This window comes from Poecile atricapillus, chromosome 2, assembly GCF_030490865.1.
Source record: "Poecile atricapillus isolate bPoeAtr1 chromosome 2, bPoeAtr1.hap1, whole genome shotgun sequence".
NCBI classification, from domain to species: domain Eukaryota; kingdom Metazoa; phylum Chordata; class Aves; order Passeriformes; family Paridae; genus Poecile; species Poecile atricapillus.
In genome coordinates this window covers 71,078,226-71,211,245 of record NC_081250.1, presented here as the reverse complement: position 1 = coordinate 71,211,245, position 133,020 = coordinate 71,078,226, and the positions used below count along the sequence as shown (strand labels likewise).

Sequence of the window (133,020 nt, the reverse complement as noted above, 5' to 3'; positions counted from 1 at the left end):
GATGCACCTACTCCCTACCCACACCCTTCAGCAGGAACACACACACACACACGCACACACACGCACACACACACACACACTCTCGCAGGTGCCAGCACAGAGAGGCTGCAGTGACCCCATCTCTCACCTCTGTTACTTTGTGCATCAGAGCAGCCCTACAAAACATCAGATTGAGCTTTTCATCTTCTAAATAATGGCAGTAGCAGCAGAAGACATCCTGGGTGTCCAGACTCTGCAACCCTCCACATGTGCTGAGAGAAGAACCACTTTTATTTACATGATAGAGGAATCTGTCATATCTCTTGTCTTATTTGACTTTCTATATCAAAGAATGCTTCAGTCATAAAGAAAATTCAACTAAAGGATAGCTTTTCAGCCAGAAAATGTATTTGGTTTTCCAGCATTAATTTACCAGGTTTATCTATGTCAAATTACACCTCTCAACAACGAGCAACAAGCATCCACAACCCCTGCAGATATTCATCTGTCATTAATACTACCAAAGTCATCACAGAGATAAGTCAGCTAGACAAGCCAGACAAGCCATTAAAGTCAACAGCATTTTACATTTTTTAAGCTCTTGTTGAATTTGTCTCCTCCTCCTCTACCTCTCTGCTCCAGTCTTGTGAAACCCCACCTGGAGTGCTGCATCCTGCTCTGGGATCCCCAGCACAGCAAGGGCGTTGGCCTGTTGGAGTGAGTTCAGAGAAGGGGACACCAAGATGACCAGAGGGATGGACTTCCTCTCCTGGGATGAAAGGCTTGGGAGAACTGGGATTGTTCAGCCTGGAGCAGAGAAGACGTGACCTAATTGCTACCTTCCAGTACCTGAAGGGAGCTGGAGGGACAAGAAAGATGGGAAAAGATTTTTTACAAGAGGATGTGGGGACAGGACAAGGGGAGATGTCTTCAAACTGAAAGAAAGTAGGTTTTTTTAGGTTAGATGATAGGAAAAAAATCTTTATTGTGAGGGTGGTGAGGCACTGGAGCAGGTGTCCCAGAGAAGCTGAGATGCTCCATCCCTGGAAATGTTCAAGGCCAGGCTGGATGGAGCTCTGAGAACCTGGTCAAGTGGAAGGTGTCCCCCCTGCCTCTGGTAAGGGGTTTGGAACTAGATGTTCTTTAAAGTCCCTTTGTATCCAAGCTATTCTGTGATTCTATGAATTTCAAGGACAGCTCAAACAAGAGAGCCGAAGAAAAGAGCAAACATTTAAGATGCTTTAATACTTGCATAAAAATTGCAGGAATGATCACTTAAATGAGCAGCCAAGTGAATTCAGTGTTGGTTCTTCCAACCTTATTTTGTATAACGTTCCTTTCCATGCTGTAAATGAAATTTGAGTTTGTTGGATAAGGAACAAATTTTAAAAAAAATCCCAACATACTCTTATCCAAAATCTTTGAAGCTTTCCCTCTTTCTTGCCAATACTAGTACATTTTTCTGATTGTACTACAGACTGTTACTAGCAAATACCCACTCCGCATTTTTCTCAAAACCAACTGCTACAAACTAGTAGTTTTTTAGCAGCTGTCTATCTCCACATCAGATCCTCAAGCACCTCTGTCCCTCCAATCAGAAGGGCCAATTCCACTTCCTTTATTCCCCACACAGAAGCAACACGAGCATCATCAGAAGTCCTCAGTCACTCACTATTTCTAATTGCTCCAACACTCATTATACTTTTTTTACCTTGGCAAACCAGAAAGTGCACAAAACCATTTTTATTTTTACTAGTTGTGGAGATACTCGGCCTGATAGGACCTTATCATCATACCCTACTTTATTTAAGCAAAAGAGAGACAAACTTACCATGACCAAGAGAACAGAGTGGAAGACTGTATGCAAGAGGACATGCTAATCTAAAAATTCTAAAAACCTTTGGGGCTGTTCCTCCTTTACATAAGGAAAACAAACAAACAAACAAAAACCCAAAACCAAAAACATCAAGCCAACAACTCTCCCTTTTCCCCCCCTCCCCAGTCAAACAAAAAAACTAAAATCCCAGAAATCCCCTAAATACAGTTTTCCTTGTACCCTTGTTGGAATTTTGCCTTTCTCAACTCAGAACTTCGGCTGACTGGCTGCTCATGCATGCATCTTAATTAATAACCAAATGTATAAATCCCCTCCTGATTGCTTTTACATGTTTTTCTAAACATCTGCTTCTACCTTCATTGTTAGACAAAGCTGCTCTCTTCTACAGCTCAGCTGGGGAACTTATTTCCCTCTCTCTCAGAGTGCAATTGGGTATTTCATGTCAATTATCTTAATTGGAAGCAAGCTTAACCCATTTCCCAATTACAACTCCAGCTTATTAGAACAAACAAACTCTCAAACCTCCTCTAATAAAATAAACCTAAAAACGCCCCCAAAGAACAAACCTAAACTTTGGTAATGAGACATTGAAAAGAGGACTGAATAAAAGAGCTCTGGTAAGTGAAACGTGAGTAAACTGGTGTAGGGGTGTGGGTCTGACTGGCTTGATCTCCAGCGCAGCATTCCCTTAAGTCTGTTTTGTGGGAGCTCACAGAGAGAGCACTCCTCAGCCTGGCACTGCTTCATATAGTTTTATCCCCCACACACCAAGGTGTAGCTGTCAGGACAAAACATAGAGGCAGGTGCATCTTTGTTTTGCCACTGCTGGGCATTGTGATGGTCTAGCTTTCTTTAACTGTTTGAGTACAGAGACAGATTCTCTCTACCCCTCCTTCTCACACTGCTCCCAGACTTTATCACTCGTGTTCAAACAGACATCGACTTAATGACTGCTGCCAAAGACTAAAAGCCTAAAGAGAAAAGTCATCCAAGACAAGAGGGCCAAGCCACCTGCTACTGCTGTGAGTTATGGCTTGGTTAGCCACGGCTCTTCACATGGCCTTCACTCTCTCACTTGCCCATTTTCTGTTCCAGTGTCAAATGCACACCAGACTTATCCTTTATTACACATCTGTGAAGATAACAGATTAAAACCATTCCGTTTGGCTTCCCAGGGATGCTATCACTTTTTGGAGTAGCATCCACCTTTTAAGCACACACTGGATACTAGTCTAAGGAGCTATGTGTAGAAATTATTCCACATTTTATACTATCTATTTGCACAGGACAAATGGTCCAAACATTTAGGCCATGAAGTTGCAATATTCTTTCCCACCTGCAGCATCTGCCAGGTACTGATCCAATGATGAGTGTTTCCCCCTTGCCAAGATTGCATGTTCAGAGATATTGATTATGATGATATTTTGATTTTGTTGTTTTCTGGTATTGTCAACATTTCTCTAAATAATTTCTAAAGTTGTTTTTTAGAAACAAATAAAAGTCAAAATATACTTTTGAGATTCACCACTCTAATATCTTGGTATTTAATCAACCTGTAATATCATATTGATTACAAATACCATGGAGACAAGATATTGGTGCTTGTCTTTAGAGCAACTACTTCATGTAGCTCTTTATTGCAAAAAGGGCCTTTCAAATGTTTTCCTACCAAATATCCATCTGGCCCATGGGCTCTCTCACTTTCACAGTCAAAATTTTATCATTGATCCTGGCAGAAGGGAGATGGGACTCCTGAAAGGCAATGCAGCTTAACTCTTTGAAGACCAGCACAAAGTGCAGCAGAGGACAAAAAGGGGCTTGGATCGTACATGTTTCTCCTCAGAACTATGAAATTAAATAAACATGTGTGAACAAAGATCTCTGGCAGGAAGGTCATGACATATAAAACATAGTGCCAAGCATTCAGCATTCCGTGTTACTGCCCATTAACCGTTACCTTGCAAAAACAAAACAAAACTCTCATTGTATGTAAGCTGAGACATCATTGAACCCTGTCAGCTGTCTGCTTTTTTGCTCTCAATTCCTCCCCACTGGAAGGTCATGCCTTTCCTGCAGGCAATACTTGCTTTGTGCCAGCTCTGGTCACCCCTCCTGCACTCCCAGCCTTCAGACCAACTGGACCGAAGTTGAACTGCAAACTTTTATTTCATTGAGCTCTTGTTCTTACATCTCCTTTCTTTTATCCTCTACCTACATACTTTCATAAACATTTACACCACACATTAACTATTTTTATATACATATATATATATATATAAATCTTTTGTGCTAATGGTTGCACAGTCTTGCTTATCTTACTTTCCCTTATCTTTTTAAATCCTGACAGGTACTTTACCCATGCTCTGATTTACCCCTGCAAGTGTGAATAGACTATTCACATTTCATTGATGCAGATAGTTCTGGGCACCCACTAGGTACCTTTTAGCAACTGGTAGACTCCAAAAGCCTTTTTCTATACATCCAGTACTGTCAGCAGGAGTTACTTCTGTCATTTCTGGAGCTAATGTGATGAAGTGAGAAAATGCAAACTCCGACGATATTTTGATTACTCGAGGGAACACTTCCCCATCTAGGCTGCCTTCCTGCTGCCCAATCTCTTTGGGACAGCAGTGAGTTAGAGGCCACCAGAACACTTTCTGTGCTCCTTGGCAAATAAGGCACGTATTTTTGTTTGGTGTAAAGGGTTTTTAGTTCAGGAAAGAAAGACACAAATATTATTCCTCCGACACTGAAAGAACCAAAAAGTAGCTTTAGGAAATCCATTTTCCTATGCACGCAGATACCAGCTAGTGTTCTCTTCCTACCCCTCCATTCCCTTACTGTCAGCCACGGAAGAGGGAGACAAGAGTCTGTGCTCGTCTCACCTAAGTACAAAGAGGGCTCCCGTTGAAAGAAATGTAAAGAAGTGCTGAGGGGCAGCTAGAGAAACTTTGTTCCTGACAGAACTATAACTTGGACTGCCATAAAGTGTTAGTGTCCATATTTACACCTCTCCCATAAACCTGAACCATTAGTATCAGGGGCAGGGGGGATAAAGGGGAGCTCAGAGATTTAAAGACTGCTCAAAAAACCATGGTGTTAGCTTCTATAACCTGGAGGCTCAGAAACTTACTTCAAATTTCTTTGCATATGATGATTATTTAGTCTGTCTGTTCAGAGAAGCTAAAAGCACTAGTCCTGGTGCATAAAGTGAGAAATGTATATCAACATGGGCAAGATTCATGCACTGTTTTCTTCAAGTCTGGAACACGGATTCAATCTCTAATCAGTCTGAACTGTCACTTTAAAAAACATTTCCACACTGCTGAAGATATGCTGATATGCTTCAGGTATGAAAGTTGTGACTAAATGTAGACTTATAACAAATGTACTGTTAGGCACTGCTGGTTTCAGCCCTCAGAAACCCTGCTGCTTTACTGCATCAGACTTCTCATCTGTTTGTGGCGGCAGCTTCAAGTCATTTACTATAAAGTCAGAATAAGAATACCTAGAGCAAGAAGGTTTGGAGAGAACTCACAAACGTGAATATGTTCTAGCACATAATAGGAAATTAAGCAGAACATAATTTTGTCGTTTATTGCGGAGGGGTACACCAGTACTTTTGTATGAAGCTAATTTTGATGAAATGAGCGCTGTAGCTGTCCCCTCCAATGGAGCAAGTTTGTAATTACAGAATTAATTGCTACTATTGTCCTGGATTAATGCAGTACCCTCCTTTACTGCCAATGGTTCTGCACTTGTAGGAGGATGCTTGTCTAATCAGATGTTGCTTGCCGTGTCATGGCTTTATGAAGTTAGTCTTGTTCTGATGTACAGTAATTATATTTAAGTTGCACTAGGCTGTACAGTTTAAATGGATAAATGACATGTTGGCACATCCTGGTTGTAAAAGGTCTTGGAGTTAGTTTATTTAGAAGAAAAGAGAAGAAGGAATTTAAGTCCTCGGTCTCCTATTAGAGTAAGTGCACAGATCACTGCATCTGTGCAGAACAACAGAGCAAGCCAAGGAATAATTTACTATGTTATCAAACAGGAAAAAACATTGAATTTACCAAATATTTAGTGTTACTGAAACATAGCCCTTTCATGCAATCTATTCTGTACCTGAACAGCCTAAAACTCACATACACGTAAGTGTTCAGATTCTTTCTGTGTTACAGATAATTCAAACTCAAGAGTGATTTCTTTTAAAAAACGTGGTTTTGTCAAGTTAAAAAAAGGTCAAACTTCTTGTGTTTTCTCATATTCACTTCTACATATGCTAGAATAAATGAGTCTGCCAGGCATAAAGGCACATTTTATGTCTCAGACATGTTGATAATTCTGTTGAGACCTAATGTGAATTTGTATTTTGAGTTTCCTTAGGTCTGGCTGAGTTGAAAGACTTGATCCTTAATTTAAAGTGGTTATTTATTTTTAAAATTATTTTAGTCACTCTAAAGAAAAGTTCCATAAGGGAAGCATTATCAGTGTTTTTAACTGAAGTGGCACAAATAGTATCTTTTTAATATGGTGCCTACTGTACTTAGGCACCATACAATAAGCACAATGCTCCTTCCAATTCCCCATTGAAAAGAAAGGTGATTTTCTTTATTCAAACCTCTTGATCCAAGAAAGAAAGGGAGAGGAGATAAATACAGTTTTTTTGTAGTATTGCTTAGAAGTAAAGGTTAATCGTAAAGTGCAGAGCTGTTTTTAGATGTTTCAAAATGTAAAACAGATGAATTCACACCTTTCTCATAAATGGACTGTTCTAGTTAAAATTTTGAGCAATGAATTCCTGGCTCTGCTTCTTTTTTACAGAGAAAAATAACATAGTGGCCTTCTGGGGCAAGATCTTTAAAGATTTTCGATGAGATTTATGTGGCAGAAAGAGCTCTCAGAGACAAATCAATATAACTAAGTACAGCACTCTCATACAATCACGCTGATCAGGAAAACTGGCTGCATCATCACAGGGCTGTCATTTTCTCACTTGCACTGTGTGAGATTGCCTAAGGTTTCTCACAACACTGAAATCAAACCCTCCAGTTGACAGCAGCCAGTGACAGCAGGGGGTTCAGGGCAAAGGAACTGTATCTTCTTGAGCTTGTGCCTTGTTAAACACATTTCTTTTTCTGACAGACTCGAGATTCCCATTTTTTGGCACCATATTACCTGCACAGACACATTCTCAGGTTGCATCTCTCCGTCTATTAGATAATTTTTATAAACAAATGCAAGGTCAAAGATTTCAAGGAAAAAATACATTCTTAACACTTTCTGTACATCCAACACCTTTCTTTATTTGTGGCATTTTTAATCAGTCTGTTTGCAGTGAACAGAAAGACAGTGCCTCATCTTGAAGTGCTAAGATATTTCTGATCCTCATTTCTTCACCCCCTCAACATCAGAGGAACCAGTGTGTTCTGTGGTGTGTTTTTACTTGGCTCCTTCTTCTTCATGCTAATTCCTGCTGCACCCCGTACCCTGAGCACTGCTCTGCTTCTGTTCTGCTGCTGCTAGGGCACTGTCATGTTGGTGCTGCTGGGGAACTGGTCACAGCAGGGCTCAGTACTGCATGGAGAAAATGGCACTCCCCACCCCAGCAAGCTATAGGTAGCAAATATCTGAAGGAATTCAGGTGTAAACCGGTAAAATCAGGAAATTAGGAGCTCAGCCTGCCTAGCCACTTCTGAAAATCCGGTTAGATGTCTGCATGCAGGTCTTATATACACTTATATACTGTAAGTATGTAAACCTGTAAACCTGGACTGGCATCCCAGAGGCTGGAACCATCTGAAGGAGGACTTGCCCACTGAATGCCATTCCAGTCTGTCCTAGCTGAGCATAGACTCTGCTTGTTCAAATGCATGCACTGGTCTCATGTATCTACATAAGTTATGTAGAACCTGTGCAGGCCTGGGCAGTTTTAATATAAGATATGCACCGGTGAGCTATTAAAGAAATGGGAATATAAAGTCCTATTTGCAAAAAATGAAGGCTAAAGATATTTAAATGTGTATGGGTGTGTAGCGATGTGGCTTAGCAATACAAGCTTGCTGCTGATGGACATTAAAAGCACAAAGCAGTGTGAAAAAGAGGTGCTATCCAGTATATTTTATGGAAATGTCCCTCACAGAATTTTAAGGTCAGTTCTGCTACTTAGCTATTAATCTTAAATACATGAGAAAAAAATCACATGAAAAATTAGTCAAAATGTTAGCTGTACTGGTAAGAAGAGGTGGAGAGCATACAAATTAGGGAGAGAGAAGGAAAAAGAAAGGAAATGAAAGGATCGACACAGGGGAAAAGAGAAACCTCAGGAAGAAAATGAACATTCCCTGTAAATATCTTCAAGGTAACAATGTAAATGAAGGAAGGAAATTACACCAAGTCTCAGAAGAAAACAGAAAAAGAGGTAATGGCCATAAGCAAAGAAAGAAAAAGTTCAGCCTAAACATGAGCAAAACTCTAAGAGTAATTAGGCTAGTGAAAAATTCAGAGGTAGCTGAGGTGCAATTAATGCACATATTCAAGAAGACTGGACTAAAAATAAAAAGATGAAGAGAACACATCCATTAAAGTTGAGAGGAAATAAATTTAAACTATCTAAGTTTTGAGAGGAAACAAAGAAGAAAGTGTTCCCTGGCACCCTATTGGTGATTTTTCTCCACTATTTATTTGGTTAACTTAAGATTGGCACAGTGATTAAATTGTGCTGCTTGCAACATACCTGTTTTCTCATGGCACCTGCTTGCTCGTAATTTCTTCTTTGTTTTGTTTTCGTGACAGCTGACACCAGTGCTATTCTTTATTTTTTTTTCTTATGTGACTTCTCATCAGTTTTAATTCAGCCGTGGCATCTCCTCCTCTCGTCATTTTGTTTCCTTTCCATCCAGCTCCTTCAATCATTCTATAGACACAGATCCTGCTTTTCCAGTGAGCACTGATTTGACTGCATGCTCCTTCAGTTGCACTTGCTCCAAACATTTTGAGTTCTGCCTTGTTCTGAGAGAGCCTGTCGCTGTTCAGGTGTAGGTGACTGTTAATAAAACTGTGCAAATGGATGACCCCAGTTCGACATGGGTCTGGTTTTCAATAGGCATTTTCCTTCTAGAGACATCTGTGTTTCACTAAGTACATTATGATTTAGTACGTAACATAGGTGCTGTTTCATCAGCAGTATCTCCTTGGTGTTTTGACAAACTGTAAATTCATGCTTTTAAAATCTCAGTTACCTGGATGCCAAGGTTTCATTTCAAGGTTCGACTTTCAGCTCAACATAGATGCTCATTAAAGTCAAGGGAAGGACCCTACTGACTTAGATGAGTTAAGAAAGAGACCTTATACTTCTATTCAAGCTTAAGTAACCCTGAACATAAATTTACCATTTGGATCCTTTACTGTGCAGTCAGTACAACAGCTTCCACTTCTGCTGTCACAGATGGTATTCCAATTCCACGGTCTGTTTCAAGTCCTCACACAGCTCTCCATACCTTTGTACGCAAGTGCTCAAAAACACATAACACACATACCCTCCCAATTCCAAAAGTCACGAAGTGCTTCTTCCTGCCTTTTCAGATGGATCACAGAATCTCATTTAAAAAAAGAGTTGGGCAGCTACATAGCTTTGATGACCTGTGCCGAAAGTGCTTTGTGGTGTTCTAGTAGCTTTTAAGTTTTTCCTGGAAAAAACACTTGAACCAGAGTTTCCTAGAGTGTGGCTGTAACAAAGAGAAAGAAGGATAGAGCCATAGCCCTGCTATGGATGTAAGGGCAGGTTGGCTCAGCACTAAGGAGTTTGTGCCTGCCCAGGGACACTGATAGGAGAGAAAGGGGAGGGAAAGGAAAGACAAAGTTCATAGTCTCTTAACATTTTTCTCCTTATTTTGCCATTCTAAAGTTGCCCTTGCTGGGGTTAATTAACAACTATGAATGCCAGTGCTACAGGAACAAAGTAGATTGCAGTTTTTACCCCTCTCCCACATTTTCCATAGCTGTGACTGGACCTCAGGATGTGACCTCTGTAAATGCTCTCTCATTACTTTCCTACTAATTAGTCTCATTTCATTTATGAGTTATATTAGCTGGGGATTTTATATGGTTTAACACATTAGAAAATAAAGCTTCTTGACATTTGAAAATACTCTCACTTTGGAGAAACTGTCAGTCCTCTTCACATCGGCACGTAAGGGGATGGTTGAAAGAGTCATCTGGGGATAAAGAAACGTTCTCCTCACAGCAATGGCTATGCAAAGTGTTAAGGAGGCCATGCCATGCTGGCTTAATGTGAGCACTTGTGTCTTATAGCTATATGCCACAAATGTTTAAAGCCTAAATTCAACTCATATAACTATGGGCGTTAGACTGTTCAGAAAGATAAAAGAGGTGTCACCCTTTGCTTCTCAGACAAGAGGGGGTGACTCATCCTGCCTAAGCCATGAACTAGTCTCTGGAGACGTGGCTTTCTCTCTGCACTTATCACAGCAGGGGCCTGGGGAGGGGGGGCATAGCTATGACTTCAGTGTCTGCTGCTTGGTAGGATGCGATTCAGCCTTAGAGTTTAGTACGATAAAAGAATTTACAAGAAGTTCTTGATTTTGGGGTATTCTGTTTTTTCTACAGGTGCAACTGACTTCAAGTTCTAACTTCAAACAGGGCCTGCAAAAGCTGGTTGTGCTCTCTGCCACTCTGTGTGCATACACGCATGTAAACTGAAGGAAAATGTCACTGAAAATTCATCCTGGAGTGGCAGAAGCCACATCAGCACATTTCCACCCCTTTGTTGGCTAAAGCACTTAAAAAAACAGAGGCCATCCTGCAGAGCCAGGTACACTCACAGCCTGCTGGTATTCACCTTTAGCAGAATATCAGCCTTACATCTGTTCACCACTATCACCTCCTTGAAAATGTGACTGGGATTAAGAAGGATTAAACTTCTGATAGTGCCATGCTAGAAGTCAAAAGAGGAGCTTCTTTACCTCTGTTCACTGGAACTTCTTTTGAAGAGGTGTCTCCTCCAGACTTGCCTTCTCTACACAAGCCCCCTTGTACGGAAAATTTGCTGAACAAAAGAAACTGAGTTAAGGTGAACAACTTCAGTTGTATTACAAGTTTTAAGACATAAGGATGTGATCTATTCTGAAAGTCCCTGATGATTTATTTAGTGGGCATATTTTTACATTGTTTCCTCTAACATCAGAGAAAATGTGCCTTTGGAGAGGCACAGCTTTTATCTCATCCCTTTTAAAATCACACCACAGATCTCAAAAGAAAGGCTATGCCATGTCAGAATTTAAAACATTCACCTTATGACTGTCACCCAAAGTAGATGAAATATATGCCATTGAGTTTTAAATGACTGCTTATGCTGCCAGTCACAGTCAGATCCTGAACTGAATGATGTAAGTTCCCTCTGTTTTCCTGAAAGCAATGAAGCTGAATCTTTTTATACCAGAAAAGGATATGGCCCTTAAGCTTCAGTGTCTCCCAAATCCAAAGTAATTTTATCCACTTTAATAATTTATCATCATAACCTATTTTCCATTAATTTGACTATGCTTTCGTTCCTCTCGGGCTTGGTACTTACAGCGTAGCTCTACTGCAAAAAACAACGTTGTGAAATTAGCACTTTCTTACTCAGCAGATCCCTTTCCTGTGAGAAGTCAGAAAGAGTGCTGCTTAACTTACCATGAAAAGTACTAAAACCTCTCTTTTGCCCCTTCCCTGCTTTCCACCCAAAAGGACCAGTGGAGCCAGGGGGTAGCAAACAGGTCAGGATTTTTGGCTCTTGCATTTATGTGACAGTCAACCGAGCTCAAGGGCCACCTGGGCAGCCTGTGGGTCTCTGGGTTGTGACCAGAATGACCCTCCTGCTGCCAACAGTGAAGCTGTAGCTGCCAGCAGAGCTTGCAGAGCCACTACCGCTGATGGCAAGTGAAAACAACATGATTTCCCACTTCCAGCTGATGTGCTCAGCTCAAGAGACAGAGAGTCATGTGTTTAAAATTAATCTTAGGCATAAGGATTGCAGGACAATGGCCACTAAAATTCTAAGGACAGGAAAAGAGATTAAGCTGTTGATGTGCTGTAAAACATCTCAGGTGTGAACACTTCTATGCTAATCCTGAGGAATTTTGTTCAGCTAAAATAGATTCTGGAATCAGATTGGGGGGCCCAAAATCAAGTATGATTTCTGAAGAAACTTGTTCATACAGGGACCAATAAAGTAACATTGGAATAAGATCTCTTGAGGAAGACAATACATTTTGAGGCAATACTTCCCCAGTGTATCCAAACATCTTTTCTACTTTTTCAGATAAGTCCTTTATAAAACTCACACTGCAAATTCAAGATTAGTTTTTCCCAAGAACGCATATGCAATACATTGTAAAAATAGGAACTTTCAAAAGAACTTTGAATTTTTCTTTGCCATAAGACATCATTTATTACAAGAATGTTCTTCAAATTTAGACAGTCTCTAACATATGACTAAGTCTGAAGTCACTTTGTCTGTCAAAAGGTAAAGGGCAAATGAGTTATCAGGGCAGCTGGGTCATCAGAATTCATTTTCTTTGGACCCGATGTAGTAAAAAATATCCTCAGTCTTCCAAACAACTGAAGTCCCAAAAGGCCACAAATCCTAGCCTTGCAACAGGCCAACTTATCCAACACAAAGGTCAGCATCATTAAACAGAATAAACAAACCAATCCTAGAGCCAGAAATGACAGATCTGCCTGGGGGGGAAAGAGTCATGCAGCTGTCTCTCTGGGCCTCCTTCATTTCCATACTTGCACAGTCCCAAACTTCTTTGTACACACCCACACCCACACACTTGCTCTCCTGTGTTTCACTCCATACACACATGTGCACACTTATGCCCATCTACAGTGGGTGCATGAATGGGACCAGGCAAAAGTCCCTTCAGAATCCTGGAATCCATGAGATAGGCCACTACCAAACAGTATGGAAGCAGCAGCTGATGGAACTAAGCCCTTCTGCTCGTATATTGTCCTCTGGACCTCTAGCCTTACTCCTCCTCACTGACTTTCAGGAAACTGTGCTTTGGTCAGGGGCTAACAACAGCTTGTAGAGTGGACAGCTTGTTTCTACTGCCAGCTCTCACTTCCACCTCACCAGTTTCTGCCAGTCAAGGCCAGGCTAAACCCCATTCTCATTCCTCTGCTTGCCTTCTCAGCAGTGGAAAAGGCACAGAATGTGTTCCCACCACCCTGGTACTGGCACTCAACTCCCAGCCTGCTCCTCCAGCTTCCATTGCTGCCCTGGAGCCAGCCAATCCTCCTGCAGCAACCAGCACACATGGCAGCACAAGACTAAGAAGTGGGGATGCTTCTCTCTTTTTGTGATGTTTACCAGGCCCCCCCTCTACCTATCTACAAAAATCTCTCAATTAATTTTCAAGGAGCCAAGGAGGTAACTTAGGCACTTTGAAGCCAAGTACTTTTTACAGACGAGAGCACAGCTGTTTGTGTGCTTACCTCCTTCTGTCACTACGCTGGAAATATATCCTGTGCTTAGAGTCATACTAACCTCGAATGGATTTGGTGAGGGTACAGGCCTTAAAAAAACACAGGCATTAACACCAGGCTGTGAATCCAGAAGGGAGACCTGCTTTCTCCTGGTGCGTATAACAGGGCCAAACCTCAGCTCCAGCACAATGTGACAACACTGCTTCTTCCTACCCGAGTGATGCCAGTCACACGCTGTCCTGAGGTGCTGAGCAGTGGCCTTGGAGCTACGAGCTCCAGCTGCCACAGGAGGAGCTCAGCAGCAATTGTGAATATGCTGGCTTTGGAGAGAAGGAAGCTCCCAACATACAGGGACTTGAGTTTTCTTTCAGGGACTTTTTTTAAAATTACTTTTCTAAGCTTTCAGTATGAATGAGATTAGGTAAAGCCCCATTCTAGGCTGCTGTGCATGAAATTTAAAATACCCATGTTAATGCAGAAATAAACCAACTAAAACATCTAAAGCTAAATGCTATAAATAAGTAGCCATGCAGTACGAAGACAGGACAAATCTCAGCTGGGACTTGACAGATTCAGGTTTTGTTCTCATTTCTACCCTTGACCTGTTCGGTGACTTTGAGTAAGTCATTGCTTCCTTTCTGTTTCTTTCTGGGTCAGGGGCTGCCTGTCATTTTGTGTTCACAGCAGCTGGCATGAAAAGCACCAGTTGTAGTGAAGATCTCTGGACACTAGTTCAATAAAACCAATATCTAAATACCTGTTAAAAAAAGAACACAGAGAAGCATTTTTCTTTCCTTGGTAAAAAGGTATCTTGCAGCAATAAGTGAAAACTTCAGATGTTTCATTAAGTAAATAAATATATACATACATAACTGCATTTGCACCATACACACATATTCAATATTCCCAATTAAAATCTAGAAACTATCATAGCTTTACTAGATTACTCCCCACTTCTGTATCTCCAAGATATTAAAGTTTTATTGTCTCACTTCTATTTGCTAAATCTTACCAATAAGATTTATTTTCTAGCTTTGCATAAAACTCAACTCTGAATGCATTTTTAAGCCATCATTATCCCAAGCACACGGCACAGAATTGTATTTACATTAAAATGAAAACGTATATTTTTCAGTCTGTATTTGAAAGTAGTTAACATTTTTCTATCCAAATCAATCTGCTTCTCAGCAGTCAATGCTGAAATAAGCCTTTTTTCTAGTGTTTTAGGCATCTGTTCTGCCTTTTCTTACCCCTCTCTCCTCACTTACACGTATAAATGTCCATTTATAAGCTTCCAGCTGAAATAGATGCCAAATTTAATCCAATTGCATAAATTCACAACATAAGCTGCAAAAAGTACATCACTGCATGCCTCAAGAATTCACAGCCTCTCTTAAAACGTCTGACAGAATCCCTGAAATTTTACTGGAAAGATTCAGTGCTTTATTTCCACGGATGTGCAGCAGGGCTTTTTGTTCTTGCTATGGGCACTTGATTTCTGATTTAAGTGTTGAGGTATGACTTGCAAGAGCAAAGAGTTCATTTATTTTCCAGTCTCAGTGAGCAAGCAACGGATGCCCTATCTGCTAAGCAGAAGTAAGGGTCAGGAAACCTTGAAATAGAAGGTAGGAGTTGCTACAGATCATAATCAGAACTAATAAACAATGAAAACATTAAAAAGTAATAATAATAATAAAAAAAACAATGGGAGCAATGGGAATGGGAAGCCTTGAAAACCTGTTTTGGGCTAAAGCCATTAAATTCTCTCAAAGTTTTGAGGTCTCATGAAAGGTTGGAAGTGTCACACTATTCTGGATGACTGGTTCAAAAACCAGAAAGCAGTAACATATAGATTGATTTTGATAGTTAATGTATAGACATTAACCAAGATGGGATATTGGTTGTAAAATCTGACACATTCTGACAGGTGGAACCCATATTTAAAATGTTTGGGTTTCGGAAGAAGGAAGCAGACAGTAGCATTTAATGACAGAAATTTTTAAACATCAAGGATGAGGGAAAAAAGACTCTTTTCTCCTTCAGATGGTATGATATTTATTTTTTCTAAATGATAAAGACACACGTATTTGACAGTGTTTCCCATCACAAGAACAAAAGGTAAGAGCCACAATTTTGGATGATTTATTCAAAGAGATCATTAAAAATTCTTATCTTGCAGAATTTTATTTTTTATATATAAAAAAGAAATTCATAATTCGATACAGAATAGTATTAGCATTTTCAAATGCTGCTGGATTGAGAAATGGCTGCTTTTTGTTTGTCAGTTCAAGTATCCCTCTGGAAACAGCTGCAATATTTGAATTGTAATTCTAGTTGGCAGCAAAAACTGGTCACCATGTCAGAACAGTTCTGACAGAGTAAATGACTGAAGGAGGAAACCTGCAGGGAAGTAACTTTATTTTTTTTTTTAGAAAGAAGTAACTTTATTTTTTTTTAGAAATGTTGGCTGAGTTTGCATCAGTGGGGTCCCACGGGTTCCCCTGACCACCATCCCCATCTTTAAATAAGTAACAAGCTACCTCCAGTGACAAACACTTACCCATCACTGCTTCATCACTTCTGGACCACTGATGTATGAGCTGCTTCTGCCACCAGTGAAAGTTCACAATTTGTCAGCTCAAGAGCCTGTCCTTTGCTAATGGATTACTTTTGAAATGTCTGCTCTAAGTGGAAGGTTGTATTTATTTATTTATTTATTTATTTTTTCTAAAGAGGTGTACAAGCAACACACTGGGTTCTGCTTTCTTATAGTAGAGTCCCCAGTCTTCTTAATAATTTGTCTTCCAGGTCTCCACAGGAAAAGGCGATGAGGGTGTCAGTGCTCAGCCTGACCAGCCAAGTTCTTTTTTTCTCCCTGGAAGACCCTCTGAGGCATGGCAAGAGAACCATAGCAGGCTTGTGAGGATGATTCTAAAGCCACAAACTAATGTATCCACTGGATGAGACATCATTGCCCTTCCAAAGACATTCTGAGCCCTGGCCCCCAGTGACAATTTCATCCTTTGCATCTCTTAGTAACAGAATAAATAGTCCCTCCACAAAAGTGCTGTGAAGAGCAACAAAAACACGACTGACACAATTCAGGTAAAATTGTATTTTAAGTCACAGGCAAATCACTTATACCCTTATTCATGAAAGGCTTTGAAATCCTTTTGAGGAATGCAGTGAGGATTTAGGCAAAGGGAAATAGACTTAGTTAGCAAGACTCTGGGTGCAAGTTGGTGCTCCCTTTGTCACCTGTGGCAGGCAGGTGAAGAAAAGGGCCGCTAAAGTAAGCCTGCTCCCTCATGGATAGAGAAATGTGCACAGCTGGAGCATGCAGCCGGTTTAATCTTAGGGCCCCAGAAAGAATGTGAATATGAAATGTGGGAGTGGGTAGGAAGGAGGAGAAGCAGGGTGGACGTCCAGGTCATAGAAATTTCTGTTGCAATACCATCCTCATCAAAGGCAATGCAGTGGTAAATAATGCAGATGAGCAACTCCCTGAGCTCTTACAGGGCTTTACAAACTTCCACCAAAAAGAAACTTTTTAGAAGTGAAACACTTGTTTCATTTAAATATGTAGCCCTTATAATCAGAGCCTTTGAAGTAGGGAGACAGATGATCAGGATTTGCCTTTTGATCTTTCCAAATTGTTTTAGCAAGTAACAACTATGCCTGAAGTCTTTTCTGGGAAACTTTATTAGCAACGATGTTTACAACAATCTTAGAGACCAAGGTCTCTTAGTACTGCTGTTAAATAATCCTCCAGAAACTGAAATCTTACAAAGCAAACTTAGGGTCTACAAATAACATCATGAATTTCATGTAAATTCAGTTAAAATCCCCAATCAAAACAGCTACAGTTCTATTCAATGTTCTGTACATATTCACATAAAAAATATTCACAGGATGTGTTGGAGTCACACAGATCTGTCTTGTTCTCTGTTCATCTACTTGTACCCAACTCAAGTCAATGGATCTTGCAAGAGAACCTCCAGCTCAGAGAACAGATCAGGCTCTGAACTAAGCCCAGGACTGACTTCATCAGTAAACCAGAGACACCTACAAAAGAGCAGCACAAGCTGCCTAGCTATAAGCTACAGCTGTTCCACTGATTAGCATGAGTGCAACGATAATTTTTACCAAGGCAACTTGAAGAGGCTTCCCCTCTCTCCTTGGTGTCTGTTATAAAGGACTGTGCTCACATTTCACATTCTACACAACTCCTGAAATTAACAGGAACATTCACAACCACTGCTTTTAGACAGCCCATGTACAGAAAGACACTGTGGTTTGAATAAATGAAACAGGATTTTTTTTACCTTTTGTATTTTGTTCTGAAGACAAGGAAAACAAAATTACTTCAGGCAATCTTCCTAGCTGACGCTTATGCAGCAAAAAAAGGGAAAATAGCCCACTTGTAAAAATACAGTTATCATCTACATTTTATTAAGGAAAGCCTAAAACTAATTAACTGCAGTAACTGGAATGTAGGAATTATTTTAAAAGTTTGGTTTTTTCCAAGCAATTTCTGGGTCAAGTAAGAAAAAAAGAACAGTTCTGGGTTCCTCCCCGCCGCCCCCAAATAGCCTATCAGATAAATTCAATCTATTTTAATGAAAATGTTTATAAGACTACAATCCTCTTACAGCTCAAATGTGAAATTGCATATAGGAACAATGAAAGCGATGTTAAACTATGAACTAACAATTCCACTGGAGTACTTTGATGATGTCAAATACGTTGAAATTTGCTAAGCAATCATATACCTGAAAATGAAGTAATTTTCTATTTGTTAAACATACAAAACTGGTCACAGTTGAGGAAAAATAAAATAATGGTTTATACAATTACACTTGACCCTCTAGCACAGCACCATTTCATCTTACTGCTAGAAGCAGATGAGCAATTATACAAAGAATTTGAAATACAAAATACTTGTGTACAGTGGACTTGCTGGTACTCTTCAAGCTTCCTACTCTTGAGAAGCATTTCAGCTTTTTATTTGCTGACTGAAGCTATAAGAAGTTACAACCACTTCTCAAAAGTCAAATGGCAGCAGCACTCAGCAGAGAGCAGCTCCCTGCCTTTACTTTGTTTTTATTCCCTCTGTTATGTTTTAATGATTTATTATCACTCTCTAAATTACAGAATGTGTTTTTTTCTTTTCTATCATCCTCTGAAATGGATTTTAAGCATCAATCCATTAGGAAAAGGCAAATCATAGAGGCTGGAAGAAATGAGGTAGCATTGTGGGCTCAAGTGTAACCCCCATCTCCCCCCCCTTATTAAGTGCATCTCACATTGCAAGTGTAGAAAAGTATGCTTCTGAAAATACACATATTGATTAGCTCAGAAGTGAAACTTTGGGAAGACATTTGTGTAGTCTGAATTTTTCACCTTCATTTGGTGTCTGCTTTAGCACCTGCAATAAAGTGGATTCTGAATGAATTTTCCTAATGTCCATCCCACACCTACAGAGAGGTGCTTCAGACAATCACTGAAGAAGCTGCTCAGGGCAGTGTGGCTGTTGAGCAGAAGTTTCCTTCCATGAGTTGCTATGAATTCCTTGGGCAGGACTTGTGCATCCATGTTGCCCCATACTTTAACACATACAACTGTGGGACATCAGAAAATGCATAAAGGACTGGCCAAAAAGCATCTTTTCTCTTTCAGGAAGAAAACACGCAGCTAAGGAAAATAAGGGAAAATAATTTGTTTCTCTCATCAGAAAAGACAGATAAAAAATACTACCTACCAAGGGGTGTATTAACCGAGAGCCAGCTTAATGGAAATGAATGGCTCGAAGCAGCAAAATTAAAGGAACGAACAATGCTGGTAACCAGTAGGAAAAAATGCCAACAGACACAGTGGATTTTCCATTTCTGGTGCTGTTCAGAGCTTTTATAGAAGAAACATCCGTCTAACAGATGCCATAGACACCAAAAAAGCCAAGGAAACTGGTGACTTAAAACTGCATGCCACCTTTGAACTACACTTTGGGAACAAATTCTGCCCTTCTTTTGACAAAAACTCTTTTCAATGAACCTCTCTGTAACAGCACCCATACAGAGTTTCTAAAACACCATTTCACAGTAATGGCAACACTGGCATCTTCTTGTCAAAGAAATACATTAAAGCAGACACCAGCATGATAGAACAAGAAGCTGAAGAAGAAACTAAACTTGTTAATGTAAACTACATGTACATTCTCTACAAAAACTGCCATTCTCTTGTTTCATAATTATCTTCTCCTTCAAGTCTTAAAACAGTGATTTAGAAACAAAATTCCTCAAATTTCCACACACATCTGTGTCACATTTCAGATGTGTTATCCAGTGTTCAAAGCAAAACTGAGTATCTCCTTTTAATTTCTGTACCATTTTCTGTAAAAAGGGCCTAAACTTTAAAGCTCTGGTTTAGCAGACTCAAGAAATAAGTACATTTAGCTGCTGCAAAACTTAAGTTAGGTACATGCTTAAGTGCTCAGCTGAATCAGTTTCTCATAATACTTTCCTCCTCCACAGCACAGTTCATGCAATAACTTTGCTGGTCACTGATAACACAGCACTCAGACATAAGAGACAATTGTTAAAACAGCTTTTCCTCCTATTAGCATTTGGAATTAAGACTTTATTACTTCATACAAGACAGTAAAAATAATAAAAATAATCAACAACTTTTCATAAAAATTAAAAGGGTTTAAACCCAAATCTTATTAAAAAGCCAAACTTAAAGCCAAACTAAAGAAATAATATATTTGCACACACTTTTAAAGGAAGAGATTACAATTTTCTTTTTGATATCAACAGGCACTCTTCATTCATCATCTGCAAGAAACTAGGTTAGGTCTCCATAGGCAACAGTCAGAGTTATTAAGTAAGTAAATATGCCACTGCTTCTGTGCCCTCCTTTTATTTCCTTGCTTCTTCAGTCTCCTCTGACTCTCTCTCTTGATGCTCTCTTTCCCACCTCAATTCTTTCAACTCTTGTCTGTACTTCCGTTCAATGAACCGTTTCTGATGGGCCATCTGGGGAAAGTTATCTGACACAAGGAGAAATATTTTACATTAATAAACAAACTGGTAACAGAGAAAGCCTCAGCTTGTTTTGTTTTAAACTTTGATGTTATTAGAGATTGGGGGAACAACGTTGTTCCCATTTTTACTCATTTATTTCTTATTTATTTATATTTTACTTATATTTCTTATAATACATAGTAAACCAGGACTGTGTCTTGAAAAGACTTTCACTTCTTTATGATTTCTTTACATCTGTTTCTCCTGCTACAAAGCATTGTCAAATCTAATACACTCACAGAAATAAAATATAAAATCCTGGTATAGCAACATGGCCAGGTATTGTCTGGATTTTACATTCTGTTCCCTTAGCAACAGGTAGTCAATACTGAAAAATGAATGTGAAACAACTGTCAATGCTGTCAGGGTTTTTTGTCTTGTTCTCACTCCAGAAAGTATGAGCCACTGGTTTCAAGCATTGTACAGATGTTTCCATTATTTTTATTATTGTTTTAGACCATGCAGAATCAACTATATGGCACACACTATGGCAGGGATCCTAATGGGAAAGTAATAGTGTAGCAAGATGGAATGCATTTAAGTCTGTTCCTGAAAAAGTTAATGCTTGGCTATGTACCAGAAGACAGCCTTAGCGCAGTCTAAGAGCATGGATGAGTGAAGACTGCCTAAAACAGACTGGACAAGGCTGAGGTGATGGAGAAATAGCTGGGGAGATGGATGCTTCTGCTTTCAGGCATTTGTCCATTGGCTGATGGGTAGGTACACATTCGAACTGAGACCGTAAAAACAGCTTATATAATTGAACGGAATTGCTCTCACTTTAGAGCATTGCTCACAGAACGTGATGTTTTCTGCATGACCAGGGTGCTGACATTCATGTGTATCTGTGCTGGGGAGACCTGCACCCTCCAGCCAGTCAGAAAGCAAAGGGGAGTATGTGACAGGCTGCAGGTGGTGGTAAATCCTACTGGCATCACACAGACGTCTGGGATCAGCACTGGCTACCTAACCAGTCTGAGATGAATGCAAAAGGTCACTACACTGACCTTTAAAGCCATGAACAAATTTGGTAGATGTCTCAGCAACAGACTGATCTCTCTCTCTCTCTGAGGCTACTGAGAGAGAATTCAGCTGAAGCTTCTCAGGGAGGAGTACCTTGGCATCAAGCTTTTTCCTCCTTTTTCTGGGTCCCAGGCAGCACAGATTCTCAGCTAGAGAATATGGTGCAGAAGCCACATAAACTGCAGGAGTTTGTGGTACGAGAGAATAACTTTCTACTGCTTTGTTTTATTGGCCAGTGAAATTTGTGCCCTTTATTATATATACTATAGGAATAAAAGGTTTATTCATCAGTTATTTACAACTTGGGCATAGGAGAGTATATTTATTTAAACCAGAAAGCAATCTAAACAAAATTGGTTTTAAATCGCTGTTTTCTTTAAAAACACTAGTGCTTTGTTTAATGGAGTTCTGGGAGATTTTGTTGCTCATGTGCCCCATAAAATGAAAATCAGATTTTCAGCACTGTGCCTGTAACATGATTCTTTAAGAACTCAGCTCGGTAGCAACCTGTTCTAATATGTTTAGGATGGCAAGAAGGAAACTCACATAATCAATTCATCATGACTATCATATAAATAGGTATATGAAAACTACTTTCACTAGAAGTTAACTACTTATGCATTAAAAAATCCAACAAATAAACCAAACCAAACGACTCCACTGCACAACCATATACAAAATAGAATAGGGACCCTTAAGGGTTGTGTAACCTCCATCCCGAAAGACAATTACGACTTGACTGGCAAGGCACAGAGAAGCTAACTTGAAAGTTGGCTCTGTTTTGAACTGAAGGGCAGCAGGAGCACAGACCTCTAGAGTTCTATGGTATTTAAACAAATATATATGTCAGAAGAGAGCTATGAAGTCCTTGGATTGATAGGCCATGAAACTCACAGCTCTCTTGAGTGGTGATACTGTCACAAGAAAATTCACTCAAAGAAAACTTCAGTAACATCTTCCAGACACTCAGCAGAGAAAGGAAGTTACATTTTCCTACTTGTCAAATTTACTGGTGGTGAGAAGTATATGCTTAGCAGCTGCATAGAAAAACATATCTGAACTACAGATTCATTGCCTTCTGAAATTTTTAAGCTCTTGAATTTCCAGATGCAGAGGTAACAGAATAAAAACCTTTGATATCTGAGGAACTGTACGTTTCCTTTGAATGAAATGCTAAAAATGGACTTCCCATGTTCTTCTCAATAGAGAATTTCTGCTGCACAAAATGCTTGTAGTCTATTTGCTTACAGGTCACCCACTGGCACTTTAAGCCAACTGACCAAAGTTATTTCATGTAAGAAGCTTGCCCACACTCATTCATATCTGAGACTACATTTCAATGAAGGCTGCTCCCATGCTGGCTATGCAGCATGAAATTCAGAGAGATGTATACACAGAGCCCTGGATCTGCATCTCATATTAGCCCTTCTTGACAAATAAATACTGATTTAAATTGAGGGGGATATGCCTCTTAGATTTTAACCTGCTGACTGATAATCTGAGATCAAACTTTATTTTCTAAGGTCGCTCTTTCCTCCTCCCCTGAATTAAAGGGTGAGACAACCTGATCATCAGAGACTACGCAGTCTTATCCCACTGCATGATAAGCACAGAAACCTCAATGAAACTGTACTGCACAGGGTTCCCTTGAAGTGGCATCCTCTGCAGCTGAGCAGCTCCCATTAACAAATACCTGTTGGAATCATATTAACTTCAACTGCTACAAAACTGTCTTGAAAGTACTAAGAGGAAAACCTGCTGCTTAGAAGATGACGGCACTTAGCATATGTGCTCTGTTCAAAACTTATCCCTCACAAAATCCACACATTGTCTCACTAAAGAACGAGGAAATAAACTATGAATTCTCTGTTGCCCAAATATCTTACATTTTTCAAGTGCGTCCATTGCAGCTCCCATTTCTGCTTGCTGAATACTGTGAAAGCCAAACAAAAACATGTTACGTGAGATCTAAGCTGTACAGAATAAATTAAAGTTCCTGACAAAGTGAAGCACTAGTTACTCTTTTGTAATGAAACTTTTTGGATAACTAGCAGCTAGTAATTAGCTAGAGTGTAATATATATCCCATCTTCCCATAAACATGTGAGCAATAGTATTACAGATCTAGTAGAATACTTAACTTCGATCAATAATAACAAAATACTTCCAGTCCATTCTTCACTAAAGCATTTGCTTTCACTTGAGAGAAAGAAGAAACTAAATCACAGATGCATGAATGTTAAAAAAAGCAATGATATTTTTATGACCACCACCAGATTTAGTAGCATAAAATGAGGTATTTGGGGCTCATGGTTGAAGTCTTTGAGCCCTTAGAACCATTCCAAAATGACTAGAAGCAGTAACCCCAGAAAAAAAAAAAAATGTAATAGTGTAGCACTCTTAACTTTCCAGTGTAAGATGCATAGAAATCCACTAGCAAATACCAAAGTAGAGACACTGTTTTCTGGAAGCTGTTCTGCAGTTTCTAGTCTGAGAGTTACAAATATAGTTAACATTATAGATAGCCACCCTGAAGGCAACTTCACCAAAAAAAGCTTAAGATCCAAAGTTATACCAGCATAGAACCCTTCAGGAATTCCTGAAGCAGAGTAGTTTGAAGACAGCTCTACAGCTTTCTTTTCCAAGGCAGACCAGACAATGGTTGTCTCCATGACTTGTCATTTTGGACACCACCACACTCTAACACCATGTGATTAATTTTTTACTGTACCTTGGACCTTTACCACATCCTATTCTTTCCCCTTTGAAGTAAACAGCTACTGTGTACGTCCTGGCATGAGAAGGTCCCACTGTCTGCAAGGTCCTGAAAGAAGAAATATTTTATTCAAGCAGGGAGTATTAAAACACAGAATCTGTTTGTGCACATAGCTCTCCAAGCTTTCAGTCTGGTCAATACATATAGTGCAATTAATGCAAAATGTAGAGCAAGAGCTGAAGGATGTCTATATAGATCATATTAACCCAGAGATTACAAGAACATTATTTATATGAATCACATTTATTACTCCAGGCTTACTCAGGAGCATCACATGAAAATTAAAACTTTATTTAACCTATAAGCAAAATGCAGACTATACCATGAAGTGTTCAAACACTGCAAAAACATTTGTAATAAAGTAATAAATTATGCACAGCTGTGCAACTGCAAATAAACACACCCATACAATTATGTGTGGACTAGAAGTTTAGTCCCTGAGAGCTCTGCAGGTAGCAAGGTTTTGTAAGGACATTGTATTAGACATGGTAGCTCTCTACACTGAATTATCAAAGTACAAAGAAATTTTCCATCAGCTTTGAAAAGTTAGTTTGTCACAAAGCAAACTTTCCATTTGACCTAAAGTCTAGGACATACATCAACAACCATCTAAAAGGGAAAAGGTAATTCCCTGGATGTGCAATGAATTGCTTCTTTTTCAGTTTCTTACTCCTGTCCCAAATCTCTCCTCACTTTCAGATCAAGTTCTGTCCGCTACCTTGTTTCTTTTTAGAGGGAGCACGAATTTCACATCAATTTTTAAAGTATCTAACTAAAGTACTCTATCTCTCTGTGCACTGTGACAAGAGCAAATAAAACCTACCCTAAATTTCAAAGCAAAAGTACTGACTGCAGTGAAAGAGATAACCCCAAGAAAAGGAATTTAACAAGATAATAGGAAGATAACAACATATTACTAGGTCTGAGCTGTACTATAAAAATCAATTTATCATCACAGCAAAACAAACCTAACATTTGGTACTTGATACTAAGTGGTTTTTACAAAAATGGGAAATTGTTTTTTATTGAATTCATCCCGCTCACTTCAAGACAAAGCCCTGAACCCTCACACAGAGAAACAGAAGAGTCAGACCTGCAGAGCAGTGGCTGCAGTGTTAGGGGGATGGCATTTCTGAAGTGCAGCGTGTGTCACTGTCACTGAACTGCTACATTGCATTGGAAACCTTATTTCAGTACCTGTGACAAATGCACTTACACTGTAATTCTTGTATATTTTTGATATAATAATCCAAACAATACAATTTTGAATTTTCATAGTCTTTACCTCTTCTTTTGGGCTAACACTGCTCCCTTTCCTACATTACTTTAATGGATATGGATGCAATATACAGGCTAAGGATTGTTATTTATTATCTTTTCGAAGCAGCTATTACACTATTTAGCAACTGGAAGTGAAAAGGGAGATCTGTCCTATCCAGCTTCAGGTATCTAACTGAAGTGTACAAGTTAAGAGGTTCACTGCCTCGAGCCCTTTATCACTGAACATGGGAACATTTGTGAGCTGAACAGCACAGCAAAAATGTCCAAAACTTGTGCTGCCCTTCAATGCCTGCCTGTGGATGAGAAACAGTGCCTATAATCATGAGATATAACATAAGGCATTATTATGTTTGCATAATAATATAAGAAACTTCATCTGTTACTGAGAACAGAATGGAGATAGCTTGACTTCATAACAAAACAGCCATTTGTTTAACTCTTTTCATTTAATACTGCCATTACTTACATTAAAAGAAAGACAAATACAGAATTATGACCAAAAAATACTCCACTCCAAAATAAAAACAGTATTTTTCCCCTACAACTGTAAAGGTAAAATGCTTAATAACTCTTCCTCGTAATGGCTTAAAACACCTAAACCTTAGAAAATAGTATTTTCCATCTTCAGACAAAGAGAGACTAGACGGCCTGGATAACAACAATAAAAACAAACTGTGTGAAAGATGTAGAATGACTGATCACATCTTGCTCCATAAACAAGGAAGATTTATAATTAGCTGGTATCCATAAGATGCCTGCTCTTACTTGTAAAGAGGAATGTCCGGCTCTTTTCCTTCTGTCCTGAGAGTCAAGCAGCACTGCTGAAGCTGAGATTTAGGATCATTCCAATCTTGATTTAAAATAAACTCCTGTAGGAAGTCCACAAAGATGCTTTTATGATTGAGAGATTGCATTAAGAGTTTCAAATGCCACAATGTGTTGAACACAGTGGCAGGAAAGTAGGAAACTGACTGATCTTACCTTTAGCCGTGGAAAAAAGCAAACATTCATGAAAGTGTGAACATATTCCAAATCTTTATCAATGTACAGGGCAGCAATAAAGGCTGTGGAGGGAGGAAAAAGATACTGTCACACATCCAAGAAGAGCATTATTGGCTTGCACTTTTAGAAACAAGTATCTCTGAGTACTTTAAAGCCATATTCAATTACGCTTCAGAGCAGTGATCTGATGAGGATATTATCTTGCATACTTGGGAAAAAAAAAAAATCAAAGATTAAGTGATTTACCCAAATCCACCCAGTCATTTAAATTGCTAGAAACAACACTGCTCCTATTCAGGAGACCATGAATACCTACATAAATACCTAATAAATCACTAAATAAATAAATAAATAAATACATAATAATCACTAAATACCTAAATAAATCACTACTGGGTACCATAAAATGATTTAGATATAAATCACTCCTGTTTGTGTGCTATTTCCATTTGTTTACAGGATTTTGCAAAAGCCAAGTGGTCTGTATGGCTTGCACAATACATCAAAATATACAAGATAGGGATTAACTTTCTTTGCAGAATATTTATCACTGTTTCTATTTTATGGGAAAGAAGGCAGCACAAACTTCCAAAAATCGACTAAAAATAATTTCTTTTCATGCAGCCTTCCCTCTTGTGGAGTGACCATTTTAAAAACCTCCTCAAATGCAGACAAATGAACCACAGAAATATTCACCTGCTGAAGGAACTATTTTTTTCTTCCAACAGTGGCAAGAACATACTAATTAAACACTGAAACTGCTGTTAAATAGCCCAACTCAGAGTATAAGCTTTAACTTTGAAGACATGCTTTTGACCTGGTCATCATGACCCCTCAATTTCTAAGCCTTCTACTTTCTATCTGCAATTATGCCTCCTTCATGCTTTTATACTGACTTCAAAAATCTAGGCTAGTCTTCAAAAATCTGGCTTCCAGAGGTATAGGCACAATTCATTTGGAAACCTGAACATACATTTTTAATAGTGATTTAGAGGATTTCTAATGGCTTTCTTAAACAAGCCCCAAGGAAAAGGAAGTCATTAAGTGCTAAGTTACTATAACCAAATTAACTCACATTCCAAGAGATCAGCCAAAGTCTTAGTTCGAAGAGTTACAGGTCTTTTTGTCTTGTCGTTAGTGATGGCAAACTCTTGCATGCCCAGCTCTTCTGCAACCTTGGCCTGTGTTCTGTTATTCACCAAAGAACTTCTCAACAGCTGCAAAAGAAAGAAGTTCCATTGCATAGTAACAATTACCAAGAAAAAACTACAAAACCTAGGAGAGCTGGGGAGAAAAAGTTACTTTTATCCTTGAGGTTTCTCACTTCTCTCAGTATACTGATATTTTGACTCAGAACATCTCAAGTGATTTATATAGAGACACACTCTGTCACTCTTTCTACTGGTGATTTTTCTTTCTGTCTCAATTCTTCTCACCAATCTTTACTTATTCTATGGACACATTACTTCTGTATATAGTATATGTCATGCATTTAAAATGCTTGTTTCTGAGCTTCCTTGCAATTGTGTACCATCTTTTCTTAAGTCCTATATTTTCTCAGCTAATCTGCTGTTTTCTACTTTAAGTAATACATAGTTGTATACATTTTCCAACATAAAGTGTAAGTAAACAATATTCTGGAATCCATGGAACAGTCCCCAGTGTCCACCAAATAATAAATAAATAAGTGGTGACTGAAAGAAATACACATTACAGCAAGACAGTTCAGTGTCTCAGAATGAGCAGAGGAGGAAGCTCAGAAACTCTATTTCTCTATTGCTCTATTCCTTTGGCCAGAATAAAAAAATACACAGATGGACAGCCTGTATGTACTATTTGCTCTGCTAGAAGGCAGCACAGTTGAGCCAATGCACCCCAGACACAGATGTGGCCTAACATGTTCCATATATGACAATGTCAAGGATGTGTCATGAAAATACTTAACCTTGACTCCAGACAGATTACTTAAACATAGAGCTCTAACAAAGACATAAAGCTCTCATACAGCTTAAAGGAGTATTTTGGAAATTTAGGGAGAATTTCTGAACCTTTGTCAGGGTCAGCGTTTTTCCTGCTTGTTTGTTTTTTTGCTTTAAATGGAACAGCATTAAAGAAGTTAGAGCTACTATAAGAGGTGAGGTGAGAAAAATGTTTCTCTTTTCCATGGTTTATGTGCAATCTAGAGTTGAGATGCTGCAGACTCATTTTTTCCTCTCTTTGTCTTCCATATCACATTTCCTCAGCTTATTAGATACAAGTCATATGCTACCTAGCTCTAGCACACCAACTGAGCTTATGAAAAATCAAGATTTATTTTCTGCACTTGATACTTCATCTCTCAAGACCAGATAAATAAAGAACAGTATGTTCATAATTTGTTTGTCAATGATGTATGAAGCAGATACTCACAACCTGATCTTCGTAAACTAGGAAAACTGCAGATAGCATTATTACCTGCCTCCCTAACCTTTGTTTAAACTCATTTACTACTTGCTCCTTTTCAAAATTATTTCCTTTTATGTCCTTAAGATAAATAAACTATACTTTCCCCAACAATATCCTAAGTAGCCTAAGTACAATATCCTAATATGTAACCTATGAGACAGAAGTGCAATGTCCCATGACAAAAATCTTGTGCCTTGTAATGGGAGATGAAGGACTTCTTTTGTTGTGTTTGTATTTATTTTGATGGGATCCATAATCATGATTAGTAGTATCATAAAACAAAGAGCAACACATACACTACCCAGTGAACTACAGATAGAAAAAAAAAACCCAGTTATCCTCTTAGCACTCAGTTACCCTCTTAGCACTGTGGTTATCAACTTGCTCCGTATTAGAATTTGCCTCCTCTACAAGTGTGATCAGGCAAGAAACTCAATTCCTCTTAACGATACAGAGAAGACACAGTCCCTGTGACTTTCCAGCAGCTTTTTTAGAGTTGGTCTCTGCACTAGTAACACACAGCCTACATCACTGCAGATGCTGTGACACATGATACGAGTTTGACTCTAATTACAAAGAAGTTTTTTTCCTACTTCTTCCATCTTCACCACATAATACCACTCATGACTATACCAGAATAACGTATCCATAATCCAGTACTGGAGAAGCTGTATCTTCCAACATCCAACAAAATGTCAACTTCTTTTCTGGTCCATTATTTGGCTATCTCCAAGTATGTAGGTATGACTGTGTTTTCCTTTCTTTTTCTTAAATGTAGTTAATTTACAGACATCTCTCCACAAGTAATCACTCCATACTGGGAAGCCACTGCATTGCCAGTCAAGTGGAATCCTTGATCAAAATTGCCCTCAACACACCAGACACCACTTAGTTGATGTTCTACTATTACTTCAGATTTAAGTATGTTCCCAGATGACAGGAGAAAGAGCTTAGTGTTTGCTGTTTCTCATAAGATTCCACTTTATCAGTCTACTTTCTCATGTCTCATTTCAGTTGTCATCAAATTTAAAAACATTTTAAGATAATTTTCTTTTTCCCTACATGCACCTCTCCGGAGTTCAAATTTTATTTTAGGCAACTGCCTGCTTCTTCATATCTTTACGTTTTCAGCATCCACTCCACTTCATCTTTACGGTTTTAACTAAAAACTGAAGTGTGCAACTTGTACTTTCCAACTCACTAATCATTACATTAAGCAATAAAAAGACATTTTTCTGAGTATTTACACCCGTTAACAGCAACATTTCATATCCTCCTGGCCAAATAGTTCTTGCAAGAGTTATAAAACTATGGATGCCTACATTCTTAAAAGTCACGTAGAAAGCAAAAAACCCCACCAGGCTTTATATCCTGTCTCCTGAATGGTGCAGAAGAATCCATACAAATGTAACTGAAACTTAAGAAATGGTGAAGAAAATCTCAAATTACTTTTAGTTACAGCTTGTAATTTTCTCTTCTCTTGTAAACAGCTTTAGCCCAAAAGATTCAAGAATCATATTATTTTTATCTAGAATCATAACACATTGCCTGCTACAGACTTAGCACTGTCATCCTTTTATTGATCTGAGGAAGCCACTCTAAAACTAGGCTACTTCCTAACTTTAAGTAGAAAACTTGACTCACATTCCTGATACATGTAGTGCTTTGCTGTTTAAGTAAACTAAAAAAATGTAGTAAACCCAAGAAAATTTGTTATTTGCAAACAAAGCCACAACTCTCCAGCTGCAGGGCTAAATGAATCAATCAGGAAAAAACTACTCATACTATCACACTGTATTTAAAGAACTGTAAATGGTTGAAAGATCCCCAAACTTAGTTGTTCAAAGCCCACATAAGAGAGGCTAAAAGGCTGTAGCAATCAACAGACAACTATAACTATAGTAAAATTAAATTCAAAAGCTACCCCAGGAATTCCAGACCAAAGACAAAAGGAAAACCAGACTAAAATAAATTGTAAAAACTTTCTATCAGGATGTAAAACCCTGCCTGTATGCATGTTCAACACACTAGAAGTCATGAATAAAAAAAAAGTCACATGATACATCTATTTAAATAAATGGTTTAAACAAGAACTAGTTTTAGCCTTCAATTTCACTGCTGACATCTTTAAAATTTTTGATCCATTTCACAGACTGAACAGAAGTTATTGCAGTGGGTTCATAAATCACCATTTTCTATTCATTGCAGTGCTCATGACTTAAAATTAACAAAGCCTTATTAAGAGAAGTGGTTGCTGAGGCTTCTTTTATTAATCAAACTCAGAACAATTCACTAGCTGTTCTGATAATTTCAGTCTCCATCCCACTCTCGCTCTTATGGAGAATATGATTGATGGCAGCCTCACCGTTAAGTGCCCTTCATGATGATCGGGGAAATGTATGAATAAATACTCTGTGGCTACCAACTGCATTATGGAGTCACCCAGGAATTCCATCCTCTGGTTGTGGCCTCTGAAAAATGAGACATCAATGCAGCAAAATCAATAAGCACTCAGTGAGGAAAAAACCAAAACCAGCATGCACACACAAATTAAAATGAAGAGTTATCTGAAAGTGAGACTTGCTCATTTCCAAACACATTTAAGACAATTTTTCAGTGTTAATCAGGTGAGATGAAAACACAGCTCATTACTGTAGTAACACCAACTTACAGGCAAAAAGCAAATCAGGATAGCTACAAATAAATGCAACCATTAGATTACAGATCACAGACTAAATGAAGGAGAAGAGCAGTTGACATCACATCTGTAATGGGATAAGATCTCTACCTCAAACTTGTTTTAAGAAAATGAACTGATGAATGCAGTGACCTCAACAGAGAAAAATGTCTGTCCATTCACAAGAAAGAAAAGGATCAGGGTTTAAATTAATACAAGATCCTGGAGAGGGTAACCACTGATACGAAGTTTAACAAGGGCAAGTGTTGATTCTCTGTCTGGGACAACCCTAGTTGTGTGTACAAAGTGGGGAATGACAGGCTGGAGCAGCACTGTGGAACCCTGGGGGGTCTTGGTTGATGGCAAGTTGAACATGAGTCAGCAGTGAGGAGGGCCAAGTGTGTCCTAGGGGGCATCAGGCACAGCATCACCAGCTGGGCAAGGAAGGGGATTGTCCTGCTCTGCTCTGGGGCAGCCTCACCTTGGATATTGTGTGCAGTTTTGGGCTCCACAATATAAAGACAACATTAAGCTGTTTGAGAGTGTCCAAAGGTGAGCAACTGTGGTGGTGAAAGGTCTTGAGGGGAAGCCGTGTGAGGAGCAGCTGAAGTCACTTTGTCTGTTCAGCATGGAGGGGACTGAGGGGAGACCTCACTGCAGAGGGGAATGGAGGGGCAGGTACTGATCTCTTCACTTTCATGACCAGTGACAGGGCTCAAGGAAACAACATGAAGCTGAGTCAGGAGAGGTTTAGGCTGGATATCACAAAGAGGTTTTTCACTCAGAGGATGGTTTAACATTGAAAAGGCTCCCCAGGGAAGTGGTCTCAGCACAAAGCCTGTTTGAGTTCAGGAAGTGTGTGGACAACACTCTCAGGCACATGGTGTGATTCCTGGGTTGTCATATGCAGAGCCAGGAGTTGGACTTGATGATTCTGATGGGTGCCTTCTAACTCAGCATATTCTATAATACTGTTAGCTTGAAAACAGGGCCTGGCAGCTTTGCAAGCAACAGAACACAAGGGCTGTGCTTAGACACTTGGAGTGTAATTTACTTCTTTTCTCTGCCCAAATGTACCTCCAGGTATGTTCTGCTATGGTCTCAGAAGTGATGTACAAGTATCAGTCAAATAATCAGTCATGCAAAAAGCTCAAAATAACACCAGGATAGGTCTCTAACACCTTCTACAGTCTTTCCCAAGGTATTTGCTACTGACAACTGCCAGAGGTGGCATACTGACCCAGGCGGGCTTGTGAACATAGCTGCTCTATTCCAGGAAATTAATGTAACATAGTTTGTTTGCAAACTAGGCAATCTGGAGTACTCTTACAGAAGGGCCAACAGAGCTACATGAGGACTCTTGCTATGTACTCACAGAGTCAGATGGTTAAAGCCTACTGTCCTCAGAGTGAATGCACGTGCCAGAAGCCGAACATGAGTAAAGATGACTCCAATTGCCTCCTCAAACTCTGTAAGCTTTTGAAGAACTGGAGAGGTCTCAATGAGTTGCCTGTCAGTATTAGATTCCTGCAGCTGCAAGAAAAATGAAGTTTAAGTAATGACCAACTCTGTCAAGTAAGACTACTGCAGAAATTTTCAGAGAAAAGCAGGCCTTCTCTAAATCAAGGGCAAGGAATGCAATGAACAAGCTCCATAGACAGCTGAACTGAGAAAACCAAGTTTCCTCTGCCTTTTGGTCTTGGATAATTACCACTCAAAGAAGAGATGAGCTCTGATGCATGCATTTTCAACAGCTGAAGCACATCACTTACATACATGTCTCTGCATGTGTATGCATTGTAGCATAATACAAATTTTCACAAAACATGTACAATTGTACATTTCTGTGTTTTCTAACATTATCACATTGTATGCAACTGAGCAACAGATTCAAAAATTATTAGAATAGGACTAGCAGACTGACAGTATGTCAGGACGAGACAAAACCCAAATCAATCTCTCCCACTTTCCTTAAGTATCAAAAAATCAAGAATAAATACATTGATTATGAAATTCAAGAGAGCACACTAACACAAGAAAATTAAAATTATTGCTTTGGGTCAGTATCTTTTCATATCAGTTTCTTGTTTGACGTCCTTGATGTGATGACACTGTTAAATGCCTTTGTGGAGCTGGGAAATGGCTTAAGCATTTCCTCCACCCACTCTGAGCATCTCTTTGGTATAGCAATGCCTTAAAGGAGGAATTATCCAGAAGAGGATGCCTAAAAAAAAAAGTAGGAATAACCACAGCTTTTTAAACCGGCATTGAGATAATTTTCAGTTTGTTGTCTGCCCTTTTTCTATGAATTGATTACATTCAATTTGACTTTTTTCTGTATTGAACATTCAGTTCACCCTTTCACAGAGCTACACACCCTTGCACCAAAATCCCACACTAGAGAGATAATTGTCATTTTGGGGTTCAGCTGCATGTGGAGCTGAGACTGCTTTCTGCTTCCTCTACACAGCCCTTTCTATTTACCTACACAGAATTTCTTCTGCTTTTTTAAACCCCACAGTGAGTCACCCTTGCATTCTCACTACCAGAGTGCAATTCTTCAGTCTGCTGTTGTCCCTGCTACCTGAAATAATTTGGTACTGTCAACAAACTGCCATCTCACTGCTCATCCTCTTCCCTAGGCTGTCAATGAGAACAGCCTCTACTTTAGCAAAGATCTCAAGGGAAATCTGCCAGTGATCACCATTCCTTGTAAGATGTGGTCATTTCACTCCTATTCTTCATTTCTTATGTTTCAGCCATTTCTTTAAATCTGGTAGGGACTGATATTTTTCACTAGAGTTGCTTTTTTTATTGATTCTTAAAAAAAAAAAAAAAAAGATAAAAATTTTAAAAGCCTTTCCTGACTGTCTTTCCAACAACCTCTCAGGAAACCCAGCAGACAGTATCATCTGCATTACCACATGCAGATTTGTGTCGTAAAACTTCCCATACATCTGTGAGGCAGGACTAATCTTTACATGTTGACTCTTTCTAAAGAGTCCATATGTATCCAGATGACAACTAACTATTTTTTTAGAACCATTTCTACAGATTTGGCTACTGCCAAATACACAGAACTGAAGATCTGTAACTCTGTTATCTTAGCCAGAGATTTTTTTTTTTTTATTGGGATCTCATTTGGCATACTGTTACAGTGATTTTTAGTAATTTTTAAAAATTACATTTTTCAGGCTAGCTGTGCCCAAAGACCAGTCTGAACTGCCTGTGTTTCACCTACTGGCAAAACCCCCTAGGATGGTTTTGGGATCCAGAAGAAAACAATTTTCATCACACAAGTCAAGGTAGTAGTAAGAAATTACTTCCCACACTGATTGTTGCCAATTTCTAAGCAGAGTGCAAGTCTTCTTTGGGAAAGCAGGGATGAAAAGGTTAAAATAAAGTAAGATAAAAGAAAGAAATTTAGATGAAGAGCAATCTTTGGAGTTGCATGTGCCACCATGCAGGACAGCTAGTGCTGAATCTCAAAAATGTTATCTTCCTATTAAGAGTACTCTTTGTATTTACACTCAGAGGGATGTAGTTATAGAAATTCTTCACATGTACTGATTTATTACTGATGATTTTGGCTGTGCACTCAGTGCTGTTCTTGCAGCACCCTTGCATACCCCTGCTTGCACTGAAGACAAGGAGCTACAGTGCAGAGAGGCTCTATGTCTGCCCAAGAATTCATTAAGGGAGAATGGACCGGGACATCAATCTCGCGACTTCCAACCTCATAAATTGACAGCTTGTGAACTTATATCCCTTGATACATGGAGAATAAGTTAGCCTTCAGACACCTTCATAATTTTAGTGTTTAAGTGGTAATTAAAGTTACTGGAATCACTGAAACAACCACACTATCATTGCATGGGCACACACACTCAAAATCAGAACAGAATCAAATCAAAACAGAATCAAATCAAAACTTCTATGGCATTCAATTAATGTGCCTTCTTACTATTAATGTTTCAGCCCTATTTTCAGGTTAAGAAAATATGTTCATAGATTGTTTTTGCACCCTTTTTCCCCAACTAAAAGAAGACAAACAAGAAGCTGTCAAAATGCTACCTTTCATCGGATTTATTGTATACGCAGTTATATAACAAACATGAGCCGAGGAAAGGTGAATGACTAATTCTCAGAGGTGCAGAAACTCACTACTTATTTAAAAAAGGACAACAAAAGAAATCATAAACCAAACACGAAGGAAAACATATATATTATTTTGGCTACTCTTTAGCACAATTTCTGAGATGTCATCACAATGGAAACCTATGGAAAAGCATCCCTGAAAATAAAACAGAACTGTGAAATTTATTACAGAAAGGGATACACTTACTTGGAGTGGGTGTAGTGGATAATTAAGCCATACATCCCGCAGGTCCTGCAAACATTGAGAGATGCCTTTAATGCTCAAGGGAGTCATTTAACAAATTCCACAGTACTAAATAAAATGTCATTACTTGAAATACTGAACTATTTCAGATGCTGACTCTGCTTATTGCAAATTCAATAGTGCTGGCAAACTAATTTTTAAATTCGTGTATTTGCTGTTCAAAATGCCTGTAGTTCTCCCAATTAGCTTGTGTCAAAGAGGTGGAAAAATCCTTGAACCACATAAAAAGTGGTTAAAGGAAGAAAAAGATTTGTTTAAGCCTCAGGACTAACTTTATTTGCAAGTACTCCTCAGTAGCAAGTTTGACTTCTCCAAAGGCAAGGACTGAAAAAGAAAAAAAAAGAACCACTTATTTTCTTCTATCTCATAAAGGCTTCCTTCACTACAGCCATTGAGCAGCAAATAAACACTGAGTTACAATAGGCTTCCAAATAATTCTATTTCTAATATGTTTTGTTATTTCACAGACTTAGAGGAAGGAAAATGATATACAGCTCATCCTCTCACCACTGCCACATGCTGTCCCAGCGGTGGCTACTTTCTTTCACCTTTATACAGCACATGTTCTAACTAACAGCCATCTAAGATACAGCCTCATCTATTATTGCACACTGCAATTGTGCAATTGGGTAAATGCTGAATGAAATACCCTCCTTTTTTTTTTTTTTTTTTTTTCCAAAATATATGTTTAAAGCTTTTAGGGTAGGATGATTTAAGTGATAAACAGAATAGCTGCTCAACATGTGCATCATTCCCTCCGAACCTGACACCTGGATCTGCAGCACCCATTTCTGTTTTCAGAGCAGCACTTTGAATGGAAGCTATCAGGTTTCCCACACCACCTACCTTTCCCTACCTAAGCCAGGAAACCTAAAGCACACCTGAGAAAACACCCTATTTTTTTTTTGCCTGGATCAGTACAACTTGCTGTCCTATTCAATTCAATTTCTAGGAACTACATAAAACAGTACTTCTGTTCATTTGTGATCCTTAAGTAAAATAATGGATGGGAAGGCACATCTAGTTATTTTTGAACTGGAAATCAAATCATGTAAGTACATAAATACCTTTTCATTGAAGAGCAAACGTCCAAATAATTGTTTTGCTTCTTCTAGGCTTCCCTCTAGATAAACAGCTCCTACATGACAGGACCAATATATCAAAGGTCAATAATGCAATTAATACTTAGAAAATTACTAAGCACAAGCAAGTCAAAGATCTTTGACTTCTTCATCTTCAACACATTCATTTTTAAAAGCATGCTTTCTGTAGTAAATCCTATTTCTTGGAGAAATTTAAAGCATGTTAAACACCAGCATAAATCAGCAGACATAAAATGCAAAGAAAAACCTGAAATAATATATATCAGTGATAGAAAATGATACATCCAAAAAGCAAAGTTCAAACAAATTAACCTAGATGCAATACATTTCCAAAAGTACTTTCCAGTAAACTGCTAACTATACAATTGTACTGATTTCAGCAGGAATAATTTTCTTCACAGTGACTAGTACAGGGATATTCCATTTTTGCTGAACACAGGGTTGGTAAACAGAGATGTTTTTGTTATTGCTGAGTAGGGCTCACACAAAGTCAAGGCCTTTTCTTCTTTTGGTACTGCCACAGTGGAGAAGAGACTAAGGGGTGTTTGGGAGGTTGGGAGGAGACACAGCCAGGAAAGGTGACCCCAACTGACCAAAGGCATATTTCAGACTGCATGACATCATGCTCTGTATATAAACTGCAGGGAAGAAGGAGGAAAGGGGTATGCTTGGAGCAATGGTGTTTCTCTTCCCAAGTCACTGTTATGTTTGACAGGGCCCTACTCTCCTGGAGATAGCTGAACAGCTGCCTGCCCATGGGAAGCAGTGAAATGATTTCTTGTTTTGCTTTGCTTGTATGCACAACTTTTGCTTTTCTTATGAAATTGTCTTTATCTCAACCCAAGACTTTTCCATCTTTTACGCTTCCGATTCTCTCCTCAATCCCACTGGTGGAGGAATGAGCCAGTGGCTGCATGGGGCTTGGCTGCTGGCTGGGGATAAACTGCAACAGCAACATTTGCAGATAGGGAAACCCACAAAATACATTTGTACAACTAACAAATAATTGCCATTTTTCTAAATTTCCAACAAGATTACACTTGCATATAAATGATGCATCAGGACTACTGCAAAGCTCAAAGTCTTCCTTAGGCTTCCTTCCTTATTGGTATCACAGTAATTTATTGTCTGAACTGGAAACGGCACCTCTGCGTGCCTCCATTTCTGAAGATTGTCTGGGTTTTGTTTTTTTTCAACTTCACACATAGCCCTCACTAGCCCTCTACACATGTCCATCAGCAACAAGCTCAGCAAAATTTGTGTTAACATATTATATTTTTGGGTGTACGCTACATATACTCTATATCTGCACAGGTCCTTCTTAAATTTAGTATCAACATTTTGTCCTTCAATACTCTTTACAGGAGAGCTTCTGAAAATCTCAAACTTGCTTTGTAAGCATAAAAGCAAATGGAATACACAGCTACATCAAGAACACAGAAAGGGAGTGCATGTACCCACATACAAGAAGAACATGATTTTCCTTGCCTTTCCCCTCCCCTTTGATTTTTCACTAGGTCAACTACATTCTTTGGACTCCTTGAAGAACAGTCTGGGGGTTTATAAGGCTAATTTTGCAGAAGAATATTATGAGAGCAAAAAATTCTAAACAATTCCCAGGCAACCTGCTCACACTTCTGTTTTTTATTTTCATCACAGAGACAAGCACCAGACTTTGCAGAAGAGCCTCAAGTAGGAGTTTCAGACCCTACATATACTTTTATAGTTCCTTAACAAGCTCTCAGATTTTAGCTACAGCACTGACAAAATCTTATTGCTCAATTAACTTTCTGAACAGCTTTGTATTGGAGGTTAAACAGCAAGCCTGCTCTCTCAGCAAATCTCAATGCTTGCCAAATAGTTCTCATCACTACATCCTAGACAAGCTGAAGCCTAAGAACAAAGACAGAGATACATATCTAGTGTTCCTCTTCTGTTTGCTTTTTATTTTTAAATAAAAGATCAAAGCATTCATGGAAAGCAAAATAGAGTTAAAAGAAAAACTCTTATTTCTTGATAAGAGGAAATGCAATCTGGCCCAAGGCAGAATGCACAGAACTGTTGACATCTAAGCCAACCATGATCTATTTTTCAAAGCAGGACAAAATGCTTTAGGACCTTGTGTAGTACATAAAGACCTGCATCAGGGCTAAACCATTCCCATAGCTAGTAACTTGTACAGTACATCTCGATGAATATGAAGTCAAACCAGTGAGATTAACTTGCTTTGTGTACTCAAAACAAGTAAAGATTCATAAAAATATGCTATCTAAAATAGAAGTTGTGCAGATGTAACCAATGAGATTTCCACCCCCTTTCCTGGTAACTGGTCAGGCTCTGATCTACTCTTCAATATAAACCTATGCAGCCAGCCACTAACCAGCATCTTAGCACCCAACAGCAAATTTGACACAATTTTCCTCCACCCTCAGCTAGAGGGTAGCTTTATTACACCAGCCATGGCATATTGCCATGCTTTTTACCTGTAAGAAAGGTGCAAAGAGGAAAAGGTATTTACTTTGCAAATTCACAGGAGGCAAGCAGGGCACAGAGAAAGCAGTCTGGTGACTCAGTTGGGAGTGCCTGATGAATTCAGAAAGCAAGCTGCAGTTTAAAATTCAGGGATGAGGTTGCAGGTCTGTTCTGCACTACTGGAAGCAGTGAACCTGCTTATTTTCTGCCAGGCCCCGGTGACTGAACTGCTCCCGTCAGACAGGGGGCAGGTGTCAGGCCATGCTGGCACAGGAGAGACAGAGCTCTGCAGTGATGTGAAATGGCTTCACCTTCAGTGTGCAGGAGCCAGGATATGGAAGATGAGATTGGTTGTACTACACACTTGTGTTTATACACGAGGCATATGTGCAGGAGAAGGGAAGGGACAAAGATGATGTAAGAAGCTTTACTGTTGCCTACTAGCACTACTCAACGGGCCCACATCTCCTCCATCACAGTCAACACGGCACACAGACATGTATAAAACGTAACTGTCTGCACACACAAATGCAGACTCCTTACCTATTAGGGCTTCAAAGCAGTTGGCCATGGCATGGCGGAGATCTGACTCCCTACAAAGGTCTGGACCATGAGCATAGAGCATGAATCGTTCTAGTTCCAGCTTCTGCAAAATGCGTAGAAAGAGTTAAAACCATGGTTTTAGAAGTACAAGAGTACCAGTTTAGTCACTAAGTTCAATTACACTGTTGTCATACGGCTTCCAGGTTAGAAGGAACTATGATGCTTTTCTCCATAGTTTCACTTCAGACACAGGCTAAAATGAAAACCTTTCCTTTGTTTATCAGAGGTAAAAAACTTGAGTGTGACACCATAGAAAAAACTAGAATTATCAAATCAAAAGAAGCTAATGCAGAACAGTGAGGAATAGGAACTCTGGTAGACACAATCCATTGAACACCTGGCTTTTTCCTCCAAGACCAACAGGTGTTAGCCTCTGGGCACTGCAAGAGAGGGCTCATATTTTAATCTGCAGTGCCACCTAGCTTCCTTCTTCATTTCAAAAATGCATCATTAACATTCATCTATTGCCTGAACTATAGTTCTGCTTGCCAGTCAAAATCACATGGAGTAAGTCAGATATTTTCTGTAATATATGATAATTCTACTATAGAAATGCAGGCAAGAGCTCCTACATCCTCTTTACATATTCGTCTTTTTGACACAAAACCATTACTGGGATTTTTAAAGAAGAGATTTGTGCATCTCTCAAAGTGTGTATGAGAATAGGCTCTTCCCAGCTGGGTGTAAGTTTCTACTGATTAATTTCTTGTTAACTTTCAACTTCATCTCCCAGAGTATAAAGCTGGAGACTAAACTGCTTGAGATGCATCGTTGAGACATATTTCAATTGCCAAAAAGAGTTTTCCATTTTCAATGAATGGCAGCCTGTTCACTGCTTCAGAACACTGTGAATTACAACTTACAATGTTCCATCACACTCTATAATGCACAGTGAGCACTTTCCACAGTCAACAAAAGAGTAGAATATTAATTGTCTCATATAAAATTTAAACTTCTTAGACTTATCATTTGATCCTTAATTATGAACAGCATTCCACAAGTTCAAGAGACATTGAGAGACTGAGAATTATATTAAGTGAACTGAATGCAACATTTCAGGGGATGAAACCAGGAACATCATGTAAGACATATGAGAGGAACAAAGGGTAAGTTGGAAAATTTGGAATACACAGATATCTAGTATTTACAGCTGTATCTACAGTTTTTAAAAATACTGCAATAAAAGATTTCAAAAATTGTCCTTGTACAATGATAAAGGTGGTGAACAGACTTGAAGAATAGATGAGCTTTCCTGATGCAGGTTCAAAAATAGTATCATGAATTCAAATACTTTGGTATTTGGTATTCAGGCAATACCATATTTGTAAACAAAGCCGTGTTGTGAAACATTTCAATCAATTCATGCTTATCTAAATTAATAAAGAAAGACGTGGAAAAAAATTATTATGTTTACTTCCTACCCTATGCCTCTCCTGAGAGCTGAGCAAAAAGATGGTATGTTAGAAATCCTGCAGTTTTTGCCAAAATCCCAAGACTGGATATGTTTGTTTAGGGCACTGTGTGATTACAGAGAGGAAAGATTAAAAGAGCAACTTGAAAACTCTCAGCAGAACACAGTGGACAGTGTGTGTACATGTCTGGCATAATCTACATCAGTAAGTCTCAGAGTCAAGAACAAATAAGGGAATACCTATCTATTTATACACAGAGATTGAATGAACTTTCTGTATCATAATACCATGCACCAGTATTGTGTACAGAGATATAAAAAGCTCTGCCATTCACAGAACTAAATTAAATAAAATTCTATGGCATCTTAATTTTTCCTAGGAGATAACAACTTTGTTAAAACCCTGTTTAATGTACTTTCTGAACATCTACAGTGGAATGGAAAAGTACTGCATAGGTTATGGAGCAGATGAAACGTTTCCCCCCATTTTTCCTACCTCCTGTTGCCATGTTCTCCCTATATATTCTATCCTAAAGTCCTCTTATAAACATGTTTATAAGTTTGATTCTTACAAGTTCTACTGTCAGCTTAATTACTTGTGCAAATTAAAGGCAAGTATAGGCACAACTTCAACGAAGCCTAAAAACTTATTTTTATGCCTGCAAAAATCACTTTTTCCAAACGCATGCTTTGGAGAAAACACAAAGTTCTCCTTTATCTTCAAAATCTACTTTCAAACCAGAAAGGGCTTCTGGGTGCCAAATCTTGTACACAAAACACAGCAAAAAAACTGGTGTTCAAAGCAGGCAGCTCCCTCAAGAAGCAGTGCAGATCCTCACAGTGCTCCACCCACAGATGTCAAGCACAGAGACAGAGAGCTGTACCTTAGCCAGCATGGCCAGGTGTTGGTTCTGCACAATGGCAGTGCGGTACGTAGCTAATCCTCCTTCCTCCAGAGTGGGAAACAGGTAGTATAAGTGGACACTGGCAAAAAAAAAGCAAACCAGATGCTGTTAGTATTTGATTAAAGGTGAACCACATACACCTGTAGAGAACTGTGCCCTTCCCCACTCAGACCCTAGTGGGTAATATAGGTCTGCTCCCAAAGTGGGACTCAGCTTGAAGTAAGGTAAAGATACAAACATTCAAACAATGCCCAATCCTGTCTGACAGGATAGCACTGGCAGTGAAGGAGGAAGAGTGCTATTTCTCTGCTGGGCAACACATAATGTCTAAATCTCTGCCCCAGCCTGCAGTTCCCTCATCTCAAGTTTCAAGCAGCAGCAGCAGCAGCAGCAGCAGAGGGTTCAGCACAGCTGACACCTAGAGGATGCTGAGGAATAAAGCACAAGGGAAGCTTGAGCCTTGAGAAACGCCGTGCTGTGGGTACACAGTGCTTTCAGGTGACACTGCTGCCAACAGGATATCTGTTTATACACATCTCTTGAAGTACTTTAACGGATGCTAATAAAAACGAAGAACAGAACTCAACAGCCTGGATTTATCAAATGGGTGAAGTCATTGTACCACAAACCACAAAAAAAAAATAAAATAAAATATATATATATATAGAGAGAGAGAGGTAAATATCACAGGCTTTTAACAACCTTTAATGGTATTTTGTCATCATGCTAGCAAGGTATTTTGTAAAACAGAAACAAAACAAAGCAACTAATTCACTGATCCCATCAAGATCTGAGTAATAAATAAATGATTTCAGACACTTTCATCAATGACTATCTAACCCATGTTGAAAAAAGTTAACACATAGAGGGTTTTCAATGTTCCACAATTAAGGCACTCCATGGCACTAATTATTAAGCCAGTACACAGGAGAAAAATGCAGATGGATGTAAGATTATTTAAGGACAAAAACTGATATAAAACTTAGCAGCAATCTAATCAAGCATCATAATTCATAACAGCAGACACCTGAAGCTGAGAGGTAGAACAAAAAATCAGACTTAAATAGGTGCCTACATGCTCTATTGAACTGAAATGGAGCTCTTTTTTTTCTGAATCGAGACAAAAGTTAGCTCAGAAAGTGAACTGATGGTTGATGAACAATGACAATGAAAAATGCAAGACATTTTAATCAGCAAGTCTTCCATCTTATCATCCTGTACTGTTGTATGAGAGAAAAGGCCATGAGTTTTAAGGGCAGTGGAGACCTTTATAGGCTAATAGTTTTTAATATCACGTAGCTAATGGCTAGTAGAGAACAAGAGATATAAAGGCAGTTTTGTTGTTCACGTAACAAACTGGTTTAAAGAGCAAATTAGCAATAAACAAGACCAATCTTCTATTAAAAACAGTAGAAGAAAGCAGGTGAAAATAGATTATAATCCTTATATTGTGCAACCTGTTTGCCTCTACTAAGGTAAGGTAGAAAAATGGATAACTAATAATATGCCTGTATTGTTCACTGATTTCAGAATACTCAGGGCAGAGCAATTTTTGATGAACCATAGGTTTTTTTCATTACTTTTGATTAAACTGCATTTGTGTTTAATTGTTTAAGCTTTTATGGAAGCTACAGCCCTAATTACTGGAAATACAAGAGCTGTAACACATTCAACATTACCCGTAAATGCTTCTCTCTTGCAACTAGACAAATAGAACCCATGGAAACAAAACAGCATGCTAGGAAAAATATCTTTCCTTTAATAAAGGGGTACAAAGTTCAATTTGTCTATAGCTGAATAATCTCTAACCCAAATCAATTTAAAATCACATTCCACGAAACAGAAACTCTAGCATTTTATTCTGTCATCTTTCCTGTTTTATCATGACCACTGAAAGAATTATCAAGAGAGTTGTCTGCAGGTGTGCAGGTCTAAATATCAGGCAGGACTGCAAACATACACAGTGAAAGTAGACACTGAAAAGTTCAATAAACACAACACGATAATAATAACATACAAAGGTGAGAACTGCTGAAGAATTCCCCATTTACCTTGTTAAGAACTCCACCACAGCATCTCCCAGAAATTCTAAACGCTCATTGTGGTTAATCCTGAAAAAGGCATTTTAAAGTTCACCATAACCTAAGTAACACATACTGGTTATTTACACAACACAATTAAAACAGGAAAAAAATCAGAGTTGATTGCTAATCAGTCATGATAGTCAGTTCTGCAGCTTCCCCCACCTTCTCTGGATTACAATCCTTTCCAAAAAATAGTAATAACTATGTGAATCATGAAACTCAGGACTGACACCACCACCTTCAAAATTTCGGTACACTCTGTTCTAAGCTATTGTCAGAGCTTCACAAAATGGGGAAAAGAAACAGGACTGCTGCCTGGCACTGAAGTCAGGTTTCTCTGTCCATCAGAGGGCACCAGGTGATTGAAACAAATAGCCTGTTCTGAGCCTTGTGCATGATACTAGGGAGCTCTACCTAATTAATATCAACACCTGCAGGGCAGGATGACCCTGCAGCACATCGTTGGTATGGCAGAGGGAGTAAGAACTTGAATTTTTCATAGCACCTTTTTAAATGCCTTGCTTTCTGTAATTTCCTCTGAGCTCAAAAGATAAAATGGCTTTACCAGGAGATGCATCCAATGATGCCATTAAGTTATTAGAATCCTTTATTTCCTCTGTTTTCTTTCATCACTGCTCCTGATTTACCTTTGTTTTGCATAAAGTTTCATTTCCTTCAAGCTGTCTGCCTGCTTATATTCAAAGGACTAAAAGGGCAAGCGGCTGAAAAATAATGTGAGCTTTTCTTTGAATACATACAAATTTCTGCTCTAGACATCAAAGCAAGTAAGCAGCACCAGTTTTGATTTCACTTTCTTGTAATAGAAACAAGGCGATTGCCACAGGATTTTTTTTTTTTAATCCAGAGGATCCCTGTCAAGTGTTTGGCAGCTTCTATTGTAATTTTCACTCCCCCAACAATTATATAATTAGTGCAATTTCTGAAATAGCAGGCCTTTGTTATGGGTGGAAAGAATTCAAGTACCTCTGCTGCATAAAACAGTGTGAGCAGATCTACAACAACTCTATGCAATAATATAACTGAAAACACACTCTCAGAAATGGGACTTTATATTTTTGTGTTATTTCACAGGAATTAATGCTATTTAGCCTTATGCTATCTTTAGAGGACTCAAATAAGCTTGAAGAGAAAAGGGCATGGTCTAGCTGAAACAGCATTTAGGGAACAGTCCAACAACCATTTAGCAGAATTAAATTTCTCCTATTCCCAAGCTTCTTCCAAAATGATGGCTCTTGAAAGGTCCAGCTACAGCACTAGCGGACTAAAATACACACTGCCATCTAGTTCATGCATTTAAGAGATTTCACATGCAACTGTTTCTTGCATTAGCCTTGTGAGCTTTGTTTATTCAGCTTCAGTTAAATATGGTGCCTGTGACTGTAAACCATGCATTAAACTATATTTATATGCACAGAATTCTTGGTGGTCATTTACGGATTATTGCATTACTACATTAATGGGTTTTGCATCTGTCTTTAAATTGGAACAGTAAATCAGCAAAGCCCATGTACAGCACCACACTCCTGTTAACAAGGTGCCATGCCAGGAAGGCACTACTGTGAGAAAAAGTGATGAAGAATCCAATTTATAGCCCTGATAACAACAACAACAAATCTTATTTTTAGTTCTGCAGAAAGCAAAAATGTAGCCTTTTAGTCCTCCTCATTTCAGGGATCAACAAAAATGATAGAATTATCTGTTAAAATCTTCCTCAGAAGTTTTCTGCAGGCATGACCAAACATTTACTATGTGACTGCTAATGGAGGTTCAGCACAATTTCATAATATAAAAGTCAATTCAAAATGACTTTTCACTTCAACTATTTGCCAAAACTGTTGCTGACAGTAAGTTGGTTATTTCTATTAAATATCTCCCTCTGCAGCAGCTTCCCTACTTGCAAACAACTATTTTCATTACCTGGAAGGAGCTGGATCATCCTGTCCCAAACGGGACATAATATTTATCAGGGTGTTTATCCCTAGAAACATAAACAATGCACTATTAAGTAAACAGCCACTAATTCACTTTGAATAAATGTAGAAAACAATTACTCAAAATGTTACTCTGTAATTGCTGTACACAAGATTATCCTGTTATTTACAGGGTTTATTACATCAAGTATAATCCTTACCAATGCTCTCTGCCTAACTGACCGCAGTCCCATTACAACAGTATTGAATTTTTGCATTCCGGGAGCCAGATAAATACCACCTTTGCACGAAAAGGACATTCCAAACATTACATAAGCAACAAAAAATTTACTTCATTATCTCTGAGTATACTTTAAAGGGGTGAAGAATATTTTGCAGCAGACAGACCACGTGTTCACATTAGTAAGACACATTTACAAAATATATTCCAGTTTGTACACCATTTTGAGCAGCAAATTAAGGAAATAGTACTTGCCAAAAATCTAAGCAAATGCATCCTCCCGTTTATTACCCTTGCCTGTTCTCAGCTCTTTACTTACTGACTAATTTTCAAAATCCAGTCTTTTAGAAAGACTTCTCCGGTGTCTGCATATAATCATTGAAATCCTCTACTGAAGGCATCTCTCAAAAGAACAACAGCCAAGGAAATGATAATGGAACAAAGGGTGTTCTTACTGACTAAGTGTTAAGTAAGAGAAAAATGTTAGTGGTGTAAGTAGCATACCTTTTTTTCTCATGTGTATATGGTGAACTTTTCTATCGCCATACTTGGGCTGTCGAATCCCACAGTTGGATAAGGAATTCCTGGCATGATCTGGATTCATCCCAAAATTTAAATGGTGACTTGGGTGAGTCATGGCAAGCTACAGTGCAACACAGTCAGGAAAAAGAAGTGTTAAATGTATTTCTGCAAATGAAAAAAAACATTATCTTAGACTGATAGCTAGTAATAGTTATTTTTCAGTTTGAAGAAAGGTTACAAAGTGATGTAGTCAATCAGAAACTTGGTTCCAGCAATTTAAATGTAGGGTGAACTATTTCAGATGTCAGAAAGAAGCAACATTTATGCTCAGTCATCAATTTAACTAATTAACTTTCATCTCTTTTTTTCTTTAGAGAAAAATTAGTTTAGAAGAGAAAAAGCATGAATTGTCAATTTGCCTTAAGACTTTTGCTTACCAGCTTTGCTGACCTGATTTCAATACATTTGCTTATTTAAAAATATATTCACTCTAACACTGAACTATAAATATTCATATTAAAAATATAAGCAATTAGAAGAGCTTCTCAACCATCCATATTTGCATTATTTAAACATCTATAAAGCTCTCCAAGCTCAAAAAATGAAATAACAAGTACATTATTCCTGGCAGAGTTAATCACAAAACAACTCTTTCCCTCATGACTATAGAGGACTGACTCTTCAAACGGAAGGGGAATGACAGGACTCCTCCTGTTTTACCTTTGTACCACCAAGGATTACCATAAGCTTACTCTGCTGCTGACACCATCACTGCAGGAATGGCAGCAGCAAGTAGAACTACGGCTTGTTTTTCAGAACTCCATCTTGCAAACTCACACATTTTCTCCTTTTTTACACACACATAGATCAAAATATTGTGCTTGTATAAAAGTATGTGTGCATGAAACTTGTGCATAAAAAAGAAACACTGGAAAATACAAGCTGCAGAAAGTTACTTCTGACACACATGCAGGACTGGTGCTGCAGACTGTGAGCAAAGACATTCAGTAATTAATTCAAACATTGTCTGTTGCTTTCTAAGCATAAAACTTAAAGTCAAATTATATTTAATCAACAATAAGAATTTTCTCCAAGTCCTTTCTAATTATTCCTTGATAGTATTACAAAGTTTGTTTTAATTGAACATTCTCAAATTCTGCTCCATCTGGACTAGATGACACATTACAGCTTTTCTGAATAGATAACTCAGCATAACCTTTTTTAACCTGCTTGTACTTTAAAAAGAATACACCATGATAAAATAGGTAACAGTAAGCACAGAATTATACATCTAACATTGCCTATGCTTAAGCAGATGACTGACACTATATACATTTTTAAAAAGCTGTTCCTCTTTTGGAAAATGTTTGTAGGTTTTAAATAAATGAGTATAGGGACAAAGAAAAAAATAAAAACCACATTTGTTATAACCAAACATGACTAATGCTTAGACATTTGATTTTTATGCTTTCATCTCTTTCTGATCAGAATTTACTTGTTGGTTTGTGTGTTTGGCCACAACATTTTGAAAGTTACCATCACTGCATTTTTATATTTGACATTAATTCAAAGAAAGCCTGCCAACAACCAAATCTTAGAAGATACTCAATGTTTAGTATAACTTGCAGTAGGAAAAGGCCTAGAAAACCAGAAAAGCTGTGAGAAAAGACATTTCCTTAAAATAATTTGGGAGTAAAATCTCTAAAGAAATACAAAAACTGCCATGTTTTGAACTTAGTCCAGTCATTGGAGAGAAATGACGCTTACTTCAGAAGTTCTGAACAAAGTCCCCATTTTCCTTCAGTAAATTAAAAATAAAAGTCTAACAGGAAAGGGGCCAGCATGCCAAGCATCAAGCTCAGAGGTAATCAGTTCCAAATATGCACTAATATAAAAGGCTGGTTACGTGATATGAATGCATCTAAAACAAGTAAGAAATTCTCCTCCCCAGTTCCTGCTCTTGCTTGTTAATAAAAAAATTTCATCACGTACTTGCAAAAATTAAGAGCTGAACAGAAGTTTGAAAACTTCTATGCACTATCTCCAAATGTAAAAAAAGGGCAATGTTTGAATTATTCTCTTTTGGAACAACTGGCTCTAAAAACAAGAAGCAAGGCACATACACTCATTTGCAGAATTCCCTATAAATACCTGAAAAAAGGAACTTAGAAATGAGTACTGGACAGTCTTTTCCATAACTGCATTTTTGTCTTGCTACACATTACAAGCAAATCCACATCTACCATGGGAGCAAAGGTAGGTGCAGTATCTATGTGAACAATCAACATCTCTATTTAGAAGTCTCTTAGGAAAATTGAAATTTTCCAAAGATCTGCAGTACAAGTAATCATGTTCATCCAAGCTGTGGCAATGCCGTGCATTTCAGCACTATGGATGAACTCAGTAATACCAAGAAGAGAAACCAGCAAGAGGTTGGGGTTTTCTTTTCTTATCTTACCTGCAGTAAGCACCTATCTCTGAAAGTGTAGCCTATCAATTTGTCCAAGTGCATCAAACACTGATGATAGCGGACATGGTGGGTGAGGACGGGAAGCATCATGGCATGCTGAAAAAACAAATGCAATAAGCAAAACCATTCAACTTCAGTGTACAGAGAACTCAGCTGACTGAGCTAAAAATACAAACACTTCCCAATTGTTACAACACTTAGTTTACTGTTTTGGTTTAAATGAGGAAAAAAAAATAAAAAATCATTGTTTCCCATCTTTCACTTATCAGAGCAATTAATTAATCATATGTTTTTATCTCCACAATTCTTCCCAGACTAAAGGAATAAACACATAAACCCAGTCTTCAACTTAAGTAACTTCAATGAGGTATAAAAAATGTCTGCTCACCAGTAGCAGCAAATTTCAAGAAGCTACAACTGAATACAATGCTATAGGTTTGTACCTTTTCACTTAACACCCTGCTTCAGAAATGAAGAAATATCACTTCTGCTCTGCCTCATTACATTAAGGAAGAAAGACTTTACACCACTTTAGCCAGTTTTCACCAAACAACAGTAGCTACTCAATTTTCAAGCACAGTTGTGCCCTGCTTCACTTCCTTTTGAGGAAGAATTATGGGATTTTTGAAATGCTGCTGTCTGGCACAGCATTTTTTAGCACATTTAATGTGCTAAAAAATATCAGAAAGGTTGCTGTTTGTCTATGAAACAAAGTGGTTTTTTGTTGGGGAAAACGTCAATAAAATTGAAAAAAACAACAACTCTCTTTTGTAACAATGGCAGTCCCCCTTGCTGTGTTTCAAAGAAGGAATTCCACACTAATATTGACTTTGGATGCACCTGGGTTGAAATAGGCAATTAGTATAATTTATCAGTAAAGCAGTATAGCAAGTATGATATCAATATCATAATTCTTGTGTAAGAATGAAAAGAGAAACAGAAGAAATGCAGAACATTTATGCATGAGACCATTTGTGAACTAGTTTTTTCTAATCATTCCTATTACTGACATGACATGAATATATTCAAAATACAGGTGTATTTTAAGGGCATTAAAATCTCAGGGCTGTCATAATTCAGAAAGAGGATTCTGTATGGTTAGAGGAAACAACAAGCACACAAAGTAGATGATGTATAATTTACAGAATAAATGATGTTACAGATTTCTGCAGGTCACTAACAACAGAATAGCAGAAAATACAAACTGGTGAATGTTACAAGATCAAAAATTAAGACTAACCAATGGCAAGACTTTCTGTTTAAGTAAAAGACCATGAAATTCCTGAGAACTGAACACAGAGCTGGAAGGCGATCACAGAATCATTTAGATTGGAAAAGACACCTAAGATGATTGAGTCTAACTGCTAAATTAACACTGTAAACTCCACCAATTAAACCATGTCCCCAAGATCTTTATAAATACCTCCACCAATGGTGACTTCACCACTTTCCTGGGCAACCTGTTACAATGCTTAGTCACCTTATCTACAAAGAAATTATTCCTAATATCCAATTTTAAGCCCCCTTGGTACAACTTGCAACCATTTCCTTTTGTCCTGTCACTTGCTGCCTGGAGAATACACCATGTTCCACCTGGCTACAGCCTCTTTTCAGGCAGATATAGAGAGTGATATGGTCTCCCCTTGAGCCACCTTTTACCCAGGCTAAGCAACCCCAGCCCCCCGCAGCCACTTCTCAGACTTGTGATCCAGACCCTTCAGAAAGGCACACTGCCCTGCTCTGGACCTGCTCCAGCACCTCAGTGTCCTTCTGGCTGTGAGGGTCCCAGAATTGAATGCAGGATTCAAGGTGCAGCCTCACCAGGGTCAAGTACAGGGGGCTCTGCTGCCCTGCTCCTGCTGGCCACACTATTGCTGATACAGGCCAGGATGCCCTTGGCCTTTTTGGCAACCTGGGCGTACACTGGCTCATGTTCAGCTGGCTGTTGACCAGAAACTCCTCACTGGTCCTTTTCTCTCAGAGGAAACAACCAGCTAACAGCAAGAAAAAGACTCCCTGGATCTCCAAATGGAGAAATATAAAACCACTCCAAGCAGAATTAGGAAGTGTAGGTGAAGTTTTATTTTGTTACCATGTCATTCATTTTGAGTTTTTTGGGGGGTAATTTGTAAGAACATCCCTTTTATCTCCACATAAACTGTAGAGATGTGTTTCCTATGTGTTCCTTCATGGAAGGAATTAACTGAGAAACACCAGAACAATCAAACCTGAAACTGTTTCACAGGACAACTCTGCTTCCCTGCCTCTATGGTCCACTGTACTAGACAGATTTAACATTCTTTACACTTTACCTGTGCCCCTGCATTTGATGACTGAAATACCAAGTTTCAGACTTTTATCAGCTGTAGTGCAGTGAACAAAGAATTGACAGACGCCTGAGAACACACTGAAAGACTTTGACTCTTGAAGTTATATTGATAAAATGCTGCTTTCCTGGCACTAACTACTTGATTGACTGATTGATTTAATCAACGTCCATCATCTTGGATGTGGCTATTCAATGTTTCTGATCTTTTATGCATTTATCTCTTAAGAAGAGATGTTTTTAAAATATGTATGATTTAAAATATTTTGCATGTCCTTTTCTTGCAGCAGCTAGCACAGCAAGGCAGAGACTCTCTCAAGTGCCCTCAGATACTGCCATCATCCCCCCAGACAGCAGGTGCTCCTGACTGGAAGCTACTAAGGGGAAGCAGGTGAGCTGAAGTATTTTGGAATGCATGAAATGCTGAACACTCTACACTGCTGTTGAGGGCTCACCAGCAACAATGGTGTGGGTGGAGAGGGGGGAAACACGTGGCATCTTCTCAGCATAGCCAGATCCTGCCACACTGTGTAAGTGCTGCCCAGCTCAGTGGCCAAGTACTGCTTGATATATGGGAAGCTTCAAGTGAGCCTGTCAGAACTCACACATTTTACACTTTTTTTGAACATTCCACTTACCATTTTTACTACCCTTTCAAGCAGTTCATTTCTAAGACAGCAAAGACCAGTGTCATTAAGGCTACGTGGAACTCGGAGCAAGTATAAGCTATCATGAGTGACTTAAAAGAGTTTCAATCTTCTAAACTGCAATACTTTTAAAATCAGTAATTTTAAATTGCTGCACTTGAGCTCTGCCCCTAGAGCTGATTTACAAGTATTTAGCTTTAGTCTACTTTAATCTGGGAAAAAGCATGTAGCAACAGCAGCAATCTTTCATTTTACAAACATACAGTTCCTGTTCTTGGCCTCTCAAAGGAATCAAGTCAAAGGACCTTCATACCAGAACTGGCTGATTTAGATATTACAGCTGCAGATGGGCACAAAAATTGTGAAATAGCTTTATTTTTATCATTCTTTGGTGTTTCGCTGTCCTTCACTAAATTAAACAGGAATATTCAAGATATTAGGAAATGCATCACAAAAGATATTATGAATAACACAGAATGGTTTCAAAGTGCCTAAATTGGAAATTTACACTGTTTACTTAAGCTGTAAAAACAGATACAGTTCACAGCAAAAAAATTAGGAAAGGGTTGTAATTTTCTTCAGCTATATGAGGAGATACTGTGCAACTATTCTTCTTCTACTTCAGAAGCAATTGCAGAATCACAAAAAATGTTTAAGACAGAAGAAAAGCAATTTTAGTTACTAGCATTTCTCTCACTGTAGAATTTCCCCCTTTGGCCTGACCAGACTTCTAAGATTACAACAGAATTTCTACCTCTACCCTTGGCCTAGCAACCCCCCTAATTTATAATTCACATTGTTAAGCTAATATTAAAGTTTAATGCATTTAACTCTTAAATAACATCTCCAAAACAGCAGCTAAAAAAATAATGGAAGTATAAATCTAGTATAATTATTTGGCTGTTACCACTACTCAAATTTTACTAATACAAAACTAAATAAAAATTGCACTTATTTTTATCATATCACAAAGCTGGCGGCTGTCAACTGTTTCAGAATACGATCTGACAGAAACATGTTCCTTCGAGATGTCATGCATATGAAACAGAGTATCTGAAAGATATCTTTCTACTGAGGCTCAGGTGTTTTAATCCAAACGTTAGGTGTGGTGGGATTTTAGGATTTTTTTATGTTCTTTCAAGTAAAAAGATATTTCTTCATACTTTACTGTAAAACTTGGGGTGTTTTCAAAAGCTATCTAAATAAAAAAAAAATATTAAAATTTAAATATCTAAAACTAAGCCAGTTGATGGATTAAGGGTTCCACACTAGACTCAACATCTGGCAAACCTCCAGCCTCAAGCTGGCCATTCCTAACCCCTCTCCCTTGCACTGATCAACCCCTGGCAGAAAATCTTAAATTACCTTTTTTGTGTGTATAAAGGGGGTGGACAGAACATGAGAATAGTTCCCTAGATCAACAGATATTACTGAGGTATTTATTTCCATTTGGTTCCTCAGCCTAGAACAAACCCTTCCAAAGGTAAATGGCAGCTATCAAGAAAATACATCTCTTTTCAGTCACCTGGCAGACGTCAGAGCGTATCCCTGTTTTCCAGAATCCCTGGCTGCTCAACTCCACAGTCACTTCACGTCTCATTGTGTTCTTCTGACGAATTTTCTGCAGTGCTTCCTAAGCAGGGAGAGAACAGAGCTCCTGTGAAGAACTTGCTACAGCAAAGCACACCAATGCACACACCAGTGTGTTCACAATACCCATGAAAGGTTCAGTTTTGGTGAGCAGTTTCTAGGGCTGGTACAGATCTGACAACTCCCAGCCGCACACTGGCAGATGTGCTGGAATACAGTGTAGACAGAGGATTTTGGTAAACCAAGGAGAAAACAGAGGTGACTACATTTTTTTTACTACAAATGACAAAACAAACCAGTCCAACTCATACATTGATACATACATAAGTAAGATAAAGCCCTTACAATGAAAGCACTTTCTTTACCAGATGTACAAAACAACCTCTTCATTCATGTCCATCACTGAGAGTACTCCTGGTTTGAACTTCAGGAGGAGCAAAACAGGCTTTGCTTTGTCATCTTGGCTACTTAGCAACAGTTCCTGTTCAGCTATGTCACTATGCCCAGTCTGGAAACAGGGTCAGCATTCAGCAGTCCTGGAGACTAATGCGGATTGAAATCTACCAATTTTATTTCAACAAAAATTTTTAAAAATATGTTTTACCTTGGCCACTGGCTATTTGGTGGTGTGCAAACAATTTGTCTTAAGAAACCATGAAAGAGTCAGAATCATTAAGCGATTTTGACAGTATCATTAAAAGAAAATACTTTCTGTAAAATGAAATGAAAGAAAAACAGATGAAATAAATCTCTTGATTCCAATACTATAATGCCCTAGGGTGTGCAAGCTCCCTATACAGCATGAAATAACCATAAAGACTCCCCTCAGTGCTCTGCCTTCTTCAGAACACAAAGCTCTTCAAAGCCACAACTTATCCTGCCTCTCCTTCTCCTTTTCATTACAGGGCACTTGCTCAAAGCTGTCTCTTTCTAGCTCCCAGTTTGAAACCTGTGAGCATATCTAGGCAGGATCAGGCTCTGTTTTCTGATTTGCAGAGACTCACAGGTATTTCCATCAGGTGCATCTGTCCAGACACAGATTCATCAAACCTCAGACACCTCAATAAAGAGGTGTCTAGGGTAGGACGCTAGTTAGCCCTGGCTCCTTTTATATTCAATGAAGGGGATAAATGGCTTCAAAAATGCATTTCTCCCTCCACTGACTTCAAAGTGAGCCTTCAGGTCCTAATTTATGCACCTGCTGTAAATGCTCAAAGTTAGGTTAGAGGAACAAAGCCCCAGGCATGACCTTGTCACAAACAGTATCATTGTACAACCTCACAGCAGTGGATGACTGATGGCACAGGGAACAGAGATGCTGCCAGCACTGCACCCCTTGTGCATTGTCAAAGGTGTGTCATTGAGTTTTTCCTGAGAAAGGTGCTACAGTGTTTGCCAGACCTGGCTGTATTTCAGTCTGACTGGCTCAGGAGCACACCATAATATTTGATTCATTATCTTTAAAAGCCCATGTACCACTCAGGTATAGTCCTGCAGCTCCTTCTGAGTTACTGGCACCTCTGGCAAATATATAGATTATCCTCACAAAAAGTTTCTTTCTGCTTTAGCCCTGTATGCCTCCCTCTTGGCAAACTACTTGTAAAACCCATTATCCTATAATAGAGTCTAGAAACAAAAATCAGTAGTCCACAGCAAGTGCTAAATAACAACTTCTGGAGCAAAATATGATCACCCCCTTACAAACAATCTGCTACAATTTTACAAATGAGCCATTAACCCCTAATGAAAATATGCCCATAAAACAACGGTCTCCTACTTGCTCTGCGTGTAGTTGTGGCAAATAAAAACCATCTCCTATAAGTACAAATATTTCTTAACCTTTTCAACTGTGGCACAGTTCAGTCACAATGTTGTGGGGTTTTCTGTTTTCACTTACAAGTAAGGAAGCCATGGGCTTATTTAATATCAGCATTAATAAATGTTTACTAACACTCTTACTCACACAACAGCTTACTATGCCTTGTAACAATGAAAAAAATCAGGTGCAATGTCATATATATCAAACACTAACTGCAACCAAAAGTAATTCCAAAAGTGCAATTTCTGAGACTTCCTCAATAAATGGGGGAAGTCTCAGGAATCACACTCCATGGTTCTCATGGGTCCTTCCCAAGTCAGGGTAGTCTATGATTTTATGAATAATTAGTGTTTCTAATCAATAAATAAAAATACAAAACCACTTAATTAAATACCATCCTGTACTCGAGAAGTTAATTACTGCCCTATGTAGTCCTTACATAGGCTGTCAAATTAAGAGTGCCCAATAGACAGGCACCAGACAAATTCAAAGCCTCAGTCCAAGAGTTTATAGAAATAGATGGGTTGGTTTATGCTATATTTAGGAGTCTTTGTTTTTCTACTTTTAATTCCTAATTGGTTGAGCATTTGCACTTAGGAAATGCTTATTGTTCATCACTTTGTGGGGAAAAAAACAAAAAGAGCAAAATATCTTGTCTATCATACAACAACCGGATGATTTCAAGTCAAAGATCCTAAGGAATGTCATTATACCACCTAATAAATTACTTTTTATGCACACAAGTGTGGCAGTTTTTATCTCAGAAGAGAAATGTTTAAAATTACGAGCCAGTTAAAAGTACATTACGAAAGAAAAAGTCCTTCTCTATGCGAATTCTTGAAACCATTAATGGCAACAGCTATAAAGAAGTTATGGTTCCATAACAATAATTTCTATAATTGGGTAAAAAACTTGCAGCAGTTTGACAGCTGAAAAAAGAAAAAAAAACCTCACTCAACAACAAGCATGGATAAAAATAAAATCTGTGTTAAGAGTCTGGAAAGAAAATATTTTGTAAAGGATTTCTGTTGTTTCCAGAAACAGGGCTATCATTCCATCTTGAATTATAATGCTCAATTATCAGTTATAGGCAGGTCCAGAATACCTCTCTTTGTGATAACTTCTGTTTATCAGCCTGTTTGACTTTGGGACTATTAGCCAGTAGGTGACGCAGCTTCACATAACTCTTCCACAGCTTTTGGTATCTGCAGGACAAAACCAGAAAATACGTATTTTGGTCAATGAGCATAAATCTCTGTTTGTCATTAGGAACACACCAGCTGCTAATAATGCAAACAACATATACAAAGAATGTCTACAAGTACCTCTTTTACAGAAATAAAATAATTTCAAGGCATCTTCTGAGAGGTGACAGTGCCTGGGTAGCTGCTCCAGCAGGCTGGGCCACGTAGCAGAGAGGAGGCATTAGTGTGCAGAGTGAGGTAAAGAACAGCAAAGATCAGGGCAGGGCCCAGGTCTCCCAGATACCCACCCATCCTCCCTAGAGGGCCACCTCTGCAGGCTGAAAAGAACTGCCAGCCCCTGAACTCAGTTCTGGCAGGTGAAAACTTCTTCTCCACATGGTTTACCTATCACTCACTGCAAAAGAGCAGCACCCTTCCCCAGGAAGGGTCTGTCCTTACACCGGCCCAAACATTTTAGTGAAGCACATGAGGAAGAGCTCTCCAAGTCACTTGCAACATGCAACTGTGAAAGGTGAAATGCAAGTTTTGTTCCCTATGGGCTTGTGCTGAACGGAAAGAGCAATTCAAGTTATTTCTGTGATTGGCACATACTTAAGTTTTCTGGTTTTCTCCAACCATCTAGCCTTTTCTTATTTTGGTGGTGTCTAATTACACACGAACCCCAATGACATTTTCCTTGGTGGGAGTCCCTCAGTGATCTAGCACAAACTTCCATCACGTCTGTAAGAACTTACTCCATTTGAAGACAACATCCCACCATTATACTCAACTGCAACTGACCAACAGCTTCAAAAGTTACAATGGGAGGAGCAACAAAGAGAATGGTGATAGGGACCTTGTGTCCTTAGGAAACAATGCTACCTTCAAAATGTAAACTCTGTATTCAGGACAACCCATAAATCAAACTTTAAATAGGATAAAGGAAATTAGAGGCCAGAGGAAAGAAGTTTACCCAAGTTAGATTTTTCTCATATTTACATTTTAAAAGAAGATCCTCCCCAGCATCAACTTAGGGCAGTGGTTTTATTAGCAAGTTTTCATGTTAGTGGCTTAGCAGTCAATAAAGCAGCAGCTCTTCTACTATTTCATAATCTTCCTAGCATCCCACATTAGCAAACACATAAACAAATCTTTTCTTATTGGCATTTTTTCACTAGCTATTTCTCTGCAGCATTCTTGAGTGTATACTCTCTGCCTCTGGACATACTGGTATTTTTCAGTCTACAAACATCTGAAATGGTCAATCCATAGATTTTTCTCATGCTTCATTCACTGCACTTTTGCGATCTGCAGAATAGCACATCTATTTTCGACAAATCACCATGTGAAAAAGAAAAATGAGTTAATGAATAAATCAACCAACACAGAAAGAACAAATGCCTTGAGGAAGTTTCAACCCAAAAACAAGAACCTGAAACTGTAATCTACAACACACATTTTTCCACCCTTTGATAAGGGTGAAACAAGCTTTGTTATTGCAATTAAGTTTGAGACTTAATAAACATATTATCCTTACAAAAAAAATCTGTAAGAAAAGACACATTAAAGGAAAATCTCTTCTGGGTGCACATACACCAGAGTTAAGTCTGACATTTATGATGGCACCACAGAGGTTTTTCACAAAAAATGCTTTGTTACATTGATAAAACAAAACATACCTACATTCTGTAAGCAGGTTAAAACCCAAAACAAAAAACAAACCACAAGTAAATTTTAACGACAAAAAAAAAAAATGTGTGGGAAGAATAATTTTTGTCTCTTTATACTATTTTAAATGAAAACTATTAGAACTTTACAAATACTAATAAATTCAGCAACCAATTATTAGAGATAATCCTTATATTTTTGCCTCCTATTATTTCTTTTTGATGGACAAGAAAACAAAAAGATAAAGAGGTATGTTTTAAAGATAAAACTAGTGATGAAAGCAAAAAAAACCTGGTTTATTATCTGGATTAGCACTCAATACTCCCACTTCCTGACATGTTGGATTTACAATTTCCCAGCAAGCAGTTGCAAAAGAATACAACTGTCATACATGCGCATGAGTGTTTGGGCCTCAAAACTGCAGATCTGTTGAGCATTTTGCACGTAAGTCATCCTCTCTTTCTACACTTTTGTTATTCATATTGTTGCTGCTACTGTTTGTTTTCTTGTCTCATTGCTGTTTCCACTTTCAACCCGTGATCTCTGCCTTTTTGTGTCTTTCAGTGGAAGGGGAAGGAAGTGGCTTGTGGTTCTCTTATTAGTGGAAGTACTAAATTGGGGAATACTATTCCTAAATCGCTGCATTGAGGAAAAACACAACCTTAACTACACAAGCACCAGAGACAGGCTTTTTATTGTCATCATGCAAAAAAGCAGATGTCCCAATCACTGGAAGAATTCCCTGAAATAGTCAGAGGTTAAGAAAAGAATTTGGAACAAAATCCAATCATCAATTTTTTATGTCCCTTCATCAATCCACAGTGAATGAGTATTTTTTGCTCTGCCTGAATCTTCCTGATTGCCTCTCCACTCCTTCTTCACATTCCTCCCAAACTCTTAACAGAATATAAAAAGCACAGAAAAGTAGCATGGGTGGAGTAGCCTCCAAGCTAGGAAGCACCATGTAGTCATGATCCTTCAAAGCACAGAAAGAGATGATTAAGTAGGATATGGCAGTATGCAAGAAACAAGTATCACGAAGTAATCAAACATAAAATGACTATATTATTCCTTATTAGATGTGAGACCTGAAGAACATCTAATTAAACAATCAAGCAGCAGCTCTGGAATAAAAACCATTACTTTTGCATATGATGTACAACAGTACTGGTTAAGTGATTACCTGAAATTTTCTCCCTGTCAGTGGCATAAAGATTCAAACAGTGATTTGAGAAATTTAAAAACATCCATTTAGGGCTGTTTAACAAAATGACTTAAACGCATCCTCTAGCTCAGAAGTCTATACGCTACAGACATTAGGAAGCTTGGGTAATTATTTCTCCTTCTCTGCCTTCCTGTTATTCTCCCACCACTGGCCTCTCAGAGAAATAATGTGGAGCTTGAGGAACCACCTCTTGCTGGACCCAGAAGAACTGCTGTCAGATTAAGAAGTTTCATACCACACATGCAAGCATGTTTACTTCAGCAGATCCTGAATTATTCCAGAGAAAAAGTTATTCCTCCTATTTTCTAATTAGCAGAAGCTTGTGTCCAATGCCATAAGTGCTAAGTTTTATATTGGACTCAACTAAGCACATAACCAAGCCCTACTTAAGGCACAAATGGCAACAGTAATGAGTTCTTGAACAAAGAAAGAAGGAAAAGCATCTTACTGAGGATCTCCAGCATAACTGAGTTGAGCAGGTCGTATCCCAAAGTGTACAATAATAGGGAACGTAATTACATCAGGATTGAATTGTTCGCGGTCTAGTTGATCAATACGAACTGAGCTGGGTTTCTAGGAGAAAAAAAACAAAGTGCAACTAAATTGACAACAGCTCCATGGAAAATTTACTGCCTCATGCCCACACTATCCAGGAAACACAAAGCAACAACATTCCAAACTTAATAAGATGCACAATAAAGTAATCATTAATACTGTTATAAACATTTGGCAACAACAATAACTGAAACAAAATTAACTAACCTAACATTCAAAGAAAATAAAAAAAAGGCCTTTTAATTTTAAACACCTGGAAATTTACTTTTACTATTTCCAAGAACTTAAAACACCTTTCTCTGGTCAAGCATCACATCAGAAATAAAAATAAGGATTAGCATTCTGGCATCCCAGAATCCATGTGCCTGAGCAGTTTGCTAAGATCAGGTTGCCTCTCTAATTTTAGTTCATGATTTCCCAAAGCAAATGAAGGCATTATTAGATCCATTCAATCACACTAACTAAACAGCATCAAAAAAAATCTGTCACGCTACTCTCAGCAAAGGCTCCTAGGCTTATGTGTACAAGGAGGAATACAGTCTTGTATAATGAGTAGACTTTTGCCCTTTTTGCAGTTCAAAATAGAAGCTCTTTTTATTGTTAAAAAGGACAGTGCGAAAGAAGGCAACTTTTGCTTCAGCTCTATAAATGCAGAGAGTAAGTAATTGCACATCACTGTAGCAGACATGCTGCTCACAGAGCTTTTGATCACTTACCCAGCATATTTAAAAACTCAGCTGAAGGTGCACAGTTTGTCTCCAAGTAAACAACTTCTCCATTACCTGTCAAGCTGCTTTGTAACATGCCTGCTTACTCCTCACTTTGCAATCAGCTGGATGAGGCCAATATATTTTGCTTGTCTTAGGTTTCAGAAAAAGGGCATTACTTCGTTACTTGCATTTCAGAACTTCTCATTTAGCACTGTAAAGTTGCCCTTAATGACGAGTTTCACTGTTACAGAAACAGCTCCCACCATTTTCTTCACAAAATAATAAAATCTGTGTCAAAGAACAAAGCATTTACCCTCCAAACCACCTTGGTGGAAATGATCACAGGAATAATTTTCTGCATGGATAAGCAAGCCAATTCTATATATGGCCACAATTTCAATCTATTCTAGAAAAACAAAAACTTACTTAAAAGCTTGACTTTCAGATACAGAAATATTTTCCAAGGGAAAAATTCTTATCAGCTTCCCTTTAGACAAGATGACTGAACATAAAGTTCCATCTCACCAGCCAAAAAAAACATAAGTGGAAAAAAATATTAAGGTTAATTAAGAGTTAACTTACTTAAATTAGTTGAATTTTTTTAATTAGTTAGTTAAAGCTGCTGGTTTCACAGAAGAAAAAAAAAAAAAAAAAGAGAGACAGAAAAGGTCTTCCCCACAGCACTTCTGATGAAAAAGGATTAGAACAAAAAAAGCCCTAAGAAAATAATGGGCGAGATTTATAGCAGACTGAATGCTGTTCCTTAAAGAAGAGCTTAAAGTCCTGATTTTAAGAATGAAATAAAGTTTAGTTTTTGAGGGATTGTTTTTTGTTTTTTGGGGGATTGCACAAAACCAGCTTGAAAAGTTTTTATCTTCTTGTAAGTTGTTTGTTGGTTCTCCTCACTTTTAATATTAAATTGAGGAACTTCTCTCATCTCTGTATCCCTTAAAAAAGCAGCTTTGATACACCACTCCTCTGAGAACCATGACAGCAAAATATAATTAACAGAATATTAAACAATAATTTTACTCAATATATCAATTATATTCAATACATTAAAAAAAAATACAGACATATTTTAGATACTTAAACAGAGGCAATGAGATACTCAAAAGCGTCAAAAGGACATCCTTCACTATGCATACAGCAGGGTCTGTATTAAATGTGTGACCTCAGGACCACTCAAAACCAGATTCCATTTCCTAGACACTGCCTTGCATTTTGTCACTCAGTTACACAGGTGTTCACAGATGGCTGATAGCAACCAGGACAAAATAACTTCTCCAAGACTTAATCACAGCTGCTCCCTCACTGACAGTTATGAGAGGGGTGTAGCTGGGTTATGCTTTTTTATTTCATCGTGAACATCAGCCTCCCCTCCAGTGCCCTTTCTGAAGGTTAAATGAACAAACAGCAACATAAGAAACATCGAGTCTAAATTGTGCACCAGCAGACAGGATGCAAGCAAATTAGATGTTATTCTTCCAGAGCTTATCCCTGTGCTCTTTTAAAAAAGTGCTTTGATAGACTATCCAATAATCACGACCTTGCCTTTAAAGTCACATCAAAATCAGAGAAATTCTAACAGAACAGAGGCCTGTTATTTTTGTTTCCTACTTCAAATCTCATCAACCAAGGCTCTGCTAACATTAGAACATAACATGAAATAGCATGCAGATGTAGTACAGAAGTATGTTAATATCTATCTATCTATGTAGTAGTAGTGAGAAAACCATCAATATTTTAGGAAGTGTCAAGTATGAAAGATGACTAAAATTTGTGAACTTCTAACTCTATTCCAACACAAAGTTTCATTGAACTAATGAAACACCAAGAACAAGTGAAAAAATTTTAAATAATGCTGAACTATTGTTAGTTAAGTGGGATTTATATCCTATTGAAGTTTTTCACATATATTGCATATATAAACACCTTATACTGAAAAAAAAATTAAATAAAATACACACATAAAACCTATATTTGATCACAAGAGGAATTATTACTTCTGAAGAGACACTGTGCAACAAAACAGACTTTAGTGGTTTTACTTCATTGTATCAAGTGGATATAATTCAATTGAATACATGTCATTTTCTAAAACAGCTTCATATTGTCTCTCCAACAGAACTGTTTTGTCTTTTAATGTTGTAAAATGCATAGGCAATAGTTTCATACTCTGTTTTTCACTTACATTCATAATCAGTACAATATGCTGCAATGTACAGGAAAAATCCATAAACTAAGTAGAATGCCATTGCAATCTTGAGAAAAAAAACATGTTCCAATGATGCCATTGTAACGTGACATTTCAAAGCACTACAGATTTCTTTTATGCTCACATATTTTGATGTCCACACATCTCTAAAAGCACTGTCTTGTAGAATTGTAAAGTTAATGCCAGTAAAAAATCACACAAGATCTCAGAATTAACACTACAGCTCACAAATCCCACTGCTTTGTACATACAGACATTTAGAGTTCTGTGACACAAGGAAGGAACATATATGCGTTCCCTCATGCAAAACAAAAAAGCAAGTTTTCAGCTAGCTGAAATCAACATATCTTTTGAAAAATAACTGAAGTTATGTTAGTGTATAGCATTCAGATGCTGACAACTTGTGGACCAGCATGTACCTTGTATCACAGAAACCACAGGCAAGTTAAGGCTGTTCAGGTTTTCTAACAATTTCTGTTATGGGATACTGGCTTAGCAATCATTTAAAGCAGCTGAAGTGGAATTTTCCATAGTGAGAGTTCACATGTATTTTTGTATTTCATGTTCTCAGAAACAGACTTGCTTGTTGTTTCAAAAGTTTTACTTCACTCAGAGTGAAATCAAGGGGAAAATTTTCTGACCCAAGCTATTATTAGCTTATTAAGTAGTTTACTAATATTATGCTGCCATGCCATACTTAAAAATATGAACTGGAAATATATATTTAGCATGCCACCCTAGCTGCAGTCTGGAGACAGGTTTTTCAGTTGAAAAACTAAATTCCTTCCTAGGTATGGTACCAAGTTACACTTTTTCTTCAGAAACTAAGAATTTGAGCTATGAGCAAAAGAGAGAAATGAAGTCAGAAAAAGAAAGGTATTACCGCTGAGAAAGCTGCATGTCAGTCTGAAATATTAGGTCCAAAATATGCCTCCAGTATTAAGATACTCTTGTGATACTGACCAAACTATACAAATACAACCCTGCAGTTTTTAGTGGACATTCATCTATACTTGTGACCCACACTTCTTAAAAGGGAAAGGCCAAATAATGGGCTGAATTCACATCCACACCAGAGTTGAAAGGAGCAGTGTTCAGAGAACATATACTTTAAAATACCAATTGTTTCAAAAATAATAAGGCCACAGGGGTTTCAAACTAGACACTGAAAATTAATACATGCATTAATTAATGTACATGAAATTTCTCAGTGTGAGTGAGAGCAACACAGAACCAATGTGGAAAAAACTACATAGGCAGAAAACACCTTTTCCATATTCAAGTCAGTGTCAAAACAGCACACATTAAATAGAACTGTCAATAGGGGGTCAAAAGAGGAAGAGGAAAGTAAATAGCAAATAGTTACTAATTCTCTGGTGCTGTGTCTGGGAAAGAGAATGAGATCATGCACATAAAGACTGAGAAAATAGGAAAGTTTTACATACAAAAACTATAGCTGCTTCTTTTAACATGCACATTGAAACAGTGCCCATCTCAAAATACACCCTTCAGTACTGATATGCAGCAGCAGAGGGGACAATTCAGGGTTGGAACCAGTCGATAAACTGTTCCTACTGCAATCTGCAAGTGTCACTGCTCACCTCTTCCTATTTTAATTTAGCCTGTAACAAATTCTCTGAAAGAAGACATGTACGTGTCACTGGATAGCTCAAAAAAACAAAAAAATTATTCATTTGTTCTACCATGCCAGGGCTGGTAACGATCATCCCTTTGCATTCTTCTGCATATTTCTGCCATTCCAGTTCTTCCCACTGAAGCATGTTGGCAATCTCCTCTTCAGGCACCAGAGCTTTACTGCATCGTAACAAGTAGAGAAGAATCTGATGCATTGAGAGTACTTCTTTCCCTCCATCTTAAAACCATAAATAAAACAAAAAAAACCCACATTTCAGAGATTCATTCCTAAAACATGAGCATAAGAGAAAATATGGAGAACACAAACCATCTGTATGAGCAAAATAAAATGCAAAATGGTTAAGTCGTTTGACAAATATGAAGGCAAATGTTTTACTGATGAATACTGCACATGCATGAACACTGCTAAACTGAAACAGTAGCAGTAATGGTGGTGAGAGTAACAGTTCCATTGTACTGTAAATGTGAAGTTTCTAACTTGCCTGAATAAACTCTTAAATGAGTAAGCAGAATAACTAGTTATGTTGTCCAGTTATATCCTCCTTTTCACAATTTTATTATTCATTTTACAATAGCAGTTAAAAAGCCTCTAGGTGTTATGCGGCTTTTTTTTAAGAACACTCAAAATTTTACAGGATATTTCTGGATGAATGTAGTATGCTATCCCTGCACTTCAAACTCATCTGTAGTGCTTACATGCCAACAATGCAGTAATGAAGACTAAGAGCCCCACGCTGTCTTCTGTCACTAAATGAATCCAGGGCATGTGAAAATTACTAAATACCTCTGAGACCCCAGGAAAAACGCACAGCAAAGGCCACTTATAACAAAAGAAGACACTGAATTCTGACTGGCTTCAGGTAGACAGCTATAGATGAGGATATACAAACAGGAAAGGTGAGTGATGTCCTGATAGATCACCACTCACTGATCACTGACTATTCAAATTCAGTATGTCTGCTCATGTAAGTAAAATGTCACTGCATGTTCCCACAATGCTGTGACATACATCTAACTCCCTCCTTTAATAACAGTGTTAATTTGCAGGTATGGAGGAATCATCAAGTTTCAGCCCCAAAGAACACAAACGCTGATTTCCCTCTCTCAGGGACCAGAAAAAATCTGGTGTCCAGCCACTAAGTATGTTCTCTCTATCGCTACACCCACAAAAGAGAAATGGTGACAAACCAGAAGTAAAACATTAGAGCAATATGGGGGATGACACCACAGGCACAGTGGAAAAGCCTTGCAGAGCTGCTGCACAACAGCAGCACCATGTAAAATGATGTCCTCTACAAGATATGTGACGAACCAAGCCCTTCTCTTACTTCTGCTGGGATTACAGCACTACTGCACAGAAATGATGACAGGCAATGGTGTAACTTGGCCTCTCAGAACAACCAATTCCCTCAATTACTAAGATGGAATCTCAACTGGGGAAAATACACCCCAAACCTCACTAGAAACAGAAAATACTTCTAAACAGCTACAGGGACAGATTTTTAAATGTGCAAAGTTTTCATTCAAATTAAAGGGGGACTCCACTTACAAGTCTGCTCTTTGTCAACAGCTGGATTATACTCTTACACAAAAGGTAGCTCACACACACCAGTCACTAAAATGTAAGTGTATCCTTATCCACTGAAGGTTATGGACAGGTTGCTATAGACGCCTGTGCTAAATGAAAGTCAGAGACCCCTTCTAAATCAGAATATGCACTACTTGGGACCTCAGATGCGTTTTTTCTAGCTTTCTACTCTCTGAATATATTTATCAGCATAAAAACCTATGTAAATGAATACAATACAGCAACTGTTCTGCATGCTATGCATCTCAGTAAACCTAATATGACTAGCTCAGAGCTACCCCAAGGCCTGTCTCTAAGTAAATCCACATAGAAAACTTGACATCCCAAACTTCATTACTTTTAGACAATGTTAGGAAAGTAAGAAAGAAAAAGTAGAAGGGATGGGAAATCAGCAATTCATTCCTATCTTTAAAGAGACAGCTGATGGATGTGTGCAGATCTGATGCACCAACATCTTCTTTGATTACACATAAGAAGCGTTCTGCAAACATATCTGAAGGAAATAGATTTTCACTCTCTGTAAATTAAAAATCTTCAAGGATACATCAAAAAATAATCAATAAAAAATGAAAGCTTGATTAAAAAAAAACCTTTCAAAAAGATGCTAAAAGGTAACTATATATATGCAGAAGTATCAGGAAAAAGAAAAATTTTTAAAAAAGAGTTAGAAGGCTGGGGACCTTAAAGAAGAAGCAGCACACAGGAGTACATATTATAGAGACTTATCTCTCCCTATCAGTAAACAACCCAACAGCACAGAAAGAGCTGACTTCTAAACTAAAATTAAAAAAAATCAGAATATAAAAACCCTGAACAAAAAAGCACCCTCAAGCTACGCAAACTAGGCAGGACAGACTTGTTCTCATTTTCTGATGAGGTCAAGTTAATCAGCCACATGTGGCTTGATGGCTTATTTTGTAAATTGCTTCAGCAAAACCAAATCAATGTTTGCTAGCAAGCCTCAGAGCTCTGCTTCTGATTGAACAGTGCTGTGTATCCAGGAAGGAACAACAATTAGAAATACAGTCATCTAGCCATCAGTACTCTCCACAGTAACAAGCCAAAACTCATTTTGCTCCAGCTATAATTAATATCCCAACTCAGTTTCAAAGCCCAGACCAGAAAGCACCTCCAGGTCACAGTCCTCTTGATGAAGGCTGTTCCATGTTTCATCTGCACCCCAAGTCTCACAGCTGAAACACATCCTTCTGTCCACACAACCCTCCTGGAGCAATCACTGGCAGGATCTCAGCAGGACACATTTCCAGTGGAGCCATGACATTTACATCAACTGAAAGTCTGTTCTGGTGTCTTAGGATGTGCTAAATGCCTGTGTAAGCTGTTCACTCAAAATGAACGCAATGTGCCACATGGAATCTTGTCCTTGGCTGGCAGGCCAGGGTTGAACTGCATTGGAATGATGGCTTTTGTCTTTCACAAGGTCTAAGCTTGCATGAGGATAAAGAAACAATCAGGAAAACATGTGCTCAGGGGCACCAAGCATGCTGACCCTTGCACATCAAGAATTGTGTTCTAACCACATGGTACCCTGAAGAGCGGGGGGACAAGAAACGTGCGAGATTAGATAACAACACTCCTCAAATGCCACAGCTCCACCACAGAGCACACCAAGGAGGACCCAACACTGCCTAAAATGACTACAGACACAAAAGCTGGAAGCAAGACTTGGCCTGCTCACCTGAATTCCAGTTCTGAGTAAACCATCTGCACTGCCAGCAAGCACTAAAGTCTTCAGGTAGAAGCACCAGATCTCTGCACTGACTGAACTATTTGACTTGCAATAAGGGGTTTTTTTGTGGAGGTTTTTTTTACAGGGGCCAGGGTTGTCTTTTTTTTTTTTTCTTTTTTTTTCAAGTTTTTTCAGATCTAGTTTGTATAAAGCTGTACAATACAAACGTTACCTGGGAGAAATCTCACAAACCGCGGCATGAAGTGGTATCTGGGACAGGAAATAGAATCATTTTCAAGCGAAGGACCTTAAATACGAAAAAAATACAGAAAATTTATGAACAGCAACATATTTGCAAAAGAAGAAAAGAGGCAACTTTGCTGCAGATGAAATCAATGAATGGTGATTACATTTGATAAGGCTTGAGTTTCAATCCAAAAAGTACCAAAAAAAAGAACAGAGAGACAACTTGTAGTGAAAGCCTTCACACTGACAATTTAAAAGAAATCTAAATTAATTAAAAAATAATAAGAACCTAACAAAAAACCCAGTATTTTAAAATAAAACAGTCATAGAAAAAGATTGGTTTATATAATCAATTAATTATTACACTTAAGCCTTACTGGTACAAGCACTAGTTTATCTCCTCCAAATTAGTGGGGTGATTTTTGTTCACCATAACAAAGATAACATGGAAATTTTCACACTACTGTTCTGTGGGGTTTTTTTTTATTTTCCTATTCATCATATAAAGCTTTTCAAGAAAATAAAAAATGAACCTGTAAGTACCTGGTGTTTAAAAAAGAAAGAACAATCAGAAGCAGTGATAGGAGAGACAACACTGATATTAGAATATATTTACTATCAAACCAAAGGCTACACAAAATGTATTAAACCTGTGTGCTCCTCTGCTTAACTGCATTAAGTGCAGAGTGCAACTCCATAGACAAAGTCAAGACACCCTACAGCTTCTGAAATACAATTCCTCTGATACTCTCATTTCTCTTTCAGACCACAGGAAGCATTCTACTTTGTTGCAGTCTTCACAGAAACAAGTATTTTCGTCTTGTCAAAAGTCAGAAACATTCTGCCATAATGATAACATTAACTCTCCACAGCTTTCTGTATGACACTGCTTTTTGTACTGACTGCAGAGAAATACTGCAGTCAGTTGTTAGCTTGTAAAAGGAGAGAATAGTTTACCTGACACCTTGGCTTTCGAAATACCATGCACATGATACTATGTAGTATTAAACACACAGTAATATTTACTGATTAATTAAAAATAAAAGTTCAGGATTAAGGCAGAAATTTAGTTTATTATATAGCTGAATTTTGTCCCTCTCGTGGAAAACAGCAGTTACATTGCTATTTTGAGAATTGCTATTCTCTCAAAGAGAATGTTACCTTTAAGATTCCAGTCATACAGCTCCAAAATATCTTTGAATAGATATGAAGAGAACAGTTCAAGGCCTCTCACACAAAAATTCTGGGGAAACAAAAAAAATAGACAAAAATTATAAATATATAAAACTACAATACAAATAATGCCATTCATAATGTGTTAAATAAAACACAATGAAAAAACCAGTGTCTTCATATCTGCCAACCACTAGATCCTGGTTTCTAGAAACAGTATTGATATATTTGTAATCATCTACTCTAACATAGCACAGTAGTCTCTTCAGAAAGCATTGTCAAGAAAGAATGGTATTGAATCCTCTTCACTCAATGTCCGAATCAACAGTATAGGCAAAAATTATGAAGCTTCAATAATCTGCCAAGCACTAAACCCCCTTCCACCCAAGCAAGCTAAGAAGATTACACATTTCTGAGAAATATCTTTTTCATAGTTCACTTTTTCCCACATGCTCATAATAAATGTTTATAAATCACCATCTGTGGTATCACTATCACCTCTATAGCAAATATGACTACAACACAAATTGAGGATTAGGACCTAAATAGCCAATAGAAGAAGAAAAGAGATGAATTGAAAAATTAAAAAAAAAAATAGATTTTTTTTCATCAAGTGAGGAAGTGGTTCCTTCAGCAAACGAACATAGAAACCTTCCTGAACAAACAAAATTAGGCCAGATTGATATAAATTGTGTATGTATGATATCAGCCATAAATTCCAAACTCAACACCACAATCTCTTTCAAAAATCATTAGTAAAGATGGTCTGCAAATAATGCTGTAGCCGTTTACCCAGAAGCACCCCCCCAAAATGGTGATTTCCCTATTTTGCTTGGTGGCCATTTGTTGTTCCAGGTCAAGATTTGCAGACAACATAGTACATTCACTAACAAGAAATTAATTGCTTTGATCACATTATTCTTTCTGAGGCATTTCAGGGCTGTTGCATATATTTAGATGTTGCTGAGCAACAAAAAAAAGAGATAACTAGAAAGAAAAATGTATATATATATATGATTAAATTAATTACTGATCCTATCTTCATGCTTAATATGCAGGGGTGTTTCTGTATCTATACACAATGTTCCACTGCAGCGATTTACTTCACAAACTGGCTCCACCAGGCATTAATTAGTAATAAAAAACTCCAGTACAAACAGATTATGAACTCAATGTGCTTTGTTTGTATCCACAGGAAATTTGTTTTGGCAACAGCTTATATTGAGAACTGATAAGCAATCTTCAGAGCTTCAAACTTCTGATTAAGTTTCAGCTCTGCCATTGACTTACATGGTCCTGGCAAAGGAGTACCTCCATATGCCCTTTTTTTGTCAGATGTGAGAGAAGGGTAATGCCTAATTCAATTTACAGATACTGCATATAACTTAAAATGAAAGGAACCTATGGAAAAAAGCACTTCTTACTGTTTGATTTTAATATATGATAGCTAAGGTAGATGGATTTATGCTAGTGCAAGTTTTGTTTCAGCCACTCATTCAGAATAGAGCCAGCCTCTTAAGAGACCTCACAAGATGGAAAATACTGAAGAGTTTAGTCCATTAAACATGCCAACAACTCTTAACCCACGCTGACTTTTAGACTAGTTATCCATCTTACTTACCTCAGGCATCATCTCCTCAATGAAATGAATTGTATAGTCAATGTTAAACCTGATTACTTTGCATAGAGGAATCTGGAAGGAAAAGAGAAATTCATCATTAAAAACTATACAGCATTAAATGTAGAGTTAATACAATTTTGTATGCAAAGGTATTACTGTCTACTGAAAAGGGCACTTACAAACACAGCTGCTCTGGGGGATCATGCAAAGACAAGAACACAAGCACGTGTAAAGGGAGTACCAGTTCCAGCCTTCACCTCAGTAATAAAACACAGTGCTGACAGAAGGGATGCTGAAGGAAAAGTTAAATAATGCCATCTACTGGAGATTAAATTTTCTTTAGGAGAAAAAGTACACCTGTAAACTTCAGTCAACCTGTATCTTCTCTCACTCCGATATTTGCAAGTGAATTTGTTGTCTATGACACATCAGATAGCCAGAGTGATCTGAAAGCAAGGTATTTGCAGCACACTGCCAGCTGTGTCAGTTATACTGTTTTAAAATGCAGTTTTAAGTCAAAGCTACATTATGTTATAGCTTCAGGATAAATTACAGTTTTATACTAATTTCATACAATAAACATTCTCAATTTCGTCCAACTTGCAAGCAAGACAAACATTTAATTCTTTTTTTTCAACTTTTTACAGTCCATAATTTGCTGAAGGAGTTTAATTTTTTTTTTTTTTTGATTTTCAGAGAAAAAGAGCTAAATTCCTACAAGACTACAAAAATGCCTAATTTTCCCTTACACTCTTCCCCTACAGCTCTTACCAAATTTTACTACTCACTGGCCTCAAAAGTATGAAAGAATGTTAGAACAATTCCATGTTCTGTGAATGTGAAGGAACCCAAGGTTATTTTACATTTATAAGCACACAAATAAATATCGGAACAGCGCTGGGGTTGCAATGAAGTCAGTGTACATAGCAGAGATGCAGTATTCTGATTACATCTTCTTACAGCCCACCGTCAAACATTTGACTATTTTGACTACAAAAATCTATTGATACCTGCATGACATTAATATCATGATATTGATCAATCAAGATCATTTATCATACGATGAATTAAGAAGCTGCACCAAATGACCAAACAAAACTGCATTTCTTACAATTTGATACAGTATTAAACATGAATACAAAACCCTCTCAAAACCGTGGAAGCTAAATATACGATTTAGAATCTGAGCAGATGAAAACCTGTCACACTTAAATCAGTGAGGCTTGATAAAAAGCACAGGGATTGTTTACTTACTTTCTAACACATAATTCAAACTAGAAGTTGAATACTTTAGAGAAGTGACCACAACTAAGATCTCCATAAACTGGAGTTCCATGTACACATTAAAAGAACACACTGTTGGTACCGTAAAACAGGTTTGGTATTTATAATATGACAGTACTTTTTTCTATGACTGTAGTAACCATTTTCCCTAATACTTGAGCTGCTCAGTTATTACTGAGAGGAATGACGGACATTACTCAGTAATAACAGCAGTAACTCAGTAACAACTCTTAACTGTGTGAACTTAAAAGACTTCGTACGACAGAAACTTGATTAATGCAAAGATGTTGGTGTTCAGATCTCTATTTTTACTACCTTTTGCTACCTCAGTTTCATCAAGTATGTTCCAAAGTGTCCCTCAAAGAGCAGGTTTTATGTTGTGTGCCAAAAATCATCTCATGACATCAAGAGATTCCTTCCAAAGGGCTTTGTATCTGTTAGTAAAAGGAATTAGCACCACAGTGTGGCTTTGAATTCAACTGTAAAAAAGAATCATTTGTAGCTGATCACTTCCTCTGTTTGGAAGTGCATGTAAACATGTACTTTACAGTAAGCTCAACTGCTTCACTAACTACTCATATCAAAGAAGTCTTCCTTGTTGTCTGTATACTGAAGATTTCCATAACTCTCTGCCTTCCTGTCACACAGTAGACATAAAAATTGTAAAGATAAGGGGGTGTCTTTATTATTTAATGTGAGTAAAATGAAACTGTTTCTTTTTGCTCATTTGCAAAGTGAAACTGTAAAGCCTTGAGATAAATTTGCCTTGAAGTCCAAGGCTGAGTTAATGCTACTGGGCAGCAGTGCTTCCCATTGCCATGCCAGAGGCTGAACTCCACTCTCTCACTGAATTGTCAACAAGTCCCTTTTCCTGACCACCAAAAGTGAAATATCATATCCATTATGTAAGGAAACCATTGGGGTCAAAGTAATTTCTTCTCAGTGCCTCTCACTTCCAGTATCCTTACTTCCCAGTTGTTTACTGCTACATCCCAGTCCTGTGTTCATAACCATTCTTACACTGAGTTATGGCATTGGTGATGTAGCTAGTAATAGTTATAAAAACCATAGAAACTAACACATATTGAATATTTTGAGAAAATCTTGAAATAACCAAAATAACAAAAAAATCTTCAAGTGTACAGAAACAAATAATTTTCATATTTTCCATTCATGTTTGGCTAACTCAGCTTATATGGGAAAAGCAAGGGAGCCAGGTACCAATCATGTCCTTTTCTTGTTACTATTGCTTTAAAACACCAAGTTAAACACCTGTACATACCTACAGCTTTTGCTGAAAATCATAACTTGTTAGATCCCGAAGAAGCTGAACAGCTTTTACAAAGTATTGGATACATCTAGGTAAGTCTTACGAAGAGAGAAAACCCTTTAGAGTGGATCTCTGAAAAACTTCATTCATCACTTGAAGGGAAAACCTCTTCTTGTTATTGCTAGTTTTTTTAAACTTTGTCAAGTTAATAAACCAAATCACTCAATTTAAATCCAATTAACAGTCTTAACAAGTTTTTCCATGGTTTAATTCACTTGCAAACTGCGAAACACATAAAAACATTACTTCGATGCACATCACAGCTTCAGTCACAGCTCAAAGATGCTGCTTACTACAATCAGCCAAGACAACACCTGAGATTCATTAGCACAAATATCTTTCCCCTGTCCCCAGTGCTGGTAAGATGTTTGTAGCATACTTATAATGTTATTTTAGAGAAGTTTTGCTTCAGGGCAGAATGAGCATCTTCTAAAGAAATCCCCTGTATGAAAGCTGAACTACATAGCAATGATCATACTTACGTTTGTTAGTGGGGCATGTGCAAACATGGAGAACCCTTCAAAGATATATTCATGGTCATCATACTCAATAACAGTAGGTCTGTCTGTCTTAAAAAAGCAAACAAAATCACCATGGAGTAAGCAAGAAGCAATGTGACTTTTGTCACCGAAAACAAAATCAGAGTCCTAGTCTGAATTATTTATAAAGTACTTACTAAGAAATTTGTGGGAGGTGACACAGTAATTCGGTAGTGGTATAGTCTTCCAGCATTGTTGGTCATGGGGCGACATGGTTTAATGGGCTTAAAGAAAGAGATAAGTAGAATTATGTGTAGAGTCAAGGCAAATTTAGATTAAAAGAGAGAATAAAGCATTTCTAATAGCCATGAAATATGCATTAGGAAAAATTAAATAAAAGCAGGTAGTCATAATTAAGCATTCTGGGAAGGAGGAATGTGTGGACTTATCTCCATTTTCATTTTAAGAAATATTTCTAAAGCTATTCAAAAGCAAAAAAAGGTGATTTTTTTTTTTCATTTTCCATTTAATTCTCCATCTCTCTTACACACAACAGCTAGCTGTTTACATTCTAGACAGATTTCCTCTCCTATATAAATTTGTTTCAGGAAACACTTTTTAAAAGCTTATGAAGAGAAACCTGGACATCACATGAGAAGACCTCAAGGTACATTATCAAGATAGACAGGTATCAGCTCATCTGCTTGGGGGATATCTGAGGCTTGAAGAGAAGGGATTAGTCCATTACTACAGAGGTAGCTCAGGTAATCCCACTCCTATCACGGCGGTTGCAATGCTTGACTTGCTTGGACTTTGAGGTCCAAGGGCAGCCAGATACCTTAGATTTCGTTTCCTCCCAGCTTGCTGTGAAGCAATTCTGTGTAAAGACCTCAACTCCTCAACAGTCAGACAAAACCAGCTTTTCATATGCCCTACATATAACTTGCTGCAGTTCAGAGGCTGCCACCAGCCTGTTTGGAATGTACTGGGAAAAAGAACAAAACCACTGCAGTGAGCAGGGCTACTATTCTGAACTGTGGAACTAAAGCTGGCCTGTGGCAACAGCAAGACAGCTACACCACTATGATGCTCTGGCCACTTTGCAAAACTCATGCAGGAAGTAAGGTGATTTCATTGGCTCTTCAGCCCCAAAATAAGCTTCTCACAGCTGCGACAAGGCAGCTGCAAACAAGCTAGTTGAAAACTAGGCAGTTTCACTTACAGGACAATGTGAAAAGTATTATATCCAAGGAGATTCTGTGAAACCTGGGATCCCCAGATGGCATTGCTCAAGGAGCAGCTGCCTTCATGCAGCAAGTTTTATATACAGTAGTTCTCCCCTCCTAAATATTCTCTCTTCTCTGCAAGAAGAACTCTAGATGTAACATGGGGAGGAATAGATCCTGAACTGGAGAAATTTATAGTAAGATTCAGACCAAAGCCAATTTTCTGAACTCAAATAATTCACAGAAACGTTCATAACTCCTAAACTGCAGAGAAATAAACAATTGTTTCAGTAAATATATTTAAGAAGGCCAACTGAAAAATAAAATTTTTCAAGAAAAAGTATGAAGATAAATTGTAAAGCCCACATGCTAAGGCAAGAATGCCTCCTGACAAGCCTTTTGCTTCTTTCAGCAGCAGAATTACTATTTACTTTTTTTTTAAAGCAATCACTTCACAATATGGGCCCTTCACAACATATTCATCCACTTGTAGATAGCAGATTTTTGATCACATGTTCTCTTCTATTTACACAATCATGCTTCAGTAACTTAAAAAAAAACCCCAAACAAACCTAAAACTAGGCAGACACATGCAAAAGTTTTCTATAGTTTTCAGATAGATTTCATTACCAGTATTGCATTTTAAATATGAGGTTACATAACTACGTGATTTAAAGTTGCACAATTTACAGCTGCAAATTTATATTCATAATTGCAATCCTTAGAATTAGTAATACCTCTTCACCAGGATAAATGCCATGTCTTATTCCTGTTCGCCGGGCTTTCGCACTACACTTGCACAAAGGTCCATCATTCATCTGTCAAAAACAAAATAGGATTCTGGTTTTATTGAAAAGTGGTTTTGGAAAATTATGTTGGTTTTAATGCCCTGAGTGCTGATGCTTCTAAAAGCCTGTCATGCTTAGATAAAGTGGATGTTCTTAAGCCAATAAAACTGAAAACACTGTAGACTAATGTAAGAAAACTGCACAGCAGCATTAGAACTTCATCGCTGTTTCAGAAGCACAAGATGGAAAAACACTCTCAGCAGAATTCTACCACCCTGGGATAATACCCCTCTTTTTCACTGCTTATACACACAAGCAGCATGCTGACTGCCTAAAACAAAATTCAGATCCTAAACATACATCAATATTTACATGCTGAAATCTCCACATTCAAACAGTTCCACTGAGTTCTTTTACTGAAAACCCTTCCTCAACTAGGCCCTCTGCCATGGAACAAGGCTATCCCCTGAAATGCAGACCATTCCAAGATTTTACCTGGTACTTTAAAGAACTAATGGGAACACATCAAATCTATCCTGTGAACAGATCAGTAAAAAAGATAATGAGGGAAAAAATACCCACTTGAGTATTCTGTATGGGTGCATCAAGTGCCCATACCAAAAAGGGCCAGTGCATATATCATAAAGCTGGTGCCTTTCTTTTCACTTTTATTACAAAGATCAATGCAGACTATCAACTAATGCAACAGCCTTAAGCTTTCTGCTTAGCATTATGCTCACTGCAGAAATCCAACATAAGAAGCCTAGAAACAAACCAGAGAAACAAATTAAGTTCCCAACCCAGTTGTTTTTTTATCAAAGTGGGATCCAAGAAGTTAAACTTCTTTTAGACTTAGGAAAAAAAAGCCAAACTAATAAACAATAAACTTGCAATGCAATAGAAAAGCCAGCAGAACTTTCTGTGCTTACGAGCAGTCTGAAAATACAGACTGCATCCACGGTGGGGCTAAATGGCACCATCACATGTTAGATATAATGTGAAGATACCACAAGAAACAAGAATCATTAAACCACTGTTAATGTTAGCTTTAGGCAGCTGGAATAGGGATGCAACTGTTTAGTTTTGATGTTAACTTTAGTTTCTTCAGACTGGCACAATGCGTATGTGTAAAGAAACATAAGATGCAGGGCACTTTCCTACTCCTTTGGAAACTTAATCACACAATCTTAACAATGGACACCTTGATGTTCACAGTTTTTCCCTTACTCTAAGATCCTCAAGGAAAGAATATGTTCAAAGAAATAGAGTAGGTAGAAGCATACTTTTTCTTTGGCTTATACAGTGACAAGACAAAAGAGTTAAAAAAGCAGTCAACACCTAACTGCTCATCAGTGCTCCAAAACAAAGTGTCTACTGAGGCCATTTAAATAATCATCACGTATTTTTGAAAATCTCATCCTTAATTCTTAGAACTGTTCAGCATGAATACTACGCCTGTTATATTAAATGCATAGGCCAAAACTGAGAGAGATGTGAAGTACCTGTAAAGCCCAAGACTTGAGAAGCAACCAGGTATGTATTGATCTTGTCCCTAACAACAATGCTCATAGAAAAAAAATGCAGGACAGCAATCATGAATTGATGGTAAAATCATGGTGAGAGATCACAAATTTACATAGGCAATGCCTTCTCTGAGCAACAGACCAACATAAACAAGCAGATCACATTTATAAGGCAAAAGCCACAGTGGTGGCATTGAATTTAAGAATTTATTTTCTGGCAGCTGTCAGCACTGCTGGAGATTATCCAAATTAACAAACAAGCTTCTCACATGGAAGGGTTGGGAAGATCCATCCCACAAATCTAGTTCCATGTGTCAGACGGTGTACTTGTACATGCCAGAGTGCATGGCAATCATTCCTGTTGTATTTATTGACAAAAAGCACTTTGACAGACCAGATAAATACCTATGAAAACTTCAAATGTTTTCCACTAAAATCTACACAAAAGTAGTGCAGCACTGACAGGCTCACCATGATTGATTTCAGTCCTTTCAAGAAAGATGAAGAGTCAGTCTCAAGGAAGTTTTTGGTAAAGAACATTTTGCAGCAGGAGACTCATGTGCCAAACATTCCTGAATCTACTCCTTCTACAGTTATTCTGCTTTTTTTTCTGTTAATATTCTTTATAGAACATTACTTAGAAGTGTGCCCAAGAGCTACACAATTTTTTCTGTTAAATATCTAAACAGCTTGCTAATTTTGTTTTCCATACAAACAGAAACAGCTAGCTATGCTCAATCATTTTTTTTTTAACTAGAAGCATAAATATGAATCCATAATAGAATATTCAACAGACTTTTGAATTACCACAGTGGCAATATGTATTCCAGTATCTCCTCACATTATGATTTGTTGCATGCTAAACTCATACATCACACAAAGTGACAGAAAAATAGATTTACTGAGGTGCCAGTTGAAATGAGAGAATAGATTGTAAAATATTTAAGTAAGATGAAGATGGTGAATTTGCAAACAAAAACTAGTCTTCTGTGCAATGTGTACATTCAAAACAACACTTCATGAGCTCAGCAATTACATTTAATGAGAACTACAATTTCCATGCAATTACAAAAGAACCATTAGACAAGAAATTAGAAGCATTAACTGCATATTTAAAACATTATTTACCATTATGAGCTGAGAGCTTAAGGTGAAAAATCTGTAAAGGATGTAAACATATTGCCTTTTCTTCACCACAGAACTCAGTTGTGTACCTTTATCTCAGGGCTAAAAGGACAGCATTAGCACATTGTTAGCATTCAGTTTTTATTAACCCTGTCAGACATGATTCCAGCTGAATAATCCCCAGGATTAATTAGCTGGAACTGCACTCTTGAAATCAAAAGCGAAGTGCTTTGAAGAAGGAGAGAGCAAAAAGTGAAAACAGGGGTAAAGAAAGCATTTTGAATTAGAAGTCACCCTGCATGTTTGACAACAAGGCAAAATTTTCAGTTTATTGGGAGAACACCCAGTACTTTTCCCTCACACCCTACCTGTCCTGGATCATTGTACCACAATTCTTCATGGAGACGATCAGGGTGTGCTTTTTTTCGCTTAATTTCTGCAATGACGTCAATAACGTCTGAATCTGAACTGCTGGAGCAGCTGCTGTCATCTTCGGAGTCACACTCTGACTCACTGGAGCTCTCTGATTCACACAGAAGAAATAAAGATGGCTGAAAAATACTTCCACATGCTCTCTTCTCCATAGTAATGCATTCTCTATCATGAATTAATGTCTGCACTTAATATTAAAGGAAAAAAAACCCACACAAAAACATTGATCTCAGTATCTCTAATCTCCTGAGGTGACTCCCTTTTTCATGCATGGAATTTCAGTCACTCATTTCCACAGATATCCTCAGCTCCAGTTTAAATAAATGCTCTCATAGCTAAGACATATACAAGTACACAAGTAAAGTTTATTTTATTCTTGGAATAAAATGCAGTGTTTCTTCCATTTTTTAAGTTTTGACTTATGAGAAAATATATTACTATACTGCCAGTGCTTTCAAATACTGTGAAACTATGGCTTTAAAGTACACATTTTTACTGAATACAAGACTCTCCTTGGCTGAAAGAAAAGGACAGAAAATGAGAGATCATCACTAGGAAAATGTTTCTCTTCTTTTTTTAATCAAGATGTATTTTTAAACAGTTCATCATTTGGCATAAGACATTATTAAAATATGCCCTCGGAACACATGGTTCACCTAGGTCATCTAAGGTCAGCTGAAATAGCTTCTTCACAAAATGTGCACATGTATTCCTAAAAATATTCACAAAGATTCAAAAGTCCTCTGATACACATCTGGTAAGTCTATTTTCAGGTGCAAAATATGCACGGAACTTGTAAGAGTAAGCTGGAGTTTCAAAACAGAATTTTTTGATGTAATGTATTGAAATGTAACAGAACTTTTTGATGTAATGTATTGAAATAATGGAATCATAAAATGGCTTGGGTTGGGAGAAGCCTTAAAGACGATCTAAATCGCTTTGCCATGGAGAGGTCCCACTAGACCAAGTTGCTAAATGTCCCATCCAGCCCAGCTTTGAACATTGCTAGGGATAGGACATCAATAACTTCTCTGGGCAACCTGTTCCAGTGCCTTGCCGCCCTCACAGTAAAGAATTTCTTCCATCATCAGACTTTAATGATATAAAAGTGCTCCTGGAGCACACTGCTATCCCACTGCAATACATGATTGCTGCTAACACAAGCCAGAACAGAGACAGCATTTACTGAAGTACAAAATAAGATGGACTACTGGACACTACATGGCTGTAGGAGAAGCTGGCATGGACACCAAGCTAGCCCAGGGGAACAGTGAAGACATAGAGTCTTTGAGCTCTCGAGAAAGAGTGGAAAAAGAAAATGCAGAAGTTGCCATTGGGCCTATTATGTTTTACCCTGCAGCAGCAGGCTTTCTTCCTCAGAGATCTAAGGAATGAGAGCTTTACACAGGTATGCTGAGTGCAGCAGCTGTGTCCCTGATTCATCCACGTGAAAAAACACCTCCAAAAAAACCCAACAGTTAACTTGGCTAGTGATTCTTCAAAGAGTTTAAATATATGCAAATTCACTGTTCAAAAAAATGTGAAGAACTCCTTTAAAAAAGTGAGTTCACTTTTTATTTCATCTGTATTTATTTTTCTTTCCTCTTCATTGCATCCTTTTAAACCATCAGCATGTAACCATGTAATTATGCCTGTATTACAGCTTCAGAATTTTTGATATGCAATTTTTTAATGAGTTACTAAGATGAGACCTGAGGGTTTGAAGCAGCCCAGCTGGCCAACAGTAGTTAAAAAACAAGCCAAACAGAGTATCAAAATTACTGTGATATGCTTACCAATTTCCTGAACTCAAGCAACTGACAAAAAAACACACTATGAAACACTGAAATGCTGGAAGTATGAAAAGAACAACAGTTTTCACATAATAAACCAAGAAAAATGGCTTTCACTGACTTCTGAGTAGACAAGTTGCTATAAAAACCTCCGCCCTGCTAATTCAACCAGTATTTCCCCAGTACTTGTTGCTGCTGGATGCATTTCACTGTCAGAAGATCCATATGGGTGTGATAAGATAACACAGATAATGTATGTCATGAAAACTGATACTTTTGTAGATGTCTGATCATGCTAAGCAGAACTGCACAAGAAAAATACAATCCTGAAGAAAAACTCGTATGTTTGCTTCTACAGCACCGAGTCTATCACCACTACTCTTGCTTGCTCTTTAAAAATGTAAGACCAGGAGCTTCTCAAAGCCTCTCATGTGCCATTCTCTGGACTGCCTGATCATGCTCAGGGTGTTTTATGCCATGGAAGAAACTAGCATTTGGTAGTGCTGGATACTGTCCATTTCCCCTTAGGCTTTCTGGGTAAAGAATCTAGCTCTGCTTCCATCAAAAGCTACAGTAAAACTCCCATGGATATGAAATACAAAGGGGGGATTTAAAAAACACCTACCAACATTTACTAAATACACACAACTGCCAAAACAGGTTAACTACAGATTATTCCATTTCAGAGCTTTGTCATCATTTCAGCCTACCTAAATCTTCATCCAGCTTGGTTTTTGGTGGCTCCCATGGTGGCCTGGCTGCTTTGGCCTTTGCCTGCCGCTTTCCTAACTCCTCATCAAACTTTTCATACAGATCTCGGAGCTTGCTTGTTCCTACCACAGTAGAGTCCCCCTGTTAATAAAAAAAAATAGGACAAAAAGAACAAAAAAAGGACAGTGTTAAAATCATACAAGAACTCAACATCTACCAGCATTCCATGAAAAAAAACCAAAAAGGTGGGAAAGACGGATCATTCAGTGAAACATGGGAATACCTAATAAGGCTTTAGCATATCATTACATTGCTTCACCAGGTGAACTAGCAGAGGAATTATTTCATTTGCTGGTACAGCACTTCTCCAAGTATGCAGGAACATACAGTGCTTGAGGCATCTTTGCTCGCAAGTTAAACACAGTGTGTAATGGGAAAAATAGGACTTTCCTTCCTGTAGACAAAAAAAAGTACCCCTCCTCCATGTACCACTTATCTGAATGCTAACAGACAGAGGGAACTGATGAAAACAGAGAAGAATAGCAACAAATGAAACCCCTAATAGGGTAAAAGACTGAGATGATTGGGAAGAGAGAAGAATTAAATGACACAAAATGATGATCCTGCTGAAGGGTTCATATTATAAAGGACTGTTTGCAGTCATTTTAGAGTTCTCTGACATACCACTTGATCCATAGGGTCATTGGAATAATAGCTTTCAGAATGGGTACAGCGAACCCAGACTGGCTTAAGTAATTCCTCATCTTCCTCTTCATTTTTTTCAGATGCATTCTCTTCTGATTCTTTGTCTTTGACAGCAGTATAATTCTTCTCTTTACTGGAGCTCTGGTTCTCAGACCACCTTTCTCTGTCCTCCTCCCACCGGGTTCTCTTTCTCTCTCTGCTTGGAGACCGGCTTAGTGGGAGAAAGCAAACAAAAGCAATACTCTTTATTATTTTAAAATGAAAAACAGTTTACTTCAGATCAGTAAGTCATTCTACCATATAAATTTCAGCAAAATCCAGTTCCCTTTCCAGCTTTTAACTTGTACAATGAAGAGTACAAGAGTAATTTGTAGTTTTGAATTACTATAAAAATTACTTAAAATTCGATGTGCTTTTTATTTTAAGTCATACTCAAGAATTAAAATAAAAAATACATGCCCCTTTAAATTAAAATTCCTACTTGCATTCTAGGTGAATTTCTTTTAATTTTAAAGTTAGCAACTCATTGGTAAAAACTAAGTCATATCAGTCACGACCAGAAGTTACAGTAAGAAGTTTCAAAGCACAGCCCACAAACTACTGGTATGACTAAAGAATTTGGGTTTTATTAAAAGGATTATACAGAATCCACACTTCTGTTACTCTAACACACCTCTGAACAGCACAAGGTGTGATATTATTTGTGCATCACAAGAGTAATGCATTCAAAAGAGGAGTAAGAAAACTGTCTACTTTTTTTTAATCTCCTCTGCCCACAAAACCAACAATGTTGCAATGTTTTCAACTATCCAGGATTCAGAAAGGAACAGCAATAGAAGAAAAGCCTCAAAAAGATAATCTAAAGATAGAGTGACTTTAAATAATTTTGGTACTTTACATAGTAGAAGATTTAAGAGAAAGACTTTAGGACACAGCAATGAAACTCTCTCTCTCCAGAGATTAATCCCAGCAAACTCTACAAGGTCTTTGAGATAACTGATACTTGCATGCATCAGTTGATGATTCTAAATTTAAGACACTCATTTATTCTGAGTTTCATATGCATACACAAAACCTCATGTGAGTGGATGCACAGAGTCTCAAATACTCAAGAGACTACCTGCAGCCCTCCTTACCTTCCTGCTCTCTTGTAATCCTTTTTGTAGGATCTGTCTGGCGATGGTGATCTTCTGCTGTCACGGTGCCGATGCCTCTCCCTCTCCCGCTCCCTTGAAAAGTTAAAAAAAATTAGTTAAATCAGAAATCTGGCATTTCATACATTCTACACCTGAAAGGAACACAAAAAGCAGCCTAAGATCATGTTATGCAAAATGCCATCCGTATGTTGACTGCTAAAATCCCAGATGTTCTTAACATTGACCTTCAAGAAACTTGCAAAAGACAGTCAAGTGTCCATGTCCTCTACCTCTGTCACAAAACCATCCATCTCAATATGAGAGTTAACTCACACCATGCAGAGGTGACATCTAGGAATTCCCCATGGGACTTACTGCCATTTTTCCTCTTCTCCTGTTACAAATGGCAAAGGGTAAAATTATTGTATCTATCATCATTCCAAATGCCTCAAGGAAGAAAAAGAAAACCTATTTGAAGCACAATACCTTTGTAAGCACAGCATTTAAGTGTTTGAGGCAAGCCCTCTCTTCCATACAGCAACCTAAAGCACACACAAAAACCAGACAGACAATTTGTATGATGCTGAAACTACGACTCTAATCTGCAAGACTCAGCTCGCACATGCACATAAAGAATCTCACAACCCAAACACATTTCTTGGGTCAAAGAGGTTTAAATTAACTGAAGTCTTCGGGAAGAGTGGCTAGAAAGCTGTCCAGCAGAGCAAATGAGGATGTTGGTCACAGGTAGCTGAAGATGAGCCAGCACATGCCCAGGTGGCCAGAAAAGCATCCTGGCCTCTATCAGCAGTGGTGGGGCCAGCAGGAGCACAGCACTGATCATGCCCCAGTACTCAGTCAGTACTGATGAGGCTGCACCTTGAATCCTGTGTTCAGTTCTGGGCCCCTCACTACAAGGCAGACATGGAGGTGCTGGAGCGTGTCCAGAGAAGGGCAACAGAGCTGGTGAAGGGCCTAGAGAGTAAGTCCTGCAAGGAGCAGCTGAGGGAGCCGGGGTTGTATCACCTGGAAAAAAGGAGGCTCGGGAAAGACCTTGTTGTTCTCTATAACTGCCTGCAAGGGGGCTGTAGCCAGGCGCAGGTTGGCCTCTTCTCTCAGGTAATGAACGACAGAATGAAAGGAAAGAGCCTCAAGTTGCACTAGGGGAGATTTCATTTGGATAGCAGGAAAAATTTCTTCACCCAAAGGGTAATTGAGCACTGGAATAGGCCACCCAGGAAAGTGGTGGCATCACCATCCCTGGAGGCACTTAAAAGAGATGAAGATGTGGCACTCAGGGACACAATTAAGTGGTGGAGTTGGCAGCATTAGGTTACAGGTTGGACTTCATTATCTTTAGGACATTTTCCAACCTAAATGATTCTACGAAATTACTGTATTTATTAGGCAGGAAAGATCACACAGGCAGATTTTATACTCTGCTAACAGCTGGCAAGTCGTGCATCTGTTAAAACATCTAGTCTGCTGATACACTAGGAATTATAAACAGGTGCCTCAAGTGGCTTGGTGGCTTAACGGAATGAGTCAAAATTATTTATGAACTTACATATATATATATATATATATATATATATATATGTTTGTTTCCATGCTCATAATATGAAACAGAATGCAAATCTACAATGCAAAAATTTCAGACAAATTATCTATTGTTTTTCCCCAGCCCCATTTATCCTTGTTTGTTGGTCCCTTGAAGTTGAAGTATGGATTTCAGTCTTCAGAGAAAGCATACTCTATGCCATCTGATTTGCTTGGGAGATGGATGCTGCACAAAACAAAACAACCCCAAGTCTGGCAAACAGTTCTGAATCAAAATAAGTAGATACATTATCAAGTAGATCTGGAAGCTGTTGGCGTAAAGCAGCAGTCCACAACAGTTTGAGAAAGAAGCTACTGAAAACATGCATTTTGAAAACTTAAAACTGAAGCTTGAAATTATGCAGAAAAAAGGAGAAAACTCACAAGCATGTCATACAGAAGCCAGGGCCTTAATGCTAGCTGCATTCAGTTTTATGAAAATCCTTTTTTGAAAATCAAATTAAATTTACTAAGTGTAAGGCTTGGGTTGTTTTTTTTGAATGCAGGTGTCTAAGGTTTTGTAATTTAGCCTCCACCTATCTAAATCAAAGTGCCTTCATTTACGCAGGCTTTATGTGTAAATTTATGTTCCACTTGTGGCATGAAAAAATTCTGAGCTTTTAAAATTAAGAGCATGTGGTCCAGGAGCCCTGATAAATACTTAACTTTCCAGTAGCTCTTTGAATATTTTGGCAAAGCTCATTAGACACATAAAGAGCTACAAACAGAACAGAACTAAGATGTGAGAAAGATTTAACTGATGATGGTTTGTTCTAAAACATGCCACTGCAAATTGCATCAGGTCAGCTCATAATTTTGAAGTCATTTGTGTCCATGAAGAAGAGAGACAGACATTTCATGATAAATCCCAAAATAAGGAGTGTGCGTGCACTCATCCGTCTCCATGATGTCAGAGAAGCCAACACCTGGCACATGGTCATTTTCACCTCAGTTCTCTTTTGAGATCACAGGCTGGCTTGTTGAGGTCTTCATCCTGAATATAACATGCTTTTCACTAGAACACCTGACTGCAAGTATTACATGCCCATTATTCGGGCCCCTTTTAAACTATAAACCTCACCAAGCCAGTGTTCTCTACAAATACAAGGCTTTCTGAAAGGAAGTAACACCTGGTACCCTAACTCTGGTACCTAAATCTTGAAACTCAAAGTGCTGGGGCTTAACTATTTGTAAGACTCAACTTTCTACAGTCTGAGAGTGCCAACTCTATTTTCCTGCCACAAATGCATACATTTCTAAGGTAAATATGAGCACTACTCAACAATCCACTCAGTGGGATGCAAAGAAGCTTGTTTGACGACTATCTCCATGGACAAGAGCAACACGTCTGCCAGTCCACAACTGTGAGGCAAAGCAGTGTACCCGAAAGATGCATGAACAGTAACTTTTTCCATGAGACCTGACTGCTGGCTACTTCCCGAGCTAGAGGGACAAACACAGGTAAGGGAAGAACATTGATGCAAACACATACTATGGAACAATGATGACATCCCTCCCCCTGCAGGCAGATAACAGTTACCTGTTTCGCTCATAACTTCTGTGATGAGGTGATATCCTTCCTCTGTCATAATCTGTCCGGTGCCGACTGCTTTCCTGCCTCCTCCTATCCGGGCTGCGGCCGCGATCCCGACGATCCCCGTGGTTAGCAGAGCGATGCCTGTCACCGTGAATGTGACCGTGCTCGCGGTGCCGGTGCTCATCGTAGTGCTTGCTCCTGTCCGGGGAGCGCCGGTCACTTTGGGACTTCTCTCCCTGGTACTGCCCCGTGTGCCGGAAGTGGCTGCCGCTGGCGCTGCTGCTGGCAGTGCTGCTCGGGAAGGAGCCGGAGCTGTGCTGGTAGCTGTTGAAGCTGGGTGGCGGGAAGGACTGCTGCGAGTACCCTGCTGAGTACACGGGCTGGTAGCTGACTTGCTGTGGCATGACTGGCGGAGGGGGAGGGTGTGGTACTGTGGGGGGAGGCATCATGTAAGGAAAGGTGCTTTGTCCGGCAGGTGTTCCTGGCACGGGAGTGTTGCTAGGATTTGGCACCGGTGGAGGAGTGGGAGGGAAACATGGAGGCACTGGGAAGCTCTGCCTCATCTGGTGGTTTGGAAATGGTGGCCTCATGGGACACTGGCTGATGGGATTTTGTGTGGAAGGGGGCACTGGAGGAGGATAGGGCACAAAGTCTGGCCTGGGAGGCATGTAACCGGTGGTTGGAGGGCTGGAGTAGGATGTTGGAGGGGCAGTTTGCTGCTCATACTGGTACTGTACGGAGGGCTGCTGTGGGTGAAGCTGCCGGAGGTTCTGAGGGCGGTAGGTCTGTGTTGAAGTTCTTGCTCCTGGTCCCCCCTGGCCACGGGGACATCCTCGCCCAGAATGGAAAGACATGGCTCACCTTTTTTGAGGAAAATAAAAATCCAGTGTCACATAATTTTTGTAAGATGTCCTCAATGCATCTGCAGGAACTATTCCTAAAGCGTGAAATGGCAGTTTCATCCAACAGAAGTAAATTATTTCAAATTTCACTGGGAGCTTTGTGCTCCTTGGACCTTTAATACAGATCATTTATGCCCCTTTTGATTCCTTTAAGCTTCTAATCAATGAAAAAACTTACTGTCTTTAAGCCATAAGTCAAGCTGGACCATGAGTTAGGGCAATATAATTTCAACAAATTATTGTTATGATGACAGTACTCCACTAGTACTTAGACACGTTGATATAAAACCTTTAGATACCCTGCAGCAAAGAAATCACTCATTATTAATAACTGCAGTGGTCACCCAAAGTTGCATAACAAGGAGTTCTGTCTAGAACACAATCTGAACTTCGGGCAGAACGACTTGACTAACACCTCATTGCATGCCACCTGGCCCAACGAATCATGCAAATTTTAGATTAGATACCGGCAATTTGCATTCACTATTGAGTCCCCAATGTACCAAAGGACTCAATTCAACAGACCCTTCAAAGTATTTTAAGTGAGGTAGGTATATTTTTGTGGAAAAACAGGTTACACATCTTACAGGTTATGAAAAAAACTTCATGTAGACTGTGCTATTCCTTAATTTTCATGGAAATAAATGGTTCCCAGGAAATCCCTCAACTGCCTTCTCAGCCCTGTTATCCTAGAGAAATTATCACTGCTTCAAGTAGGCTTAAGTGTTGCTCAAAACTAGGCATGTATTTAAGGCATTAAATTTATAAATGAAAGCACTGTGCTTCATTAAAGTTAAAATTTATTCTTTAATTACCATGTTAAGTTTCAGAAACAGAAAAAAGGAGAGAAAATTAAGAAAATTTATGGCTGGAATGGAATGGAAGGAGGGGAAAAAAAATATCTAAGCACCTCCAGAAGTCAAATTGTGTTTTCAATAAGGGGAAGCAAGAAAGAAAGGGGAGACACACACACAATCATCAGAAAAAGAAAACAAACCCTCCTTTTCACTGAGGCTTTGCTGATGCTGAAGTACATGCACAGAATACTCTCCCACCTGCTACAGTGCAACATGGCCAACCTGGACTGCTCAGAGCACTACTCTCAGCTGCATCCCAGTGACACTGCAGCATAAGATGTAGCTCTTGTGAGAGGAAGTAGACAGCTTCTGGAGAACTGGAGGGAGAAAGGAAAAGAAACACAGGGGAAAATGACTGATATCAAAGAGGAGGAAGCAAGAGGACCTTCCTTACACAGGCAGGGCTTAGTGGAAGCCACTGGAACTGGTAGTGGTGGTTCCCTCTCCAGAACAATCAAGGGTGAATGTGAGAATCCCACACTTTGAGGAGACAGCAGCCATGATGGTATAAAGCCACATGCTCCTTCCAGTCAGCCTGTACCTGCTCAGGGTCCTCCAACTCTATAAAGGCTCTCAAAAAAAAACAACTAGGGGAGAAAAAAAGTAAGAAAGTGAACATCCATTTTGTCTGGCAATAGTGCACCCTTTTGACATTAACTGTAATTCATCAGATGCTGAATAAATTTTGCTTTAGTCGTCCTGCTGTGCTCTTACACAACTCAGGTTTGTAACAGAAGACTGTTTTAGACTTCACTAACATTCACATACACATTTTTTTTGAAACAGGCTGTACCACAGTGCCTTGTCTTTAAGTTTGCTGCTTTCTAAAATGTCACAGCATTCAAAGAAAAGGTCTTGTTTATCAGCTCTCATATCTCCCTGATGCAAGAGAACTACTCTTGTTCTACTACTTTAGTTTCAGTCCTTCAGAATGCACAGAATCACAACTGGAAAAAAAGATTAAAAAATACATGACACTACTTTACATGTTCAAATTATTTCAAAGCTCCCTCTGCAGCAAATGCAAGTCACATGCAACTTTCATTTAAAGTTAAGTAAGCTTGAAAACACAGAAAAGGACAAACTCCGCTTTCCCTGTCACCTAAAGAGGAATTTTATTGCACTAACAGGAGCCACTGCATTCTAAAGCAGCGCTGGTCCCCTAAAAAACACCGAATAAACTTGCCTCTCCCTGCAGATGCACTGCTGAGAGCTACACGGCAGTGCCACATAGACTAGAGGTCACTGAGAGGGGAGATCATCCAAGTCTCCAAGTGTCTAGGAGAGGGGATACCGCCTAAGACCATAAGAGAGGATGGATGCAGGCTCTTCTCGGCGGTGCCGTGCAACAGGACAAGAGTGAATGGGCAGAAACTGATGCACAGGAAGTTCCACCTGAACATGAGGAAGAACTTCTTTACTGTGCGGGTGCCCGCACACTGAACGGATTCACAAAGGGGCTGTAAAGTCTCCCTCACCGGAGATATTCAAGAACTGTCTGGACGCAATCCTGCGCCACGTGCTCTAGGATATCCCTGCTGGAGCAGGGAGGTTGGACGGGATGACCCTCCCGTGGCCCCTTCCGACCCGACCCATCCATTGCCACCCGGGGAGGCGGGGGCACGCAGCCAGCGCTGCGCTGAGCCGCCTCCGGCCGGGTCCCGCTCTCCGCTCCGGGCTCTGCTGGGCCGCACGGCCCCGCCAGCCCGATCCCGCCAGCCCCGCGGATCCGCCGCGCCCCCGCCCCCGGGGCCTGCGCCCCCGCCACGCCCCGGGCCCGGCCCCGGCCCCTGCGGAGCACCACGAGCAGCGCGGAGCGGCCCAAAGGCGGCCCCGCCGCCCCTCCGCGGGCAGCCCGGCACGCCGAGCCCACCTGGCGCCCTCGCCGCCGCCGAGGCCAGCGCTGCCCGCAGCGCCCCGGCTCCGGAACAGGAAAGCGGTGGGAGGTGCTGCGGGCGGAAGCGCCGCCCGCCCGAGGGGAGCGACGGCATGAGCGGAGCGGAGCCGGGGCCCGGTCGGGCCGCCCTGCGGCATTACTCGGCCCTGCCCGTGTGGGTGGTGGAGGACCACCAGGACGTGAGTGCCCCGCGTTGGGCTGCCGCGGGATGGGGGCTCCCTCGGGTGCGACGAGGGGAGGGGTTTCGTTTGTTCCCGTTTGGGTGCGTTCGTGTGTTTCTCCGCGGCGCCGGTGCTCAGTGGGGCCGGCGGAAGCGAAGAGGGGTGCCCGGTGCGGTCACCGGAGGCCCCCCGGGAGATGCGCTTTCCCCTCATGTGTGCGGGTTCTCCGGCTCCGCCTTGGAAACTGCCCTGCCCTCCGCAGCCGCACCAAACCCCAAACCTGCCTTCCCTTCCGCTGCTCAAACATCCGTGAGCTTCAGTGCTCAGGTGACCTAATTTTCGTTCCCGATTCACATACTGAGCTACTGATGGCCATGATCGCATCTTTTTAAGTAATAATTGCTGACTACTTTTTTCTTCTTTGTATCGTTAATTTCTATGGTTTAAAGGAAATAATACCTACGTTACACTGCTGTTATAGTTTGCTAGCTGTTAGTGGGGTGTTTGGAATCTCAGCCCTACCCAGTGTATGACATATCAACAGAAGATAAGTAGACTGACTTGACAAGAAATGGTAAAAATCTGGAGCTTTGTTTTTTTTTTCGTCGAATTACTGAAAAGGGGAGTGAAGAAGGAATTGCTTTTTAACTGCTGTTTCTCATGGGGTTTTTTTATAATAGCATAAACTGAGGCTTTAATCCTAAAATAACAGATTCTTTACTAGATTATTTGCAAAGTGAAAATATTAGTGTAGTAAAGCTTATTAAAGAAAACAATTCTATGAATTTGTAAGTCGTTTAATGCAATTCATCTTTGCTAAGAGTCACTGAATATCTGATGCTGTGATAGCCGATTTTTCATGGTAGCCAAGGACTTAGAGTGTCACTGTGGTAGGAATCCTGAGATAATGCCTTTTAATGATCCTTCTTTGTTTTAGTCTCTGTATTACTGTTTTCATTTAGTTTAAAATTCTATTAATACTAAATAGTTAATTTTAAATGTTTTCAATATAGGAGTGTGGTTGAATTGGTCTGTCTTGCATAAAACATAAATGGCTTTTTGTCCCAAAGTGTAAGAACTCCTCAGAAAATTTTATATCAGCCTTGCTGACAGTGATGTTCTTCCAGAGCAAGTTGTCAATAGCTGCATCGTGCGCTGATTAATGGTAACAGCTGTCATGAAGGAAATTTTGTTCTTGATCCAAATCAGGAGAACTTGCAAGGTTAGAGAACTTAGTTTCTAGCGGCTCTTGCAACCAGTAGTTGCACTTACCTGAGGTGAAGCTTCAATTCTAATTAAAATTATTGTAGGTTCCTTAGTAGGCCAGACTGCTTCTTTTTTTACAAAGAAGTAGAAGCCATGGATCAAGGAACCCATGTTGTTTGTAATCTTGTTTTATCTACTATTGCAAAATAATATACATATGTTTTACAACTATGCCTATGCAGTATGCAGGGTTTGTCATCTTAATTAGTTTTATGCCAAAAAAAAAACCAGTTCAGTTGCTGTTGTAATGTAGAGGTCACACATAATTTTTGTTGCTTCTTACAATCCTCACATTCCCTGTATAACAGGGCCATGAGTCAGAATCCTTGTTGGATTTGCTCTGGCAGCCAAGGCAGCTGATGCCCTCTAACTGTGGAGGAGACTGTGTATTGCAGTTCAATGGTTTGCTATGCTGTAAATTGGTGAGTTGCCTCATCTCCCGTTTTACACAGATCTGAGTGAGAACTTCATTGCAAACACTCAGTCATGGAGGGGTTAGGAATTAATTCTTCAAGAGGAAGAGACTTAATGGTCAGCTCAAGTTTGAATCATGGTGTGGTCAGTTTTCAGTCTATCAGTTAACTTATAAGGAGCAAACTGTTTCTGTCTCCATAGCACCAGTGCACAGTGAGGAGGCTTTATAGCATGGGAAAAGAAATACATGGGCAATGATCTCCAGAAGAGGAAAGGCATTCCTGGGGCTTAGTTGTATGTAAATTGAAGAAAAAAAAAATCTAGGAATTGAGTTGAAAGAGCTACTGCAAACAAGATTTCCTGTAAAGAAGGAAAAAGGATGTAAAGCTGTGACTCTTCAGCAGTTTCTCATCTGGACTGCTGGGGCTTATAATGATTAGTGTTCATGAGTGTCTTGCCACTGGAGTTATTTCCCCTTTGTATTGTTTACTGTCTCCTCCTCCCTCTAATCCAAATTCTAAAGGAATGAAACTGGTACTGGTTTTGCTGCTAAAGCCGTTGCATTTTTCAGCCCACTGGTTATCATTAAAATGTTTTTATTCATGTTGCTTTAGGTGCTGCCTTTCATCTATCGTGCCATTGGTTCAAAGCATCTGCCTGCCAGTAACATCAGTTTTGTTCATCTTGATTCCCATCCAGACCTTCTCATTCCTGTGAATATGCCTGCAGACACTGTATTTGACAAAGAAACTCTTTTTAGGTAAATCCTGGCTACTGTATCAGAGTAGACTATAAGTCTACTTCTTGCTTCCTTTGATTTACAGTGAATATTGGTTGGACTTCATAGGAAGGTGTGTATATATATATACAAGAGGTATAAGTCAGATTCAAGTTGTATCTTCTGTCTTTTCACTTTCACTGAAGCTTTGTTTTTTAATGGCAAAAGTTACATTGCATATCAAGCAATTTAAGATATATGAGTTTTCTTTGTGTATTTGCTCAGTAGTGTATGATGGTATTATCCCAAGTAGTTCCTCTGGGTAACAGGAAAGCACTCTGCATGGATGCTTTGTCTGAAAAGCTGTAGTTAAAACAGTCTTTCTCTCTTCACACTGAAAAACTGACTTTGAGATTGAAATAGAACATCATCCTTTGTTGGCATGCTGAATATGTGAAGGAGAACAAGATATTCCTATTTTAATCATGAAGACCAGTATTTTCCCCCACCATCTAAGGTAGGTAGGTAATAAGCCACAGTGATCTCTGCTATTGTCTTACTCTTCCTATTTTAAAATAAATGTTGTCTGCTTCAGTATTACGGTGATTTACAGCAATTACAAGCTGATGGTGTACTTGAATCACCTTAGCCATAGTCAATATTTTGTTCTCTTTGTTAGATGACTAAAATATTTTGTGGACTCTGTCATAAAATCATTGAATTCTTTGGGTTGGAAGGAACCTTAAAGATCATGTAGTTTCAACTCTCCTTCCATAGGCAGGGATACTTTCCATTAGACCAAGTTGCTCAGGTCCCTGTCCAACCTGGCCTTGAGCACTTTTGGGCATGGGTCATGTACAGCTTCTTGGACAACCCATTCCAGTGCCTCACCACACTCACAGTGAAGAATTTCTTCCTAGTGTCTAATCAAAACACGCACTCTTTCAGTTTAAAACCTTGTCCTATCACCTCATATCCTTGTAAAAAGTCCCTCTCCAGCTTTCTTGTAGTCTATTTTGGGACTTGGGTATTGGAAGGTTTCTGTATATAAGGTTTCTGTGCAGCTCTGAACAACCCCAACTGTCTCAACCTGTCCTCACAGGAAAAGTATCCCTGCCCACTGATTGTTTTTGTGGCCTTCTCTGGACCTGCTTGAACAGGTCGGTGTAATTGTTATGTGGGGGGCCCAGAGCTGGATGCAGCACTCCAGGTGTGTGATCTCACAAGAGCAGAACAGAGGGGCAGAATTCCCTTCTGTGACCTGCTCATTATGCTTCTTTTTCTGTAGCCCAGGATACAGTTGGCATCATACCCCTAAAAGAAATAGGGTCTTGATAATGAGGAAAGTTGCTAATCCTCTGGATGTGGATTGACTCACTTTAATTACTGGGATGACATTTAAAATACACTTGGAGCAGTTTGCGTTAAAACACTCTCGTGAGGTCAGTTGGAAGTTACTTAGAACAATGTTGATGGTGTTCCTTGCTCTTTCCTCTGTCTGATTATCAAGAGAAAGAGGGCATAGAGTCAAAGAATCATTAAGGTTGAAAAGGCCTCTAAGGTTATTGAATCCAGATAATAACCTAACACTGCCAGGTCCACCACTAAGGAGTGAAGCCAATTCCACTCTATGTCCAGACTTCTTTATACCTACTACAGACATGGTTGGTTTGTCTTATGAATAAAGATTTCCCTCTTTTTCTTTCTTTGATGATGTTACCCTTACAAGGAGTGCTAATTTTAGATGATTTGCTTGGGGGCCTTCAAGGTGTGGAAGATGTTTGTGGTGTTCTTAATCATTTTTATTTCTAGGGAAAGTAACATTGCTATCTTCTGTCTTTCTCTACTGATTACAGTGAATTAAGTATTGAAAACTGGATTATGCCTGCTGTTTATGCTGGCCATATTTCTCAAGTAGTGTGGCTTCACCCACGCTGGGCTCAGCAGATCTCGGAAGGGAAACACAATTTTCTGATTGGGAAAGATGTATCAACAACAACGATCAGGTAAGTTGTCTGCTGACATATACTAATAATATAAAAGCCATCTCTGCAGCTTTTCATTGGAATTTTCTTTGTTTTCTTGGACAAAGATGGATATTTTATTTCTAATTTCCTTAGAACCTAATGCAGTTGCACTTGTATCAATTTAGTCTTTGGTCTAACCTGTAAAATTGTTGTTTGGTATCAGCCATGACTCTTTTTCTAGTGTATTGTAGGTTTTTTTCTTTGTTTGGAGTTTTTTTGTTTGTTTGTTTTTTGAAGTTAATCTAGTTAAGTACTGAAACAGGTAATCAGGTAGTGAATTCTCCATCATTTGATAAAGGACAATTTACCTGAGCAGCCTCATCTAGCTTTGAAGTCAGTTCTGCTTTGATCAGATGATTGACTAGAGACATCCAGTTGTCTCTTTGAATCTTAATTATTCTGTGATTCAAGTTCAAATCAGAGTCCCTCATCATTCTGCAGGATGCAGTCCATAATAATTTTGCATTCACAGTATTCACAGTGTTGTGATTCTGTGCAGCTTTAATATTTGCAAATCATGTCTCTTGTGAGCATAGCAGAATAAATCTTTTGAAGCAAGTTTAACAGAAAATGACAGGGAAATGCTGTGTTTTATCACCTTAAATAAAACACCTAAAGCTCTACAAGTCTGAATCTGAAGCTTTAAGGGAGCCTAAATGATTTTTTTAAAAAGCTAGTTCTTTCTGTTACATTGAATGATTTAGCCAATATATAGGAATACTTCATGATGGTTGAAAAGCGCTCTCACTGGTGGTCTTAGCAGTCATGAAAACAACATTTCAGATTTCCTTTTGAAGACAGTTGGGTACTTTTTCTTTAGGTTCTAGGCTTACCAGAACCATGAAGGAAGAAGGGGAAAGAATCCTCATAAATACAAATGTCCTAAAAATTTTGATGACAAGAGATGGATAGGGAATTAGATACAGCCTCTTCGTTAGTGGACACTAAGGTGCTATGAGCTCATGGTGAACCCTGCAGAATTTCTGGGAGAATATGCTATGAATGCCTTGTCAGCAAGATGGGACTTGTAATCCAGCATCTCACCTCGACAAACTGAGGGTAATCCATCTGCAAGACACTGGGGAAACTAAGCTTCAGATTTCTCCTACTTAGGAAATTATTTGTCTTTGTGATTGATTGATGGTGATACCCTGTATTCAAATGAGGCCTTACCGCCAGCAAGCAGAAGTTCACACTGCATAATCTTGTTTGTAATTTCATTAATTACAATGTAATTATTATACTTAGGGCTTAATGTACTGCAATACAGATTGAAAATTCTATTTTTTTAATTTTCATTGTAAGCAGAAGTTTTAGTGTTGCTTTATGTTGGTTCGTTGTTTTGTGGGTTTTTTTTAAGTGGATTTGATTGATAGTTATCTATTTATCGTCTAGGTACCATCTTTATCACTTAGGGAATCTGTTGGGGATAAAAGAGTTAAACTTAGGAATTCATAGTATTGTACTTTCACTAAGTCAATATTTATGCATTTCAGGGCATAACTTCTCAACCCCAACTATCATAATTTTCCTGGAAAATTATAAAACCAAGACAAAATATCCATAAGTTTACTATGTTATGTTCCATAATATTGATAATATCTTGTTAATTCTGGATGTTGTCTTTAAAATGCAATTAAATTTCAAATTAGTCTTAGTAGCACATAATGCATTATCTTTTTCTTATCCACTAAAACTTTGTAGGGATATAATAAAAAATATAGAGTGAATTTTAATATATTCTACAATATAGAAGTAGAAAAAACATCAATATAATTTAAACCTGAGGATTAACGGAAATAATTTTGTCTACTCAGTTTTATTGTTTTCATTACCCATCAAACGTCTGTTCATTCTTCTCTGGATCCCTAAAGTGTAAAATGTTTTTTCCTAAGCTCTTTGTGAAGATCTGTGTTAACTGTGAGTTATTGTCAATTGTAGGGTTACAGGCACAGATCATTACTTCTTAAGTGATGGTCTTTATGTTCCTGCTGATCAGCTTGAAAACCAGAAGCCTTTAAATTTGCACGTCATTCTCATCAATCCTACTGAATCATCAAACAGCCTTGAAGGAAATGGTGAAGTAGCATCTGCTAAAAGGCTGAAGCTAAATACAGATGACACTGCAAGTGCCACTTCTGCCTCTTCAGTGGCTCCTGATGACTTTGATCACATCATCCCAAGTGTGAAGGAAAAGAAGATAAAAAATGCAGGTGCCCTGAATGGGGCAGAAGCCTTGGCAGAGGGCTCAGCTTCAAGCTGTCTCAAAAACAGTGAATGCCCAATAAGGGAAATTGTTAAAGATGTCTGCCAAGTACTTCAGAAAGGGGATGCATATGTTTTGGACATCGACTTAGATTTTTTTTCAGTTAAAAATCCATTTAAAGCAATGTACACACAGGTACGTATGGAAATTGAGTAGCCTTGTACCACTTACAAAAGAGTCCCAGCCTTAGTATTTTTGTATATGGAGAAGCTCTCATCTAAGCTAAATTAGCAGATTCACTGATAGTGATTAATGATTCATGATAATATTTTCAAGAGATATTTCTGTTTTAAAGAAATATTTCTAAGGGAGTGGTAAAAAATTGCAACCACCAAATAGGGGAGTTTCTTACACTTGGTATCAATATTGAGTGTACGTTCAAACTCAGGGGTATACTCAACATCTGCTTGTTGATTGGGTCGTAAAAGCCATGGTTGGGTTTCCAGAGGTTACCTTCCAAATACCCACAGCAAGATTCATCGGGGGGAATGAGAAACTATCATTTTTTACCCTCTATAACCTGTGCTTAGAAAGCCATGATGGTATCAGGAGACTGCCTTTCAAAAGGCACAGTAGTGTTGATTATCCAAAGACTGGTAGCTTGTCTTGATGAGAGGTTGTTATGCTCATTATTGTCTGCAGTACTAGAGTAGGGAAATGATCTTTTTTCAAAGAAGGAAGGCTTTGAAGATTGGGTTCCTCATTTGAAGAGTCATTTTCTTCCTTTCTTTTTTCTTTTTCAAAGACAGAATATGAGCTTTTGCAAGAGTTGTACAATTTCAAGAAGCCACATAAAAATGCAACAGAGGTATGATGCTTCCTTGTGGAATATATGAAGGAGTGATTCTTTTTATTTACCCAATGAAAAATGAGTTACGACAACAGGAAGGAGCCTATCAAAGGTGCTTAATGAAGTGGTCTCACATTAAGTTATGCAGCCAAATGCTGATCAGCAGCATCTTAGGAATTTTTTTATATGAAATGTTTTGATTAAACATGTGTATTGCATAAATATTTAGCATGAGTGTGAAAATTTGTTTCTGTAAACAAATGGTAATTGGCATGGAAGGAGTGAAAACATAAGAACTCACTAGCAGACTTGTTCTTTTTATGGCTTAACAGGGCTTAGGTTTGGTGGGGTGTTTCTTTTTTTGTTTTTTGGTGGCTGGTTCTTTTTTCTTTTTTTTTTTCCTACCTTGAGGCTCTCCCCTTCCGTCCCTTGTTGCTCTTTCTTGATAGCTAGAGTTGTGATTAATGTGTAATTGGTATTTTACCTTTTTGTTCAGATGTGGAAAGGATGGTATTATGCCACTGCAATGTACTTTCCATTTTACAGGCTGTGTGCTTTTAAAAGATGAAAATACAACCTTTCATAATCTCATCTGAACACTAATGCAGAGAGATGCAACACATTTAATTATCACAAATACATGAAACCTAGTTAATACATGTGAATAAAGAAATAAAATTATGTTGACTATTGGCAGGTTGATTTTTATATTTCTTAGTCAATCAGGAATAAAAATCAGGTACATATTTAAAAGGTGGCTTTTTTAAATCTGTAATGGGAAAAACAGAACAAATTGCGGTGATTTATTCTGAAGGTATAACAGTTTCTGCGGGCATTTGTTATGATCCTCATGAGAAGATGTGCTGTAGAAATTAAACAGTTGTTTCTGATTCCCCACTTCCAGTAGATCAATCATTAGAGTATTTAAATCATAGGATAGGTCATGATGTTCTTACCTCTTTTTTTCCTAACATACTTTTGTATATGTTTATTTAAAGGAAGAGTTGCTGGATTGTGTTGAAAACCGTGTTCATCAGCTGGAAGATCTGGAAGCAGCATTTGCCGATTTGTGTGACAGTGATGACGAAGAAACCGTACAGAAATGGGCTTCGTATCCTGGGTAGGAGATTTCTAAGCGGCCTAAATTGCAAATAGAAGTTTGAGAACTGATTAGTCCAGCATTTTGATAACAGAAAAGGATAGGATCTATGTAAGTATACACTTTCTCCTTTAGTTCTAGAGGAGAAAGAGACAAAAGGAAGGGCAGTCTACTGCTTTCAGCACTACTGTAAGCTCTGGAAGCTCAGTCTTGTACAGCTTCACACAGGTTTTGTTGTGTATGGACGGAGGCATATTTGGTGACTAAAACCCTGGTCATCAGTGTGTAGCACAGCTCTCAAAAAAGGCAACAAACTAAGGAGGACATGGAGGAGCAGTTCTCTGGTGCTCCCAAAGGTTCTGCTTTCTTTGGAAAAATGGAAGCTAATGGAAGTTTATCTGAGCAACAGTCTCCACTAAACATCTGAACTGTGTCACTCTGCTTTTAAACTAGATGTTTTCACATGAAAAGTTGATGAAGAGAGACAGGGAAAGTCTGAGCCTTTCCTTGATAGGAAAATCACTCATTTTCCACATCAAATGCAGCAGTTCCTGTACAACCTCTGTAACAGTGACAAGAAGTACTTACTGTCAAGTTCATATGACTTTTGAGCTACAACAGCTTCCTTGCAGATCTACCCTAAAAGAAGCACAAGGAGGACTTGCCAGTTACAAGTATAAATATAGGGACTTCATAAGAAAGACCTGGTGAAACAGTACAATAATACTGATAATTCCCATTTTTGCAGATGCAGGATGACACAGAGGAGCAAATTTTCTTTTCAAATAATTTCACAATTTCTGCTTCTCACTTTATTTTTTTCCCAACCATTTAAGGTATATAAATGTTTCCAACTTTTTGTAACAAATTTTGGTTTTGTTTTAATTCCAGAATGAAGCCACTTGTTCAACTAGTTCACAGTTTGAAAACCAGGATGGAAAGCCCAGACTACGAAATGGTAGGTGACAAAGTAAAAGAGCAGAGAGCAGACAGATGTCAAAAGCATTGCTTCAACAGGGAGGCAGAGTCATACTTCTTTTCAGACTTGCTTCTTGATTCTGGACTTCGTGTGATTTTGGTTTTTTCCTGGGGTTTTATGTCTTATTACTTAGACCAGCTTTTCATTTCAAAGCTGCTAAAATTCTAGTCTGCTTGTCTGTCTATATTTAGGCAGCTTCAGTGTGATCTTCCAGGACTGTTATGTCTTGGGGTGCATCCTGTGAATGAAGGCTAAATTTCACCAGTCTATTGATCTCCTTTGTAGAACTTAAAATAAGGTACCTATTTATAACATATCAGAGCTATATCATCTTTGAGGGCTGCAGCATACTCTGAATTCGTAAGAAGAGGTACAGTGTACTGGAGATAATGAAATAATCCATACAACCTCCAGAATTTTAATTGTTTAAAGAACAAGCTGGGGGGAAAAATATCCTGTCGGAAGAGGTGCAAGTTGTCTGATAGGCTAGGGATGGTATCCTTAAGACTTTCTACATGCATAACCTGTATCAATAATTCATCTACAGAAATTAAATCTCTCTTTAATTTACCCACAGGTCCATCAAGCTGGTCTGACCTGTGATTATGTGGAGCTTCCTCACCATGTTAGCACTGAAGATGAGATTGAGGGCCTCATACAATCCCTTAAAGTTCTACTGACAGATCTGCCCAAGCCCACATTGGTGACAGTTGCTCGGTAAGACTGTTCAGATACTTTTGCCTTAAAATGTCCAGACTGTGCTCATGAAGCTAAATGATGCTGTCAATATAGCATTAGTTCTGTCTTAAGCTCTGCTAAAGTTGAAGCCTTGTAGTGCTTCAGCATAGGTTGTATAAAGGCTGTGATGAGGCCTTGTGTGTGTTGGGATTGACAGCTGTCACTGTCATACATCAAAGTTCATACATCTCTACTTGTGTTACTTGAGCTAATTGGAGCAAAGCTGGCTTGGAATGAAATCTCACCTTCCTTACTGTCTTGCTCTATGGTTTATTGTCCTACAGATAAGATTTCTTTTTGTCAGAGAAACTTTTGCTGGAGCTAGTTTTCATCTAGTAGGCTGAAAGGTGTTTATATTCTTCAAAGCTCTAATAAAACTTTGTTACAGGGTAAAAGTTAGGCTCCAGGACTGTAAGGGTGTTATTTAGAGTAACAGAATGGAGTTTGAGGCCAGGGACCTGGGAGAACCAAAGAACTGGCCTGAAAAAATCTACTTTGAAGACCACAGTGTGCCTCTTGACAAATTGTTGCAATTTAATCAGTCAGAAATGCTAATTGTTCCCTTAATAGTCTGGCAACAATAGCAGAAGCTGATACGAAACTGGTTTTCGTAACAAGAACTAATATGGTTAATGCCTGCAATAAAAGAGAGCTCTATTCCCTGTGCAAATTGGAGGGATATTATCCACTGTTGTGGAGAAACCAGAATAATCTCTGTAGATCTTAACAGATAAAAAAAGTCAGGAAGTCAGAAGTTAGTTTTTACTAGTATCTGTTTTAAAGTTCATTAATAGATACTGTCAAAAATGCTGTATGCCAGGTATTGGGAAGATCTGTTTCTCAAGTTTTACTGCCTACTTTACCAGTAGTATTTCAGTCATTTAGATTTTTCAGTCTAAATTTTCCACGTGTCCTTTAATTAGATCATTTGCTTGAAGTTTGACTTCCAGAGTGTTCTGTGCCAGATTCAGGAAGAGAGTAGAACTGGAAAGATTTGATTGTGTTCCTGATTTGCTGCAGACTTCCTATTAAACCTAAAATGTAGTGATGAGAAGCACATCACTATGCTTCAAAGGGATACTGGGAGGCAAAACTTGCCACAGTTTGAAAGAAGCTTCAGCCTAGCCACAGAGCAGTGCAGGAATACACAATGTGGTTGTGATGATGATATCTGTATTGTAATGCTTTTGTTTTGTTTTGTTTTTTGTTGTACAGATCAAGTTTGGATGACTACTGCCCTTCAGAGCAGGTTGACATCATTCAAGATAAGGTTCTCACTTTACTACATTCGGTGTATGGCTCACTGGATGTGCACTTAGAATACTCAAGCTCTTCATCTTCTTCATGACTTTTCTTCATGTGTTGCTGTCTAATGCAGAGGATTAATTTGAATTGTTCATTAGCTGTGATTGCAAGGGGAGGACTGCTGTTATTTCAGCAGGTGGCACTAGAACCCAAGCTGACCCAGCTCAGGTTTGAGTTGCATTGTTTTCTCCAAATCAGCTGCATCTGAACTGGCTGTTACCTGTTTGGCTTTGTTCAGATTAGTGCTGTAATTACTGTTTTTACTGTCTTGTTTCTTAAAATTGGTGCAAAAGAAATTTGTCTATGTCTGTATATCTATAAATCGAGGGGTTTTGTCCCATTTCTTTCTGTCTGTAAAAAAAACTATATATATAATTTCTTAAAATGCTTTCCTATTATGTATTTTTGTAATTTAGTAACAGATTTGCTCCTGAGTTGTATTTTATATCTTTTAAAAACTGGTCTTAAAAATGCCCTTAAAACTGTAGTTCTCTGGAGTGATCTTTCCTGTCTATTGTGCTTGAGATGACCTCATTTCTCGAGAGCACCTCATGGCTTCAACCCCATCCACAGAATATAATTTATGTTTATTTTCTATTTCTCTAATATTGTCTTACTTTGCCTTAGAGTATTTTATTGGTGGCTTAGGTAATATCCCTAATGTACAGATATTTGGCTTGGTATTTTCACTTCTAGATCATTTTGAGGATAAAAAGTATGTGTGCATGTGCATGCTTTTATGTTTTAAATCCTGTAAGGAATTGATGGCTTCTTCAGAAACAAAGATTTTGTTTCACTGAAGTCAGCAGCAAAACATTCTGTGCCAGGTTTTACCTCATTTCAGTATTGCTATTTAGGAAATAACAGTTTTAGAACTATTTCATTTAGAAATCAATATAATTATAGAGAAAACCAGCACTTTCAGAGGAAAAAAACCCACAGGATTTATTGGAAATGAAACTGAAAGAGGAAAGAGAAAATTCCACCTAGAATATTGTCTTTTATTAGGAATAAATTTTGCTTGTAATTTCTTCTGAAATAATGGAGTTAATTTGCTAACTTTACTCTTTGCTTTACAGAGACTTTGTGCACGTTCACTGTTTTTACTCCTTCTGCTGTTGATATAAATGGCAATATTATAGATTGTAAATATATCATTCCTTTAAAATATTTGTTTCCGTAGAATAAATTCCATGACCATGGATCCATTTTATTTGCTTTTTTGTGATGTGTCTGTCACAAAGATGTGCTTAGCCTTGGAGCCAATTTCCTTAATACTTCATAAATTATAAACAGCCATACACTGCATACAGTAACGAAGTGCAGTCAGATTATGCGCTGCTTGTGTAAAGACTGGGGATTTCTAAAGTTGAAGATCCTTAGTGCTGGGCTTTGCAAAAGGTTGTAGGAAACAAAAAAAACCTTGTGGGGTATGGCTGAGCCTGTTTTCCTTGTGGAAAGCTTGGGCAAGGGAGGGCAGAACGCTGCCTGTCATCAGGGCTGAGGGATCCAAGTGGGGGAACTTAAGTATGGGCCATACTCAATAGTGCCTGCATCTCTGCCTGGGTGCTGCTCTGGAGTGCCTTGTTTGGTGGGGTAACAAAATTAAGTTTGCTTCTTTGCATTTTATCTGTGGTCTTGTGGTTGTTCCTGTGCCCTGCCCATGCTGGCTCATGCACACGTGCTCACCAGGGTTCTGCAGAATCAAAGTAACGTCCTAAATTGTCTATTTGTTTACCAAATTATTTAAGAAATCTTCATTTCAAGCATAGTTTTTGTTTATGAATGTCAAATTGTTATCATCTGAAGTCTCTAACACAGGCTGTGTATACGCCAGAAAATGCCAGTATCACATAATAACAGATGTTAATTTCTGCATTAAGTACATTTGCAAGGTTGTTTTTTACTTTGGTGAAAAGTAATCAAGCCAAGCCAGAAACAGGTGTCTCTTATTTCTCACTTCTACCCTATATGGCTTATTTATTAACCAGATGTACAAATCCTCCATTCCCCATGTCTGCCTCATTTTCCTCTCAGCTTATTTCAGTATGTATTATGCAGAACAAGACAGTGAAATCGCAATGCATAACTCCTCTAATCAGCGCTGCAAGGATGGGACGTGAAGGCCCATTAGAAATAAATCCACATGAAGATATTAGCATAGCAGCACCATGTAAGTCAGCAGCTTCCTACTGTCTCTTGTGTCTAGATGCCTCTGCTGCCTCTGCTCCTCCCTTCGGCAGCACAGAGGAGTAAGGATGCCCATTTTGGAGGGCATTTGCAGATACTTCTCAGTGATAGACTTAGTTATGTTGTAAATTGTGGCTTAGCTTCCGAGATGGACCATCAACCTGAGCATTTTGATATAAAGAGTAAAACTACCTCACATTTGCATGCAGAATGAAATAGGGCCTTAAAACAGATATGCTGAGCAGCCTCTGTCTTCCCTGTACATCATCAGCTCTGCACCCCAGCCACTCTGTGGGCTCCCAGCTTGTCACTGTGGAACAAAATGAGCTTTTCCAAGAAGAATGAACAGGGGATGAGTCAGATGGTGGAGGTTACTGTGTTCTCTGTTACCATTTCTTCCCCTCCTTGAGGCTTCTGTCTCTGTCTGTGGCAGCTCTGTCCCTTCCTGTCTGCTGGCAATGATGCTGTGAGTCAGTCACCCTAGAGTTGGTCAGAGCTGGACTGTGAGTGCTGAAGAGTGAACTCCATAAATATTTTCTTTTTGCTGCTACTGAGGAAGAAGATAATTCTCCAGCAAGATTAGTCTTGAGGAAAGAGACCCTTCCCTGGAGGGATTTAAAAATCTGCATATGTGGCACTTAGGGCTATGGTTTAGTGGTGAACTTGGCAGTGCTGGGTTAATGATTTGACTCAATGATCCTGGAGGTATTTTCCAACCAAAACAGTTCTATAATTATTTCTAGGAGACCCAGAATATGGGTCCTCTCTCCTTATGCATCCAAGGAACAGCTCTGGAAGGTCCTGTTTGATGGCCCCTGTTGTCCCCATCAGTGCCACAAACCCTTTGTAAGTCCCAGCCATTCCCAGGAGGAAGGATAAAAGACATCAGTTTTCTGCCTCCAGCTTTCAGTGTCTCCTGCAAGAAGAAATCCTCTGTCACCACAGCAGAGGTGCAGCTCCCACACCCCAGTGTAGATAGCAAGTCAGAGACCCAGCAAAATCCCAGCTTCAGCTTGGGCACAAATTCCCTCACTGTCAGCAGGTTCAGCCACAGACCAGTCCTGCAAGAGAGGCAGTCTGGCTTAGGTCTACAATGACCCCAAGGGAAAATCATATCAGCCCCCCAAAGGTATTTTAATTCCTTACTTGTCTTTGAGGCTGTGGACCACTGTCTGCCCTGCTTCTCTGTCACAAGCACAGCTCTGGAAGGTGCTTCCTTCACTGGTGCTTGCATCCCTGCAGGCTTAAAAGGACTCCCACCCCCACCCTCCCCCCTCAGATATGGGAGCTCTCGTTTGCAAAGGAAAGTTTTACTCACTAGAGTCCTAAGCATTCAAGAAGTGGCTCTGGTCTGAATTTTTGTCTGGTTTTACCACTGGTGTTGTGGTTGGGTGTTATTTTTACAGTTTTATTGCAATTTCCTTTGAGCATGAATAATTTCAAACAGGGATACTTACCCTATCGAGGAAGAAGCTGTCTCACTGGAGAGAGACAAATCATTCCAGCCTTCCCTTGCTAAATGCTAATTACGTATTTTCAGCAGCTTCCATGAATGTCTTGATGGTTTTGCATATCTTCTACCACAGGGGACTGCACTGTCTGCTGGGCTGCGTTCTTATGGATTTCAGGCCTTTAGCAGAGTTGTTAGCATACTTCTACTCAAGGTCCTTGGCAAAACAAATAAATACTAATTTGTGTGTTTCTTTCACTGCTTTACAGAATTAGGTCCATTATTGCAAGCTTAAGGCTAGGTCTCCCAAAACAGGTCTGAAATATGTCCATCCCTTGCCTGCCCTAGGCTATACTGCATCTTAGATTATTCAATGTACAGTGTCATCTCCCAGCAGAGTTACTAATATGGAGCTGAATATTATACTGAATATCACTGTACTACATTCTTTTCTAGTGTTTATACCCTTTGTACTCTGCTTGCTACCCAGCATCTCTTCCAGCCATTCTTGTAATTGCTTCTAAACATGTTTTGGACAACACAAATTTAATAAGACTCCAAAGTGTACAAAAGCCTTCTGGAACACTGTGCCCTGCACCAGGTGGTCCTTCCCCGCTGCTTGATTTTGCTCAGCTCTGAATACTAATGGCCAAGCTAATTCAAATACCTGACTTTAATGTATCAAAGCCTGCCTTGGAACTTTCTTCTCTTTACTTCAACATCATTTGTTTTCTCACTTTAAGTACAGGACACCAGCTACCCAATTCCCACTAACACTGAACATCTGATATAATTTGTGTAATTCCAATTGCCCAGACTCAGAGCCCCCTTGTTCCAGTAAGACCACTAGTTTCTCTGAGTTACCCCCTACCTTGGCTCTAGGCCAGTCATTAAACAGACCTTGCTGATCCTCCTCAGTAAATCCTGAATTTTAATTTATTTTAAGTGGCATTTTAGAAATGTCTGTAACTGAAGCCAGAATACGGATGAATTCTGTTTCCATACCTCTAACTGCTATTTTATTTCAAGTAAATATGGCACTGCTCAAAGCTAGTTCATAAAAGTTCCTTAGAAGGGCAAGTAAAAAGCTGATGCATTAGTAACTTCCATTTCCCAGGTAGTGCAGAAGTGTCAATGCAGATAACAATATCATGTCAGACAGAAGTACTTCACTGATAGGACTTTTAGTTTCCTTTTTTATAAGTTGCAATAATAGAAATACTTATATATATATATATATTAAAAAAATCTATTTGTAAAATAGATACGGTACTCTGGTTTTTATAGGAAATTTGACAAAATCTGCAGATGAAAAGTTCTGCCTTTGATGAGGTTATGGATGCTGCTTTTTTTATATCATTAGACAGTGCAGAAATACAGAAGTAGTTCCCTTTTTTCCCTGTTTCTCAGATTTCAAGGAGGCTAGCAATCCTAATAACAAAACTCTGTTCCCTCCTCTCCCATTTATTCATTCTTGGATTTTTTTAAATCTACTTCCTTGCCTTGGTTCTCTCCTTTTTTCCTTCTAAGCCTTTTGATATTTTCTCTCTCTCTAGACAACAGATCAATACTAAGCTTTAAAAACACCTAAGGCACAAAGCACCTCTAAGTCCTGAATGCTATAGTATTAAACATTCTACTTTTAGCCACCTCTCATGCCAGTGTTACATAATTGTTCTTAAATCATAACCTTGTGCACAATGCAGAGCAAGTGGCACTAAAATTATCAAACAAGAAGTCTTACTAAGAAACTCCTTATAAAGCTGTACTGCTTCATTGCCAAAATGCCCTCGAAATTAGGTCCAACAGCTGAAAAGAAGGACCATTCAGTGAACAAAATACCCGGGGCTGGCCTCATGGAGAAGAAACACTTTTAAAGCACTGAATGCTGTTGGAGATTAATTTCCACCAGTATGTTTAATTTTGTTGCTGCCTGTGATTCATCAAGTTTCTGAGGAAATCCTGGTAAATACCTGGCATAGGTCAATAAATGTTTGAAAAGTGACAGGAAACAGAAGAGAGTCTGCTTACTTAAAGATATTTTTAAAAGACAATTCCAAATATAAATGTAATCTATAATCCCTTTCTTTTGTGTCTTACACCTTTCCCCAACCTGCCAAAGATACTTCCTCAGATTTCCACTTCTCCCTTTTGTATTTTGATGTCTAATTTTTGATTCCTAATTTTTTAATTAATAATTGGTAATTATGGTTTAGGTAACTAGTAAAATGCACCTCTTCTTTGATTCACTGATAATAATGAAATTTTGGCCTTTTTATCTGTAATTTTTTATCTGCAAAAAAATTTTAATACTAGGTTGGTCAGCATTGTTTATGTTTTTAATGTATTTGCTTCAGTGTGGAGTCTAATTTTATGTATGATTAAAGAAATGTATGAATATTAGTAATTTCATCTAGAAAATTAAGTATATAAGTTGAAATAAGTTCAAAATGTTCCAACTTGCATACTTCAGAAGAGTAATATATTTTAAAAAAATCAATTCTTAACAGTAGCTAAGAACAAGAGTATGCCTGGGACAGCTGACCTGAAATGGCCAGAAGGCTATTCCATAACACGCAATGTCATGCCTAACATATAAACTGGAGGAGTTACACAGAAAAGAGTCTGACTGATGCTCAGGAACAGGTTGGGTATCAGTGCTGAGCAATTGGACTGTGTATAATCTGTTTCTATTGGGTTTTAGCTCTCTCTCTCTCCTTTAGTATTATTGTTGTTTCCATTATTATTATTATTATTATTATCGTCATCATCATCATCATCATCATCATCATCATCATCATCATCATCATCATTATATTTTCCTTTGTTATAATTATTAAACTGTTTTTAATCTCAACAAAGTATTTTCTAATTTTTTTCCATATTCTCCTTCCCACCCTGTCATGGGCAAGTGGCAGCACTTTTTATACCTAAGTATACGAAGAAAGTGGTCATTTTATTGTATGGCATATTATGAATCAATTAAGACAAGTAAAAATGCAATTTAACTTGTAAGTGTAGGGCAGGTATGACAAGTATGCCATCGACATCATTAGAGATTTGCCCATAGAGAGCATTATAAAGAGTTATCAACAGCTTATTGGTCTCTGCTCCTAGAACAACCTGTAGCTAAATTCCATAGCTGGAATCTGTACAATGCAATCCCTGATGTGTACATCATTGTGCACCTGTAACTGTACTCACAATCTATAATGATAACAGTGCATGGCACTGCATCTTTTATGAAAACTAATTTTAGACATACATCAATCTTCATCAATCTATACTTCATTGAACCTTCACAATCACAGTGAGTGTTCCACTGAGTAAAGGAGAAAAGAAAGAGGGAAATGTAATTCCATTATTGGTCATGTTTGTTACTGCAAAATTTTTGTGTCTGTGATTCTTTGTGTATTTGTGATTTAGAAGTGAAAACACAGGATCTAGTGAGTTGTTTATGAAAGATGACTACTAAGTACCTTTGACATTACCTCAAATTTGTTTATTCTCTTGGAGTTCTCCTCATGGCCAGTAGGACTGATGTTGTGGCTATGCTTTGATGGCACAGTTTTGATTTTCAGAATTACATATTTCCTGAGGCTGGAATAACATTAGATGTTATCAGTCTGCTGGTAAAGGTCAAGTTGTATATATACATCTTTTCAAACAATGATAGCTATAGAGAGGGAAAACATATTTGTTTTCTTTAGATGATCAGAATGTAAAATGAAACACGAAAGGAAAACAGTGTGTTATTTGTATTTGTCACATTGGGAAAACAGATTTTCCATTTGCAAAGCATAAGCCTGAGAAGAAATTCCTGTACAAAATAATGTTCTATTTTCGCAGGAGCAAGAATTCTATATAGTAACACACACAAGTCACAATGGTATTTGATGGGGGAGAAAAATAGTCCCAGCTATAGTCTGGAAGCTTTAATTACATCATAAACTGAGGAAGATTTCAGGACAACAAAGGATGTTGGTCATGATTCACCAGTCCTGTAAGGAAAGACAGTGACAGACCTATTTACCTGCCCTGTGTAATAAACCATCATGCAAAAGGATGTGAATTAACACTTTAAACTTGTTAATCCATAGATGGAAGACAGAGAAACAATTTGGTCTGGAGAAGAGCTAGAGAAGTTCTCAAAAATGTGTAGTCTTCTAAAGAAATGAGAAATCTATCACCACCATATGATGGGACTGAGTGTTACTATTGTTCTTCATCTTTCCTTTCCCCAGATGAGTGCTGGCCAGCTCTGTTGGTCTGCTTCCAGTAAATTCTGGAGTGGATTAGCAGAGGTGAAAGGGAAATTCATGGATCAGTAAACCAGAGGTTTTTGGAAGCAAAGACAGCTCCAGAACATCCGCTGCCAGAAAACACAGTTAAGATCAAGATCAGCAACAACACGTGCAATGGACACAGCTGTTCTTCGAAACACAGTTTGCCTGAGATAAGACACTTCCATGCAACAATGAGCCTGTGAGAAAAACATGCCTTGATGACACTTACCTGTGAATATTTTACTAGGTTTGGAGGTTTTCCTAACAATTGGATAGTGAGATGCTAGAAAAAAATGTGGGCTCTTACACAGTGTTTGCCAGGTAATCTGAAATTGATGAGTTTCACATTGCTGGAGATTGAGAATAAATTGTCTGACAGTCTGAGGAGAATCAGAAGAGTATGTATCTTGGGCATCTTAGCAACAGCAGCAGCAAAGACAAAACCATCTGAATCAGTCCTGTACTGCAGACAAGTTATTTTCTATGGGTTAAATGAAGGTCATAACCATCATGATCCTTTTGCAAATTGAGCCATTTTGATATTTTAGAAGGCTTTTTATTGGAAAATAAAACAGCTGCTAAAGGTTGTCTTACCAATTTGTCTTGCAAAATGAAACCTGGGACTTCAAGAAATTTAAAAGAGCTGGATATTACCTCCTACAAAATTAAGTAATCAGTAATATGTATGTACAGAAAATTTCATTTCTGCTAGTTTTTAATTTCATACTGAGACACAAAACTTGGGAAGAGATCACAAAAATTTTATAACCTTTTTTAATTTTCCTGGAGTATTAAATTTTTGTGGTAGTTCGTGTCAGGCTTTCCTTTTTTGATCATCTAGAGGCTTCTAGATCTGTAAATAAAATTACTTTATTTGGTCTTATACAATCATATACCTCTTTGCTGACTTGAGAAAATGAAAGGCTTTTCAGTGGCTAGCTCAATACTTCATTTACTTTTACTTGCAGTGCTCAGTGTGCCATTTAGTGATGTCTAGGTACTAAGTAATTGCAGTCATTAAAGCGCCTACTATAAGGGCAAGGGCTGCTTCACCCAGGGTGTATGATTTTTTTTTTTTTCTTAGTTTCTCCAGTTCCCCAGTAACTAGTTGTAGCTCTCTTTTTAGTTCTTTTACATTTCATAAAAAGTGTATGTACTTTAACATTTCTCTAATAAAAAGGAGATAGCATATTAAAAATGGTGACAGACCTTTCAAAGGAGATGTCCCAAGCTCTGCTTCTACTGGGTAAATCATATAATTGAGGGTCCAGGGAGTTCAGCAAGTTACAGGTGGCAGAAATGGTGTTTAGTGGCTGTAGCAAGTGGTAGCTGATGATGTGTGGCATGGTGAGAAGGGAAAAGCAGGAGAGGGTGAAGAAGCTGTGGTGTGGGTCACAGGAACTGCTTGAAAGTCAGCCTCCTCTCTGGTTGAGTGGAGTGAGGGGCAGAAAAGACCCTGATACTGTGTAAATACTGCTTAGGTGTCCCCTACTGGGAGGTGTTCAAGGTCAGTCTAGATGTGGCTCTGAGCAACCTGAACAAGTTGAAGGTATCCTGGTCTTTCCAGGGATGTTGAACTAGAAGACCTTTAAAGGCTCTTCCTAACCCAAAGTATTTATATCGTTCTATTTCATGAGTGGAATTAACATAAATTGTTTCAAAAGTTTTTTCATGAATTTGATAGCTAAGATACTCAATGTCATGTACCACTAAACTCCTGATAGGAAGAAAGAACGAGCTATTGTTTGCAAAATGTGTGCATTGTGTTCTTGTCACTGAGATTTTTCTCATATTAATTATATTTGAGTGAGGTTTTATTTCCTGTACTACTTTGTCATTGTTGGTCATAAATAGCTCTGCCTGCTTTTCATGTCCTTGAACAATGGCATATACTCTTCATTTCTACTGCTCACTGTTAGTTAGGGGTTGGCCAGTATTTCTGAAGTAAGTGAACTTCAATCATGCAGAGACTTTGAATATGAAATTTTCTGATTCCGGACAAGGTTAAATGGTACACTTAATGTCTGTCTTCTCAGGCAGAAGCGCTTTAGTGTACAGGTTACAGCAGGGTAACACAGCCTGGAAGCCCAGTCTGACTCCAGACTCTCACTACAGGAGCTTTCAGGAGCAATGTCATCCCAAACACTGAACAGAAAGAATCAAGTTGTTTCACTGACCTCCAAAAGAATTGAGGGAGAACTGTTAAGTCCTCTAGCCCAAAGTTTCTTAGGGAACTAGGTTACTACTAACAAGAGTTGGTTCAACAGGACCAAGTGCAAGGTCCTGCACGTGAGCTGGGGCAATGCCAAGAAAATATATAGGCTGGGTGGAGAAGGGATTGAGAGCAGCCATGAGGGAAAGGAATAGGGGGTGCTTGCGGACAAGAAGCTCCAGGGAACATCTGATAAAAGTTCCAGCTGTCCAGGAGGTGGTCCTAAGATATGAATTGGAATGGCAGTGAAGTAATAAGGGTGAGGGTAAGAATATCTGACAGATCAGAAAGAAACCTCCACAGGTTTTCAAAAATACATTGCACTCTGAAGTTTTTACTTACTAGGTCTTACAGACTTTTCTAGTGGACCTGGGATTTCTTTAATTTTTTGAAAATTAAGATGCCTACTTAGAGAAAAAGTATATTCATCCTGTTTCCTCTCATTGCTTATTTCCCTCTAGATGTAAAAGTCAGTGAAATACATTCAAGGGAGATTATTCTGAGTGAAATTTCAGGATGTTTTTAGAAAGCATTTTCTCTCACTAAGTATACCAAAATTCTTTGGAAGATGCCAGGAGATGTCTCATTGTCCAAAGAAATTTTGTCTTGTATTAATCTATCCTGTTCCATCTGAGTAAAATAGTGAAACTGAGAGTTTTAAGCCCACCAAAACCAACAAGAAAACACCAGGAAATATGGTAGCTTTCTTATTTTTTAAAATATGTGTAAGTACTGGTTCAGACTGTGTTCAAAATGACTCAAGAATTGGGAAAGAACTGTCATGATGTAAAAACATTTTGCTAGGAAACATTTCTCCCGGTACCCATTAATTGAGGTAACCGTCCCTGCAGGAAGTAATGTCTTCAGACACAATTTTAGCATTCCAGGTTAAACAGCTCTTGTTATCTTTGTTCAGTGCTCAAGAGGTTCTCCATTGAATGCTTATGAGAATAAAATTGTACTGGAATAACTGCAGCAAATTACATTCAAATAAGAATGTTAAGAGTGTAGAGTAGCTTGAAATTGCACACAAAAAGTGAATTGCTCTTTAGCATTCATTTAATTGTCATTGTTATTTTGAAATCCATCTGTACTGAATCTCTCCTGTGGAGACAGGTTGAATGAAGCTGAAATTTCTCAATTCTACAGTTACTGTACCAACTTACTTTCTTATCCTAAATAAATTATTCTTCAGGATGAAGAGAAAACTGCCTTTAATGCCTACCAGTTGTTGCTCAGTTTCAAGTAAAAGCAATTCAAAACTACCCTTACATTCTGAAACAGAACAAGTATGAAAATGCTACTGGAATCTATAAACTTGAGAGAGTAGGATTAGATTTTCACAAGAGAAAAAGAAAGTCAGATCTGTGTTGCTTGTTTGAAGAGATATAACATCCAGGAAGAGGCTAGAGCAATTAAATGGAAGAAAAAAATAGAGGTGGGTTTTCTTTCCAGAAATATATGGAGGAGACCAACATTTTTAAGATGTGCTTTTGGGCTGTAGAAATAGAGACGAGTGCACTGCAGAGAAAAACTAAAAATTGGCTAATTTCATTCTTCTTTTTGTAAAAGCTGCTGTTGCATGTGAATTGTCTATTTAATTGGCATTAAATTCAACAGTGAACTTTGATTTCTCCAAGGTATAAATTAGCATAGTTATTGCCCTGGACAAAACAGCTTTATGGATTTTGTTCTGTATGTGGTTGTACATGCTGTCTCAAAATGTGATATGCTTTCTGAGTTTTGGAGCAGGGCAGCTCATAGGACCAATGTTGTATAAATCAGAATTCGCTACCATGTAGATAGAAGTTGACTCTGGGCATACATAGTGTCACCAGCTCCAAAGAAAAAGCAGTCAAACATACTGGACCTGAAGGTTATTTCCCAGGCTAGAGGCAGTTACCAAGAGCCATGCTACAGTGTAAAACCCTCAGGATGGTCCTGATCTCTATCCTTGCAACCTCGATTGGACTTAACGTTTTCTGACCTGGGGACACTTGTTTCATGAAACAAAGAATGAAATGAAGGAGGGTTAAACCAAAATTTTTTAAAATTCTTTTTGTCTTACACCTTTGTCTTACACCTGGGGAAAGGTTGCAAAAAAAGAACCCTGCTCCGGCTCAGATCTCCCAATATCCAGCCTGTCAGGGGAGCTATGGTAACTGGCTGCAGTTATCTTTGGTGAACAGGGTTTTCTTCATTATTTTCTGCTTAAAAAATTCTTCTTCAAAATGTATCTGTCTGCTGTTGCATATCCATGAAACACGTGTGATAAACATTATCTTGCTTTAGCAATTAAGCAGTACTGTTGCTCTCAAAGATAACATGGTATATATATCTGGAATCTCAACATTTCTGTGCACACCCTTTCATCACTTAAATATCTTCCTCTCTCAAATCTATGAATTTTCCCTCTTCAGTTAATATTTCTTCTTCATTTCAGGAGTTGGAATTGATTATCATTTTGGGTCCCTTCCAACACAGGATGTTCAGTGATTCTTTCATAAGTAAGGAGAAATTACAGAGTTCAAAAAAATGCCTCTACAAACTCTGAGTTTGGCTGTGCAGGTCTCTAGCCTACAGTCACAGATTCACAGTGTCACATTTCTTCATCTAATTTTATCCTCTGTCAACAAGAAGCTACACTCTATAGTAGTTTATCTGAGTTGAAACTCTACCCATGGTACCTTTCTGTTTAAAAGCTTCTTTGCAAATTATCATCTCCTTACACCTATGTCTGGGAATTTTTTTTTTCCCAAGTAAATTTTAGAAATATTTTTAGCCATTTCTAATTCTACTCCTTACAGTAAAGCACATGGCTCAGCAAAGTAAAAACCATTCTGCACTTCAATCTGCGTCTCAACCTGCATTTCTTATCACTAAGTGCATTTTTTAAGGTGTGTACTCTGTGCATGTTAAGAGGTCTACCAGCTTCAATATGCAGGACTGAAAGCAATAAGTGATGGATAAAAGTGGTAAAATGGTACATTTGCATATATGAAAGTGAAAGGAAATGTAACTTTTACTATCTGTAACCATCACTCTCACTATTGCAGCATAATCATTTTTTTGGTTATTGCACAGAACTTAAATCTCAAAGTCAACGCTGTAGGCAGTCAGTGCACTGAACTTAGGAATGTAATATATGTGGCATTATCAGTGGCCTATAAGTGGCCTCATTAAAAAAAAATTACTAGGTATGAAGTGGATTGTTCTTTCTTAGGTAAAATATTCAAGTATTAGAGTGGTATTAACGTTCACTTTGGAGGACAAGACATGACTCAAAAGTTAATTGACTATTTAGTAGCCTGTTGCATCTGAATATCTGAAATGAATTTTCCCTCACTTAATGAGCTAGAGCTGTTTTAATTGAAAAAATATTTGTTAGTCCTTCAGCTGTTAATATCATTAATGCCTAGGGCCTCCTCTGGTTTAATGTGTTACTCTCTCATTTAAAGCTCACCAGAATGCATTTTAAATAGTGACATCTGAATCAGGGGGGAAATAAGCCACCTCTTGCAGAAGATTCTTCAAAGATTGAACAAAACCAAGCTGCAAGCCCTGACAAAACTATAAAGCAGACAGTAAGAGCAGACTATTTCCTGTGGAGGGGGACAGGTCTTATGTCAGAGACAAACACTCCAGTTTGAAAAATGTTGTTTACTCTCTACAGAATCCATCTGAATAGAGGTCTTCTTGCAAAAGAAAATGTATCTCTGAGATGCTGCAGTTGTTATTAGGTTGGAAGGGCAAGGAAAAAAATGTACTTTGACTGTATTTCAGTGTATATTGGTTATAGTTTTAAAACATGTCCTTGCTTCTGTTTGTCTTGTGAAATAAAATGTCTGCAAAGTTTCTTTTTTCATTGTCTTAACTTTGCAAATGTTCAATCAGGGTTTAAATCTGAAGACAGCTAAAATATATGTGAAATTATTTGAGAGAAATTGATTTTTGTACTTATCATCCAGTTTTTTCCACACATCATTATTTATTACAAAAATAATTATTTACAAGCACACCTCAAAATCCCTTTTGGCTAGGACAGACACCTGTGATTGAAACTTATTTCACGTTTTTGTCTCTTGATAAAAAGTGGTGGCATAACTAAAGAAATAATCAAAGTTGTCAGAACTCTAATTCATCTAAATTTGTGAACTGTGCTTCATAACTAAGAACTTCAGGACAGATTTTCTCAATATCATCAGGGCATTTACCTGATCACAGAGAGCATAAAAATTAATGGCTTTCCTTAAATGTTAACAATGTGGTTCAACACATATTCTTACAGCAGAAACATCTGAATCTTTAAGTTTGTATATCTTGTTTTATGCCTACATGTTCTTTTAAAGGAAAGTGTTAGTCAGAGTGTACCTTAAGGAGAAAGTAACTGTGTTACTGTCCTGAGTAGAACCCCCAAGCCGATTAAGTAAGAAAATACTTTCCAAAGAAGGTCATCAGAACACGTTGAGTAAAACCTCATGCATTTGCTGTTTCTGTCAACAACACATTAAAATTGTGTGTCCATTCATGGCCCTGATAAAATTATAACCTTCCTAAATAAGTTGATACATGCAGTGAAGGGACTGCATAATCCCTTTCTCTTTACTGCATTAACCTGCCCTAATATGGAGATCTTTGAGCAGCAAACATGGATGTGATTTTGATGGGCTGGAGTATGGGTTCTTCAGCACACTTTAAAATGCAGAAGATTAGATATCTAACTTCAATAAACAAGATCATTAAGTTACAGGGCATCTGTTTTGCAAGATATGCATTCCCTTTAAAATTACTGTACTTTGTAATGCTTTACTTTTAGCTGTTCAGTTGTGGATTTAGCATCATTAGTTTTGGAGGGAGTAGAACTCCTGCCTGAAGCTAATTTAATCAAGAGTCACTTCAAACCTCTTGGCAAAAGAAGTGACACCATTTTGTAGCCAGTACATTCCCTTGAAATGCACAGGTCATCCTTCAATTCTCAACAGTTCTGTCATTTGATTTATAGCAGGATCACATCATATACTCATGAAAAACAAAATTAGCAGTAATCCTCAAAGACAGCTAAGTATGAACTTGTATTTTTTTTTTCTTTTTGTGAGAAGATGATGGCATGGGGTTCAAGAGCCTGTTTCTAGAAAATAATAAATTGATTGTGGTATTTATGCATAACAGAACATAATTTTTCACCCGTTGTCCTTGACAGAAAAGTTATGTTGTCTTTAGTGGATCAGATGTCAGAAGCCTGAAGCAAGAGGTTCTAATCTACTTGGTACAATTTATTCATTCAGAGGTAAGACTGTTCATTATAGTACTTCAGTGTGAACAGGCTGAGGCAGGTGATGCCATTGATTTGTTTTTCTAATGGAGAAGTAATAACTGTAGGTCAGTATACTTCAGCAATGGATGACCTGCCTTCTTACTGAAAGAAACTACTCAGGAATGAGAACCTGTGGCTTGTAGAGTAGATGAGTCTGACCGGCTTATTATTTCTGCAGGAAAATACAGGCCCCTAGCAGTTGTATTTGATGTTCTGCTATGTGGTGATTTGTCAGTGCCATCACAATTGCTTAACACTTTTGGGATCATCAGATGTAATGTATGTATTTCATCATTGCACACAATCTGCATTGAAAAGGAAATTGTGTTATTACAATGCATTGAGCATGTCCAATTTCAGGCAAAACAAATTACTCTAAACATACTTGCATTCCCTTGTAATGTAATTTTACAGCTACCTCTGGGTATGTTCTGAAAAGTGTCATTAAAAGAAAAGGGAAGCAAATGTTCCGTTTTCTCACCAAATTCTCACATTTCAAATGGTCTTTTTCAGGGACATAAGGAGGGTTTGTGATATGTTGCTGAACTTCAAAGAAAAAAATACTCATCTTGCCAAGACTGCTTAAATAAATTATAAACTATAGATACATTTAAACATAATACTGCTCAGCATAAAAGCATAGAAAACTAGCACAAAACAGATACGAACCAGAACTATGATTGGAGGCAAAACAGTAGAAATCATAAATTATATCTAAAACACAGATTGACAGAGTAGGGATCTATTAGAGCTTCTTTTCCATGTCCTGTGACACTTGGAATTCATAGTATCCCTTGCTGGTTTCTGAGAATCTGAAATATTAATGAAGTGTGTGCTACATGTCATGTGGTGATAGTGGAGATTCTACAAATCTCATGATATATTGACTGGATGATGTAATCCCAATAAATTGTCATGATTGTCAAAATGTCACAAAGGAGCTTAAAGCTTATCCTCCGTAAGTGCAGGTTTATCTCAGCTTGAAAAGTTAAAGTATGTTTGGACTGAGAACTTAACAGATCAGTTAGCTAAAATTTTCAACATTAAAATGCTGTTGTAATCTTTTCTAAGTGCATTCATACGGAATGTAGTGGCAAGCAAGGGAAAAAGGCTCACCCCTAAAGTCTATTCATCAAGTATCTCAAATGTACTGAGACAGGGAATCGTAATTTCTTGATTCTAACTTCCTGTCTGAACTCTGGAGGTACGTTTTAGTCTCTCAAATGAGTAAACAAATGCTGCAGTTTGGTTCATGTTGTCACCGTGACGTCCAAAAGAACTAGGAATTTCTAGGGCTTCTTGGAAAAGAGAAAAATCCTGTGTTGATGTCTCCTTGCCAAACACCTTAGATCTAGATATTCTTTTGCCTGAGATGAAGCTCCTTGCCAAGTCTGGAGAAGAGCACGACGGACAATTGATCCTATCATTCGTTAAACATGGAAAGTTCCATCATCCTGCCCTTCATATTCTCAGGTTTCTTAGCAGAGGTGGTAGAAAAGAAGCCATATCAACAACTTCAAAATAAAGTGTTTAAGAACCATTACTGACATTTTAAAAGTGAATTTTATTGTTACTGTCTTTGGTAAGGAGTTCTTCTCTTACACTCTCGTTGTCTGTGCCATACTTCTGAAGGTTCAGGGTCAAAACCTGATTGCAATGGGGCTTTGAAGCCAGGGAGGAAGTTATATAACTGCATCGTAAGAGGTAACATTTGAAGAGATGAAAGAAGAATATAGTTGCTTCTCATATACCCTGACAGCCCTTCACAAGTGGTATCAAGTCCATTTTTGTGTAGGGCTGTGAAAGAAGGACATGTACCTCCCACCACTAGAAGAGAGCAGTGCTGTGAGTGTGTTCATAGTTGTGCAATTTAGAAAATTCTGGGATTTTTCCCAGCAGAAACTTCTGATAAATCAAGGCTAAATAGAGCTATAAGTGCCTAGTGACTAGACTTCTGTCAAACGGATATCTGAAGAAAAGTACATGATATGATTAAACTATCTGAGGCCTGAATTGCTCTAAAAGGCAGCCTTTGGCAAGTCATCAAAACTGGTCCTCTGTTTTCTTTGCATTTCTGCAGATGTAGCTGTAATGATGAGGAATCAAGATTCTGAAGGCTCACTTTCCTTCTGCATATTCCTCTTGCAGCTCTGAAAATTGACAGTAAAATGCTCTCTGTTAGCATCTCACTCAGTTCCACTAATGAACAGACTCCCTACTTCCCAATAATGGTTGCTTAAGAATCAATTGATTTGGCTTCACAGTGATGCATTGTGCTATGGCAAATTCTATCAGCCAAGAGGTTTTTGGCAACTCTAGTCTGAAAATCTAGATATCTTTGTAGGTTTTTCTTGACAGTTCAGAGTGCCTCAGTGAAATGTAACAAGCTCTTAAGAATTGTTTAAATGTCACACCTCTGTACAGTAAGTTAGAAGTCCAGTGGAGCTGGATATAGAGCTGTCAGTTTACCACAAGAAATACCTTCTGTTAAGATTTATCCTTAAAGACTTAAGACTCAGCTTAACTATAGAGTGCAATATTTCTTAACCACAGATTAACACAACAGGTTCAAATTCAGCTAAACCTGTGTGCTCATATATTTGAATACACTTTCACTACAGCCGTAAGAATCTCTTTTCTCGGTTTTAGTAGAATTAAAATCAGGTTGTCAAGTTTAACTTTTCTGCATAGTGTTATCCTTATATGTGTGTGATAGGTAGATTTTAAAAAGCTCTACCAAAATTACTTTACTGACAATAAATGAATTCATAATTATCTTAAAAAATCATTAAATGCTACATAATTAATGTCCTACAAATGTGAATTCTTATGTCTTCAGTTCAAAAAGAAATTTTTTTAATGCATCAAAATAACCCATATTGAGAAGACATGTAAAACTGTTATATAAGTGACCTAGCAAACCTAATAACAAGTGTTAATTGTAGTGCAAACATGATTTTTAAAGCTGAGAACTTTCATGATAAGAGAAGTGACAACCCCCTCTACCACTTTGGTTAAATGCTAAAGTGGGGTTAATAACGCACAAAATAAGACCTGACAAAAGATGATGAGCAATAGTGTCCAGTGCAAACTAGATTCAACTCTATTGCAGATTTATGGCTTCCACTAAATACTCTTTCTCAAGGATAGAATTGCTCAGTCACATGGTAACAGTGGAGCCAGTGACTTTCAGGACTCTGCTACGGGCTGTGTTTGTGTCAGCAGCATTATGGTTCAACCCCAGCCAGCAATGCAGCACTATGTAGTTACTTTCTCACTGTTCCACCCGTGGGATGGGGGGAGAACCAATGAGATAACTTGAGAAAACTTGTAGGTTGAGATAAAGGCAGTTTAATAGGCAAAGCAAAAGCCATGTACACAAACAAAGCAAAACAATTAATTTATTCAACAGTTCCCTTGGACAGGCAGGTGTTCAGCCATCTCCAGGAAAGCAGGGATTCATCATTGGTAGCAGTGACTTAAGAAGACAAACACCATAACTCCAAATATCCCCTCCTTCCCTCTTCTTTCCTCAGCCCTATATTTTGAGCTTGATGTAGAATATCCCTTTGATCATTAGGGTCAGCTGTCCCAGCTGTGTCCCCTTCCAACCCTTTTGCACTCTCAGCTTCCTCATTGGTGGGGTGGGGTAAAAAGCAGAAAAGGCCTTGGCTCTGTGTAAGCCCTGCTCAGCAAGAACCAAAACATCTCTAGATTATCAACACTATTTAGCAGAAATCCAAAATACAGCTTCATACCATCTACTGTGGAGAAAATGAACTCCATTCCAGCCAAACCCAGCATAAACACCCACTGTGTAAATGCTTGTTCTGAGTTATTTCACTGGATGTACATCTGTCAAATTAATCTAGGCAACCTGTATTATAAACACACATATATTAGTAAACCAGAAAACTGTGGTGTTCTTTGTCACTATTAGCTTGTCTGTCTTCTCAGTTTCCAAAGGCACAGACATATGGATCGCAAAAATATACTGTAGCAAAACTACTGTTTGATAGCTGAAAATCACTTGAAATAAAATAACTTGAAGTCTTCAAATAATAGTCCTTTGACCCTCTGAATCACAAAGTCATAGCTAACAGCTACTTTATAACTTCAGAAAGATGTGGATTTTCTCTGGCTTGCCTATACATCCTTGCCCCTGGCCACTGTTGCTTTGTTCATCTAAAACTTCTATGTATGTAAGTAAACGTACCTTATACCTGTCTGACACAGCTGGAAATGGAAGGGAGATGTTTTTTGTCATTTGTGGTTAGTTTGGTTTTTTAAAATTTATCTGCATATCAAAAGACCTTACATTGTTTAAGAAAAACTTTGTATCAAAGAAAGAGAACTTTGTATCAGGAAAGAGAATTTTCATTATTATTCTTCCCTGTCTGTTGTTAATTATAGAGGTTGATGAAAAGTGACACAGGGGTGAGGAAAACACTTTATACTCAGACTTCAAATACCACTCTGAACACAAAACTATGAGAATTTTCTTCAAACATCTACAAAATTCGGGTAGCCATTTATCTAATAGATTCAAAAGAATTGCTTAGCTGTGGCTGAAACATGCTCAGCTGAGATACCAAGTAAACCATTACTCCCAGAATAGATAAGGAGTACTTGGTAATTTTTCAAGCCTGTAAAGAAGATTTTGACATATCAGGCAAGCACAAAGCTTCTCTCTTCAATGTTCAATGAAAAAAATGAAAATTAATTGTCACAGAGCAGTTCTGGAAGTGCAGCTGTGTCTGGGAAAGTATAAAATCAGAAAGGCTGTGTTCAGGGGAAGGAAATGATGTGCAGGTAAGATGGACTTTAAAGTCTGGTAAGTTCAAAGGTAAAAAAATATGTTGGTTCTCCAAGCTAGTTCTACATATTTACCTTGAATAGATGTTCTAAGTGAATCTTAGAAATGTACATTATAGATTAATCTAAACAGGGGCTTGGAGACCCCACCTACAGTTCACCTTTCAGTTTCTGCAAAAGAAGTTACTTCTCAAGTGCATCATAATGACCTTTCAGTAAACATCAAGACCTAGTAACAAAAGCTGCCTTTGTTACAAAAGCTTTATTACTGTGCATCTTCACTGCACTGCAGCATGGGTGACTCCAAATACTTCTTTTATATCTGTCAGTCAAAATTTATCTGGTTGATACTGACAAGCTCTGGTGATGGTGGTGAACTCTCATTGAGACCAACATTTCCTGGAATTTAATTCTACCAGCTAAATTCTCTTGCTGCATTATACTTAGCATCTGTATACCTGTTCACATGGCAACAAAGGTCAGTTCACAAAAGCTAATTATTTCAGGTTCAGTGACTGTGAGGTGTCAATAGTCATGCAGGGCTAAGGGTGATTTACTCCTTATCATAGGCTGAAAAGCAGGAGGAGAGATTAAAATTAATACATCAGCAACTGAACTGATAAGTTCTTCTGAAGTGTCACCCAGAAGCTGCAATTAAATCTATAAATTTTTAATCTTGTTGTGAGACTTTGCATGCTCTCCCTACCCCCAAGGCACCACTGGAGTTTTGACATCCTTCACAGAAATCTCTTGCTGAGTTGCTGAGTGCAGGCTACACAGATCTCCAGTGGATTTTGTGGCACCAAGGTGGTCAACAAGGTTAAAAGCTGAAGTGCACACATTTCCTAAGCTGTCTACCTTAAAATTATCAGTTATCTAAGCAAACAGAAAGATATATTCTGTGGGGTGGGGAGGTGTGTTTTACATGGAGCTTTTGTTGGATGGTTTTTCTGGGCTGTTTTTCTTTTGTTTGGTTTTTTGGTTGGTTTTGGTATGGAGTTTTTGTTGTTTTTTGTTTGGATAGTTCTGGTTGTTTATTTTTTTGGCTTGTTCTGGTTTCTTGTTATGTATTTTTGGGGTGTTTGTGGGGTTTTTTATGTTGTTGGTTTTTTGGGGTTTTTTTGGTTTGTTTGTTTGTTTGTTTGTTTGTTTTGTAGCTACTAAGATAAATAAGCTTTGCTTTGAAAAGAATACAAGCTCTGTGTTTTATGTTGAGATGCACTGCTGGGTACAGCCCTAGCCCTGAATTGTGAGTTCATAGCTGAGGCATCCTAGTATTTCTAGCTGATGCTTCTCCCCACTGCTACAGCACATCCCAGGGGAGATGGCAAGACACATCACACATCTCCACAGCGGGAGAGGACCCATTTGTCTCCATCTGGCATCATTCTGGATGTTCAGCCTTGCCTTGTGCCTGTTACAGGGTGGTGAGTGCAGGTCTGGCTGACACACTGCAAACTGCAGTGTGCAGCGACACCTACAACACAGATTTTTCAAGTCTGCTTTCTTTAGGTTCTTAGTTAAGTAGAAAACTGTTCTTCCTTTGTCTCAGTCCCTTGGAGCAGTTGTTGTTTAGTGCTCTAGCTCTAGCTAGACACGAGGCATGGCTTTATGAATTACACAGTACAATCACATTTGGTTTCCCTCACTGATCTGCACGCTAGGAACTCCTGCAGGCACTCATCCTGTAGGAACCAGCAGCAAGACAGAGGTGACTGCACCACTGGCTGGACTTCCTGAGGCAGGGAAGGCACTTTATGCTTGGGAGCTCCCTTGGAGCCCCAAGCCCTGGTCCTGTCCCAGCCACTGGCCTCCCTGACTGCCGAGTCTGGTACCCACCATACCATCATCTCATCCGGACATGGGGAGCCCTGCAAGGCCAAGGTGATAGCTATATGGGAAAAGGTGCTGAACTGCATCCCACTGAAAAGGATTTTCAGGAGAAAGAGCACATCCTTTTTTTCTGAAACCTTCCACTCTCAGCAGATAGGAGTCTTGTTAAGTCTTCCTAAGCAAGTCAGCTTTCCTAGCTCACCATCTTTTCCCTTCTCCTGCCTGGATAATACTGACATGAACCATAATATGAAACTCATCATTCCATTGGAAAATACAATGTGGTTGGCCACTTTGTTTCCCTGCTTTTTCAGAGTAGGAATGAGGGTGCTTTCTCCTTATATTTCAGAGGGAAAACAGCCAGAATTAGGGTGAAAATGCCATCCTAACACCTTTCCATACCATCTTGGGGAATGGGAGGATCTTGGCTTCAGCACATCTGAGCTGCTGCTTTGAATTCCCATATGGGAAATTCATGAGTTGTTTGATCCACAAGAGAAGTCTGACATATGAAGTTATGGCTCTGATTTTAAAATCAGGATGAGGGAACTGGTTGCTGTTGTATTTTCTTATCAATGATTTCAATGACTGTTCATTGCCTCTACATGTGGGTTGCCTTTTCAAATTAATTGCAGTCACTGAAAACACATACACACACAAGTATAGAACTAAAAAAAAATATTTTCATCTACTGGCCAAAGGATTACTATATTAGATAATAATCCTTGATTATCCCAAGATAAAATACTGTGCTTGGTGCATGCTGATGCAAGCTGAACAAAAAGGACTGTTCTACTGCAGTGGAGGAAAAAGGCCAGTAATTACACTTACTAAACGAAGTGGGCTGTCAGCCCAAGTTACAGCTTTGCAGCTCTTCCAAAATTCTCAGACTCAAATTTCCAGACACAATTGATCCTTTGATATTCTGAGACACATTCCAGAATGCCCAGACTGCTGAAAAGTAATTGCTCTGCTTTTGAATGGTCTCAGTCCTGAACCTGCTGTGAACAAAACCACTCTACTAAAATCTCTGTTTACTTCTAGAATTCAGAATCATCAGGTAGCTCAGCTAAGAAAACAACTAGAGGATGGATGTTAAACAGCCACTATTTTGCAGGGAGATATTGAGAAATACTCTGAGATCAGAGTATCAATATTATGTTCCACTATGAGAAAAATATGCCTGATTGACCATCTTCCTTGTTTCCTTCCTCCAAAATGTTTTTATGCTCTCTTAATAACACTGAATATTCAAGCATAGTGATTGGAAAGGCAAGCATCATTTCTCATAGCAAAAAAGTAGGAAACTGATGGATTGCCATCTCTCATGTTCCAGCAAGTATTCTTCCAGTAAGTAAATTACATGGACTTTTCCCAATTCTCCTAAATTTTTTACTTGGAGAGATCTGTTGGAGCTATTCCTTAGAGGAGTATTGCATATTAAAAGTTGACTTAATAAATAGCATTAATGTACGCTTGTAATACTTTGGTCTGGCTGAACAAAATGAACTACTGCAAAATGATTACAAGAGTTCAAAAAAGGGGTATTTTTGGTCATTTATGGACTCAAAGTACAGTTTTGTTGATACCTTCCTTTTGCTTTTAAAACTTTGGATATGATTAGGATCGTTGTACTACCACAATGACATTGTCTATGAGACAATTATAGAACATCCAAATCCCATTGCTGATAAGCTTCCAAGCTTCTTCTGTGATACCTCGCTGGTCAGAAATGTGTTAAATTACATGTTTCTCTTCTTACTCTGTCCCCTTTGGTGTATTACATCAAATAGCTCTGGAAACCACAATGTCTATCTTGGGCCTGAAATGTATTTCTTAGTTCTGTTGCTAGAGCAAAGGTTACAAAGGAGGAAAAAAGAAGGAAGCAAAAGGGGAGAAATTAAATGTATTATATATATATATGTAAAATATATTTTTTTCCTTGCTGTAATTCATAATGACTTTACAGGGATAATTTTGCTTTCATTTATTATGCACTTTTATACAGTTGACGCAGATTTACCTATAGTAAATAGATATACTCTTTTTTTATCATAAGCATGCAATTTTATGAGACAAATAAATGGAAGGACAGGGACAAGAATTATTCAAAGCTGTAAAAATGAAAAGAGCATGTGTGTGATGCATACTTTTTCATTTTTAGATAGTTATTGTTTGATATGGTTATTATAATTCTAAATTGTACAGGGAAATTCAATTGCTTCTGCAAAATATCATGAAAATCCACTAATAGTATCATGTACCAAGAGAGAAAAAAATTTATTTTATGCTCAGCCATTAATATGTTTGAAATTACTTTCCTTTGTAATTCTAAAGCTTGATCTCAGAGTATCAAGAGGGCAATATATGGTGGATTAAAGGACTGTATGGTGAGGAGATTGATTCTTGAATAATTTGACTTCAGCCTTTACAAGTAGTTTGTAAGGCTACATGTAGAAAAACCACTGTCTGTATAGCCCCAGTTAAGATTATATAGTTACTACTGTTCATAGAAAAAAATACTATTGTGTGTACAGCTAATGCATAGTTATTCTACAGCCTTTTTTCAGTGTTGCTGAAACATGAAAATCAAGAGAAAGGTCACTTGCTGATAAAAACACAGGTCCCATTTACTGAAACTTTGGGAAAGCAATTCCTCGTATCAATTATTACCATCATTTGATCTTTACTGGATTGGATATAACAGATTTTTTAAAAATACTTTGCTTCAATTAAAAAAATTACTTTTATCAACCATCCTGAAGTCTTTCATAATCTTCTTCCCTACCTTCTGTCCTTTTTCAGTTGCATTTTTAAAAAAAAGGAATAAGTACCATATCAATTTTAAAGGATTGCATATATCCATTTCTAACAGTTTTAAATTGAAATTAGATCAGTAAAAACCCTCATTTGTTCTAATATTCTAGGTCAGGAATAATATTTTCTTCTTTACGTCATTCTTCTACTGTCTAAAACTAAACTGACCCTATATGTTACTTTAAGTCTTAGTCTTCATTATGATTCCTTTCACTGTTTTCACTCAATAAAATGTATATTTAATACATTTCTGTATAATACAGAAGGCAGTCACACCAGTTTAAACTGTTTACAAAGCATCTTAGCAACAAACATAAAAGTGAAGAATGACTTTAGGCTGAATATGTCAGTATTTTACTATAAGCAAAACTCTCAAAGGGCTCCAGAGTTCTACTTTCCTAACCACAGAAGCAGAGAGAAGCACAGAGTCTGACTCCCCTAAGGTGTTGGCAGAGAGCAAAGCACATAAGCGGCAGTATGAATGGCAATAACTTAATTCACAGCTGATTCCATTCACTGCCAATGGAAAGACAGACATGATAAAGCATTAGCAATTTTCATCTGTTTGTATACCTAGTGTTTCATTCAGAATTTCTCTCTGGGGAGGGAAGATGTGCTGGAAATTTTCTATCATTTGCTCACTTGTCTTGCTGCACATGCAACTGCCTGATTGACACAGCCTGGCTGCAAACAGAAACCGTCATTTATGGGTTATGTCTCATCTGTTTGCAAATGTGACCCTCAGCTATGACTTTACTTGCAGGTTGATGTCATGCTGATGGAAAATGTTCATGCAACCCAAAGCTCAGCTTTTCAGGCTGGGACAAAATAGCAGCTGTTCATGTTTGGAAGGTGGTCTTTGCAACCAAAACAGACAAGAAGTTTTCTCTCTCATACTTATATATTAAGAAGGGACAAGATGTATGTAACATGAGACAGTTTTAAAGTGAGAGTAACAAAAATCAGATTGTTCACGCAAATATTTATTTATGATTTTTACATAAACCGATCATATCCTACCTTCAGTGGGACCATAGGCTTTTTGTGGCTCTTGTTTAGAACATGAAAAAGGGAGTTGCAGTGATAAAATCTGTTGGACACAGTTCCTATTTGATGCTTTTTTTGGAATCCATCTACAATAAGTAAGATAACAAGGAAACCTTTTTTTTGTTAAAGAGGCTACTAAATGCCCCTGTGAAGATTCTCATTCTGCATCAGAGTTCCTACAAGGTGTTCGCAAATTTCTTCAGGTATTTTTGTGAATATTCACTAATAGCATGTTCTCTGTATTCTATATGACTAAACTGATCTAGCTACAGTAATGCTAACCTGAGATTGTCCAGATTTGAGAAGATTTTGTGCAAACCCCAAACATATTTTGCATAATACAAGTGTTCATAACAGTACGAGAAATACACTTCCTTAGTTGGCAGACAGTTACGATTGTTCATAGACTTCACCTTCAAGTCCTGTTAAGTAAATAAAATGTGTAAATAGTGTAACAAATTAGACTTTGCACTGACAGGGATAAAAGATGTACAATACTTTTAATATGTATTATTCTAGCCAGTTATTTCTGGATGTTCTGCCATCAATACTAATGAGTGCTCGAGGACATACTACACAGAAAATTATATTCTCAATAGTAAAATCATATAGCTCACTTATTTTCAAATCTATCCAACAAAGAGCTGTGGCTGCCCTCCCAGTAAAAAGGAAGAACCCAATGTGAACAACATATGTTGGCTGACATTTTCCACAAGTGTTATCAGAAGATGCTTTTGAATTTGATTGCGCCCAGCACCAGGGATACCAAGAGCTTCTTTATACAATACATTATCCACCTAGTCAACTGCCACCCCTCCCCTGGAATAGTTATTAAATTTCTATGGTGCATCAGCTATAAAGTATGAATTATTCTAAATTCCCTTAGAGTATTTACCTTTAAGTTCATATTAATTATATGTGTATTTTTTAAATACTAGTCTCTTTCGTATACCCATCCTTTTTAAAATACTACCTGAAATAGAAGATAATTGGAAATAGATCAGGAAGCAAAAGTTACATGAAGATTACCAAATATTATTTCTACTATGTTCTACCAGGATTTCAGTTAAGATCTGGTACAGAATATTAGCAACTGGGAAAGCCAAACTTCTGAGATTGTTGCAGCAGCTCTTTGTATGTTACCATGGAAGCATATTTGAGAGGGAAAATGCATCTGGGGAGAGGGAATTAACTCTCTCAAAATAGCTGAAAATAAATATTACAATGTTGATCTCCTTCCTCTATAAAACTCTGTACAAGATGGTAAATCCTGGCCAATAACTTCTTAATGATTAGCCCCAGTCATGAGGGCAATAATCAACCAGCTGTCTATAGAATTGAGCTCATTCTCCAAAATGAATCTCAGACAAAAGGCTCATATTTGGGTCAAGCAGGAAAAACTACTGTAGCAGAAAAATACAATGCCAAATCACAGTGAGAAAACAACATGAAATAACAATTTAATTATTAATTAAATGAATTATATTAATTAATTTAATTTAATTGGTGAGGTATTCTGGGCAGGGGTGGGTAGACAACATGCACAAGAAAGGAGTAAAAGGTGCTTTTGTCATTTGATTCTGTCTCCTTATGGTTTCAGTCATCTTTGATCTTGGAAAATTTCATATATATATTTCATGTATTTCATATATACATATATACACACACATATATAGAGGTGTACATATATATATATATACACACACACACACATATATTTCCTAATATATAGGAAAATTTCTTTTATATATATATATTTCAGTGGTGTCTTAATGTTCTGGGGACTTCATACTTGAGATAAATTAAATTTAACTTGACAGTTAAACAGGTATTATATAGCTAAAGGTGCAGAAGTACACGGCATGTTTTCTTCAAAAATACAGTAGCAGTTAGTCTTCTATGTGCTTTGAGATTACTTCACTGCCAGTCCAATGGAAATTTGAAAAAAGTTAAAACACGCTTGAATTACTGCTCTATAAAAATGTTGCTGAAAAATTCAGTTTTGGTTTGTGCTGGTGTATTACATTTCTCATGTGTCATTTACAATATTTACTAAATACTTATCTTTGGGAGGTGCTGATTATATTTTCTTTGGCTATCTTAGCTGCTAAACCTTACCACTGCTGATCTCCCATCATATAATCCATTATCTGAACATTTAGTCAGAGGGCTTGAAAATGACCCTTACTTATTGGAAACTATTTACTCTCAAAAAGCCTTTTCCAATGCAGCCCTGTTGTTTGGAGGTTGCAAAATAAGTCCAGTTTTGATTCACTGTGTATGTTATCAGTGAGATGAAAGTGACAACTGTGTGTCAGGGCTGAAATTTAAGCAAAAGCTGAAGAATTTATGGGAAAGGATAGAAGTATAATGTTTAATTTCCATCAATTAATCCAGAGTATATGTAGTATCAGCCTGTGCTAGCAGCGATTGATCTATGTTCCCCAGTAAATCTAATCACACATCCTAATTGAAAATAATCGATTATTTTCTCCTGTCTATATCTTTTATTACAATGTGTTTGCATGTCTGGTCTGAAAACAAGACAGAGCTTAAATAACTACAAAGAATTACTTAATCACCTTTATAGCTTCATCAAGAGGAACCAACCTAGGCAGCCCATTAGCAAAGACAAACAAATAACAAGCCAAAACCTAAAAGAACTGAAATAAAGAATAATGAAAAAATCATATACATTTTTCTCCCTAGCTAAAATAAACATAAGAGTGAATAGCTGATGAAGTTTTGAAATGTTTGGTAACTTATAATATCTTTCTACCTTAATTCTTGTCTCTGTTTTGGTGTTTCATTCCATTCATTCTGAGTCTATCACTAAAGCTGAGTTAGTGGTCCTTGTGTCTCACATGATTATCTGCTCCCTAGGAACTGAAAATGAACTTTTTAGCTGGTAGCTGATGCTGGCATACCTTAATCAAATCTCAGGTCATGAACTGTGTGCTGAGGGTCATTCAGACCAACCTGCTCAAAGCCAGGGCTGTTGCTGAGTCTGGATCAGCTATGGCTATGTCTAGCCAGGTATTCCAAAGCTTGAGCAAAGGAGATGCTACAGTCTCTGCATAACCTCTTTTTCTACTTCACTACTCTATCAGTGAAAAGGTTTTTCAAATATGAGCCTGTGAAATAACAGTTTGTGACTGCTGATTCCTGATGTATCATTTGGTGCTGCCAGGAGGCATTTGGCCCCACAATCCTGGCTCTATAAATAGAACATGTCCCTTAGCTCCCTCTCAACAAATTTAACCAATTCAGCTCTCTCCACCTGTCCCTACACAGCACCTGCTCACAGCCTCTGTCCATGATTCTTGTTCCCTGCAGGACCTTTCCCTCTTTCTCCACATCCCTTTTGAGGAGGGAGGCACATGACTGGTTTGCAGTCCGCCAGGGCAGTCTGACCAGTGCTGAGCAGGGTGAGGATAAAAGCTTTCCTAAGCCTGCTGGTTCTTTCTCCTAATAGAGCTGGGAGTTTGGTTTCCATAATCTGCACTGAGCTTAATGTAATACCTAATAAAATTAATAGATTCAGAAGAATTTCTGTATGGATAACAATAATTGGGATAGCAAGAGTTGGCAGGAGTTCCAGCTAGATGGAATAACAGTGGCATCTGCACTCAGAAGGTTACAGGGAAGGTATGAAACAGAAGTGAGGAGGCTGAGGAATTCACTGAGGTATGTTATTAGACCTCTTTTGATCAAAATTTGCACAAGGCAGTTATTTGATTTGAGTGACTCCTGTTCAAATCCTGAAAGTGTGAACAAAAGAAACCAGATTAGTCAAAGCATTCTCAGTACAGGAGGCTCAGCTTTTTTTTGACCTAGAGACAGACCATGGAAATAAATGTCTTTAATACTTTGCCATTCTGTAAGGTCACTAACTACATCATTATGTTACTTTTAGGCTGGACTCCATTTTGATGCCTTCTATTCCTGCATCCTCCTGTGAAGTGGTTGAAATAAGGATGGGGAGAGAAAACACACTAATTACCATCAACAGCAAAACAGACTCAGCTTCAGGGAAATTAATTTAATTTATTACCAATCAATTCAGTGTAGGATAGTGAGAAATTAAATATTAAAACACCTTCTCTCCCAACTTTTCCTTTCTTCCTGAACTCAACCGCATTCATAACTTCCTGTGTCTCCTCCTCCTCCTCAGTGGCAGAGGAGTACAGGGAATGGGGATTCTGGTTAGTTCATCACATGTTGTCTCTGCTGCTCTTTTCTCCTCAGCCAGAGGTTTTCTCACAGTGTTTCACTGCTCCGAGGTGAGGTCCTCACTGTGCTGCAGTGTATATCT

At 38.3% G+C, this 133,020-nt stretch overlaps 2 protein-coding genes across 10 annotated transcripts; one reads left to right on the top strand and one right to left on the bottom strand.

Moving 5' to 3' along the window:
• Nucleotides 1-16,510: 16,510 nt before the first annotated feature.
• On the bottom strand, nucleotides 16,511-91,002 carry DROSHA (drosha ribonuclease III). 6 transcript variants are annotated; one of them, XM_058831419.1, is made up of 33 exons: nucleotides 90,955-91,002; nucleotides 89,280-89,398; nucleotides 87,326-88,183; nucleotides 84,187-84,279; nucleotides 83,030-83,261; nucleotides 82,345-82,486; nucleotides 79,778-79,932; nucleotides 76,711-76,791; nucleotides 74,945-75,031; nucleotides 74,751-74,837; nucleotides 71,655-71,726; nucleotides 70,022-70,103; nucleotides 68,847-68,921; nucleotides 65,384-65,553; nucleotides 60,646-60,770; nucleotides 57,226-57,325; nucleotides 54,237-54,344; nucleotides 49,727-49,834; nucleotides 47,251-47,389; nucleotides 46,513-46,573; nucleotides 44,542-44,601; nucleotides 42,470-42,569; nucleotides 40,115-40,217; nucleotides 37,064-37,134; nucleotides 35,940-35,984; nucleotides 32,970-33,127; nucleotides 31,283-31,388; nucleotides 27,548-27,689; nucleotides 26,452-26,534; nucleotides 26,236-26,339; nucleotides 24,145-24,237; nucleotides 23,301-23,347; nucleotides 16,511-20,357 (listed from the first exon to the last, which is right to left on the bottom strand). In XM_058831419.1, exons 3-33 carry the CDS (start codon nucleotides 88,174-88,176, stop codon nucleotides 20,227-20,229), a joined length of 4,011 nt encoding a protein of 1,336 aa, XP_058687402.1. In that variant the 5' UTR covers nucleotides 88,177-88,183; nucleotides 89,280-89,398; nucleotides 90,955-91,002; the 3' UTR covers nucleotides 16,511-20,226. The 6 variants fall into 6 exon arrangements, with proteins under 6 accessions (XP_058687402.1, XP_058687403.1, XP_058687404.1 ...); XM_058831420.1 differs by lacking the exon at nucleotides 89,280-89,398 and adding an exon at nucleotides 89,476-89,668 and having other exon boundaries at nucleotides 90,955-90,989; XM_058831421.1 differs by lacking the exon at nucleotides 90,955-91,002 and adding an exon at nucleotides 89,467-90,840 and having other exon boundaries at nucleotides 89,222-89,346.
• A 2-nt stretch (nucleotides 91,003-91,004) lies between these two features.
• C2H5orf22 (chromosome 2 C5orf22 homolog) lies at nucleotides 91,005-103,943 on the top strand. 4 transcript variants are annotated; one of them, XM_058831424.1, is made up of 9 exons: nucleotides 91,005-91,157; nucleotides 93,434-93,579; nucleotides 95,394-95,543; nucleotides 97,506-97,965; nucleotides 98,576-98,638; nucleotides 99,619-99,740; nucleotides 100,611-100,677; nucleotides 101,276-101,415; nucleotides 102,652-103,943. In XM_058831424.1, exons 1-9 carry the CDS (start codon nucleotides 91,071-91,073, stop codon nucleotides 102,782-102,784), a joined length of 1,368 nt encoding a protein of 455 aa, XP_058687407.1. In that variant the 5' UTR covers nucleotides 91,005-91,070; the 3' UTR covers nucleotides 102,785-103,943. The 4 variants fall into 4 exon arrangements, with proteins under 4 accessions (XP_058687407.1, XP_058687409.1, XP_058687410.1 ...); XM_058831426.1 differs by lacking the exon at nucleotides 91,005-91,157 and adding an exon at nucleotides 93,951-94,054 and having other exon boundaries at nucleotides 93,443-93,579; XM_058831427.1 differs by lacking the exon at nucleotides 91,005-91,157 and adding an exon at nucleotides 93,961-94,054 and having other exon boundaries at nucleotides 93,444-93,579.
• Nucleotides 103,944-133,020: the final 29,077 nt, after the last annotated feature.

Coding starts and splice junctions, on each gene's coding strand:
- DROSHA (XM_058831419.1), bottom strand. CDS start 88,176: ATGTCTTTCCATTCTGGGCGAGGATGTCCCCGTGGCCAGGGGGGACCA. Junction 70,104..71,654: donor TTGAGGAGATGATGCCTGAG/GTAAGTAAGATG, acceptor TTGTTTCCCCAG/AATTTTTGTGTGAGAGGCCT. Junction 24,238..26,235: donor CCGGACATTCCTCTTTACAA/GTAAGAGCAGGC, acceptor TTCTTCTTTCAG/GACCTTGCAGACAGTGGGAC.
- C2H5orf22 (XM_058831424.1), top strand. CDS start 91,071: ATGAGCGGAGCGGAGCCGGGGCCCGGTCGGGCCGCCCTGCGGCATTAC. Junction 95,544..97,505: donor GTATCAACAACAACGATCAG/GTAAGTTGTCTG, acceptor TGTCAATTGTAG/GGTTACAGGCACAGATCATT. Junction 97,966..98,575: donor TTAAAGCAATGTACACACAG/GTACGTATGGAA, acceptor TCTTTTTCAAAG/ACAGAATATGAGCTTTTGCA.